The sequence below is a fragment of the Gymnoscopelus braueri genome (assembly GCF_963280865.1).
Source record: "Gymnoscopelus braueri genome assembly, chromosome: 9".
Taxonomy (NCBI): Eukaryota; Metazoa; Chordata; class Actinopteri; order Myctophiformes; family Myctophidae; genus Gymnoscopelus; species Gymnoscopelus braueri.
In genome coordinates, this window is record NC_137610.1 from 10053749 (window position 1) to 10197927 (window position 144179).

General features: G+C 41.6%; 8 protein-coding genes and 1 pseudogene across 15 annotated transcripts in view; 5 read left to right on the forward strand and 4 right to left on the reverse strand.

The window, feature by feature from the left end:
• Positions 1–1131: 1131 nt before the first annotated feature.
• On the reverse strand, positions 1132–16847 carry LOC308092542 (5'-nucleotidase domain-containing protein 3-like). 2 transcript variants are annotated; one of them, XM_080438499.1, is made up of 14 exons: positions 16457–16847; positions 15631–15815; positions 15115–15189; positions 14892–14947; positions 14713–14803; positions 14220–14357; positions 11315–11375; positions 10267–10369; positions 8670–8771; positions 6490–6571; positions 6313–6399; positions 5291–5431; positions 4646–4710; positions 1132–3247 (listed from the first exon to the last, which is right to left on the reverse strand). In XM_080438499.1, the coding sequence occupies exons 1-14, from the start codon at positions 16743–16745 to the stop codon at positions 2980–2982; spliced, it is 1743 nt and encodes a 580-aa protein (XP_080294625.1). In that variant the 5' UTR covers positions 16746–16847; the 3' UTR covers positions 1132–2979. The 2 variants fall into 2 exon arrangements, with proteins under 2 accessions (XP_080294625.1, XP_080294624.1); XM_080438498.1 differs by having other exon boundaries at positions 6313–6571.
• Positions 16848–19818: 2971 nt separating this feature from the next.
• Positions 19819–20797, forward strand: LOC308092168 (ribose-phosphate pyrophosphokinase 2-like; annotated as a pseudogene). The gene has a single exon. The product of its transcript is annotated as a ribose-phosphate pyrophosphokinase 2-like (transcript).
• Positions 20798–22459: 1662 nt separating this feature from the next.
• On the reverse strand, positions 22460–28751 carry lrrc61 (leucine rich repeat containing 61). Its single transcript, XM_080437183.1, has 9 exons — positions 28576–28751; positions 27177–27272; positions 26758–26904; positions 26582–26642; positions 25441–25526; positions 24995–25060; positions 24802–24870; positions 23624–23752; positions 22460–23509 (listed from the first exon to the last, which is right to left on the reverse strand). The coding sequence occupies exons 1-9, from the start codon at positions 28604–28606 to the stop codon at positions 23403–23405; spliced, it is 792 nt and encodes a 263-aa protein (XP_080293309.1). The 5' UTR covers positions 28607–28751; the 3' UTR covers positions 22460–23402.
• A 746-nt stretch (positions 28752–29497) lies between these two features.
• On the forward strand, positions 29498–42700 carry cib2 (calcium and integrin binding family member 2; the record flags this gene model as incomplete). Of its 2 annotated transcripts, XM_080437872.1 has the most annotated exons (6): positions 29498–29610; positions 34124–34158; positions 38421–38532; positions 41194–41341; positions 41461–41656; positions 42626–42700. In XM_080437872.1, 6 exons carry the CDS (start codon positions 29560–29562, stop codon positions 42645–42647), a joined length of 564 nt encoding a protein of 187 aa, XP_080293998.1. In that variant the 3' UTR covers positions 42648–42700. The 2 variants fall into 2 exon arrangements, with proteins under 2 accessions (XP_080293998.1, XP_080293999.1); XM_080437873.1 differs by lacking the exons at positions 34124–34158; positions 38421–38532 and having other exon boundaries at positions 29560–29610.
• A 5077-nt stretch (positions 42701–47777) lies between these two features.
• Positions 47778–52346, reverse strand: LOC308092483 (SH2 domain-containing protein 7-like). Its single transcript, XM_080438403.1, has 7 exons — positions 51785–52346; positions 51523–51665; positions 50806–50966; positions 50514–50603; positions 50234–50399; positions 49919–50077; positions 47778–49621 (listed from the first exon to the last, which is right to left on the reverse strand). The coding sequence occupies exons 1-7, from the start codon at positions 51825–51827 to the stop codon at positions 48959–48961; spliced, it is 1425 nt and encodes a 474-aa protein (XP_080294529.1). The 5' UTR covers positions 51828–52346; the 3' UTR covers positions 47778–48958.
• A 1841-nt stretch (positions 52347–54187) lies between these two features.
• On the forward strand, positions 54188–75104 carry tbc1d2b (TBC1 domain family, member 2B). The gene is made up of 13 exons (XM_080436784.1): positions 54188–54619; positions 55990–56140; positions 58529–58703; positions 60681–60844; positions 61557–61816; positions 64265–64705; positions 64934–65044; positions 65487–65686; positions 68103–68597; positions 68871–68988; positions 70263–70448; positions 71662–71783; positions 72354–75104. Exons 1-13 carry the CDS (start codon positions 54254–54256, stop codon positions 72547–72549), a joined length of 2985 nt encoding a protein of 994 aa, XP_080292910.1. The 5' UTR covers positions 54188–54253; the 3' UTR covers positions 72550–75104.
• A 1336-nt stretch (positions 75105–76440) lies between these two features.
• dapk2b (death-associated protein kinase 2b) lies at positions 76441–101480 on the forward strand. 3 transcript variants are annotated; one of them, XM_080438290.1, is made up of 12 exons: positions 76442–76584; positions 77572–77740; positions 88349–88570; positions 89927–90065; positions 91253–91382; positions 91533–91581; positions 91674–91700; positions 91915–92067; positions 92800–92845; positions 96626–96715; positions 96888–96971; positions 98375–101480. In XM_080438290.1, exons 2-12 carry the CDS (start codon positions 77664–77666, stop codon positions 98453–98455), a joined length of 1098 nt encoding a protein of 365 aa, XP_080294416.1. In that variant the 5' UTR covers positions 76442–76584; positions 77572–77663; the 3' UTR covers positions 98456–101480. The 3 variants fall into 3 exon arrangements, with proteins under 3 accessions (XP_080294415.1, XP_080294416.1, XP_080294417.1); XM_080438291.1 differs by lacking the exons at positions 96626–96715; positions 96888–96971; positions 98375–101480 and adding exons at positions 93087–93199; positions 94219–94443; XM_080438289.1 differs by lacking the exons at positions 96626–96715; positions 96888–96971; positions 98375–101480 and adding an exon at positions 94219–96606 and having other exon boundaries at positions 76441–76584.
• A 17768-nt stretch (positions 101481–119248) lies between these two features.
• ciartb (circadian associated repressor of transcription b) lies at positions 119249–128611 on the reverse strand. 3 transcript variants are annotated; one of them, XR_013933762.1, is made up of 7 exons: positions 128442–128611; positions 125566–126031; positions 124720–124795; positions 123732–123810; positions 121750–121882; positions 120574–121297; positions 119249–120514 (listed from the first exon to the last, which is right to left on the reverse strand). XR_013933762.1 is itself a non-coding variant. In XM_080437804.1 (6 exons), the coding sequence occupies exons 2-6, from the start codon at positions 125989–125991 to the stop codon at positions 120890–120892; spliced, it is 1122 nt and encodes a 373-aa protein (XP_080293930.1). In that variant the 5' UTR covers positions 125992–126031; positions 128442–128611; the 3' UTR covers positions 119249–120889. The 3 variants fall into 3 exon arrangements, 1 of the variants encoding a protein (XP_080293930.1); XR_013933763.1 differs by having other exon boundaries at positions 120570–121297; XM_080437804.1 differs by having other exon boundaries at positions 119249–121297.
• A 1737-nt stretch (positions 128612–130348) lies between these two features.
• Positions 130349–144179, forward strand: part of LOC308092169 (beta-1,3-galactosyltransferase 5-like) — a gene marked incomplete at its 5' end in the record, with an annotated part of 23863 nt that continues 10032 nt past the window's right edge. The window contains 2 exons of the mRNA XM_080438020.1: positions 130349–130441; positions 131638–131714. Of these exons, the coding sequence (XP_080294146.1) occupies positions 130349–130441; positions 131638–131714 (170 nt within the window). The remainder of the gene's footprint in view (positions 130442–131637; positions 131715–144179) is intronic.

The following is a 144179-nucleotide window of genomic DNA, read 5'->3' on the forward strand; positions in this document are numbered from 1 at the left end:
ATTCTGAGAGAGAAACAAGCAGGGCCACTGTTTCCCAAACAGTGGGTCGAGACTCATGTTTGGGTCGCGGACCAATTTTCATGGGTCGTGAGTGAATATCCCTTTTTTTATTCCTACATGATATCAAAAGATTTTTAAAAATCAAAACTTTACATCAATTAAAGACAATTCAAACATTTCTTTTTTTAAATATTTCATAAATAAAATTCAAATAATCTAATAATTTCCTATAAATGAAAAAAGTTTAAGAAGTAGGCTGGCTAGTGATCTTCGGGCTTGCAGATCTGCTATTTTCACTAGTTTGGGACCCTGGCAAAGGTCTAATTTTTCTTTTGGGTCTTGAGCTAAAAAGTTTGGGAACCACTGGACTATAAGGCCACATAAACACTGTAACTGCTGGCATGAAGTCATTTGTTTTATTTTTGTGTATTTGTCATTTAGTGACTGACTTATGTCTCTTGGGGGCGCTCTAAGTGTGTTCTATGTGTTGGAGGTTTCAATTAGGTGTCACTTGTTACAGCTGTGTTTTTGTAATCAAGTTTTTGTTTGTGACACCTGTTGCGCTGGAGAAAAGAGACCAGCAGTCTCATCCCACTGTGGGAGAGCAGGAAGAGAGAAGGAGAGTTTAACAGAGAGAAAGAAAGAAATTAAAGTAAAATAGAAGAAAGTAAAGTGAAATAAAAGAATGTAAAGAAGAGAAAAGCAAAGGTTTTGCAGAAAGACTGAAGTATCCAAGTCGACCCCCCCCCATTCGTGTGCAAGTAGGCAATGGAAAGAAACGGTTCATGTTACATGTGGATTGTGAATGTTCAGGGTTGTTAACAGACTTTTTGGTGAATTGAAAAGCTAAGGATCTTTTCAAGTTGGGGGATGTGGTGTAATGTTATTACCTGGCTTTGAACAGGTAATAATTATAGGTCTGATCCCAGATGGTGCATCTGTCCATTTGAAAACCAATATGGAAAATTGCTATCCAACATGATTTGGCGGTTTAATCCCAACCAATCCACTGACATAATCATAGAAAAGTGAATTTCAAAGAAATACATTCTCTACCACTTATATTACATGAAATGACCTCCACAATTAAATAACAAGAGCAAATTAGAACATCACACAAGACACAAGTGCTATGTTGGACCACTACCATTTTAATAAATAGCAAAAAATAACAATTCACTTCAGCAGAAGTAAAAACTCAACTGGAAAAATCCAGAAACACAAGAGCCACATGCTTATGATAAAGGTGGCCAAAGGTATTCAAGCATTTCCCTTTTTCAAAAAGTATACAATCCATATCAGCTTACAGTATCAAAATTACTCATTTGTGTGCCATCCAGCATATCACACATTAGTGAAAAATAATCAAACCCTCAAACACGTCAACCAATGCTGAATTTACTGGTAAATAGTAATACTCTGTCACCAATGCCATCATAGAAAATACTAATAGTAATACTCTGTCACCATCATAGACTTTTGTTTACAAATGTATGGGTGGCAATTGGCTCAGGAAGTAGAGCGGCCATTTGTAACCAGAAGGTCCCCGGCTCCTCCTGGCTTTGTGTCGAAGTGTCCTTGAGCAAGACACTGAACACTTAAAGTAACTGCTTCCCAAGCACCCATACTGTAGGTGGCAGCCACTGCTTCTAATAGGAGGGGTCAAATGCATAGAAAAAAAAATCCCCTTGGGGAACAATACAAGTAACAAACAATAGTGCAGTTTATTCCCAGCGGTCATCAGTAACTAAAGAAAAAAAAAAGGTTAAAGCTCAATAAGGAATATCTCTAAATAGTCTGTATGGTGTATGTTTATAGTATGGTTCCCCAAACAAAAGAAATCGGTTCACAATCTTTTCACAACAATCAACACACATTTTTTGCAATCAAAATCCAGTCAATCTGAACACAACACTCACATTCAGCAATTGATTGTTAACCAAACATATTAGGTCTAATAAGAGTTAAAACAAAACAAGTTTGCGCCGTTGTGCATCTCCAAAGAAAGACGAGCGTGAGGAGAAAATGAGAGAAAAAGAAATGCATTAATTTCCGTAAGTAGCATTTCTAATTTAGTCTTGATAGCATTTCTATTTTATTCTTGATAATATCAAGTCACACATATTATGCGTGACTGTGTTCACATACCACTGGTCATAAGAATGTCGTTGATCCATAGCCGCCCTCCTGCATTCATCAGTCTCTGTAACTGCAGTAAACATGGACACGCCCTCTTTTTGTGCCCATTGCTCGTCGCCCCTTTTCTCAACGAATATCTGTGATTCATATTTTCCTGTAAATTGTGACCGTTAATTCCCTGTGTCAATTGTGTTTGCATCACCAGTTAATCAATTTTGCTGCTAAACATGCCACACCGTTCAGTCTCATGAATCCATCTATACCGCACCCAATTCAGAACCAATTACTATAATTAAAAGTTCTCTGTAATCAGCAAAGTGTGGTGTTAATTCGATGTATTAAATGTGAGTTTATTACCAGTCAATCAAATGCAAATCACACTGGCAGGTGAGCCAGTAGGATACAACAGCAGTGACAACAACACACAGAAATGTGGGGGAGAATCAATGGGGGTAAAAAGCCAGAAATCTTTCTGGATAAAAACCTCCCACGCACGCCTTAATTATATTTTGCAAGAAAGGATTCAAGATGGTTGGCTTACTAGTGCTATATTGCTTCTCAAACACATTAATGCTTATGTTATTAACATGACTAAAACCTAATTTACAGGTTCAACAGTGAGATGCATGTGCATTTCCTGTATTCAGAGCTTTACATGAATGCTATAGTGTAGAGAGTATAAGCCAAGAAAGCTGAAAAGCCATTCCCCACCAGGGAACTGTATTACAATGTTGTTTAGCACTGAATGAATGTCAAGTACAAATTTAGCAGTCACATTTAAGAACGTCTATGTCCAGTAAATAGTCAGGGAACGCCTCTCAGCTCATTGCCTCTAAACCTCTACTTAGAGTCTGCCGTGGTCCTGTGGGGCTGGGGGCTGTCACCGGTGGCTACGTCAGGCCTCTGCTCAGGCCAGAAGGGCGACTCGTGCTGCAGGGGCGTGCGGCGGGGGAAGAAGGTGTGCTGGAAGTCATAGTTGAGCAGGCAGCTGATGGAGGGCATGTAGATGTCGGCGAAGCGTGACAGCCGGCGGGAGAAGTAGGTGGGGTTGTGGTACGTCCGGAAGAGGCTTCCAAATTGTGCATTGAAGATGTCTTTGGTCTGGGTCCTGTCAATAAAACATGGTGCATAATGTAAAGTCTACCTATCCTCCATCTATACCCATATGGCATGCAATATGCTGTAAATTATGTCAATTTAAGCACAATATTAGGTATACTGTAACAGTTTGGTTGGCTACTTGAAATACACTTGTGTACTACAATAGGCTACTCTGCTCATACTTTTAATTGTGTAAAGATTGTCTGCGTACCAAGGAGCTTATACTCAACAAGTTTTGATACATGTAGAAGTCGCACGAAAAATGCCGGAAGACCCTGCTGCATTTATGCTGAGACTAAGAGTTAAGACATCTGCAAAGTGCTGTCAGGTAACCAGCTGAATGCCTCCAGCAGGTCTGTTCAGGTAAAGCAAAAGATGCACACTTTATTTGATATGTCAAGGCAATGACGCGTCTGTAACCTTTTTTTTTGGTGGGGGCTGACACTGTTGACAGACACTAGTCTTATACTGTAAGTATTAAAGAGCCTTTAGACTGACTGTTTTGCAGCCAGTTAGCCAACATAATTATTTGGTTAATTAAAGTAAAATATTAATAAAAAGATAACCACATATCCAACCCGAAATGAAAAATTATGCACGATATGAAAGAAATGTGTTTGTCCGAATGTGAAAAGTTCAAATCGGACTCACTTTCAATTTCACTTTCACACTCTCTCTAAACTAATAGACCTCTAGGTGTGGCGTGCATATAATTATGTAACGTAACCAATAAGCCGATACGTATATTACTTAACACATTGTGTGCAGAGGTTTATTAAAATAGGGTACATCTAGTGCCAGCATATCATCCATCCACTTACGCTGATATGTTTCGTGCTGTAAAAGCCCCGATGCGGACGTGCATGTAAACAAAGCCTGCGTGCGAGACGGCGGAGGGTCCTGACTAACGCCTGGAACAATAATATTTCTAACACGATTCTCCATTGCAGAGTGATCGCCGATCGAAAACGGCTCATTTCCACCACATTAAAAAGAAATGGAGATTTTAGTCAAGGAGTTAACATTGGAGCGGCTGACCGGAAGCATTTTTGACATGGATCCACATCCGTCCTCTCCTTCTTAGAGACTCCTTGGATGATCCCAAAGTTTCGTTAGAGTGCCCCACGTGGGAAAAATATATATAAAACAAAATGGGCCAAAAACGGTCCGGACCGTTTTTGGCACTCAATGTGTTAATACAGGGCTAACTGTCTAAATTCTTACTTTTCAATGATTTTTCTGTTTTAGATGAGTAACTCTCTTCCTTGTTTCTACTTTGACAGCAGCCTACCAAGTCTAATTCCTTGTATGTGGCCAATGTACTAACTCTACTTCTGTGCAGCAGCAAATGTTTATGAGAGCTCAAAAAGTGCTATGTTGTGGTGAACAAACAAATCTTCTTTACCTCATGCTCTCTCTCTCTTTGCTCCACTCCTGGACAACAGCTTGGGAAGATGGATCCCTGTGGACCTGTTTGACAACAGAAGTTGAACAGAGAAGATAAGCGGATCTAAGCACACACTTGGGCAATTTTACTTCAGGCCCACACACATCTATTTTCACAACCCGACCCAACCTGCTGTCATTAAAGACCGCTAAAGTGTTTTCAATGGGGCCGCTGGAAGAAATAAATACAGTACACAGAGGAGAGTGTGAGAGAGAACCAGAATGGAAGAGAGTGAATGAGAGAGTGAATAGACCAACGTAGGTGCAATATAGTACTGTAACACACACCAATAATACCTACAATTAAATTGACAACACAAAGAGCTCTTAAATACATACTGAGTGTTGTCAACATTCATTCATGTCCATGTTGTTTCAGCCGTTGGGCACCTAGCTAAATTCATATATATTATAAATTAACCATCCGGACCCTAGCGTCCCTATTCTGGGGCGAATATTTGGTGAAAACAGCAGATCGGCTATTTGCGACAAAGAGATTTGGTGTAGAAAAAAAGACTGGTGTACACCGGTCAACCTACTATATAGGGTTTAAGTGGTTAAGCATGATCTGCTTAATGTACGTCCTTGCTGATTGTTATCTGACCTGCATGTGTTCGATGAGTCCGGTCAGTGCCTGCAGCCAGGTCATCATGTGGACATATTGCTGCGTGTTCATGATCTTTATCTCCTTCCTCAGCTCGGGTATGATGGCACCCGTCCTCCAGCCGTGCTTCAGAGTAAGATCCTGCAGAGGACACAGAAGCAGAGAGGACACCTATCAGACCCATGCCCATCCTGCAGGAATATCACTGTTTTCAAAAAAGACTTTTCAAGGACAGAACAGGGAAGCGATTGAGATGATTGCCTCTGGGGTTGCATGTAATGCTGTGGTTCATGGGCTCAAATCAGCTTCCCTCTGTGCCCCCATAACACTCTCTAGTCTCTACCGCTCCATTTACCTGAGTAAATGGACAGCCCACTCTAATTTTAGACAAAAAGAATATGCCAAAGAAAACCTATGAGTAATGAGTTAACTTGTCATATAAATGTGAGACAGACACCGAACGATAGTTCTCGTACACGCTCACAACATTAGGTATCTCGGAAATTTCGTCAACACATCTTTTAGCTTCTTGGATTTGTATTCCGGTGTGCTACTTCTGTCACACAAGCAATTTGCTCCTCGTTGTGTTGGCAAAGCCTGGCATTATTCAGTGCTATTACTCCCCCCTGCTGCATACAAACATTAGATCTATTAAGCTAACCATTGTATATCTATTAATGTCACACATTTGTAGGATCCTGCCAAAAATAAGATGATGTATCATGGTGTGTCATACCTATGCAAGAGCTAATTTGAATGTGTCCTATAGTTGACCATTAACCAGTAGCTTATCAAGTGGAGACACACCCCAGTTTGTGTCTATATGTACTGAAGACCGTTAATGGATTTTATATTACAGTATGAGTCAAACGTCAAGCATGTATTCTAAACATCACTCACCCTTATCATTACCAATAGATGCATGCATGTCTTTCTATCATGTCAAATTGTTACAGTAAAAAATTAAACAAGTGTTTTTTATGGAAACAGTGTTTTTATGAAAATGTGCGTTTGCTGCTTACAGCCAGGTCACTGTAGATGTGATCTCCAAAATAGAGCACCTTGGAACCTCTCCACCCCGTCAGCCTCAGGAACTCGTACAGGTTTCCCTGAATCAGAGATACAAACAAACATATAAAGAGGGTGATCAACCAACAGCAATGCCTCTGGAATGTGTGGAGTGGCCTTGAACACAACACCTGCTTATAGATCTGTCCTTTCTCCAAGCGGTGAATCCTGTCCCAAAGCAGCACCCCTTCGGGTGTCACTCGTCTGAAAGGTCTACAATGGGGGGGAAGGGGGGGGGGGGGGGATTAAACAAACTTACAAAGTGCTTTTGCTTTCCTTATCCCGAAAGTACCCACAAGGCAGTGGGTTAACAATGAAAATTAATTAAAAATGTTCTAACAAGCGTATAGAAAGTTCAGAAAAATAAACTGTGTGTGCACGCTCGCACATGCACAGAAACAGACACACACACAAATGGATAAATAAACACATGTGCTACAGTGCTACAGGACTGCTACAGTGCTATATCGTGTGTATCTCCTTGCCATGTCTTCCCATTCTTTGCACAGTTGCATACCTGCCAACCTTGGGAAACTATTTTGAGTACCAAAATATTTAGAGAGGAGAGGCGAACATAGCCGGCCCGTTGTACAAGGGCTTGTAGATTCGACGATGCTCGACGGGCTTCATATACCACAACAGCAGTCGCAGAGACACGTTACTCCCGTTTCCTTCTCACTATGGTTGCTGCTATGACATCCGAATTCACCTCAGAGGAAGGTTTTAAAGGTTTATATTATATATTACCTGGTGGCTGATGTCAACATTATAATTGCACAACGTGCAAAACGCATGGTTCTGTAATACTGAGGGGTGAAGACACAGCCATTCTTTTTGGTATTTGGGGAGGAATTTCTGGGGAGCATGGAATCTCTTCTTTTTAGTAACAGGAGTACTGTCATCCCTCTCCGTGCCGTCTTCGTCTGACATTATTGTCTTTTGGACCAGTGCTACGGTAACGTGAAATTGTTTCAACAGGGCTTTTCACGGCCTGTGTTTTTAGACTGACACTGTTTCAGTTGACGCAGCTGAGTTCAATTAGAGGAGATTTGGGGTAAGTGAAGGGTAGGCACTCTTCCACTAGGACTCAGCTGAACTCCTGCAAGTTGGGTTTACTTACACTGAAGAGGGGTAAATACTGAATGTAGCATCTTTTTGGTTTAATTGTTATAAGGCGCCCATAGCCCCAATTGCGTAGTTTTTAGCAGGCATTTTGTAACTGAGACCGAGACCAATAATGTTTTAGTTTGTACGCAAAATGCGTGCAGGTTGGCAGGTATGCAGTTGTGACGGAGGCTGGGATCAATTAAACTGTCATAATACACAATAATTACAAGACCACAGAGGAGAGCCCAGGGCATGGACACACATGATACATACATAGGCCTACATGATAACAGACACGCAACGAACGTGACGCATCATATTTCATTCATTATTTTGAGCAAATATGTATATCTCATATGCCTGTTCTAATGGTGCCCACTCAGGAATGTTGTGCCCTACATGGTGCATTTCTGCACCATGGTACTGACAATGATGATGAGTGTTCTCAAGCGCCTATGAATATAATGTACATATAGAATTTTACTCTCACTCTAGTCTCTCTTTCTTGATACTCAGGTGAGTTGTGTTGAGAAAGGACACAGTGGCAGCTGAGACAATTGCTCACTGCTGCCACCTACTGTCCACCTAGTGTATTATTGAAGATTCTGACTTTCAAATGTACATATTTTTTGTTTTGATTGTATTGCTGTATTGTTGTATTGTGCTTTCTGCTTTGGCAATGTAAACGTATGTTTTCTCATGCCAATAAAGCCCTTTGAATTGAATTGAATTGTATTAAATAGTACTTTTACAATCACCAGAACGGTACCTACCTATGACACATCATTACCAGATGTGTCATCATTACAGATCATTATCAGATTCAGCAGGAGCCCACTACATACATATACCAGTTAACCAATTAAATCCTGGTATCCCAATTTTAGGCATTTCATAGGTTACATTTTTTAAAACAGTGCTATGCATTGTGAGCTTGTAAATTGGCTATTTTCTAAATAATATATTATATATACAATTATTTGGTGGATAAATAGTTAAAGCATCTATGAAATAGTTCAGCCCAAGCTATAACCAAGACAAAGTAAAACGCAATGATAAATGACAATGATAAACCTACTGCTAGTGGGTAAGTATCAACCATGCAGCTTATATTTAAATAGTACACACACACACACACACAAAATATGCACCTAAGATGAATGATTGTATGTACACGCACACGCACAGGAGGTTCTGTACTTACCTTCTCCTGTCATTGAAGAAACCAGGTTTGTCAGCCTGCACGATAACCACATCAAACAGGTCCCTCCAGTCTTTCCCTACAATGAAGGTCATTCCCCGATCCCTGGGAAAAACAACAGCTCAGCATCAGGAATATCTGCAGAATTATCATGAGGGTTCTGTCACATGTGCTCAAGTATTGCGTCAGCTCAATGGATAGCGTAGTAGTGGTCAGTGATATCAATATCAAACTATTGTAATTAAATACAATAAGATTAATATCAAGCTATGAAACTGCTCGACTGGCAACAATGTGTAAATTTCGTTTTTTTGCAGTTTGTTCCCATGATGTGGGAAGCAAAAAGCTTTTCCAGCAAACTTGATACACCCACTGATTCAATATACCAAGTAGTTTCGCTGCTATACACAAAGTGGTCTGGTACGATTAGCCTTTACAGTTAAGGGTCTTTCTTCCACTTAATGTAGTCTCCCTGGCAGCATTTAATCCAGGCGGTGTACCAACCCTGACAAGCTGCACCTATCAAATGGTTAGGTTTAGGGTTAGGGCCATGATTGGGATTAGGGATTGCCAATTCCACCGAAGGAGTCAGGATTTACCAGCCTCAGAGGAAGTGCTGCCTGAGTTAATTAAGGGCAGAAAGTCCCACTTCAAGTCTTCTCGCCATTTCAAAAGGATAGCATTGTTTTAAAGTGTGATGTCGAGATGTGTCGATTTTGATTTCTCATGCTACGGAGACAGAGGAAGACGATTCAAAGGAATTGGACTTAGAGCCAAGTAAAAGCACCAAGGAATTACTGCTCATGGCCACAAGAGCCAGTACTACTGTACCGTATATCAAACTTGTAAACTCACAAATGGCCATAACTCACTTTAACTCAGTGACCATTGCTTTGATCAGTGCATTATAGGACATCATGGTAAGTTCTTTGAGATTTCTAGATATATCTGAATAATTATGTGCCGACACTGTGTAGAGTTGACTGGAGTAGAAAATATATGCAGACACTTTTTTCCGTTGAAAAAAACATTACATTTGTCAAGTGACACATCACGCCACACTTTGTCGCTGAGGAATAAATCACACTTATAGTAAATTGAATTCACCCAGTATCATCACTTCAGGTTCAACAAAGGGAGCGTGCAATGATATATTGGTGCGACCCCACACTATGGTGCTCATGTTTCCTTGGTTTTGAATAAACACAACAACTACAAAATGCTTTTAACTTTTCAGAAAGTGTATTGCTATGAAGACAGAATGCAACCAAGGACAGAAGTTGGATGTCTTTTGATTTGATACTGGGAAACACTCTCGCAGGGGTTCCACTAAAAAAGGGACTTTTTGTGCTGTCAACATAGTGTCAAAAGAGCCCCAATGTGAGTGATAGTCATGGCAACAGTATGACTAGTCTTAGTATTTGAAATATTAAGACTACTGACAGCCCTCAACATCTATCTACTCACGTACAGTATGAACATACAAGAACAGGAGAAAGAAGACCAGTAACACCCACACCCAAATTAAAATTTTTAAATGAAAAGCTCTGAATCCGCAAATGTAAATGTTTGCTCTTTTTCAGATGTGGAATGAACTTACACAAAGTCAAATGGGCTGTTTGTAATGAGAAACATATTTTTTCCATGTGCAGCCAGCTTCTTCAACACCGCCTGACTGTGTTCACCATAGCAAATGTATTTATCTGGAGAAAGACGGAGAGAAAGCGTAATAGGGAGAGCCATGACCTTGTGCAGACAACATGAATTATAAAAACGATAACACCAGCCTTGTTATAGCCTGGTAAACCCTCCCTCCGGAAATCTCATTTCCATTTGATTGGAGTGAGTCTGGCCTGATCGCCCATTCTGCAATATTGGCTGTGCCTGGAGTTGGGCGGGAGTAATACCGTTGACTAACAACCCCTTCAGCCAATGATCGTTGTTCCCCTTCAGCCAATTGCAGTGCATTTTTACCACCTCCACAAATAATGTGACGCGACAGGACTTTTGAGATGGCCATGCCCAAAATAGGGTTGCCTTATTCGGATACATGCGTGTCACTGCCCGCCCCTGCCGGTTCTCTGAATTTTTATTTTTAAATAGGCTCTGTCATGATTAATTGACCACATATATGAAGTTAAACAATTAAATTCTATCCAAACGATATCTTATAAGTAAATTCTGTGCCTCAAAAAAGAAGTTTGAGAGCGTTATAAAACTGAAAGTAAGAAGTGAAGGCACTCGCACAAACAACAATGGCTGCCGTTCGTCTTTTGTCGGCTGCACTCAGGCTGCACTCTGCTTCATTCGGGCTCACTCGAACTCGCCACCTGATTGGCCAACTGTCGTTGTCAATCACAGAACGATGAGCGACGACGCTGATAGGCTCGTCCATTTGGTGTACGGGCTAGAAACGCCCAGACAAGCCTTCAGGCCAGACTCACTCCTGGCTGAAATCAAATGGAAATGAGATTTCCGGAGGGAGGGTTTACCAGGCTAGCCTTGTTATACCTTAGACAACTTATTGGCAGAAACATAAGATCATTTTTGTCAAATTCTGCAGATTTGATTTCCATCCTCTTTTTATAACCAGCTCAAACAAAGTAATGACATTCAGGGAATGTTTTGTACTACATTGCAATCATTACCCATATCCGCCGCCACGGCTCTGTACATGATGCCCTTTACGTGAACGTCTCCGATGGCCTCCTGTGAGAGAGAGTGAAAAATAGACGCAGTCGTCAGCCAGGGAATGAGGACTTCATAGACACAATGTTAGCATTCAGCAGGGGGAATACCAGCACTTTGTTCTGTAGGAAAACGCCTGAGTTTGCAAACACAAAGAAGTGCAAATTGTTTGTGTGACAGGAGTAGCATCTCTGAATACAAATGCGAGTAGCAGACAGAGAGACAGCCTCCATTGTCTGGTCACTTTGTAGAGACGGGAGACAAAGTCTCTGATGGCTTGTCGGTAGTCCATTGTTCTGCCGGTGTGGTAGAAATGAACTGGCCTCCTCTGACACACTCTCACGTTTTTACATGTCAGGTAACTGAGGTTAATGGGAAACTTGTCAACGTTGAGAGGCTCCTCGGCGCGTGACAACTTGGAAAGCCAAGAACAACAGAGTTTGTCGTTTAGCTGTAAACTGGGACGGACAGAAGAGGTAGAGTTTGGGTGGTTTGGAGGGGGCACAACAGGTGAGGACCAGTGGTGAAAGTGGGCCGGCACGGTCCGGAACGACTGTTAATGCTCTCTCGTCTGTGTTGTTAACTGAGCTGGGCAGGGTGTATACTGCATATGTCTGTGTTCTGTGACTATGTGTCTGACAAAAGGGAGAGTGACTGTGAGCAGTGGTAACCGCGTTGCTCGTGAAAATGCCATGGATTCATATGCGCAAAATGGGTGGGGGGGGGGGGTTGGCATGACTCTAATCACCTAATCATTTACAAAACAAGCACTGGAACCACTGCATTAGAAAATATTACAAAGGCCACACTGAGCGGAAAGGGCCTGTCAGAGAGCTGCCCTCAGAGTGAGAAGAGAGTGCTGATTTACCCCCCTCCCCCCCCCCTCTCTGAAAAAAACAGAGCCAGCCACCAGAGTACAGACACAGATGGTGGGACGCTCTAAAGCAGGCCAGCCAGACCTCTAAAATTAGACACCAGTCTTTCACAACTAAAATATCATTGACTACATACAAGTAGGCTCTGAGTCACGACAAGTCCCCAACATGCAGACTGCAGACACACGTTACCACACACATGCTCTTTAGCAAAAACCTGTTTTGACATTCACAGTTAGTTGACTTTTAGTTGACAGTTAGTTGACTCTTCCAATCTGCCCAGGGCCATAATCATCAATTTTTTTGGACCACTGAGCTGCTTTAGTTGGAGCTGCTTTGGGGATGTTAGTGCCTTGCTTGTGAGTAACAAGTAGCACTTGTTGTTAACCACAGAAGCACTAAGTCATACGACTATGTATTACACCATATTGCTTTGAGCACCCATGCCGTTTCCAGCATTAAATCACAGTCCGTCACATCTAGCCGTCACATCTAGTAGCCTAGAATATAGGCTATATACTATTATTCCTCAAATACAAACTCCTCAGGTACAAGGTGGCTTTCTCTGTGTTGGCCTGGTTGGGCATCAGTGGGTTTCTACTATGCTAGTGGGTTATAATAAGATATGGTATAATTTGGGTAAATCCCTATTTTGCATGTTAGTGATGATGTTGTGCAGCCTCGCTGTTCTCAGGGTTCTGAAACAGCCCATGCCAGGGGAGATGAGGAGGGAGAGGGACAACAGCATGAACAGGAGAGCGTTCATTCTCATCTGTATGATCATGGTGTCATTTGTGGGAACTGTCTTTATTTGGTGCTTTATGGAAATATTAGTTGCTCAAGGCCAGTTAGATGACATGGATTTAGTTGGAGCTACAGTATATGTATACACTCACACAGCTACACACAAAGATCAAGATGTGCATAGGAGGTTTCACACCGTCACACACACACACACACACACACGTGAATATTTTGTTCTGCGTTGAGACGTGCGATGAAGTAACCCACCAGCATGCACGCTATCACACACACACAACCACCCCGTGCGGGCTGTTCAGTTAGCAGCTGTTAGCAGGCACGGGGTCCAGTGGCCGGGGATGTGCATGGGAGGTTTCACACCGTCTCTCACACACACTGCCTGACTGGGCACGCACGTGAATATTTTGTTCCGCGGTGAGACGTGCGATGAAGTAACCCACCAGCACGCACGCTATCACACACAGGTCCGGTGCGCGCTGATCCGTTGCTGTGAGCAGTCCTAGCCAATCAACGACGATAGGCCCCACACACACACACACACGACGTGAGCAGTCCAAGCCAATCAACGACGATAACAAACAAACATCGCAACATTGGGGGCGTGGCATAAAGCCAATTGTAATAATAGATGTTTGGTGGAGTCCACTTCCATTCAGCAAAGTTAACTATTTCCCCGTTTGGATTTCACGTGAGAAAGATTTTGATTTATTTTGGGCTTTTTATGCCTTTATTGTTTTAGAGAGGGATAGGGAAAGTAGGCTGACAGGAAATGGGGAGAGAGATGGGGGGTGACACGCAACAAAGGTCGTCGGGAACGGGAGTCGAACCCGCGACACGACACGCTGTCAGGCTGGTATTGCAGCCTAGGGTGCCTGCACCGTCACGCTACGGCCCAGGCCAAAGATGTTGATTTTTGATCTATTCATTATTTTTTCCAATTTTCTAATTGTTGTCGGAATGAACACACTTTACTTGAACAACTGATTTTGATTTGTACGGGTGGTTCATGCTTAGTTTTGCACTTGTTTATACAATAATTTTTGACAAGTCATTTAGTCGGTTATAAAATCATTATTTAACGTCAGTGAAATAGTGGCTGCGCACATCCCTACTTTGCAGGGCTGAATCCCTTGATACTACCGTAACCAAACACCTGACAAAATCAAGGTCCGACTCCAAACAGAAATTGTTAAACAGAGTGGGACAATATTTGCAATCAATAATGTACCTTCACGTCTTTGTAGAGATGGACGGGCTCATAGTCAATGTTGTGTTTCATGAAGAAGTCATTGACACAGGACAGGAGGGTCATCTCGGGCAGAGAGAAGATGTCCATGAACTGCTTCATGGTGTGGCCATGGGAACTCTGCAGGAGAAGTGAAACAACATCATTCAAATGACAACATAATAGACAATATATTACATACTGGAGTTTTGTTTGCCAATGTGTATTTGTGACTGATACATCCGTTGGCCAAGATTTATTGGTACACTTTAAAGTTACAATCTGTAAGTTTTATGTGGTTCTGAGCACTGTCCACACAGTGATTTTGCCTGGTTTAAATTTTTTAATGTGACATGAATTGGTACGATCCATGCAGGGAAAAAATCCATGCACTAGTAATAATAATAATAATAATAAAAGAACAGTAGATAATATGTTAGTAATCTCAGTCACACTGTAGTAGGAGTATGTAATGTATTGTGTATTGCTGTTTTACCTTGCCATAGAAATCACTCATATTCTCTAGAGGGACATGGCAGCCCTCATACATGGCAATGACTTCCTCGTCGGGAACAGGATAGAGACCCCTGCAGAATAAGTGATTATATTGTTTACCATGTCAGGAAAAAAGCATGCTCAATCTGTTGTATGCAGTACAATGCATAAATAGATTACCTGTACACTGTTCCCAATTGGATGTAGTGAAAAGCATCAATCTTCATCAGAAGAGCCTAGAGCAAGTCATTGAATGGATTAATGGCTCAATTTTGTGATTTTGTGCAAGACTGTCATCTGACAGAGCTACGCTCTTACCAAGAAGCTGCTGGAACCATTTAAATGTCAATGTTTTACTTTAGGAGTGGATCAAAAACAGAAAATGGTGTAGATTTACTCTCACCTTCTGAACGTCATAGTGCAGGCCCCTGACAGCAAAATTAGGAATGTACTCGTACTCCCGAAGGCCCTCTGGGTACTAGATTAAAAATAAAATCACGTTAGTATGAGCATCAACAAAAAATAAACAAGAGATTCAATCCAGTGGGGAACCAGTGGAGAAACACAGCAAACATAATTATCAAAATATATAATTATATCAGTTTGAGGTTATAATGCAATTGCAGTTAGACTAAACTCATTATATGTTACACATAAAAGATGCTGTCAAACCAGGTGTGGGGGGTTAGATTGTGTTCTGTGCTTTGATCATTTACAGTACATCACTTGTCACATTACTTGATGTCACAGTTACTGAAACACAGTTTCCGTAACAGGACTGATTCTGTCAGGAACCTGGAGCTGAGACGTGTGTGTTGTGTTAGAGTAGAAATAGAAGAACAAGAACACACAGTCCCACGGTACATACCCACCCATAATGAATACACACACACACACACACACACACACACACACACACCCTGTGTTCTGTGATGAGGATGTCACGGGCAATGTTGAAGATCAGTGTGTGGAGTTGACTGGAGTAGAATGCCAGGGTGTAGTCATAGTCAAAGCCATAAATCTCAATGTCGTCCAGGTTCATCTCGTTGTTGGCAAAGATGGTGTCGGGGTTCACCGAATTCTTCGTTATCACTGGAATCAAATCTACAAGGGAGGACCGAGGAGGGAGCGATAGTTATGGTTACTTGCTTTGCTATTGCAGCTGCTGGTAACTTGGTGTTCAGCACTTTGCCACCTGCCTGGCTCCATTCACCATGTCATGTCACATGACCACAGGAGTTAAACTCACACCATCTTGTCACTCTTGTGTCTAGTCCAACACCTGAAAGGAGCGTGTGTGTGTGTATATGTATGAGAGAGAGATAGAGAGAGATAGAGATATATGTGTGTGTGTGTGTGTGTGTGTGTGTGTGTGTGTGTGTGTGTGTGTGTGTTTGCCTCTTGAATAGGAATCAAAGTGTTAAAGGAGTGAGCTCTAGCCACTGTACCAAATCAACATTCCACAAGGTCAAAATGATGATGACGATGATAATTATTGTTATTACTACTACTACATTTCTATGAATTCACAGGACCTCAATGGAAATAATTCATAGGCTTTTGGGGGTTTATCCTTTTGTATAAATCTGTACCACTCTGCCTTTTTTGCAAACTGTTAATAAAGTATTCAATCAATCAAACAATCAATACTAGAAGTTATTTACTGCTGTCAGTTTGAGGCAGAGATGACCCCCCTATAGTCTACTCTAGTCTAGTCTAATGTATTGACGTTCTTTCTTTCTTACCTTCAGTCTCTCTTTTGGTCTGGTGGTAGACAGACCACAGCCAGTCGCTCATGCTCTGGCCACCTGAAGAAGAAGAGCTGGTACATGATGGCACTGCCCTGTTGGCACCGTCGGGTCGCGCCAACACAGTTCCCACTCCAAAGTCCCGTTTCCACAGTCTGGTACCGGACGAGGGGTGGCTGAAGAGCCGCTGGTGTGGGAGGACATTATTACAGACGACAGACAGCTTTTGCAGACACTCCTTGTTCTTTAGGAGAGTGGAAAGGGACAGCGACATGAAGGGCGTCATGGCTCTCCTGTTTTTGGGGTCGTATTAAACCCGTGTGTAGGTCGTGGTGGTGGGCTGCGTGATGCATGCGGTTTACTGGCTGTAAATACACACACACACGGCCACCCTGTCTCGTCGCTATTAGCTAAGGACGTCACTTCCCTGTTTTGGCATCTGTCTCCAGTGTTGCCAGATTTTGTGAGACAAATAAGCAACCAGGTCTAGGAAAACAAAACCAAAGCAAGCAACTAGAGCACTTGGGCCATTGAAACAACACAAATCTGGTATGCATGGCTCCCAATTGGCGCAACATTTTTTCAGACAAATAGGCTTACATATTAATTTGGAGGTCCATGACATGGAAATATTTGAGATCCACTGGTTAAAATAATTAAAACATTGTGAAGCAAGCCCAAATAAGCAACTGCACTTTAGTCACAAGCCCCAAAAAAACACAATTTCGATGAATTGAATACAGGACCCCAAAGGAAACAAGCCATAGTGCTTTTTGGGTTTAAAATCCTCTTAACAGACCTTGCATTGAACTGTACTTCCCTGTGCTTGTCTTTGCAAACTGTTAATAAAGTATTTGATCAGAAATTCAGAATCAATCAATCAATGAAACAAACCCGCAACTACTAGCCTGGCTCCACCCCCTGAATCATTTGCCTCGCATTCAGGAAACCATGAATAATGGAGTGAAACGAAATGAAAATTCAGGCTGAGTGTCAGGCTACGCAACTACCATATTTACAAGAAACTTAACAGAAAAATAAGCCCAAAGTCGCTTATAGTAAGCGGACATGGCAACGCTGTCTGTCTCACAGCACGGATCCCACAGTCTAAAATCCCACCCATTGCCCGAAGAGACAGCGCACTGTGAATGGCTAGTTGGTTGTCAGGCGACCGCAAATGTGGACAGCGAGATGAGATCACACTTATCTCGCTGTCTACATAATATACTATCTATATTATGCAGATACACTAGGAATTTAAAATGCAACTAAAGTACTAAACTGTAAAGTTAAAGGAGGGTAAGTGATATTTTTTGGTTAAAACAAAACGTTTTTTCTTAAAGCACTATATTTTCATAGAAATCATTGCTACAGACAGAGTGTTTGTTCAGTAACAATCTCCGTGTCTCTCCAGCTCTTTAATAAAAATAAAATACATTTTCAGGTAGGTGACAAAATGTCAGCCAAGCAGGTGAGAGAACCCATATCAGCTTAATTGGTTATAGTGTTCCATTTCCAATTTGTTCAGCTCATTTTTTTGTGTCATCACTTCCAATTTCACTTGTTTAATCTGTATCCTGACTGACTGAGTTCCCTATCCTAATTGGATAAAATTGGCATCCCGACCTGAAAATGCATTTTCTGTTTAATAAAGAGCTGGAGAGACATGGAGACTCTTGTTACTGAACAAACACTCTAGCAATAAGTACTATCACAATAGAGCTAATTAATACTTATTTTAACCAAAGAAAATCACTTACCCTGCCTTTAACACTCTTTTGTCAGTTCAACCTATATGAAATTAATTCGTTGATGTTGTTTATTCAAGTTTTAAGTTACTTCATTTAATTTAATTTGTATGTAGCTACTCACAAAACAACCACCACAGGTCCTCTTGGAGTATTGAAATATATGGACCCGGATGCACTGCTGAGTTGATGTACTCCAGGACCCACTCACTCTCATATGTATTGCTCATAATTACAGTCTAACTAAGTGTCATGACTAACTAGCCTATATTACCCATGTGCTTTGACTAATCATTTTAAGGGACAGGAGGACAGCACACAGCATCGGTTGGGTGGAAAGACTGAAGGTGGAATGTGTTACCACCTGTGAGAGTAGACATAGGCCAGATAGAAGAGGAAGACACAAACACACACACACACACACACACACACACACACACACACACACACACACACACACACACCACAATATAACCATTTGAATAATTATAGTATAGGTTTAAATTAGTAATAACTTAGATTATCATTCTTTAATCTGTAATCTGTTTTGACTTCACATTTAATCACTTTGAAAGAAACACCTGGATTTATGCCTTAGATTATATATAAGCTGTAGCCTGATAATAAACACTTGAAATAATTTACTGTTCAGTTATAATGGGGTAAGAGTGAACTTACAACTTGCTCTGTACATCTTATGTAGGTCAAGTAGAAACATAATCATCATAAAAATCAAGGGGGTTTTGAAGCATATAATGGGCCTGCATTAGCTCTGGTCCATAGCGTTAGAGAACTCCTAACTCTATCGACCAGAGCTAGGCCCGCATGAGTAGTATCAAGACGCTATCAAATCTCTAGGGCGTCAAAGGTGGCAGTCCCATTTTAGCAAAAAAGGTCATGGAATTATAGAGGCCTTCAAATGTGCAAATGTTATGTGATGTCCCATATGACCTGTGTACCTACTACCTACTGTACCAATCAAGCATGAACTGCTAAAATAAGAGTATGAAAGCACCTTTTTTCCTTTCCAGTGTAATATAGTCCAGTGGATTGAGACGAAAATTGTTAACTTTTTCATAAAAGCGTGAAACTTGGTAGACTTGTACATAGTCTTGGTATAATGTATGTTTGTTAACATACATTATCTGGATGAATAGGATAGGATAGGATAGGATAGGATGATATATAGGAATCCCTGATGTCATCAGTGTATGCCCATATATGGGCATGCCCCCTTTTGTGCTCATATATGGAGCTGACGGATTTGTTAACGCCTGTTGCCATGACGACACATTTAGGTTAGACAACACACTCCACATTTGGGCGTATAGCTGCATTGGGAACTCCTTACATGGTTATGGTTATGGCTGACTCATGGTGACATGAGCGTGACATCAGAGGTGTTGAGAGAGAGTTTGACATTTTTGATTGAATCAATCCCAATCAAACGATTGAGAAATTCAGAGTCCAGATAGAGAGAAGACCAGGCAGAAGAGAAGAGAGGGAGAGAGAGAAAAGAGAAAGAGACGGAAGATTCTGACTTTTTGACTGATGTTACCAGGGAGCAGAGGCTATATGGACATGGATAATGTAATTTCCATGTGCAGGAACATGGGTATTACATCAAACGAAAACATCAAAGTGTTCAGCGGCAGCTCCAACCTCGCCCTCTCACAGAGGATTGCTGGTCATTTGAATGTTGAGCTGGGGAAGGTGAAGTGCACCACCTTCAGCAATAAGGAGATACGTGTGGACATTGAGGAGGATGCCAGGGGAAAGGATGTCTTCGTTGTCCAAAGTGGTTGTGGAGAGATCAACAACATCTTGATGGAGCTTGTGATGATGATCAATGCCTGCAAGATGGCTTCGGCAGCACGAGTGACCGCGGTCCTCCCTTTGTTCCCGTATGCGAGACAGGAAAAGCAGGAAGGTCGCACCTGCATCTCAGCAAAGGTTGTAGCCAACATGGTTTCTGAGGCACACCGATCACGCCATCACGGTGGATCTCCATTCGGCCCAGATACAAGGGTTCTTTAAGATTCCTGTGGAAAACGTCTCCGCCGAGACAGCCGCGCTGGAATGGATTGAGGAGAACTTCAGCGACATGACAAACTGCATCATAGTTTCTCCGGATGCCGGGGGTGTCAAGCGGGCCAAAGCCATCGCTAACAGGCTAGACATGGACGTCGCTCTCATGCAGAAAGAGAGGAAGAGGCACAACGAGGTGGACCGCATGGATCTATTCGGAAATGTGAAAGGCCGGGTTGCCATCCTGGTCGATGACATGGCCGGTACCTGTAGCACACTCTACCACGCAGCAGAAAAGCTAAAGACAGCCGGTGCCACCAAGGTGTATGCCGTCCTTACCCACGGGATTCTCAGTGGTGACGCCATTGCTCGCATCAACGGTGGCCGCTTTGAAGCTGTGGTCGTCACCAACACCATCCCTCAGCAGGAGAACGTGGAAAAGTGTCCAAAGCTCCAGGTTCTCGACATCTCAGGCACCCTAGCAGAAGCCATTCGCCGAACACACAGCGGAGAAGCTTTGTCCTCTCTCAACCAGGTCCAAGTGACATCTTCAAACTGCTGATTACCACCATATCAACCTATTAAACCTGTACACTTTTGTTGACCGGGGTCTCTCAACTCACTTCCCTGTTTTTGTTCCCCTGTTGCAACGCGTGAGCTTGTAGAATGGACAACTCTTCAAGGTTTCCATGTCCTTTTCCATTGACCAGCTATTTTTGTCCACTTCCAAGTCAGACTGGTTGATTTTCACTTGCCTCCTCCTCTCACAAAGAGACAAGAGCCAGGTCTTAAACCTAAGGATCCAAGCTACAGACTTTCTCGGACGGGTCCAAGAGTCCAAGGAATGGATCATGTGAGTCACTGCAGCAACCTCCTCTCCGGCCTGTACAGCATTGACTGCAACGGCTTTCTTGACCTCAGGGTCATCTGATGGTAGTTGATGAGCATCATCAGGATTGACAAGACACTCACTATCAGCCGATTGTACGACCAATTCCATGAATGTATGGTCTTCTCTTGACATGCCAGTTTGTTCATCATTGCATTGCATTCAGGGAGATCTGTCTTAAACTGCTGTTCATCCAAGTTCACGAAAGACACCCTATTCAGCATTAACTCTGGCTGCTGACAATCGATTGCATCGTCACTGCCTCCTTTCAGCGGTCCGTTCACAGTCCAGCCCAGCATAGTCCTGATGGCATAGGGACCATTATTTAGACTGCGAATGACTTGCAATGGTTCTAAAGCCTCACATTTGTCCCTATCAACAGCTCGATGTCAGCATCAATCTCAGGCAGATGAATACGGTTTAAATGAGGGCATCTCTGAAGATCCTTCTGTCTCGGAATGCTCCTTTTATGGACAGGCATGCACACCTGTGTGTAAGCCTTGGGCAGTTCACAGAAGTGCTTCTCATTCAAGCCAGCGACTTCCAGTCCTGGTACAATGTGACTAGAAACTACTTTCTCTTGCCCCATTGTCCTCGAATATGTGCCTTCCTACCTGTAAGGTCAAGTTTGTGCATTAGAGCTTCAGTACAGAATACTGCAGAGCTTCCTGGGTCCAGGAAAGCATACGTGGAAACAATCTTGCTCCCCTTCTTGGACTTAACCTGTACTGGAACAATAGGAAGTTTACAGTCATTGTCACCAGCCCCAGTAAGACCACTCGATACTACTGTGCCGCGTTTTGCGATGGCTCCATATCTGAAAAGGTTCAGGGACCCAAACTGTACAAGTGTACCAAGTTTCACGCTTTTATGAAAAAGTGAACAATCCACCGGACTATAATAGGTTATCAATTATCATTAACATTTTTATTAACATGGATGGTAGACAGGAAACATGTCGGTGTTAAAAGGTGAAGATTCATTCAAAACCTGATCACGTGTTGTTGAATAACTTGGGTGTGTGGGGGGGGTGAGGCAAGATGAGACCATGTTCTCTATAAATTATGATTGGTTAGAGAGGTAGGCCTATTACAATGTTGCGTAATCCGATGCTCATCTGAACAAATGAACCTAAAAAAAAATCAGATTGGTTTGGCTCATCCTGAATTTAAATAAAATAAAAAATCCACATCTGAGATCTGACTACTATGTGAGAATGACAGGTTTATTGTTAAGACAAATAAAAAAAAGTCACACCATCAAATTAACGTGGAAATTATATTTTTATTAATTAATTTAAAAACTAAAACTTAACAAAGCAGCTTATTTGTCAGTTTCTGTTATGAGACAGAAATGGCACTCCAGGCAAGGAAATAAGGTCCTTAGCAACTCTGACTGCAACAAGGTCTGTTGTCTGCCACCACACTTCCAGCAGGGGGAGCCATAGCATTGCGTCAGACACAGTGGCATACTATACAGTACATGAGTTAGTACATTCCTTTAATTTGGGTTCACAAAGCATCACTTGCCACCTGTAGCAAACAGATTGTAAGATGAATAACAGATCTAGCTTCATAGAAACAATATGTATGAGTTGAAACAGATAGTTTTGATGCATGGCTATAGGCAACATTTTAATTATGTCATTGTTTGCCAATTGTAGTTAAGAGTTAATCGATGGACATTATGCAGAATCTAGCTACACCATATTCATGGTAGATGAATGAAAATACACTATAAAGAGGTATGAAATACATTCAGTCTTTGTAAGCGCTTACAGTACTGTCCACTATTTGGTTAAGCTAATACTAATATGTATGGTATAAAAGTAACTAATTACGAAAAACTAAGCTTCCAGTGCCAGCTTAGAATAATTATGGAACAATTCAGTTCCCCAAAATGACCAAGCAATGCAAAAGCCAAAGTATTCTTAATAAGAGAAAAACCTATACAAATGCTAAAGCACAGCTCTCAGCATAGCCTAAATGCTACAGCAGATTGCAGAATGCACCGTGTGAGTAAACACATTTTATAAGCAGCCCTAGGGATGTCAGCATGGATCAAGGTTTAAAAACACTCAGGGTTGTAGCTTTCCTCAAACCTAATGCATAGGACACAGGGATAGTTTCCGTCTCACATTGCAGGAAACATCAAGCATGTGAGTGGTCAAAGCATTTGGATATAGCATAGTAATAAAGGAAAAAACTAAGAAAATAAAAGTACAGTACACTGAGACATGAGCATTTTTCAGAACGCAAAAACATCAAAATATACCATTTCAAACCGCATACTGCTTTGGATGCTTCTTGAGGCTAAGGGATCGTTCCGTTTGTGAAATCATGTGTGTTGCTCTGTTGTTAAGGAGTCTGCATTCATGAAGGACATCTGAAAAGAATGGGAAATTTGACACTGGAGTACAACTGTAAGATTTGGTAACCAGTTTTGCGCCTTGATGCTGCTCTGATGAAAATGGTTCTGGGCAAAAACAAGAACTCTTACCACTGAACTGTTTGTAGGCTTCTTCAATAATGGCATTGTTGTTTGACCTCTTTATCTCCCAAAAATTATCTTCCACCCATGGTTTGCAATCAGGGAGATCAGGGAGCTGTCCATTCTTGTATAAACCAGCTAAAGAGGAAAAAAAAAAAAAAGAAGAAGTAATATGTCAAATATAATGCAACATTTCTTGAATAATACATCTATCTATACATTCCAGAATCTCTGTGTGCCTGTGTCTGACAACCAAACTTTTGTTTTCTTCGGAACGGGAGGTGATTGTCATTTTAACGTCATTGAGAACTTCTTATAGACTTTTTTTTCGGACACTACTGCACCCCCAGATGTTGAGACAGCATCAGGACAGGACGGTTTTTTTTCCGACGTTGGAAGGAACATTTAATTGACCTTTAGGGATATCTGGCCAGTTGAAAATCTCCCAATGCAATTCAGTAATATTTATTTTAACAAAAGGAGCTTTACAGAAATTAAACAGGGAAAGGCATAACTGCAACATGGTAATGGAGGTAAAAGCTGTATGCAGCATCAACAGGCTACTGTACTTTTTTTTAACTGAGTGTCATATCTAGGTCTGTCATAATTATTACAAACAGTAATCTCCTGATTGCAATAATTTTTTGCCTAATCGTTAGTTGTTTACATTCACTGAATTTTTTAACAGCTGGATGAAACTAACATAAATGTCATATTTCCATCATTATTTCAACGTTGTTGTCCAGGCTCTTTTAATGGCATCATTTTGTTGCATCCAGATAAGGTCAGCATGTTGTTAGCGTTCCTTGCCTGCATCTACTCAGTGAGTTCTACAGTATACTTGCTGTGGTGTGGATGACAATGATATGGCCTCTTTTGGCCATTGCACATTGTTTACTTTCATTAATGGTACCCGTCAGTCAGTTATTCATTTGTATATTTCAATAATAGGTGTGTATATTTAAGTCATGTTAAATCTGCCTGGTGCAATATTTGTTCACAAAGCTTAACAGGTCAGAAATGTTGTTTTTATTTAACTGTTCCAATGCCAAAAAGACAATTAAACCATTAATCGTAATTATTTTTATGAAAATTAACTGTCAACCAAAGTTTCATGATCGTCACAGCCCTAGTCATTTCCTATCATGTCAATCACAAGAAACGGGTGCAACAGAAGGTGAAGGTACCTTTGATGGTTTCATCTATATCTTTGCATAACTGATATAAATCACTCCCACGGCCAACCACTCTTTCACCTACAGTTGAAACAGGAAATAAAATAAAAAATTATAATAATACAGAGAGCTTTTTTCTTTTATTGTTTCCTGGAGGGACCGATGTTACCGATCAACAATAATATTCATGCAAAAGCTATCTTACCATCCAGTACTTTGATGTTAGGGAACATTTCTAGGAGGAAATTTCTATATGGTGTGTTCCTGCAAACTAAAACAAAACAAAAACAAAAAATAGTGATTTTAGTTTTATTTTACTGACAGGAATGTTTTCACAGTAATGTGTCTCTGTGAGTTTGGTTCTTTACACTGAATAAGGACAATATTAAGAAATATCAACTTGGTAAGTTTACGAAAATATGAAAATAGATAAAGACAGAAACTATATACAATACATAGGCTAATATGGGAAATATATGGGCCAATTGTGTTAGTATAGAAATAGATGCTCAACAAAGCCGGGTGCACGGATTCGAACCCCTTGCCCGTATCATGCCCACATAAGTCAATATATAATTATGCATTGCACTTGTATGTTATTATGTACACTACTCTTGTATTCAAATAACTGAAATGGTCATATAACTTTACCTGGATTGGTATAATTATACGTGTTGTCTTTTAGTCGTATGTTCTCGAGCTTTCTCAACGACTGAAGGCAGTGGAGGTTCTCAATGCTGTTGAAAAAGAAAACCAAAATAGTGATGAACAAAACAGTTTTGAATACTTCTCTGTAAACTACCATCACATTAAAAAATTGTGTTTGTTGTTCTGGATTAAAGCTGCATTATGTAACTTTCCTCTTCTACCCCAGATTTGAACCCGGCGGTTTCCTGTGCAAGTGCTGAAGTTTTTACCATTGAGCTACTAGCTTGCTCAGGGGATACATTTAATCTTGACCATCAGGTCAAAATTCGTGTCATATCCTGCATCTAGGTGAGACAGGACCTTTGACACGATCTAAATGTCTCAATAGAAGAGCAGGGAGACCAAATATAACCACCCCAATTGTATAAGTTAAATTGTATTAACATACTCTACCATACAGATTGGACAACATTACATTTTATTCATTAAAAAAAAGGTTATAGTGCCGCTTTAACTTTGATTGATTGATTGATTGATTGAATACTTTATTTAGAAAGACATGGTAAAAGTACATGGAAGTACAATTCACAATACAAGGTCCTCTAAACTGGATCGCTCATAAAAGCACTTGGCTTTTTTTAAATGAGATCCCTGTGCACTCAAATCATGATGACATTTAAGAAGACATACAAAGACATACAAAGACATACAAAATATACACTATATACACTACTATGCAGAACGTCATACAATCCTTAATCCTTAATCCAGCACTAAATTATTAAATAGGTGTAGCACACATAATTAATAATTAATTTGAAGAAATAACTTGCAATGGTGATGGATTCACATTCCTTCATATCACTCCAAACTGAGTCAGAGTCATGTCAAATTATATAATGTTATCTGGGTATGGCACTGAGTCAGTCATGTCAGATTATAGAATGATACTTGGATATGGCATTGAGTCAGGGTCACATTATATAATGATACCTGTATATGGCACTAAGCAGGAATCATGTCAGATTGTTGCCATATTATAATAATACCTGAATATGGCATTGAGTCAGTCATGCCATATCATACTGTATAATGATACGTGGTGATGGCATTGAGTCAGTCATGACATGTTACATAATGATACCTGCATATGGCATTGCCAGCCACATTTAGGCTCTGTAAACTGTCACAGCTGCCAAGGGGTTCTGAAATTAGCAGAGCAATACAAGCATGTTAATTTCTATCAAACAGCAAAGACTACTTTAAGAAGCAGTTATTAAATTCAAGAAAACTGAAATTCTACTGGATCAGAATTCTTACCTAAATTGGAAATCCTGTTTGCAGACACATTGAGTACGACAAGAAGCCGAAGAGATGAGAGAGGAGCCAAGTGTGTGATGTTATTTCCAGAAAGGTCCAGTCTCTCCAAATTTAAGCATTCCCCAATACACCCGAGGTCATGGATTCCTACAGTATAACACAGCATACATTCGGACATGTTAAACACTCCTCGCCTCGCTATTTTGGGCATGTCATTGTCAATGTTTTGAAAATAACATATCTACAAGCTCACATCATGTCACAATGCTTCATGCTGTGAGCTTGTAGATCAGCTATTCTGAAACAGCCCAAGTATAAAATAAGGCTTAAGCGGTTAAAGAAACCATCCATTTAAGAAAAAGAAAAATCCTCATCCATAAAAATAAAAAAAAATAACAATAATAATCAGTACACCTTACCAAGTCCTCTGAATTTGAGGAACAAAATAGATTCCAAATCAAATTCCCCTGTATGTGACTTGAGCTGTACAGCAGTTATCTTCTCAAAGTCTGCGCCTGAAAGAGGAAGAACAATGAAAATGCAGTGCACACACACACACACTATGGTTGTGAGTGAGCCATTATTTCAGCAAGGTCTCGGATTGTCTCTTCTGTTTACATAGGCACAAGGAGACAAGCCCTGCAGCCATCTATAAATAGTAACGATGTGCCCATCTAAGTAGCCCACTGCCCACTTATGTTCTATGTGGCAACGCAAGACATGGCATTTGGCAGCTCCCGATGAGAGGAGTCACAACGAGACACACTCTCTTGTCGTTTGTCAGTTACAATGTGGATAACGGTGGGAAATTAAGTTTAATTTCCTTAGCTTATGTACTGTAAGTCCAAATCTATAAATTAGACACAATTATTTCATTGAATTGCATAACAGTAAAGCTGACTGGCAGAATCCATGAATACAATCATAGGTAGAGAGACTTTTAATAATGGGTGTACCAGGACTGGAAATAGCATATTTAGAGTGTAACTCTAGAAACACAGTAGCTACAGTATGGTGGATGGGGTGGTGATGTTTCTCCATTGAGCAATATGTAAATAAACTTGTAAAGCCCTTGTGAAAATGTTTTGTGCCAGGGACCCCCAGAAGAGAAGATTTGTGTTTAAAAAAAGGATTATTCAAAATGTTTCACTTTCAACATTTTTCTAAATAGTTAAAAAATAGCAGATGAACAAGCTCGCTGTGATCTTGTACATCCGCTATTTTTGAATAGCCAATATATAAATGGATAAAGTGGTTAAGAAGAAGATTGTGACGCTGTATTAACTCATTTTGCTGGGGACCCCCCTGGTACCCCCCCCCCCCCCCCCCCCCACCACCACCACCACCACACACACACACACACACACACACACACACAAACACACAAACACACTTTGAGTCTCAAAGTTTGAGAACCAATGGGACACGTCAAGTAACTCCCCGTGACTTATTGTTATTATTATTATTATTTAGACTACACAATAGACGCCCTGCATCATCTGTCCAGCAGGATTATCATGAGGATTACATTGGTGGTCACAGGTGGTGATGATGATGTTAGCTAACGTTATGCTAACGCTGTATGAACCATGATGTGATGATAATGTTGCAGTGAAATGACTGTGAATGGTGGGTTGCTGAGCGATGATTGTTTGGTCTTGTTCTTTAGACGTTTACAGAAGCGCGCGCGCGCGCGCACGCGCACACACACACACACACACACACACACACACACACACACTTGCTATAGCACCACAGTGAATGGAACGCTATAGCTTGCTAAATGGCTAACATAACAACACCATAGCAACAACTTACCTCCATGGTCTCTGTCTCGCTTAGAGTCCATCCTAAACTAATAGGTAGCAGCAGGATGCTGGACCAATATACTGATATGACCAGTGATCACACACACACATCTGGCATCTGTTCTGTCCCACCCCCGGGTTACAGGCATTGAGGCATAGAGTTAAGAATAGCCAGGTTACAGGACCCGTCGCTCTGACAACTATACTGCTGCTTTCTGCAGAGAGGGAGGTGCGTGTGTGTGTGTGCGCGTGCGTGTTTGTGTGTGCCTGCCTGTGTGCGCGTGCGTATAGCCCCCCCTAACCCTACCCCCCCCCCCACACACACACACACACACACACACACACACACACACACACACACGCACACACCAGCTGTTTACTGTACATATTCCTGTTTTTGATTACTACACGTTTTTATATGATGTTTTCTTATATTATTGTATATTATTGTTTGTCTTTAAATGTTTCCATGAATTGAATGTACAGGACCCCAATGGAAACAAGCCATAGTGCTTGCTTGGGTTTAATCCTTTTAGCATCCTTTAGTATTTGCAAACGTCAATAAAGTATTCAGTCAATCAATCAATCAATCAATCAATCAAATGGAAATAAGACCACGGTCATAGACGCCCTCTGGTGGTAGAAGATGAGATGAGTGGTAACTCAACCTGCGGACAGCGACCGGTGCTGAAACGGATCAATTCACACGCCTCCTCTTCCACTAGCAGCAGGAAACACACCCTGGCCACCTCTAGATCATTTAGAATTTCTTTGCTGCAAAGACCTTTTCCTTTTCTTTTCTTGTGTTCGTTTTTGAATCCATATGGGGGACATATTTTGGAAAAGCACCGATACTTTGAAGGAATTCAGTGGACAGATGTGTAGGGGGTCTTAATCTTCCTGGACCCCCTATAAATGCATAGATTTGAGAAAACACATCGGACTCTAAATGTAATGATTCTGTACAGGAGAAAAACAACTCGATTAAGAAGAGATGGGTAATAAGCAGACGATATTTACTGATGAGCAACTTGATGCATACCAGGTAAGCATCCTCTGACTTATCTTCAAATGGCAGTGTTATAGCCTATGATGACCATGTCATGGCATAACATATAGCATATTATCAGTGGTGGTAAAAGTACTCCAATGTTTTACTTGAGTAAAAGTATAAATGCTGCTATGTAGAAATACTCTGTTACAAGTAAAAGTCTGGCATTCAAAAGAATAGTTGTGGCGTAAAAGTAAAATATTTGCCTCTGAGATGTAGTGGAGTAAAAGTAAAAGTATAGAAAATTGGAAATACTCCAGTAGTAAAACTACCTACACATTTTACTTAAGTACACTTAGTACAGTACTTGAGTACATATATACTTTCCACCACTGCATATTATGCAATATGACAAGTTTGTTATCCACTTTCACAATTATGCTGCAGCTACACTCTTCAAGATGCACTTAGTCTGGTGTAGCCAATTAAGGTTGTGTGTTGGACTAATCCTTCATCAAGAAAATGTAAAGTAAGCATGCCTCTTTACAATGTAGATTTTTAACAAAATGATATTTTTAAAAGGGGTTATTATGATTGTGTGTGATGGTGGTGGTGGTGGCATACCCAATAAAATCCCCAGTGTTAGGTTATCATTTTTTTTACTCCCAGAGTGTAGATATGTAATTTACCCAAAGTTAAATAGCAGTGCAAAAAAAAAATGTGCATGAGTCAAGGTAGGAGGAGGCTGATGTTAATACAGTTGTGTGATCATATCTAGGTGAGTCAATGGCTCATTTTGAATATGGGTCATAATTGGAAATACAAAGTATCCTACATGGTCTGTCTGCAACAAAAAAGAAGCAATGGCTAAAATGACCCTCACCTGATGGATATCTTCCACTGAAAATATGATTTAGGCAAGCTAATAGCTGTCTAATAGGTAGGCTATATTTGTATATTTTAGTAGACAATGCTGTATACAAGTAAAATCCTCAGTTACAAATGAATAAATTAACATTGAGGATTTTACTGTGTAGAGACAACCCAAGAGATATGCATTTTTAGAGCCTACAGTATATGAAATTAGATTAGTCCATTTGTCAGATCCATGCCTACATCATGTGCCATGATGATGCACAATAATGTATTTAAATTAATAGCAGAAGGCTCTGATTTCATTTCAACTGGAGGATCTTGTGGTCTTCGGGGGAACATCTGAGAAGCCCTAACCTTTAGTACTCTGTAACAATAGATGCCTTGTCCTGTGAAGAAACGCCAGCTATGCCTGCACAGGTTTATCATTACGATTAGGTGTGACTTAATAATTGATGCCAAGCCAGTATGATAGCATGCCTGGAAACACTACCCTTGGGAGATAACTTACTGCTCAAGAGCTTCTCTGGTTACTTCTGTTGCTCTTAACTGCCCTTATTAGAATTAACGATGTTGTCCTGCAATTTAAGAATCGCACAGAGTTGCCATGTATGGTATATGCCTGTATAGGATAATTGCCTCAGCACACTGCTATAGTGACAACTGAAATTATCAGTGTAATATGCAGGAGACTGGAGTAGCCACACGGTGAAATCCTTAGTGTCTGTCTCTGAGAGTTATGGGTCCATTGGGTTAACTTACATTTGAACACTCTCTGAGTTGCGAATGGATAAATGAACTCTGAGGGTTTTACTGCAGCAGCAGACATAAAACACGTCTTCTGCTTTCTCTATTTTAAGTCTCTAAAATGGATCATGAATGTAGATGACATTTCTACAAATGTAGCTCCAGACGACTCAAATGAGACAAGAGAAATGTTATGTTAGAAGGAAGGCTGTCCTGTACTGACTGGAGCGACTGGTTTACATACACTTACCAAAAGGGTTTCTACCATATGGCAGTGCTTCTCAAACATTTTCATGTCAAGGTCCCCCATATCATGCCACAGACCCGATTTGAAAAGATTGTGAGCCAGAGACCACCATAAGAGAAAGTACATTTTTGTCATTCGATTTGATTTAAAATGATACTATCTGTCTGTATGTGGGGGGATAACAGTGGAGAGAATGAAACCTCTCTGAATAGTGAAACATATAGGACATTATCTTCTAGCCGGTGAAATTATAGTGGAAAGTAAATTGTTCCTCATTTTGCTGACCGCCCCCTAAAATGCTCTGGGGGTCCCTGGACCCTACTTTGAGAACCACTGGTATATGGAATTGAAAAAGCTTCTATATAGGCCTACTGTAGAACCATTTTATGTGTTACTTTATAAAGAAAGCATATGTTTTCTTCATCAATAGAGCTTTCGGGGGGTAGAATGGAGATACAGTGTGTTTCAACCTCCATAACTCATTTATCTCAGAACAATGGTCAGTTAAAAAATAAAAATAAAATAAAACACGTCACACTGCAATAAAAAATCTTCTTCTTGTCTGATAGAGCTTGACTGTTTGGCTGGTTCATCCATAGATATATATAAAGGCTAGATGACTCACCCGCGCTGCTGGCCAATGGAGTACAACGTTGCCACATGGCGGCCATCTTGAAACAGTCATTCATAACATTATGTCTATGGTGCATATACTTTAAAATAACCATAGCGTGCTCAATTTTCATCCGATTTTCAAACGGTTTGGTGTGTTGTAAACACCAAAGATGTAGTTATGATACTGCATACTTAAAATTATATACAAAAAAAAACATGATTATAATTATATCTTTGGTGTTTACAACACACCAAACCGCTTGAAAATCGGATGAAAATTGAGCACGCTATGGTTATTTCAAAGTATATGCACCATAGACATAATGTTATGAATGACTGTTTCAAGATGGCCGCGGTTGAGCTACGCTTGCGCCGCCCCCTTGAGCCATCTAGCCTTTATATATATCTATGGGTTCATCAATAGGCTCTATGCACAGCAGCCATATTGTAAAGAAATTGGGCCTCTTCCTTACTTCCTTCACAGGTCTTACCAATTATACTAATGAAGGCTCTGTTCCATTTAGTGTAGCACAGTGGTTCTCAAACCTTTTATTTCAAGGACCCCCATAACTCTGAGAGTGTACAAATGGAACCAACTGGTTCCATTTGTACACTCTCAGAATTACACACCCGTAAGGGTCCCTTTGGAACCCCCTCCATGAGGGTCCCTGGACCACACTTTGAGACCCACTGGTGCAGCAGAGTGTTTCCAGTTAATTAATAGCCAACATACACCCTGGCTCTGTTTGACCAGAACGGAACAGAGCCTTCATTAGTATCATAGGTAACACCTGTGAAGAAGTAAGGAAGAGGCCTAATTTCTTTCCAATATGGCTGCTGTGCATAGTAGAGCCCATTCCAAGCTCTGCATGGTACTGCACAGACAACATACACACTTTCCTTTGCAGTTCTATCACGAAGGCAATATGGTCCAGTGTTGCACTAAATGAATTCAGCTCAGTCTGTCTACAAACAACTAAGATTAGTGGCTTGGTTGGCATTACATCACAGAAATGTCCCGGTATTTCAAATTAATGAGCAATTAACAATGCTCACAACCTAATGTCGATAAATTTTAAGGGGGCTCTATGAGCCCCCTCAAAGTTCCTAGCGTTGGTTTTGGCATACTCTGGCATGCCACGCTAAACAGGGTAAACTGCAGAACTAAATCTTTGGCTTATAAAGCTGTCTCCGGAGGCTAACTGATAATGCTCTGGTTCACACGCAGCTCAGCCCTATACTGATGTAACAGGGAACTTGAAATAAAACGAGATCGACTTGATTAATACCTGAGGGGAGACTGGCTTGTGCAGCGTGGAAATGTATATGAGATAAAGCTGCAAGTAACAGGAAGAAATAGTTGTCCTGCAGAAGTCAGAACTCACACAAGCCTCGACAGAATCTAAAATACAGCAGTCAAAATCTCAGAGTAAATCTGGACAGAAATACAGCAGGTGTGCAATGTGCAGGCTCAGCACCGTGCCATTTTGCAACTGCACTAATATGTGCACATGTGTGCAAAACTCTGGTGGATCCAGTGGGGCTGGTGGATCATATACTGTACATGCCCCTATATACTGTACGATAACTCACAGTGACAGCCACACACAACACCTGATCATGTTCCCTTGCCTCAATGTGTGTATTGCAACTACCAGGTGACAACATGATTCTGACAACAAGTCATACCTTTAGTGATACTTGAGACCTCATTCAGGGCTTAGTGTAATAGGCGTTCTGCTGACTTGCAAGGCCCCATACTGTCATTCTATATGCCACCTGAGCCTGTCATTCATACCAGTGGTCCACATCGACCCCTAACGCTGATGGTTTTCTAGCCAACCGAGTAGTTCATTGCACTCAACCTGGCATCCTTTTCAGTCTTAGAGCAGGGATGCAAGGTAATTAACTACCCGGAATTTGTTTTAGGACAAGGTACTCTACATTGCATAGTAGTGTATAAAATAAAATATATGATTTTCTATTGTGTTACCATTACTTTTTGTCTTTTGTGTTTTTGGCATTTGTTTACTTCTGCTTATTCATACTTATTCTTTTGACACACTGCTTTCTTTCCTGTCACAGGACTGCACTTACTTCACACGCAAAGAAATCCTTCGGTAAGTGGAGCCACCTCATATTCCTGTATCTACCTACCTTCTAGTACTTCTATGTACCCCTTGCTGATCATTTGGTAAAACAGACAGTCACAGTAATGTTAATGTATTATGTAAGCAAGATTTGGTTTAAGCCACCCTCACTGTAGCTCATACAACACCAAACCAACTTGTGACTTATGATGTTATTACGAGCACAAGATATGCGTAAGGATCATCCCAAACTGACTTTGTTCTAACAGACAAGCTAGGCCTCTGGTAACCAGAGAACTGAGCATGTGAGAGGACAGACAGACAGACTAGACAGACCAGATGTCCCGAATCTTTCAGGACATCCGGTCACCCTTAGTCATAGATAATTAAACGTAATGCTTTCAAAGAGAAAGATACAGTACAGATTTGCACAGGGCACACTTCATATAAGTGCCCAATTCTTCAGTTCCCACTTTGTAAAAGTACCCAATTCTTCCCTGAGCCCACTTCACAAAAGTGCCCAGTTCTCCTGTATTCAAAGGTTACAATTGAACTTGTTCTTGTGTAAATATAAGCAATTACTCAACAGCCGTGCATTAATATAAGTTAATATACATTATCATCATATGTTCTCTCTTTTTTCAATTTGTTCTTTCTTCTGAACCAGATGAAAATGAGCTCATATCTCTACAGTACATGCTGATGCATGATGCAACACAGCACTAACCTGCTGACAGGTGGTAATCTAATGTTAAAAAGTGTGTTGCAAACATAGTCTACAATTTAACATCCTCCATCCCAAGCTCCAAAAAAGCATACAAAATGAAACACAGTATTATTTAATTGTTATGGTTGTGTCTACTGTTTATTAGATATTATATGATTGTCAAAAGAGGGAGGGAGCCCTGAAATCAATATTAGGGCCCTAAACAGAGTTTAGAGTTGGGCAAGCCCTGGTCCCAAGGCAGATTGTGGATTAAATTTACCATGCTTTAATGGTGTAATCGGTCATGTCCTAATGACTGCTGCTCAACAATCAGTCCTACAGCGAAATAAATCACGTTAACATGCCATGAAACACCTTCCCTTTCTCTCGGAATATGGCCTTTTTGTTCTTTCCTTATTGTATCTATGCACTGTACTTTTCCAAGTCAGCAGATACTTGAAGCTCTATTCAAGTCTGTCTGTCTGTCTGTCTGTCTGTAGCAAATTTCAAATGGACAGACACTTTTCCGACATCAAACATAATCCCTTAAATATTATCTTGGGTATGATGATAGAACTGTGAATTTAATAAACTTCAGTGGTTACATATTACAACTACATATTACAACATATTACATATTACAAAATTGGGGCGAATTTCATTTGTACGGATTCATGTGTTGATAATATTACAGTATAGGGCATTCTGTAATCTTTTTTCTTGCAGTTCTCATTAGAATGTCATAGGCAGCTTTATTTGAATCCAAAATGTAATTTGATCAAATCTAATGATCCATTACCGAAAACGAACCTAATCTAATGAGATTACACTTGTCATGTTTACTGTAGCTGGGGGACATGGATATTATATTTATAGCTCTATATTATGGCGCTCTCAGGTTGCTTTTTATCTAATCAGTGCATGTAGAATTGACTGTAATGGAATTACAGGTCATGAAATGTGTCAAGGCCATACAGTATGAGCATCATCAGTATTTCAGTAAGTTGACACTTGTTTGTTTGTTTGTCACATTACAAAGGCTCACTCTTGTAAACACAATAACAAAATGGTCACAAATGTGATTAGATATGTACACATTAAACATAGGATACATTTTTATAGGATATTTATCATTTGCATTTGGGTAAATAACATGTTATTGACTCTAGACTCTAGACTTTCCTTTGCAATCATTCCCAACGTTTTCTGTTAATAACAAATTGCCAGACAGTGCATGCCCCCCTGACTTGTGGATGAATGGTGAATTGTTCCTCCACCATGACATTGAAACTGCCTTTGATTACAAGGCCAGCGGTGCGCTGAAAATGAAATTGACCATACCGAAATTGATCTCCATCGAGCGTAATAGCATCACATGTTTTATGACCTTCATAAAACATCCCTAGCTTGTGTTCCCAGCAGCACATACCATGACACAGTTATGTAAGGTGAAATAAAAAAGATCATCACTGATCATTATGAGGTGATCGCTTTGAGTTCCACAACTCTGCCTGAAACACCATGGTTGGTTTTACCCAGGAATACAGCTGTCATTCTTGTCCATTTTTGTCTTTTCAATGTGTATCATGTGTATAACAAAAATCTAAATTCCATAAGACTTGTACTTTCAATGTTGCAGTTGACTTTATTGCATTTTATGAAGGAACAAAATGAACATAATAGTTAATAGGCACAGTTTGTTTGGAAGTAGGCCTTTTTAGATTGGAATGATGTTTGCAGTGATTTTGTCTTTTCAACAATCAAAATTAACCTTGGCTTCTTAGATTCTTAAATTAAAGTGGAAATGTATCTATACCATCGCGTAACTAATTAAACATTTGGGAGATTCCAATGAGTGTTGAACGTATCAGAATGTAAACAAGTAGGACTCGTAGAATGCCTTGAGGTTTGTCCAATCAAATGACCTGACCAGAACAAACTGTTGTATGATTATTGCAGCAGCATCTGCATCATTTTGACAGCTTTATTTGATTTCAGCTTAATGAGTTTGTCCTCTAAGACCAGTGACCCTAGAGATTGATGACACTGCTAGGATGAGGAAACACGTGACAGGGCTGTTCAGGGGTCAGAGTGTAAGAGGGTTGTAGATTACTGCCGACCGCTGATGACGCACTGTGTGTGTGGTAGGCTACATGCAGCCTCTGCAAGCTTACTGGATGCTCACCACAATAATAAGGCTATATTGCTGCTGGAGTAAAGCAAGAAACCCCCCCACCCCCCCTTAACATCAGTTGAGTGTACACAAGAGTGTAGACATAATGGTCTATGATACTGATTATTTCCAAAGAAGTCCAGTCTTTTCGAATGTATACATTCCCTGATGCACCTGAGGTCATGTATTCCGACACAGCGCAGACACGCATGCATGCACGCACGCACGCACGCACACACACGCTCGCACGCCTCTCTCTCTCACACACGACACAACTCTCTCTCTCTCTCTCTCTCTCTCTCTCTCTCTCTCTTTTAAATCTGACAGAATGGATGTGTTCTCTGGTGTTGGCATTGTCATAACTGCAACAACGTGCAGTGTGCACTATTCTGGATTTTACTATAGAAAGGAACAGCATTGAACTTTGAAACGTGTCCAGAGCACCCAGGTGCAAGAACTGAAATTCATAAACAATACAAACAAATATACCGTAGATTAATTTAGTTTGAGCTGCTTCCTAATATGTTGAGTGTGCAACATTCCTAAATCTATTAGCCTTTATTATGACCAACTACTGTGGTTGCATGCTGTATGGAGTTTACAACCAGGAACATCATTAAGTGGTGAAAAGTGATCAGGATTAATGGGGCCTGAAGCTACATGGGGCCCCACAGTATTAATGTCATGATCCATATACAGTATGCTTTTAGGGGCCTGGTATCATATCTTTTCATGGGACACAGCACTGTATTCCTGTGCCACAGCCCTTGTTACAGCGCCCTGCGTGGAGTGATAAGCGGTGATCACCGCACTAGTATGACATGTCTAATGTCTCTCCACTGACTCTTATCAAGCAGCAGATAGTAGTAGTAGCAGTGGTGTAAAGTAACTATACTACTGTACTTAAGTACAATTTTGAGTTGTTGTTTTTCTTTTAAAGGTATTTTTACTTCTTCAATATTTTCAATTTCAATACTTTTACTTCTACTCCACCACATCTCAGAGGAAAATATTGTACTTTTACTAGTCACTAGTTACTTCGAAGATTTTGATTATCATTACAAAACACACAAACTCCAACCACTTCAGCCCTATATATATTTTGGCCATTTGAAAATAGTAGATCTACATGAGCTTGTAGATCGTCTTTTTTCAAAACAAAATGTATACATTTTGAACTTGTGAAATGGGACATTCTGCACAATGAGTACTTTTACTTTTGGTACTTTAAGTATATTTTGACTCAGAGCGGACCCTTTAACCTCAATGCCACTGAGCTGAGCAGCAGATAGTGTTGTTTTCATGCTGTGATCAGTATCTGGCACATTACAGTATGTCTTGTATGACAGGCTGTGATTCAGAATAAATGTGATGATACAAGCAGTACTGCTGTCTTTTATTTGTGTGTTCTAGGTTGCACGGCAGATATCATGAGCTGGCCCCACATCTTGTACCGATGGACTACACTAACGACCCAGAATGTCAAGTGCCGTTATCCTTAATAGTCAACATGCCAGAGCTAAAGGTAATTTAAAATCTTACTAAAACCGGATAAAGTATAGGCAGGCTTTAGGTTCTAGAACCTATGGGATTGACATGATATGAGCCCGATTGGTTGAACTTGTTCTGGACCTGCCAATGTAGTCAGACATCATAGTTTTACGGACTTGTTCTTTATTTTATTTTATTTTTTGCATCTATGATGGTATGTCTCCATTATTACCATGGATACACTCTAAAAGTATAACCATATTTTTCATTTCAGCTGGACTTTAGTTGTAAATGATGATGCATACCCATACTTTACGGGGGAGTTTCTTTGTTCTGTCAGCATGATACTCTGAAAACCCAGCAGGTGATGTCTGAGGTCCCCTCAGACATCCATCATTGGTTTCTCTGTGGAATTGCATGTGTGCCCCCATGCCCATACATTACATAACTTGTTGTCTAAGGACTCTATGTTTGCCAATAAAATGGCAAAGGAGGCTTATTTCCCCTGAGTATTGAGTAAGTGATTTTTTTAAAACTCTGGATACAGTGAATGATTGCCGATCTAATGTCCAATAGTGTTTGCCTATGTGAGTAGCTATCTATATGTGCCCCACTACTGTTTTTCGAAGTGCCAAGCATGTTCAGTGAATGAAGATGACCACGGTTGTGTCAAAAGTCAATGAAAGTGACATGTTTCTGGTGCGAGGTGAACTACAGTACGAAGTAATAAGCAGGTCAGCTAAATAGCTAATATGTTTTATTACTGCCATTTGAGTCATTAATTGGAAAGAACCAATAATCACACAGGAGAGTCCATAGACGATAAAACGATAGATGGCCTCGTGCATCGACCAAGTTGGCAAGCATTGGTGGATGGAATAGGTTAACCTCCCCCATCTCAGCCAATCACAGGCCATCTGAGCTCACGTTTTCCCCTGCAATCCTAGGAAAAGAATAACCTGACTACAGTTACAGTATACACAGGGCATATTGTCCTTTCTACTCTAAGCTGACAGCAGACAAACACTGGCAGCATCAGACCAGTGCTAATGTGGTATGACACATAATCTAATGTGCCCTTCCTGTGGGCTTGTGAAAGTTAACATCATGTGAAAAGGTTTGTGAAGGACTTTGCAATGCTATGCAACAAGTATCTCAACATTTCTCCGACATATTAGGCAAAAGTACAAACTAGTTTATATGGAGTCCACCTCCACAGGGGAGTACAGTTTTTAGCACAGTCTCATAATGTGTCCTTCCATTGGACATAATTGGCCTGTGCCTGTAAAGCTGTCACAGGCCAGCTGCAGGAAGACAGACCACTCAAGCAAGGATTGATGAAGGCATGGGAATTTACACGCTTGTCTCCAAAGTCCTGTAACTGTAATGCATCATAACTGTAAATCTAATCCTCGCTTGCCTCAGCATTTGTGTTAATTAGCTTCGTTGAGGAGACTGGCGTATCAATGGCCATTTTCGAGGATCCATTCAGGAATTACAGAGTTCCTGGTGCCAAAAGCCATTTTGATGTTACATTTGGAGCTGGAACATGTGGGCATAAGAAGAGCTCTCAAAGCAATTAATTACACACACATCATAGAGAAAACTCAGATGTCCTTTAATGACCTCCTCTCTGCTCTATGATCGTACTGTGTTGAGTCAGCTGATTGCGAGAGATTATAAAATCTTCAGCTATGGACAAGAACCAGAGGAGAAAATAAAGACACCGTCATACCAGCAATGAGATGGAGTCAGCCTTTCACTGTGAAACACTGTGCTCAGCAGAACACACCCAACCTACGTTTTGCAGCATATAAACAACAGCCTATAAACACAGATTGGCCATGAACCTGTCATGGTCATGAAACGTGCAACACACAGTGGTGAAATATTTTTGTTATTTTTTGATTGTTAAGTTTCAATGTTTCAACTCAACTCAACTTTTATTTTTCAAATATATTTATTGAGTTTAAAAAAAAATTACACAGACACAAACAGCTCAGCAGCAAACACAACAAATAGTCTTCACAATTGACACAAATAAAAATTAAAATAAAGATAGACAGAAAAATACTGTATGCGTATCTGTACACATACTGTACATAACAAAGATAAATGATGAAGAAAAGACATGCATATTATAATTACAGCTCGTGACAGAAAAAATAGAAATAAATGTTAGTGTGGTATAATTACAACATTACCATAAACAAGGTACAGAAGTTGAGATACTTTAGTCAAGGAAATTTGTCAAGAAAAACACTTGAAAGTGTTGAAGCCACTGTGTTATTAAAAAACCAAAGGTATGGAGCCCATATCTTCATGAACTTTCCATTTGAAGAGGGAAGCATAGAGTAAAACACTCCATAACCATCCCATGGCAACTAGTTTTAGTAAGAGGTTTGCCGTTTATCCTAAAGATATTCTTTCTAGCTGCAAACTTTATTTACAGAAAAAAACACAAAGACAAGAAAAGTGTGAATACTTATACTCTTTTGTTTTCTTGTTTATATGATATACAGTATACTGTATGGTGCAAGATTAATTTCCTTATTGACCAAGTTAAAGTAACAGACAATCAATCAATGTTCCTTGCCATGTTTTTTTTTTAAATACTTTTTTGTTATCTGTATATTACTGTATGCTATTCACGGTTTTGTAAGAAAAATTAAAGTTTAACCCCCTTTATGTGCAGGAAAACCCGTTCCGAAACCGGATAGTGGAATGTTTCTCAGAGGATGGACAGGGGAACCTCAGCTTCAATGACTTTGTGGACATGTTCTCCGTCCTCAGTGAAACGGCCCCCAGAGAGCTGAAGGCCATATTTGCCTTCAAGATATATGGTAAAGGTGGACTTCTCTAACAAAACCTTCACCTTGGGTTCCTCCTATTTCCCTGGACTGTGTTTAAAATGAATCTTAAGCTATTCTAATGCATTTCCTGTTCCTTGTGGTGTCCACAGATTACAATGTGGATAATTTTCTGTGCAAAGAGGACTTGGAGAAGACTCTAAACAAGCTGACGAAGGAGGAGCTGACTGCCGAGGAGGTGGACCTGGTGTGTGAGAAGACCATTGAGGAGTCCGATCTGGACGGGGACAACAAACTCTCCTTCGCTGACTTTGAAAACATGATATCTAGGGCTCCAGACTTTTTAAGGTACTGTATATGCACTACAGAAAAGTTCTCTCTGATTATACTATAGTATTCTATTTGGCGCGAATGTCTATATATGACAAGCTCAGAATAGGGGCGCTATAGGGCTCATGTGGTTAATTCCCAGATGCAAAGTCAGTACTTCCACTAAAATGTTGAAAGTTATATTTAATTTGTAACTACAATTACTTTTAAGCAGTGATTATAGGGTATCTGATGGCCAATAAGAATAAATTATTCTCCATGGTACAGTATAAAACATGAGTTGCATCCCCTTATTACAACGCAATGTGCTACATATTCCAAAATGTACAAAAGAATGGAGATCATATTTTCTAGTCAAATTTTTTTTTTTTAAACAGAAATGTGAAATATGGACAGAATTTGAATATGATACGCCCCTTAAAAGATAATCAACACATGCATGCCATGTAGTATTAGTCATGGGCTGTGTCTCCTTAGCTCAGCCCCCAGTTGGCTGTTTGTCATTTTAGTGGCTCTCTGCTCTCATTATTGTCACCCTGAGCTTCCAGTATGTGCCTTCATTTAAATGCAAACGGCCCATGTCTGATTTCATTGCCAGCCAGAAGCATGCTGAAACACTAATCACTTATGATGGGTGACTCATATTAACACTACTGGTGTGTCTGCAGATAGAAAGAGGTCATTCTATTGATCTTGAAAAGCAGATAACAGTTTCAGTGCTCTGTCAGTGATCTGGCACATGTCTGTTAGGTGTGCGTAAGGAGAGCAGGATCTAAATGCGCTCCGAGGAGCACAGATCTCTGCCAGGCTGGGTGGCCTACCCAGAGCTGTGTCAGTCCTGGGGTGTGGCAGTAGATGAGAGGCCGCGGGGGAAATAGAGTTGCAACTTTAAAGTGCTTTTTGAGGTGTGCTCTGTAGGGGCCCCTCAACATGCTATTCCAATTTGATTGTGAAAGTTTTAGTTTTTTGTCTTATTTGTGCCTGCAGTACCTTCCACATTCGAATCTAAGAGGGTTCCTTGGAAAGCTTCCCACGTTGGTCACATGGTGAAGATGTTGGACACATCTGGACAGACCCTCCCTGACTCTACCCAGACCGTGCTACATTATACAACAGCACAGTGCCTATATCTCCTATTTCCTCTCAACCTTCACTCCTCCTTTGCCTGCTATCTGTGAAGTCTGTTTAGTGGGGAACTGTATGACTAAATAAGACTGGTTCTCAGGATGTCTCAGCTCTTTATATGAATTTATTGAATTGATTTACTTTCTTCTTTGATGAAACGCAGGTTGTTTCATGTTTTAAATAAATAATAGGGCTTGACCAAAATGTGTCACATGTGGGGAGAAAAGGCTACTTTTTACATTTTCTAGAAAGAAAAACAAGGTATTAATATGAACCCTTTTTACTGTATCTACTTCTGCCAGACACTGGCATATATTAATGTTGGATATATTAAGGTTACGCAAAAAACTTATATCGATGTATGAATGAGATTACTGTGTGTCCAATATGTCTTCCTCCAACAACACAGCAGATATTGTTTGAAACATGCCTGGAGTGTGATCATTTAGCTATGCAATAATTGTATCTGCAACATGCATGAACAGAACTGTGCTCTCTATCTTGTTTACATTGCATTGCTTTTGTCATGTTAGTTTGTGTCCTTTCTTGTTAGAACTGGAGCACAATGACAATCACATCTTACTATTTTCCAATTAAATGAAGGGCTCATGTCATCTGAATGTGAATACGTTAGCCTCTAGCATCTCTACATTTTATCTCCCTGTTGTCTCAGCTGATTCTTTAATAAACATTTCCCAGTGTGAATAATGGGAATTACTGGGCTTAACTTTTAATAAAGTATCTGTTTGTTCTGTTCTGTTTGTTTTGTGTGAATCAGATTTGTTGAAAGCATTTGTCTCTGCTTTGCTTTCACTGGACATGGGCACAACTGGGCGCGTGCGCGCACACACACACACACACACACACACACACACACACACACACACACACACACACACACACACACACACACACACACACACACACACACACACACACACACACACACACACACACACACACACGCACGCACACACACACACTTCTATATTTGTTTCTATATAACATGCAGTCAAATTAAAAATAATTATGGAAGAATGGAGACATCAGCTTTTTTTTACATTGAATTTACATGGAGGCACAATGAAATAGGTGGGAAGTACGGCCTTCACATTTAAAGTAAATCTTAAAGATTACCCTACATCATGAATCCTTTCCAGTGACTGAACTGACCTGACACTTGCGTGAGTTATAAGATTCTACCCACGTACACTGTGGGCTACTCGGCTCATCTCATCCCACTCAGGAATGGTTGAAGAACAATAAAGATCACATCATTATGTCTATGCGTATCCCATTGTATAACCTCATGACATCTTAAGCAGAATGAGCTCATTATGAGTGTGAGCTGCCTCAGCATTTACCATCGCCATTTACCAGCACATTTCACAAAGCAGTTAGAAGCTGTCCTTAGTCATGTTTGTTGGTGATTCACTATAGTTATCCTACTTTGTGCACAAGGGGGCTGATTTGTAGAAACTGGGTTATTCGATTGACATCTCCCTTATAGGCTGGACTAGTGAAAAAATAACTGGCAGTGGTAAGCTATTAATTTTGTCAATGACAAGTGATGTTCTAATGGTGCATAATTAGCATTACCACATATACTGACACAGGTAACAGGACTTGACCATGAATATGCTATTTGCATGCTATTTGCATAATCAGTTAGTTGGGCTTGGGCGAATGGGAAAGAAGTTGAGGAATTGTGGTGGCAAGCCGTGTGCAGTCATCAGAGAAGGCAGTGCCACACTAATATGCAGTTAATTCCTCATGCTGTTACCTCCAGCTTGCTTTATGGGGGCAGTATTAAATATTCGGGGCAATATATTGCTGATGGTGCGGCTTCATTAATTACTGCCCTCACAGAGAACATCTGCTGATTTAGATTCTGACAGGGCGGCTTCTGGTGGACTGTGATACGGGGGCTCAGTGTGGCTATAAAGCAGCCATTGGAGTGTCATCTCAGCTGGGCCCCTGCTGGAATGGACAGTTACAGTATGCAGCCTTGTTTGGCTGTATTTACAGTCAATGGCTGTGCCTGACTCCATTCTTCACTCCATTCTCTAATCCAGGGGTCTTGAACGTCTTTCAGGCCAAGGATCCCCTAGCTGAGAGAGAGATGAAGCAGGGACCCCCTCTATATTGTATAATATTGTGCTGCAAATTAAACAATATATTTTTTAACTCGGTCTGCTCTTTTTTTTCCCTCTACACCTATACCTCTTTGCCAAAAATAGACAGCGCCTCGCAGAGCTTGTAGATCTGCTATTTTTGGCTAAAGTTCTCCTCAGAAATGGGACGCTAGTGGTTAATGTAAAAGATATCATATCACACAAAGATTTGGCGGCCCCCCTGTAGTAACTCTGAGGACCCCCTAGGGGTCCCGGACCCCCTGTTGAAGACCCCTGCTCTAATCTAATCAGTTAGGAACTAGAAAAAGTGCTCCTCGGAGCACAGGTCTCCTCCAGGTCAGGTAGGTTATTGTGGCCTCCTGGTGGCGCTATAATAGGCCAATGTGAAAAGGTAGCCGTTTCTTCTTAGGCCTTGCACGGCAATCGGACACTGCATTCATGATTTGAGGCATTTTGTTCAAAACAATTGTTTTGCTAAATTAGACCTGCTGGTGGCGCTATAACAGGCCAATGTTAAAAGGGTTTTTTGCTCCTCAACATAGTGTGAATGTGTGTGCAAAGTTTGACCGCAATCGGATGCTGCGTTCATGATTTGCGGCATTTTGTTCAAAACAAGCCACTACTGCAAACTTTAGATGTAAATCTTAGCCAATCAGGATGGAATATGAAAAATCAAACACATCCGTCTTGATCACATGACTATAGAGATCATGTGTACCGATTTGCGTGAAATGTGGATAAAATCGGAAGGAGTAATATAAAAAAAAATGTTTTACATAAGTCGGCCTCCTGGTGGCGCTATAAAAGGCAGATGTGAAAAATGCAGGGCAAGGGTTTTTCCTTGACCTCTGGGGAGTGTGCTTACAAAGTTTTACACAGATCGGTGCAGTTATAGGTAAAAACACGAATCGACCTGTTATAGCGCCACCATGAGGCTGATTTGAAAATTCAATTTGGCACTTATTCCTCGGCATAGTGGAAATGTACGTGCAAGATTTCAAGGAAATTGCATGCTGTGTTCATGATTTGAGGCATTTTGTTCAAAACAGAGCACTCCTGCAAACTTTGGAATCCATTGTTAGCCAATCAGGATGGAATATGAAAAATCTGAAAGATTTATTTCGTTTAATGACTATAGAGATACTGTGTACCGATTTGCGGGATTTTTGGACAAAATCTGTAGGAGTACTGTCAAAATTTTTTTTTTGCACAAATCGGCCTCCTGGTGGCGCTATAAAAGACCCATGTGAAAAAAATTGGGCAGAGGTTCTTCTGTGGCATCCAGGGAGTGTGTGTGCACAGTTTCACTGCGAGCAAGCCAACGGTGCCGGAGATTAGCTGTACACAGACAGAATGACACACGGACGGAGGACACACGGACGGACGGACGGACGGACGGACGGACAGACAGGGGGCAAAACATACTCTCTCGCCATGCCTTTCGGCCTGGCGGAGACAATTAAACTGGTGCCATTAGGGTTACATTACATAACATGAGCACTTTAAAAATCTTGTTTTTACAGTGGACAGTCTGCCCTCTGTGAATATGATCTCCAGATTTAGCCCCCTTAAAACAGATTCAGCCAATTCATGCACTCAATTTAAATTCAATTTGTACTTTGTGATCCATTCCACTTTAAAAAGGAATGCTGCTGTTATGACTCCTATGAAATCTGTGAGTGTTTTTTATGGGCTCACCGATTCAGAAATGTGATATTAATCAGCTGTGACAGGTTAACGTTTTCCAATTCATGTGAGGGAATTATTTGACAGATTTCTAATGTTGTTTCCAAGCATAAACCATTTGCTGACTGATGAGTGAAGGGACAATGTACATTTCCACTGATAAATGAATTGTGCACCTGAATGTTTCTCAAAGGCACCTCCTCTGTATATGGAAATACAATTATAATGTGGGTCTTGATAGTAAAATATATAACAAATTACGGTTGTATCATTATTTGAAATAGAAGTTTTATGACTTACTGTTACATAGATTCCATTACAGGGCCCAACAGAGCAAGCCTATGTTCAAATATCAAATATTCAAATGCAAAAATATAGCTAATGTTATCAGAATGGAAGAGAGCAACCGACAACAAAAGATAAGATCAACAACCTTTAAACATCCATGACCACAACTTCCCCTACGTGCATGCTGCACACATGCTGCTGAGGCCTTTATGCAAACGATTTTACTGGAAATGGAGCACACTGCTGACGGAAGCAGGCTTTAATCAAAATATTTTCATGCTCTGAACACATTATGCACATTGATTTAGCTGAATTCCCCTGGCTGTTCAGTTTGGCATTGTCATAACTGTGAGGTTGCTCTTATTTACATCACCAGTATTAAATATTGTAAATTGTGTATTCTGCTTAACTTTCATATAATACCCTGTCATTATATTTAAATACTATGATATTCACCTCTGACAGTGTGTCACTACTGTGATGGAATGAGTATTTACTGATAGAGAACATGTCAAGCCCTCATGAATCACCACCTTCATGGAAATGGTTCCCAATAGATTGATTGGGAAGAAAGACCAGCCCACAGATCTAGTATACCAAACGCCTGGGAGGGAAGTCTGCAGGGGTAAACTGACAGGATACATGCAATTCGCTTTATGTCCTTGATGAACGATATTCATACAGCGCATAGCCATGCAATAATAAGACTCTCTGATGTGAAATGCTACTGTACACATGCCTTTTATTCAAGAGACCTTAGTTTTGAGACTCTTTTGCAGTGTAAATACTACATTTGACAGGCTACTTGATTTTTTTTAGATCATTTACAGGAATACACTGCAAAAAAATATAATGTATGCCCTTTCAAAACGTTAAGTTGGTATTTCTGCATAATTATGGTCAAGTGAATTCAGAATTTAGTGTAAGCATAAATTGCTTCCATCTTTCATTATTATTATCAGATTACTGATGCAGGTTTTACAAGACGGTCACAGTGAAAATGTAGCATGCACCGTATTTATTAGACTGAAGAAAACAAAAAGGCTTGTTGTGTGAGAATTCTTCTAACATGAAGGATCAACTGCAGAATGCATGTATTTCTCCTCTTCATCTGTTCAATTTAGCGGTGGTATACCCGGACATTCCCTGTGCTTCAGGGGTTTCTATGTCATTGGGGGATGCTGACTGATAGCATTATCTCCCGCAGGATTTACTGCCCAGCCTGGCAGTTACAGCTGGTGAAAACTAGAGCCAGTGAGGGAGCTCTCTGCCTGAACTCTCCTGACCTGCGTGTATCTGACTGTCTGCCTCTTTGTCTAACATTTGGGTTTCCATTCAAACGTTAAAACGTCGGCCTATATGGTTTATTTTATTATCCAATTAAGGTATTCAATGTATTGTGTTTAATAGATTTATGATATTGGCACAGTCAGTGTCCAGCACAAATAAGAAGGAATCTCAGTTGTATTTTCATTTTCAGGAGTTAAAATACAAAAATAAAATAAATACAGATATAGATAAATACAGTGAGCATATTCTTAGTTTAAATGGATAAAAAGCACAATTTAAGCTTAGATGCAAAATATACAAATCATTTTAGTATATTATAGCTATGTGTATATATAGCCAATTGTTTCTATCACTTTTTTCTCCCAATTTAGTATGTTATGCCAATTAATTCCTCCCACTGCTTGCCCCCGCTGCCATACCCTACTGGCTCACCCGGGAGGACATAGCGCCTCCGTCCTACTCCTCCAGTTCCAACATACCCCGCTGACAGGCACTGCCCCAGCCCGTAGGAGTACGTGCGTTGACAAAGATCACCCTCCCCACGCCTGAACTGTTGTACGCTTGGCAAGCCGGATGCACCGCAGTGGTTTGAACCCTAGACTCTGCAGTAGTGGGCAGGTACTTGACCCCTGCGCGACCCGAGCACCCAAAACATACAATTTAACAGATTAGACTATATGATAGTGTCATCTAAATTGTTTACTACAGTGAATAGACAAATAGCCACTTCGTCTGGTCGTCCAGCGAAGAACAATCTCCGTGAAATGATAAAAGAATTGTCCATTTACATAAAATGTTAATGACGGTTGTTGGGTTTAAACTGGGCCGTTGCCCCTCTGAACCCATGCTCTGGAATCTGCTCATATGTGTTGTCAAGGAAGAGGCGGTTGAGAGTCACTTCACTGGGGACCTCAGCATACATGGGCTCACTGTCCTGCTGGAATATGAATGATCCACTGCCATTGGCTTTGAGTTGGTGGCCAGGTGTGCCAGCCAGGCAGTAGACAGGGGATTCATCACGCAGGTACTCCAGGCTGTGGCTGCCTGTGGGCCTTTGTTCCTGTAGCTGGGGACGGCGAGCGTTATGTCTCGGAGGGTCGGGAGAGAGTCTTGGTGGGGTAGGTGAGGCTGCACTCGGCCTGTAGCGTTTATTTGTGTTATTGTCCAGATGCGGCATAGAACTTCCCCTGATGTCCAGCAGTGTGAGTTCGGAATACACAGTGTCTGAACCTACGGCGGGTCTGACCCTGCTCTGGTTCTCCCTTTGACATGTCTGGGTTGTTGTTCTCCCTGGTGAACCCCCGTGTGAGCTCCCCAGACAGAGGGGTTGGGCTACGGGCTTTCCCCTGGGTTTGTGCTTCTTCAGATGGGCGTACAAAACATTGCCCTGGGCAGAGCTCTCGTCATCCAGGGTGCTGTTCTTGAAGGGCCCGCTACACCTAGGCAAAGGTCGTACCACCTGTTGACACAAGTTGGATTGTAAAACTGAGCTTTGGAGAATAGGATTATAACACACATTTTAATTTGAGAATATCACTGATACTGAAGATATATGTAAGAGTCTTAGTTCACCTTCATCAGAGTGCGATGAATCACTCTAATGAAGGCAAACATGCTGTTGACACACATGTGTATCAGGCAGAATTAATCCTTTTTTAGAATATCCTCATAGGAATGCTATTGTATACGAAAAAGAGTGCCTTTGTATGTTTTTTCAAACTCCAGAGTCACAGTTGATTGGTTCTAGGTTACTCACCCCTGGTGTTCTGTTGCTCTTTGGTGGCACTGTGGTGGGCTGCTGTGTGGTTCTGTTGCTGTTGTTGCCGTTCCAAATGTTCTTCACAGCCCTGACACTGACTACAGGCTTCTCTTTAGGCCTGACTTGGATTATGTCATACAGGTCTCCATTGATTGCCTAGATATAAACAAAAAAAATACACCGGTAAGAGGTGCAACCTTAAACACCACATTCATCCCCAGACAGCAAAGAATTGTGTTTTAAAATATAGAAAATTTAAATTTAGATTTTGCTGTATGCGTCACAACATAATGTGAGTGATCTAGTCCTTACCTCAAAACATGAAGATGTCAAATACTCTCCAAACGGCTGGATGGGGCTCATCTTGTAGTGTTCTATCAAGTCGGAAAGATTGTTGTGCCCTTCTGTGTCCCCAGAGACTATGAACCGTCCCTCTTTGCTTTGGTTTATCACAAAGTGTCGACACCGGTCCCTGCCTCTGAAAGAGACGAGAGGTTTTTACATTACAGTATTTGAAGCCCATGACTACATCAGGCGTTCTTAAATGCCCCATGTCATAACAGGCTGTTCTACAGGTAAATCAGGTACTCACTTGTAGGAGAGTATGTAGCCAATAGCCCTGTCACTGAGACGGATCAGGAAACAGCCCAGCTGTTTGTCTTGTAGGGCTTCCTCAGCATCCCTGCAAGATGGACAGCCATAAGCTTTGACACATTGAACCCCACACTTCTAATGCTACTATTATCTCCCAAAACATTAATTTCCTCTTTTAAGGATTGGATTAAAGCAAATTCATTTCAGAAGATGCATTTTACACAAATAGCCTATTATGTTCTATTGTTTATAGTTTTATTGTTTCCAGATAGATATTCATATGATCTTACTTTCTGGCGATGAAGCCTTGGAACCAAGCGGGGAACAAGCCGTTGAGAAGAATGAGTGGGGCTTGGGTCTCTGTGAACCACTTCAGTGCTAGTTCCCTGAGCGTCCCCTCTATCCCCTCTGACAGAGGCTCCACAGGCGCCTTCTTCTGCTCCAACCGGTCCTGAACAAACACAACAGGACAGAGGTCGGTACAGCTGATCGAGACATCTATACTGACTGGGTATCGTTCCACAGCTATTTTATTAATACATGCATTTACTTTTGGGAAATATAGAATTTTTGACAATATCACAATTTAGCAATTTAATTTAAAAAAAAGATATGTTAACCACATCAGCCCTGGTATCCCTATTTTGGGCAAAATTCTGGTCTTTTCAGTTGTCAAGTTGAAAGTTCTTAAAATTACATTAAAAAACTGCATAATATCAGATCTACAAGCTTGCATCGTGATGCGTTGGGAGCTTGTAGATCACTTATTTTCGCTTGTGGTGAAACAAAATGTTTTTACAAATCTATAACCCTGGGAAAATGTCATATGTTTTCACCAGTAGCCTACTAAATTCAAAACCCATGAAAATGAATGGATTTTGTGGCTCCACAAACTGTTGACAATACTGCTGTTATAGTCATGCTTGTTTTCTTGGCATTCTCCTTGCCTGGTACTGTGATGATGAGTGAAGGATTTTGTAAAGTTGGTGTTGAAGAGTATCCTTTACCTTAAGTCGAAACATGAGACAAGTCCTGAAGCGGTGAGCCTTAGGGTGTTTCTTCTCCATTGGCCTTTTCACTAAAATGTTGCAGCTCTGATCGGATCTAGGCTTCAGTTGTCTGAACAGTACACCCCACGTTCTTCTGTTCTCTACCAAATCAACAAGGAAAAAAAACCTTTTAAAAACCTTTAGGATAGACTGTATTGGCAAATAATACAATGTATAATATATAATTTATAGATACAGTCCGCTAAGATTAGGCACATACCTGTTGATGAGGTTAACAATGTGTGACTTGAGCCTAGTGTCATTTCAACAACCGTTATAATGATTCTCTTATCTTGTGACCTCTGTCTATGGTGAAAACTGAAGAAGAGCACTCTGAGGGAGTGAAATTTATAGAACTGCACCCTTATTTCCACGAACCTGGAAAGTGGTGGCTCACTGTAACAGTAAAGTTCACACAATTCATACAGTTCATTTGCATATGAGAAAGGGCTTTCACCATGCAAGTTTCCTGAAGAGAAATGGAAAGTACAGAAACATGCGGTTTCCGTTAATGTTTAGATCACTGCCTGGCAACAGGGGTAGGTTTGCGCACAGACTGAATACCTAATGGGAAATACAATGCTTGTTGGCAACTGTTTTGTTTTTCTCTTTGACTTTGGGGTAACGAATGTGTACAATCCGGAAATATTTGGGAATATCCTTTCTATTGAGATAGATGGTAAATATGACCTGGTTTTGCTGTGAAACAACAACAACATTTGTTTAAATAATTATTTCCACATACAGTAAAGCCATGTTTTTAAGCCTGTGATGTGCAATGATTAACTCATACTGTATCCATCATGGTAGAGTCAGTTTCCCTCACTGTGATGAGTAGGCTTAGTTTCTGCTGTGGACCCTCCTGTGGGGGAGACAGACTATGAAGCCTACATCAGAGTATATGTGTCATTGGTGTACAGTAAGGTTGATTTTAGTTTCACTAATCCGCTACGGTATGGGCTACCAATATACCCATTACTATTCTGTCACCTAAAATGACAACATTATTTTAACATCATCTTTGCCTCTGTGTAAAGCTTTGTTTATGACTCAAGTGTGCTTCTAGAAATGTTTCAATATTTTCACAAATGTAATGAGTGAAAAAAATAAATACATTAAAAAAACTAAATATACTGTGTGTACATACATACATACATACAAACATACATACTGTACATACATACATACATACATACATACATACATACATACATACATACATACATACATACATACATACATACATACATACATACATACATACATACATACATACATACATAATTCCTGAGACTGTAGCTGCTGTGTTGGTTTTTAGCGCACAATGAATTTCACATGCCTTTTACTTGTAATTGGTATTGTTGACAATAAAGTTGAACCTTGAACCTTAACATAGGATTAACATAGGAATGAACCTAGATGCATATCAATTGTCCATTGTGTGACCTGTAGTGTAGGTGTTAAGCGACGTGCGTGTGACGTCATTAAAACAGAGTGCAACCACATTCCAATTCACCAATGCAACACAGAACACTGCAATACTGTAGCAGGGTGTCATCCACACAAACACAGACACGCATGCACACACACAAACAAAAACAACAAAGAGCCTGACTACAATATCAGAAAGGTTACGCGTCGGTTGACATTGGAAAAATGTCAACTGTTGGTGTTGCAACATGATAAGAAGGAAAGGAGAACCAGTCATTTCCACCTTCCTATAGGTAGTCTATACTGCCTTAGTGCCTTCAAAGCCTACGAACAGTAACTGAATTTTTGGTCAACATATTCATAAATAATTGTATTTGTCTCAGAGTCAAATCAACCATCATGAAAGTGTAATATCAATATACCTATAATAACCCATTTTGCTGGACAGGTGCACTTAGGCTTAGGGCTTTGCATGGCAGCTAGTATAGAACAGCATTCTCAGTTACATTTAGGCATTATTGTCAAATTGAGAATTTTATAATTTTTTTATACCAATGTGGAAAACCAGGGTAGCACATTATGGCAATAAATTATGCAGACCTAAAGATACTGGTGTAAAAAAAAGAATAAGTAGTATGTATACTGTAGCCTACATAGATTAACCTTTCCTTGGTGCGTCATCTGAATACCATGACCTTAGCCTACATGTCTGGTGTGAGTGTGTCAGTAGGTAGGTAGCTACAGCAAACTAGAAGAATGTTCTTCTTTAATATGACAATATTTCTATATTTCTATTTTATTTTAATCATTGAGAAATTCCAACAGAATATTTTTTTCTATGGCATAAAACAGTAGACTAGTAAAAACAAAACTAATATTTAAAAAATAATTATGGTCTCAAAAACTTTGAGCCTCAAAACAGCACTCAGCCTACTGTAGTTCGATCTAGACTGAGAGCTAAATGTTTCCTTTAAAAAAATACAACAACAACAACCACCACCACCATAGATATATATCTATGACCACCACCACCACAACAAACCTGACAAAGAGCTGTGACTGCATCTGAATGGCTTTTGTCACTATACCGCCATCTGGCTGCAGACACTGTACCTGCGGTAATTGTAGTTCTCTTATCTGTAGTAGAACTACTAATACCACAATCCCCTGTGTCCAAGAAACAACCCGGTCATGCGGATGGAAACAGAAGTAGTCATCCGCCGTGCTGCTGCAAGAAGAAGAAAGTTCGAGGAGAAAGATGCATGGAGACGAGGAGGATGGCTGCGACCAAGCGAATTCCCCCTCAGCCTCGCGGATCGAGGCCTCCGACAACAAGTCCGTGGTGGATGTGGCCGAAGCGGAGGGACCAGCCAGGGACCAGCAGCAGCCCCCGAAACTATGCGGCTTCTTGAACAAACTTGCGAGCAAGGGGCCTCTGAGGGGCTACAAACCCAGATGGTTCGTGTACGATCCGAGGAAATGTTACTTGTATTACTTCAAGACCCCTCAGGACGCCCTGCCACTGGGACACATCGAGATAGGAGATGCATGCTTCAGCTACGACGTGGAGGGAGAGGAGGGACAGTTCGAGATCCGCACCTCGGGGAAGGAATTTATTCTTAAGGTTAGTATAAAAATCAAAACACCCTTTCAGTACAGGATTCATTGGCTGATCACTGCTCTGCAAATACGGCCCTTGCCTTATTTGGTTGGATGTCACTTGTCACTTTTTTGCCTCATTGTTAGAGTTGGCAGACAGTCACACCCATTTCTTAAAGTCCCTGCTTTGTCACGAGGTTGTTTTGTTGATAAAAACTGCGTTCTGACTTTTAATAACGGGCAGATATATATACCATGTTACAATGTATCAGTTAATGTTAATGTTCACATGAAGTTCATGAACTGATACACATTTTCTCTGTGTTGTCATACAGTATGTCAACAGAGACATTATATTGCAGATCATTCTTATTATACTACAGAGGGACAACTGTCTGTTTTAAGCATTCCCAGTCCACAATGAATGAAAGTTTAGGTCTGAGATCATTCAGTTCGGTTCAGTGAGTTTCCCTGGATGTCATGAGTTACAGTTATGTCCTCAGTGCCTTAACTGCTATGGCTAAGACTGTCAGGTGAGGACAGGTGCAGGACTGGTTTCTACACCCCCACCTCTAGTTTCGCTTATTAACCCAGACTTGTTTCTAAAGTAGACTATTGTTTCGAAACTGTCCGTCAAGTGAACAGAATAACAGATGGTATGAAGGAAGGGTTCATATTTTGACAGCCTATTTGGCCCAGGGCTGGAACCGAGAATGAAAGTAGCATCTGTTTTGATTCACATGACAGATCTGTGAACTGAAGGACCTGACCCACCAGGAAGCCAGAGTGGCACTTTTGAAACACTATCTCAAGTCCTTGTGACATGTTGCCAGTTATGTCATGGCTCGTCATCATACAAGGCCTGATGTTACTGCAGTAATGGCAATCTAATAGGTGTCTCTGATGATAACCAAAATATCTCTGTCATTGGTATGTTGGATGATTAGCCTTTATACCAGTGTTTCTCAAACCTTTTCACCCCAAATTGACACTTATTAGCCTGCGGACCCCCATTTGAAAAGATATGCCAGGGACCCCATAAGATTTTTACGGCTCTAGCAGTGATTCTCAACCATTTGAATTTGAAGGACCCCCAGTTTGACATGCATTATTAGGCTACGGACCCCTTTTAAGTGGCATTTCTATCTCTGGGACCCCAATTTCTATTGTAAAATCAATGTTATTTTAACTCTGAGAGTGTACAAAAATTAATTTGTACACTCTCAGAGTTACAGACCCATAAGGGTCCATTTGGTTCCTAACTATCCATCATTTAGCTGGGGACCCCCTGGAACTCCCTCAAGGACCCCTGGGGGTCCCCGGACCCCACTTTGAGAACTGCTGCTTTACACAATCTGTGTGTGTGTGTGTGTGTGTACATGTATGTGTTTGAAGGCTGCCAACAGACGGGAGATGCATTATTGGCTCCAGCAGCTGCAGCAGAGACGTTGGGACTACAGCAACACACGGGGTGCTGGACAGAGGGACAGTTGGAGCTCTCCTACCCTGTTATACTCCCCCACTGGCCTGGTGGCCAAAGACAACGGTAGAGCAAAGGACACACGCACGCACGCACGCACGCACGCACGCACGCACGCACGCACGCACGCACGCACGCACGCGCGCGCACGCACGCACGCACGCACGCACGCACACGCACTCACACGCACTCACATGCACTCACATGCACTCACATACACTCACATACACTCCCATACACACATTTGTATTAATACCTGTGAGCACCATCCATAGATTCCCAATGCATAATCCTCCAACCCCTAAGCTTAATTTCACTCTTACCACTGACCATCACTAACTCTGCACAAACTGTATCCGCCTCCATAAATATTTGACTGCTTGTATTAACTGGTAAAAATATAGAAAATTGAGAGGCATCATAGAATCGAATTGTAAGGCCAATGAAGATTCACACCTCTAATAATATACATGTGAGAATCTCACAACACTTTCTGATGCATGTGCACTGATAGGTTGTGCTGGAACATGGCCCGCAGTCACTTCAAGTAGGCTGGCGGAGAGTTTACACTACAGCACAGAGAGAGAGAGAGCTCTCGACACACAGAACACACTGGGGAGTGTTTGTGTCCAATTTTCACACGTCCTCCCTGCAATAGAACAATAGGATTTACGTAAATACTGCAAAGATCCCTTTAACCCTTGGCTTGAACTTAACCAACCCCCTTTGCACAAAGCTTGTACCATAAAATAGGATTTTGAAAAGGATGACCGATGAAATGCCTCTACTTTGTAGGATTTTCCTCATGTTTCTACAAGTACAAGCACATGCATGGCATGCTGCTCATGTGTACACCGCAGCTGGACCCATTCACACCACTGCTGTAGGTAAACAAACCCATGTTTGACCAAGGATCTGTATTTACACAAAATACACAGCAAAGTACATTGCAGATAAAGGGACTATTTTGATGCCGCAATATTGAGTTTAAACATTAGAGCTATTAGTCATTATGCATAGCAATATTCCATCTTAATTAGGTTTGGGCAAATATGGGACCAAAATCCAATCAAAAGTAAAGGATTACACTGGCAATTGCTCTCAATATGATGATGTGTTTTGCCTTCTTTTTAGTTTTCCTTACGGAATTGTATTTAATGAATGTATTATCAAAGATAGGCCCATTGCCAAAGACTTGCGTCTTACTCAGCTACTTGTTTTCTTTCTTTGTTTTTGTCAGATACTCTTGCAGATTTGACAGCCCTTTGACCCTTCCCAGAAAGCTCTGATGAAATGCATGGGAGGAGAGAGAAGGGCTGGACATTTTGTGTCAGCCTTTTTGAAGTGGAGTCAACAGCTCCTTAATTGGAGTTTTCACTGTGTGAATCTTTCAGTATTCATTAGCAGGTCATCCAAGGGTGGTAGAAAATCCGGTGTGGTCAGTGACAGTGTGGTTCATTTCCCATGTGGATAAAGGCTAAATCCTTTCTGGAGAAAATTACCGGCTTTGCCACTCGATGACAAACAATATAATAAACATGTATACATAATGAAAACGGAGGGTTGATAACAAGAAATATATAAAATGAGCTAAAATTATGAAATAATAATATTATAGTAAGAATATAAATAAATGCGCAAGAAACAATCGAAATAAAAGTTGCTAAGATAAAAATAATTATTTGCTGCAAGTCAGGATCACCAATGTTGTCTCCGCCAGGCCGGACCAAAGGCCGGAGACTATATTTTCGCCCCTGTCCGTCCGTCAGTCTGTGTGTATGTTTGTGTGTTTAAGTCAGTCTGTGAACAGCCAATCTGCAGCACCGTTGGACAGATCGGTGTGAAACTTTGCACACACACTCCCAGTAGGTCACGGAAGAACCTCATGGTGGCGCTATAACAGGGCCCTTCACATTTTGGCCTATAAATCTTGAACCGTAGGTCGTACAATCAAAATCAGCTCTGTCTTTGAATTTCGGCGTAAAATGAAAAGTGAGTCAACGGCACATGGCTTCATCTTGTGTGGTGACACCATGCTGGATGCAGTAAAAGCTGCTTGGCACCGACCAACGTGTTTCCCACACATGTTCCCTGACTCACTTTTTACCATTCAGAAGATGTAAAATTAGTCCACTGACCTCAATAATAGCCCAGTGTTGTCTGGAGAGCTGCTCAGGAACCAACAGACAGACACAGCCCAGTAACACATTACCAGTGTGTAATGGGTTGCATACTGATTGACTGATAGACATTAGAACTGATACTCCAGAAATTACACATGGGACAACTGCATTTCTATTTCCTAGTTTTAGACTTCAGTCATGGTTGCGTGCCTCAACGTACTGAACAATGATGTTTCCTCATAATGTAAATTCCAGGCAAGCCTGGTAGAGAGCACTTTCCCCCTTCCCCTGTGTCTTTAACAGTGCCCGTCTCTCCATATTGAATTTTTAGATGCATTTCTCTTTGAGAAGCCATGCGAGAACATGGAGAAGGTCCGCAGTGACTTTGCCATGGAGATGGAATCAGACGGCTGTGGAATGGTGGGCATACAGTCGACCAGAGGGCCCTCTGGCCTGAACAACAACCCTCTCAACTTCTCCCTGAAAAACTGGGGCTCGGAACTCAGGTGAGCCCAAGAGAGTGAATGATATACTAGATGGAGATCTGACGTAGAGAGTAGCGCCACAGTTATTAACCCATTAAAACCGGGAAAGCATCTGTAACCACTTTAAACCATTATTCTATACTTTGGCTATTCAAAAATAGCAGATATACAAGCTTGTAGATCTGCTATTTTTGAAATCTTGAAAATGTGTGCAAATCTTTGAATATATATATTTTTTAAGCAAACATTTGTAACTCAAATCTTTGCTTCTGGGGGGTCCCTGGAACAACATATTTTGAGATGGAGGTCCACGGCCAAATACATATAATTTTGGGGGTCCTTGACATGAAGAGTTTGAGAACCACTGACATAGGCCTAGCAACAGAAGTAAAAAAACAAAAAACTGTTAGGATTTAGAAGACATTTGTAGAATCCCCCAGAAGCAAAGATTTGAGTTAGAAAAAAAAATCACGATTTTTCCAAAATAAATAGCAGATCTACAAGCTCATATGAGCTTGTATATCTGCTATTTTTGAATAGCCCAAATAAATCTAAAATGACACAGATGCGTTCCCGGATTGAATGGGCTAAAGACGGAGATACACTTTCAGGTTGATGTTCAGCGTAAAGTCTCAACAGAACAGAGAATGGAATAAAATCTTCAGAGTAAGTTTAACTACAATCTGTGCTGGTCTGTTGGGTGCTCCCACTCCTGTCTCCCTTTTGTCTTATTGTAGCACAAAGGCACACTTGAACCCAATGACTGTTTTTAGTCCCTCAAGAGATGGACTGCATTAAAGTGAAGATTTTAAATGAGACATACAGTATTTAGCATGTTGCTAAATTATGAAGACTGTTGTGTGTATGTGCTAAACACATCTGCTGTATCTAATAGAAGACAAAATGCAAAAAGTATTGCAGCTATTGTAACCGCTATGCAATGGAAAGAAAGGTTCTCTAAAAGCTTGTCAGATCTCTCCACTTGATTGTACTGCAGTGCAATATGATGAAACCATCTGCGTTGCCAAATAACACAAGGGGATATATCTAAGAATCTATCATCAACCGTTATAGCTGTTAAAGCGCAATGACACTTTGGTAGAGGTTTGGCTTGTGTAGTTACCTCGTTATGATGTAACTATTCTTGCTCCACTGCACTGTTGATTAGAAATGGATAATTCAAAAACCTGCTTTGTGATATTATTCAGTATATTTGCAGAATGCTTCTGAATGGTACAGAAAGCAAGATCTCTCTCCAATTGGATTAGTTACATCACGACAACGTAACTACACAACCCAAACCTCTACCAAAATGTCATTGCGATTTAAATTGACACATTTTAGTTTGTTATGGGTTATGGGTGCACAGCTAGTTTACAATTGTGCTGAGTAGCTATAGCTGCAAGGAAGTGGCAAAATGGCAGAGCAGCCAGCTACACACACACTGGCCTTCTGACTGATGGCTGTTTCTGTAATAAGCTGAGGTTCACAAGATCAGAAATGTATCAGTGTTGCATGGTGGAGCATTCATTTCATCCTCATATTGACTAATAACTATCTGTTCAGTACAGTGATTCAGAACAGTAGCACAATTATATTGTGCTAACATCTCATCTATAGTCTTTTTCATAAGTCACACTCCAACAAACTCTGATCTAGAGTCAGACAAACGCAGATCCCTATTTAGAGTAGCAGACTCTACGGCTTCATAGTTAGCTACTGCATGGCAATGTGACAGGCTTGGTTCATGTGAATTGCTGGTGGAGAACTCGAACAATGGCAGCGTGCATTGCTGCTGATATGATATACTGATATACTGCTGAGTTACAAAGTTAACAGCTTATCAGGGTTTCCTGCCATTTTGACCTCACATTCCTCTGGTGAAGCAGTTTGTGTCTCTTGACAGTACCTGCCGTTACCTTCCACATTCCTGTTTTTCCGTGTTTTCAAGTCCAGCTTTTCAAGTTACTGACTTAATTCCTGTCTTCCCTCTGTCAGGAATTCCATGTCTCATCTGCGGCCCGGCCGCGGAGGCGAGAACAGGCGCAGTGTGTTTTACACCAACAGCGCCTCAGAAGAGTGGGAGCTCGTGGACCCTCCGCCCAAGGACATCCCTGAACCGAAACCTCACCCAGACACCACGCACAGCACCACGCACAGACGTATGTCCACTCCCTTCCACCCCACCCGCACTGGTCAGACATGAACACAACTGACCTTTACCCCACTTAGCATGACTCCCATAGCAAAGATAGAAAATATATTTCAAACAAACAAATCAGGCTTTATTGGCCATATATGCTTTCACACATACGGTATATGAATTCAACTCTGGTGGTCATTGACTCTCAATATGTGTACAATACACAGCAGCAGATACATACAGCAGTAACAAAACAAACAGAATACAAAAGTATATGTACAGTAAACAACAAGAAGTGCAACTTGTATGCAGCATTTCAAAATGAGGTTGTGTATACTGTAAGTGAAAAGGTTGTGATAAATTAAATATTAGTAGTACAGTCTATTGTCAGAGAGTACTACAATGTCAGTAACCACTACTTAAAGTACTTAGTGCGGTACCCGTTATCAGAATACTTTTATTTTTTATGTCATGTATGACTCACCTATTGTATCTCCATATATGGGTAAAGAATCACACACACACACACACACACACACACACACACACACACACACACACACACACACACACACACACACACACACACAGCCTCCTGAAAACATACATATTTCCACACTCATACCATAAAAAAAACGTAGCCATGGCAAAGTGATTGATTCAGGAAGGGTTGGATACAGGAAGCCAAGGAACCGCTTGTGTGGCAAGTTCTATTCTGCTTGTGTTTTCAGACTCGATCGGGTCAGCGTTCACCTTTGACTTCGGACGCAATTCATCACGACACAGGAGGCCCTTGCTGCGAGACATGATGGGCTCTGGGAAGTCGGCCCGTGGAGTGGTGGTGGAGACACGCAGTGCCGAGAGCTCACCGGTGGAGCTCAACGGCAGCAGACCGGTGGAGATGCAGCTCCGGCTTCAGGGTCAACAGGAAGAACTGAACCGCATGCACCAGGAGCAGGCCAAACTTCGAGAGGACCTGCTCAGCCAGAAGGTGCATGTCTCTCTCTCTCTTTCTCTGTGTCCCCTGACTCCCCTCTATACCTGTCTTTATCTCTGTCTTTGTCTGCCTACAATTTAAAGTGTGTTGAGTTTTTCTTTTTAGGGGTTTTCTTTTCAGTTATATTCTGAGGTTTGGTGAAACTTATGTGAAAATGTTTGATATAAACATTTCAACGTTGTACTCTGGAAAGATTTTCCCGCCACAAGTGTGTTTGACTTTTCACAAAATCTTACATCGTAGTGTCGACACATCACTGCGACACGTCTTTTTTAGTCGCCGAAGCGTAAATCAGCTTTGCCGTATGTTTAGCTCTCCATTTAGTCTATACAGACCGGAGATGGAGGTCTTTCGAATCCCGACTGAGCATATTTGCTGTAATTCTGACTCCTCACTAATAACCAGGAAGACGGCAAGTGATTAGTCATGATCGTAGTCATGCTGAAAGGACAGAAATAAGGGAACAGCAGTTCTCTCAACGACAATGGCAGCTGTGTCAATTACAACTTAAAGCTTACTCTCTGTTCTTGTTTTGTGTCTGTTCGGAGATAGAGACAGGAGCACATGCATGCACAGAATCTGTTGTCATAGAAAGCTGGCCCGAAGAAATGTTAGTATACATGCTCCGTTTGAGTAGCTGTGGTTAACAGAAGGTCACATTCAAATGAAGTTTTGTCATGTACTGTAGCTCACTAAGATTGTCAGCTCTGCGTAACACCAGTTTCTTTAAATATCTTCTCTCACTCTGCGATATCCACAAGACAGTATGGACCCTAAACCATAGTAGTCTTTGATAATGTCAGTCAGATAACGTGGACATAAACATAATATGTGATCGTTTATTATCTAGCTGTGATAAGATTATGCAGTGGACACACACAGCACTGAAAATGTCAGTCAGTATGGCTCTCTACAATTAGATAAAAGCTAGAATTTCAGCCGTAACGCCACTGTCAAACAGTAAGCTCTATTCTATACCAAAGAAAAGTATTTGTTAATATGTCAAATGTGTCAATGATTGAAACAGTTCCCTGATTACATTATGATTAGTTTTTCTAATTACTAAAAGTAGCAATGGAATGGAGGGAGCTGATTAAGTGGTGTAAGTGATATTTCTTTGTTAAGTGTTAAATAGCTCTATAGTGTTTGTTCAGTAACAGGATCTCTATTACTGAACAAACCAAATCTCTCCAGCTCTGTAAACAGAAAATACTTTTTACGGTCATGATACCAATTTTATCCAATCAGGAGAGAGAACTCATACAGGATGCAGGATAAACAAGTGAAATTGGAAGTGATGAAATAAAAAAGAGCATACAAAATGAGAACGGGAAAACTATCAAGCCGAAGCTGATTAATTATCTTTGTGGGTTTCTCTCTCCTAATATGGGATCAAATTGGTACCCTGACCTGAAAATATATCTTCTATTTACTAAAGATCTGGAGAGACAGGGACACCCCTGTTACTGTACAAACACTCTATACTAGGTCTATAGCAATGATTACCATCGAAATATAGACGTTTACATTTTTGCTTTTGTTTTATAATAATAAAAATAACTTACACCACCTTTAAATAGTGGGCCGATGCCTGCTCTTCTGATGACTCGATGAATCATAAACTAGAGCTCAGAGAGTGGAAAGATTTGGTATGAGGAGTAAGCCTTGTGGTATATTTTATTTTGGGACTCCTGTCATCTACTTGGTGTATTTAATGGTTACTCACTATGAAGTTAACTAAGGTCTTCCTTCCTTTTATATGCCCTTGTAATGTAAATCGCGTGGATCTCGGGATCGTGAACGGCGTAGCTTCTACTTGGATCTCAGACTTCATTTTGGCCAGCCTGTGATATCGATCATCGATGATGTCAATTGTCTATGACATATCTGAATAAAATTTGGGCAAGGTTTCAGCCCGATCCAAGCCCTATTGTCTTCCATTATGAAAGTGTATTACAAAATTATGGAGGTACTTTGACCTACTGGGAGTGTTCACACATAATTTGGCACTGATCGTTCAGCAGTTTGTGAGATTAGCTATGGACACCCACACGCACATGCACTGTCTTATAGACGGCTAGCCTCCTGCAGAGCTATGGCGTGAAACGTTTATATGGTCTGTTCACTCCAGACAGATTACTTTGTGTTATTGTGACATGAGAAATGTTTGCTTTGTATGTGAACACACCATTAGAGAGATCCATGACATGGAATTCATACATCTAAGAGAAGTGGTTTTGTCTGGGGCAGATTATTACTTTGAAGCTTGTTATGTCAGGGACCTAGTTTTTACTGATGAAATTACTCTGTGAGGATGAAAAACATGACTCCTTTTTTGCAATTCTTCTCCCAACGAATGGCTTAAAAGCGAAGCATGAACCTGTCTGGACCCTGTTGTTATTGTCTTCGTCTTGACGAAAGGTGTTTTCTGTGCTCTACCAGGAGCTGGTCAGACTTCTGCAGCAGACCCTCAGGACTTCCCAGACTGAGAGACAGCCACTGAGTCGGGCAGCCTGGACACCGGCCCAAGACTCGAGCCCGGCTCCGGGCCAGACCTCGGCCCCGGCATCGATCCAGGAGGAAGTCCTCCAGCCGGAGGCCGCGCTCCGGGAACGAGATGGACAGATTCAGGCCCTGTGTGGCCACATGGAGCGCCTCGCCTTGGAGAAGGACAGCCTGCAGCAGGAACTGAAAGGCCTGAAGGTCAAGGTAGGGGAGATGAACGAACAGCTGGGCATGCTGATGGAGACCATCCAAGCCAAGGACGACGCCATCATCAAAATGTCCCAGGAGGCCCAGGAGGGCTTTGAGAACAGCAGCCAGCCCAATGAATGCAACTCGCCAACGTTAGGCAAGGAGCTGCAGGAGCTGAACAACCTCAAGGTATGGTAGACGGAAGTCGATTCGACTGCATTTATACTTGATGAAACTAGCAGTTGGTGCAGTAGATAGTTGAAGACATCTGGAAGTGAGAATGAAGATGGAAGCTGTAGTTGTTGAATTTTAATTAGCCAGCATTAGCCACCATACAACAATCATATATCCTTTTGACGTCTTGTCAATTACAATATTTATAATTTACCACGGTTTTGCTTGTCTCTTCCATTTCAGGACAGCCTTCAGGGCTATAAATCCCAGAACAAGTTTCTGAACAAAGAGATCCTGGAGCTGACAGTGTTACGGAGGAACTCGGAGAGCAGAGAGAAAGCTCTGGAAGCCAAGGTAGTATCTCCGCTCTCCTGCAGTTTGCATTTTTTTGATTGATTGAATGCTTTATTTGACAGAAATGTAAACAGCACAAGGTACAGTCAGACATTTGGACTAAAAGGATAACACACAAAAAGTCCTGGGAACTTGTTTCCATTGTGGTCCTATGTAATGTAATTCAATTCATCAACATAGCATGCAAATAACACCAAAATACATATCATCAACAAATATAGAACACTATATGTACAAAGTAGAAAAGGGGAACTCCATTACAATGGGGTAGTTTAATGAATAGAAACATTGTAGCATTATGGGGAAGTACATTGTTAAACTAAGCTGGTGCCCTCTAAAATCATCTCAGCTGGAACTCAGAAAAAGGAGTAGAAAGCTACATTATTTTGTTTTTGTTTTCGTTAGTTTCACTTTCCTTTCCCCCTTCATGTCTTTTCTCCAGTGCACGGCCCTGGAGGCTAAGATGTGTCAGATCGAAAGCAAGTACCTGGTGCTGCTCCAAGAGGTGAAGACTCCAGTGTGCTCGTCATCGGAGCAGAGTCCCGCCCGGGAGGTCATATCCAGACTGTTGGAGGACGCCCTACAGGTGGACCTTACCGACCAACAAGAGGGCCACCCTATCTTTAAACCTCACACTGTCAGGTATGGACTAGCTGTGCAAAAATGTTTCTATGATAAGAATATACTTGGACAAGTATCAGCCGATACTGATCATTTTAGTTTTAGTTGTACGATAATGCACAATTCCATTTGATGTTTATAACATGTTGTAATCATAGACTGTAAAAACAAATATGGACACAGCGAGCCCCATTGGTTTCTACACACCGTTTTGAAGCCACTTTTTTGGTGAATTGAAATGCAGCATTTTTGAATTTCCGGTACCCGAAATGCTACCGGAAACGACTGCTATTGGCTGCAACCGCAGCGAGGGCGTGTCTTCACTCGGTAGAACCAGTAGAAACATACATCAAAATCATCATGATATGCGTTTAGTAAATGATCCATCCATTGAAGATGGATGGATCATTTACTAAACGCATATCATGATGATTTAAAAAAGACTTTAAACTAGCGATTGAAAACATAGTGTTTGACATTTTTTACTAAGGTAATACAATCAAGTGTAAAGTCCGCCCAAAACCTTGTTCACTACTATTAGAGCAGTGTATATCAACCCTGGCAAACGTCCCAATTTTGGGCCGGGGCTACTGCTGAGGTGTGCCGCGCCGTTTGAAGGAGGTTTGAAAAAAAATCATTTTGAAAAAAAAATATATATATATATATATATATATATTTTTTTTTTAAACAATAATTTCGGGTCAGGTGTCACACTATTGCCCTATTTGGATTCAAAACGGCTAGTGGAAGCTGAAAAGCTACAAGTTTGCATGTCTGAATAATGCAAAAACAGAAATATTTGTTTGCATTTGCTTTTTTTCTCCCCCATATATTTTCATGATAAAAAAGTGCGTATCGTATCGAAATCGTATCGAAGTTGTGTGCCCAATATCGTATCGTTTCGTGAAATGTGAAAATCGGCACACCCCTAGTGTGTGTATATAGATATACCGTATATATATATATAATTATATATACCGTATATCTAGGTGTGCCCTGGGATTTTTTGGCTATGCCAGGTGTGCCTTGGCACAAAAAAGGTTGATAGACACTGTATTAGAGTATATTGTATTGCGACCGGTATAAGGTGAAATGGCGACATCTGCTGGGCCATTAATAGAAACTGCATGCTGTAAGAGAACCCAGAAGAGAGCTTCAATTCCAACGCCGGGGGTTTACCCCTTGGTTGTAACCTAACACTATTTAACGGAAAAAAGTGGAAGAAACGTGTAACAGTATCTAGGTGGGACCGATAAAAACCAAACTGCTCAAATGTTTCAAAGCCTTACATTTTCCACACTGTAACAGAGAGGACCTCTGTTACTATCACTTTAGTATTTGCACGGTGTAATTTGGACATTGTAGTTTGCACAGAAAGGAATGCAGTCATTTTATTGTTGATTACATTTAACTTAACATTTGAGTTGTGTCCTGTCCAGCTGAGCTGGCCACTCAGCTAACTAGTCCACCTATGGAGACAACATGTTTGGTGATATCTGGCAAGTGCAATTGGTGTAATATGAGTGCAATAGAGACTAAGTGGAATGTGTGAGAGGTGCAATATGGGTAATGCTGAGTAATGATTGAAAGCTTAACATGTACCAAAGTGGGCTGTTCTGTTTGCCAGTGTAATTGGGCTGGACCAAGTCAGAATGGTAGAGGGGGTTGTGATGTGTTTTAGAGTTGCTTATGGTTGTAGTAGAGGGGAAAGAGTATTTTGTAGTTCAGTCAGTTTTAATATACTTGTGGGGGGGGTTAAGGGTATTTAAGTATTTATGGTGTGTTTATTTATGTATTGTATGTTTATTTATGTTATGCTCTGAGTTAGAACACCCCTTATAGTGGTAGTCCAAGCTGGCTCATTAGCTCAGTTGAGCATACAATGCTGTCACTTGCACAGTTGAGGAGATGTCTGTTGAGGGTGAAGAGCTACTGTGATGTCCATGTTCATGTATGTATTTTCTGGTGAATAAATACACCGTCTGGTTGCAACCTAGTACCTGGCTCTGTACTGATTTCCAGCCGCTAAATGGCACGTTCTCACACACACAGATTGATTTATCTTTCTGAACAATGCATGTTGATTTTCTAGTATTTCTAAACCACTTCTATACATGCATCAGAACACGTTCTTGTTAAGTTTTCGGTAAGAATTCATAGTTGGGAGTGCAGCTTTGATGCAGTTCTTCAGCATATTTTGTCCACAGAAGAATTAGTAGAATGATAATAATTTGCGGTTGGGTGGTGCAGGCCGGGGTAAAGTACCTGTCTAACCTGGTGCATCCGACTTGGCCGAGTGTCTATAGGAACACAATCGGCCAAGTCGGAATTGATGTATGAATGTATAAGCGCACAGCACGCCATGTAATTTGATGCAGTGCAGTGTCAATATTGTCGGCGATCTCTGACCGTCTCTTTCTCCCCCTCCATGCGTCAGCGAGTATGACATTTGCGGCTTCAAGACGGTCGACGAGGAGGAGGAGGAGGAGGAGAAGCTGGTGTCCAGGGTGAGAGCCTTGGAGCTCAAATCCCTGTCCCTGACGGACCAGGAGGTGTCCGTGGGGGTGAAATGGGAGAACTACCTGGCCAGCACCATGAACAGGGACCTTGTGCGCTCCCCAGAGCTGAAGGCCCTGATGCGCAGCGGCGTGCCGCACGTGCACCGATCCAAGGTGTGGCACTGGTGCGTCAACTTCCACGTCAGGAAGTTCCGCGACCAGAAGCCGGCGGACTACTACGAGACCTTGCTGACCATGGCTCGGGACAAGGCAAACCCGGCCTCCAAGCAGATCGAGCTGGACTTGCTGCGCACGTTGCCCAACAACAAGCATTACGCCTCCCCCAGTGCAGATGGCATCCAGAAGCTCAGGAACGTGCTGATGGCTTTCTCGTGGAAGAATCCCGACATCGGCTACTGCCAAGGACTCAACAGGTACTGTGTGGAGTAGAGTGGATCTGGTTGATGGTGCATTTCGGTGGGTTGTGCTTACATTTTAATGTAAACATGTGTGTCCACTGTCTAGTAAAATTCTTAACCATGTAAGCCCTATATACTTTATTATATGACAACTAGCCAAGCTACAACAAACTGTAACTGCTATTTTCGAAAAAAAAAAGAAATCTTTTGCACATTTTTGTCAATTGTTTTATGTGTACTTACAGTATACAGTGTTGCAGTGAGGTTTATTTCTGTCCGTTCTGTCAGGCTGGCAGCCATTGCTCTGCTATATCTGGACCAAGAGGAGGCTTTCTGGTGCCTCATAGCCATCGTAGAGGTCTTCATGCCAAGGGACTATTATACTAAGACACTGCTGGGCTCCCAGGTAAACCATGTCCAGACTAGAGGTTTTATTCTTGACTGTATGGAGAAATACCGTGGCATGCTGCTGCCCCAGAGTGCATCTGTTAATGAGGTCATATCCCTGTGACAGGACCTGCTGCTGATGACTCACTAGAGAAGGAATGCTTTAGTGTGGTTAAAGGGATAGTTCACCCCCAAATTTACTTTTTTTTTCTATCGATTACTCACCGCATGGAGACTTGAATTCATGGATATTTTAAATTTTTTGTCACATTCATAACCCAATAATTTGATGACCGGCAGCTGTTCCGGTAGGAGACACAAAGGAGACTCTTTGTGTCTCCTACCGGAAACGCTGCTGTCAAATTATTGAAATCAAATTATTGGGTTTAGAAATGCGACAAAAACTAAAAATAAATCCATGAATTCAAGTCTCCATGGGGTGAGTAATCCATAGAAAAAAACGTCATTTTGGGGGTGAACTATCCCTTTAAGCTCAGTAAAATGAAGCCCCCTATGTGTTGTGCTGCGAAAACAAAACAGTTTTTAACTGTGATGTAATGCCCTGGCTGGTTTGCAGTCTGTTCAGGCAATAAACGTACATGTCCTTGGACAGCAGGGAATTGTTAAAATGACAGACTCTCCTAAACTAGCTGTAAATTCTGTTGTGTAAATGTGAAATTAATGAATATACTAGGGCGATGCCCGTTGGGAACGCATGCCCCCCCCCCGCTTATGCAATACCCATCCGTTGTCAGGGTACCCATTGTACCCGTTGTCAGCAGTACCCATTATTATCATAGTCCTTGGAGGGCATATTGGCGACATTAGGGATCTCCATACATGGGTATAATAAAAGGGCCACAGACAGACAGATACAGAGAGAGATATTAGGATTTCTGGTTCTAGTCAACCACTGTTCCGATCAAAATTTTCTCAGCGATACACATGGCAAGTTGTAACTAAATGGGTCAAACAGTGCTAGAATTATGCACAAGACAGAGACACACACACACACACACACACACACACGCAGAGATTCAGTTTATTTATAGACTGATTGATCAGCTGCATGGCCAATTTCTTGCCTAAAATGTTTTTTTTTGTTTTTATAGAGATCACCAAGTGGCTATCGTTGTATTGTAGTAGCTCTCTGCTGCCCTCTAGTGTGTATACTTTGCCTCATGGTATCATGCTGCCGCATCAGCAAGAGAGCCCAGCTCATATGCATGCACCCTTACTCATTTAGAAACATGGCTCTTTTTTAACCCCATTCCCACTCCTGTATCTGTGCAGGTCGACCAGCGTGTGTTCAAAGACCTGATGAGTGAGAAGTTGCCCCGGCTCCATGCCCACTTTGAGCAGTACAAGGTGGACTTCTCACTGATCACCTTCAACTGGTTCCTGGTGGTGTTTGTGGACAGTGTGGTCAGTGACATCCTTTTCAAGATCTGGGACGCCTTCCTGTACGAGGGGCCCAAGGTAAGACTAGGCCAATATAACTAACTACTACTGATCAGGGATGTGTGCATGAACTCAAAGACGCCCCGAGGGGCCTCTTTCAACTACCTTCAAATCATAAGCAGAGCTTCAGTGGGTGCCAGACACACATGACCTAGAACCTAGTTTGTTAATTAAGCAATATTACATGAGAGCGTGTGCTTTACTGTCATTATTGGCACGACAGTGAAGCGGTCAGGAAAAAAGCCCTTGCGCAGAGTTCCGCAGCATCACAGCTATCAACTAAATAAAACATGTAAACAGAATTTATTCATATTAGGATGCAATTCACTCTCAAAGTGACAACCTTTTTGTGAGCGTTAACTGTTTCCGTGGAAATGCATGGGGTCTGAATGAAACAATAACTGTTTACTCAGCCAGTCCAGGCATGGCTCTGTGTTTGTTAGCCCACTTGAGCTAATGAACTAATAGACATTGTGACTTCCCACACACATTCCACACATAGAGTATTAAAACAAATAGGCAGATTACAGTATGAATCAGTGCAAATTTCCTATTGCATAATAGTCCAGATTGTTATATATCACTATGGTTATATTCACAATTGTAGGCTAAATGATTTCAGTACTTTTAAAGCAAGAATGCTGTGTACTAAGGCCTAATAGTCACAAAGGGGCATTAAAGACTATGTTTGGCTATGTTATACCATCTGACAGTAAATGTCATTATGCTGCTCAGTGCTCACAGTGATGCATGCATGGTGGCAGGGTGTTGTGAGCGCTGCCGTCTGTGTGTCTGCCTGTGAGCAAAATAACTAGAGAATGGACAGGCTGGTGTTCGTGAAACATGTTGCCAATAATCTGTAGACTGCCCTGAAGAGATGAGAAACTTTTTGGGATGCAAAGGTCAAGATCAAAATTACATAATCAGTCATATTTCAGGGATGGAAAGCTATAGAACAAGAGATACTGATGCAGGCAGGGTTCACTAGCCTGGCCAAGCCAGTGCCCAAATTTCGCTTCCCTCATTAATATCTCGTGACGAAAAAACTAAGCTCGCTAGATTTAGGCTAGCATTGGGAGGGTAAGGGTTTGCATTCCCAGGTGCATTTCATTGCTACGGTAATGGTTCTATAGAGTAGGTATCAGTCCTCTGAAATAGTGTTACGTTTCAGTGGGATTCGATTTCACACATTGCTTTCTCGTGACATGCTGTGACACCGCTTTCTTCGCAGATCATATTCCGCTTCGCCCTCGCTCTGTTCAAGTACAAAGAGGAGGAGTTTTTGAAGTTAGAAGATTCCACCTCCATTTTCAAGTACCTTCGATACTTCACACGCACAATCCTGGACTCAAGGTAAACCACTGCAGCCAACCCGGAACTTTGGTGTAACATAACCTTTTATAAGTGTTCCCTATGGATTGAGGTCGTATTTCCAGTATAAGGACAGCATGCCTTTTTGTTATGTCGCTGTAATTTTTATCCTGTTTCTATAAAGCAATTTGTAACCTTGTTTTGAAAAGCCTTGAAGAAATAAAGTTTATTTATTATTATTAACCGCTTTCAACCTAGCGTCCCTATTTTGGATATGTAATGTGAATACTTTCCACAATTTTCCAAGATTTTCGTACAATGTCGTATGATTAAGTATGAAATAGGTTGGTGGTTATATCTTGGGAGAGTGGGCTGGGGTGGTGTGGGAGCTTACGATGGGGGGGGGGGGCTTTCAGGAGGGAACTGCCTGAAAAATAGGGGTGTGTGGGCAGTATGTCGGGGCTTTCAGGTAGGAAGGGGCCATGGGGTTTAGTTTATATATTATTTGTCTAAACCTCAGTTTCTAAACCTTTAGGTTTCCCCCCCCGACAATGCTTAGCCTTGTCAGCAGCTATAAGCTAACGGGGCTGGATCTCTACCTCCCCTTTACAGGAAGCTGATGAGCATCGCCTTTGGGGATATGAATCCATTTCCCATGAGGCAGATCCAGAACCGACGGGCTTTCCACCTGGAGAAGGTCCGCCTGGAGCTGACCGAGCTGGAGGCCATCCGGCAGACCTTCATCAGGGAGAGAGAGACCTCTCAGGAGGGTAGGATCTTTGTCAGCGATGATGAGGAGGATAACTAAACCCTGGTGGGTCTCCAGCATGAGGGTCAAACATCCCTAGACCAGTGATTGGCTCCGGTTGCTGCAGTTTTCATGCAGTGCTGGATTTGGGGGGCAATTACGTCCGCGCTGCGCTGGAACAATCACCCATATGTACAGTATGGCTTCTAAGTACCAAAACCTTACAAGCTAAATTCCTTCCTATCAGTATTCCTGCCATCGTTTTAAAGATGTCTTAAGTGCTGCATGCTAGCGTGCTTGTCTTTCATCGAGCGACATTGTGTTCGCTTGTTGATGTGACAGCCATACAGTAAGTGTCCCATGCCACATTCTGAATCAGTGTTTTATATTTTTACAACTCTATACTGGACATGATGGTACATGTTCATAATTATTCACTCTTTCATATTCTTTATGATTGTTTTTCTTTCTTTTTTTGCTGTGTAGCTTTTAGTTGTAAGGCCTTACATTGTGTTCTTTTATCAAAATTGTTTACCTGTAATACTGTGCATATTTCTCCTCTGCATTCCTACTCTGTGCACAATGCTGTGCAGTGTCTATTGATGCACTTGAATCACTCTTGCTGAAATGTAGGTATTTTTGAAGGTTTCCAATTGAAACAATTAGGCCTACTATGGCCACTAAATACCCCTGGATGGTGGCTGAGAACACCAAACACAAAAACGTATTATATGGAGTAAGGCAGGTTTGAGAGCAAAATCTTACCACATCATAATCACTTATATAATACATAAGTACATAATCTCTCTATATTCTGTGTGTATCGGTACCTGACTTTACTGTTCTAATTATTCTGGCATATGTGTTATGGTGGATGTTCTGCCATGTGCTCTCAAATATTCCCACTGTCTCAGATTACAGCTTTTGTCTGTAACGTGATTCTCTTTTCTATGGTTATGAAGGCACTCATTGCTTTTGTTAGGGTTTTTGATGTTCAGTGTTTTAAAAATACCACACACACACACACACACACACACACACACACACACACACACACACACACACACACACACACACCCATTTCAGCTGTATACTCTCACTGCCATTTTATGCACCCAATCTACACTATTGCTTGAACCTTCCTTTTTTGTTGTCTTATTTCACATTTTATACTGTATGTAGATGCGGTTGTTCGCCTCAGAGTGGCAGTATAACATTTTTTTCAGCCAGTCGTGATGTTTACAGTAGTACACAGGGACCTTTCCACACAATGTACGGTTTTTAATGTTGATCTTACTGTAACTGAGTTTCAGATCAAACGGCAAATAATCTAAACTTAAAAACTTGACTTGCCGGCATGGTTGCTGTCTGAAAACAGAAATGTGATTTGGAATAGATGAGGGAAGTACATGAGGGAATTTCATAAGCATGTGTAGCAGTGTTCATTCTCTGTTCTGCAACCCTTGTCATTGCTGAATCCCCAGTACTCTAGGCTTTCTATCATATACTGGGAGTTGACTTGTATCCACGTGGCACCCAGGGTCCCTGATTATAGATGGCTAGAATGCAATTAACTTACTGGTAGGATAGAAGACCAGCATCACTTAGGGTCCCAGTTTCAGAGTGGAAGAACGCTGCCCTACACAGGAGTCATCCAGATACTTGTGGAATACAGCTAACTACTGTAGCTACAGTAGTTAGCTGTTAGCTATCTAATTATATACTGTAGGTTCGACATTACCTGTTTACAGTGACATTTGTGAAGTTAATCATACTGTAGATATCTAATAAACTGGTGGACAACTGTACCACCCCCCCCCCCCCCCCCCGGCCACATCTGCCTGAAGTCAACATTTGTGCCATTCTATAATTTAAAGCACTATTACGTAACTCCCATTGAAAATGGATTTTTATTCCCCATGCTATTCTTTGCTGTAGGATTTTCCTTTCCTTTTTTAATTGCTGGACAACTAGCTGTCATGTTTCTATCTAATCAGACATAATGTCATGGTTACTATACAATGATGTAGTGATTTAATGAAGAAAAAAGTGTCTTCTACAAATTGGGTTTTAATTGCGTTATTTTGAGAGCAGGTCTCTTATTAAAGAACAACCTTTATGCTTGGCATGCTGTAAGTTACTGTTACTTTGCAAACAGGTTTCTGCATTACTCCTTTGGTCAAAGAGAAAACTGTTGTGCTGTACATCTTCATACTTTACTCCTGCTTCATTATGTAACTTTCATTGTAAGCTTGTTATTTTGCATGCTGACAGTTATTTCATGTGATGCATTGATCATATGTTTATCATAGCATCGTTTATTTTATTTCTTTGTATCAAATAAGCTAGCTTGAAACCCCCATCTTTTATTCTTCGCACCAACATGTTGCACAAGTGTAGTGGCACAAAGACCTTATAAAATATACCAGGGCACTTTCATTTTGTTCTCTTAAATCTATTGAATATCACTGTTGATGTTAATCGGTATCGTTGATTGTTTAAAAATACCACATGGTGTTGAATTCAATGTTTTTCTCAGAATTTTTTTTCAGCCTTCCTTTATTTTCTGTCTTTTTTTTTTATAAAACGGATCCAATAAATAATGTTTTGGATGACAGAGTTCATTGTGAAATTCAGTAGCAGAATAAAGACACAGAATGACCACAGAAAAGGAGCACCACCACAACAGTAAACAATACTCGTATTGATTTTATCATTGCATCAGTCATGCCGAAGGGGTTGGAGGGCTCACTTACTACTGAGGTTTTTCCCCCATCATCTGTTTTTACGTCTGGAGACTCCTGTCCAGGACAGGCTTCAGACACGCCGCCTCAGGAGACTTGGCTCAGATCTGAACTCATTTGATTTGGCTTTAGGAACCCATTAGGAACCCGATGCGACTACATGCCTTTGCTGACGTCGAGGCAGGGTTCGAACCCACAACCTTCCGCTGCACTAGAGCGGCCCTTAAGCACTTTTCCCCCATAATGCCCAGAAAGAAATGCCTCTTGCTGACAAAACATATGAATTGTTCCAATTTGAGGGCCTCTGAGGCTAAATGTAACCGTCCTTACATAGACTTTTAGTAAGTCTAATTAAGGAGTAATTCACCCAAAAAATGTTTTATTTTCTATCAATTACACACACCATGAAGCCTTGAATTCATTAACTTGATGACCGGGTCATCGGTCAGTAGGAGACTCTTTGTCTGCCGGTCATCAAATTATTGTCTTAGGAATGTGACAAAAACAATAAAATCAATTACATATCATGGGATGTGTAATTGATTGAAAATGTTTTAGGGGGTGAACTACTCCTTTAATCATTATGGTTTTAATTATAAGCATGAATTTAATAACCTTTATTAGTTTAATGCCTTAAATGTCTAAAAGAATGTAATCTGAAAGACCACCTTTTTCTCGAGAAAACTGTTCAAGTACTTGCAATGCGATAATGCTGGCATAATAGTGAAGTTGATCCCCCCCCCCATTCAATACTTCCCCTTCTTTACACATAAGAATTCCAATCTGAGTGGAGCTCAGAGGGTCATCATGCTGCAAGCAATTAGGGAACCCATCTGCAAACAATGAGCTCTCCCCTCCCTCTCATGTTGGGCCCCCCAACAAAACAAACAAACAAACAAACACACACACACACACACACACACACACACTTTCTCTCGCACTCTCTCTCTCTCGACATGGCTAGACATGTCTACACTATGTTCACGTGGTATAACTGATTGAAAGGTACAGTAGCCAGACAAGTGGTAATTTACCAATGACCAATGTTCCTCCAGCACTTTTAGGCACATCTCTATAAAAACTTCCATAAAAGTCTAAGTGATTTTCACCAATGTTTTTGTCATGGCTCTGTCACACAGTGCAGTTTCCTAATGGAGCCATCAGGGGGTGTGACATTCAAAGACCTTTTGAAGGAACAAAAGCGTGCTGGTGCTGCTGCGTGACAGACAAACAGAAGTGGAGTCTGACAGGGCAGCAGCAGGACTACAGACATACCGTGAGCGCAGCAGGACTAGTTGTAGAAGTAGGGAGAGTATGCAAGTTCATCATCAAACCTGCCACCTGACACAAGGTAAGAAATGACTTCATGTTCTTTCTAGTTTAAACCTTGTAAAGTATGAATTCAACATGGTAAAACTAGACTTGTGTACCTCAAGTTTTACAAAGTCAAGTTATTTGAGTATATAGGCTAATATAGCATGAACTATATGGTATACTATTCATCAAATAATTGGTCATTTCTTAGTTTAAAGGTAGGGTAAGTGATTTACTTTGGTTCAAATAAGTGTTAAATAGCTCTATTTTCTGATAGTACTCATTGCTAGAGTGTTTGTTCAGTAAAAGGAGTCTCCCATGTCTCTCCAGCTCTTTAATAAACAGAAAATGCATTTTCAGTGCTCTCTCCTGATTGGCTTAAATGTTGTCTCCTACCTGAAAATGTACTATATTCTGTTTACTCTAGAGCTGGAGAGACCGCTGTGACCGAACAAACGCTCTGTAGCAATGATTACTTATCAGAATATAGTACTTTAACCTTTTTTTAACAAAAAAATCAAAAATAAAAAATAATTCAACATTAATGATTATGCCATATAAGCATTTATAAAGCTTATGCTATTGTCAGCATCTACCTGTGTCATCAGACAAAACTGTTCAGTCATAATCTCTCAAAACAGATGTCCTGCCCCAAATAACCAAATGTCCTCTCTGGTTTGTTATTAACAGCTAAGTACAGTATACTACACCTGAGTTGTACTCTTACAGTAGGTTGTACTAAATGAATAGGCCCAATTAAGCCCTCTGTAATAACAACGTCATCGGCACTTTTGCTCAGTGCCAACTAGTAGGTATTTAGACCTGTGAAAGATAGAACAACTGCCTTCTTTATCCTCCCTTCATGAGCAAAAGGGTATCTGTTTGTGCTCGTCGGGCTAACGTAGAACATGAATTTAGGTACAGTACTGAGATGGAATGCTATTGACGGCGTGCTGGGACATGTGAGAGTACTCTCTGCTCTGCTGTCAAACTGCAACAAGAACATCTCCTGTGTTCCTCACAGGGCTGGACTTGTGAAGTGAAGTTAAAAGGAGTTGGACTGACGAGAGGAGCGACTGACTTAAGAGTTCCATGTTCAGGAGATAGCCTATATCAATGAGGACACTGGGCATGGCGGTATTCAAGCAACAGAAAGTGGAGGACTTCTATGACATTGGAGAAGAACTAGGAAGGTAAGTGTTGTTACTTGAACCCTACAGTGGCATGCCTATTCTGGGACTGACATTTCTGAAAATAGCAGATCTACAAGCTCAGTACGTGTCAGAACGATTGGCTATTTAAGATATTTGGTGTAGAGGAAAGAAATTAGGGGTCCTGGTATAGAGCCCTTGGGAGTCCGGTTTAAGTGGTTAGGTTTGGGCTATTAGTTGTAATTTAATCATAAATACAGGGGATGATTATAAACTCCTACATGCCTCTTAGGATAGTGGTCTAGGTAAGTATACTTAGGGATTGCTGATATTGTGTGCAAACAGCGGGTCTGTTAACGTTTAAGCTGCTTGGGTGTCACCATGATAAGTGGGTTGAAGTTTACAGCAAATGATAAAGTTCAAAGGATAAATGTGTGCCAACACACATATACGAGTAGGCTACTGTTTCTTTGGAATATAACAAAAAAACACAGTGGTGGAAAAAGTACTCTACAAATGTTTTGCTTAAGTAAAAGTATCAATACTGCAATGTAGAAGTACTCTGTTACAAGCAAGAGTCCAGAATTAAAAATGTACTCGAGTAAAAGTACAAAAGTATTGGAATCAAAATGTACTTAAAGTACGAAAAGTAAAAGTACTAAGATGTTTGAAAATAACAGATCTACAAGCTCACAACGCGTCGCAATGCGACACGTTGTGAGCTTGTAGATCGGCTATTTTCAAATAGCCTAAGGTATGAAATAGGGCTTATGTGGTTAATGTATGTTTTATAATAGAATGTATATCTGCAAAGTAACTAGTAAAAAGTTTTCAAATAATTGTAGTGGAGTAAAAGTACAATATTTGCCTCTCAGATCTAGTGGAGTAGAAGTAAAAGTATAGACAATTGGAAATACTCCAGTAAAGTAAAAACACCTCAAAATTGTAGTAAAAGTAGAGTACTTGAGTAAATGTACTTAGTTACTTAGTCACCACTGGTAATACATTGAGTTTAAATGACATTTTATTCAATAGCTTAAAATGATTATGGAAATACAGGAACAAATAATTTAGAGACGAAATTATGCAGCTGAAGGCAAGCCACCTACATGGAGGAAATGATGTCACAAAGGGAAATTGATAAAAAGGGAAGTTGGCAGTGCAGTGTTGAAAGGGGAAGCTGCAAATCATTGTTTTGGAGCGAAGGCCAGCGTGACATGTGCAACTCCTGTTAACAGATGTGGAGGGTATGCGGGGAAAAAGGTGTGACAAGGTTCTGACATCTCGTGACCTATGAAAACAGACTAGTATGTCCCCGTGTTGCTGTCCAAAATATACAGTTACTTGCTGGACACACCCTTACAGAGGACAAGCTGAGGGCATGCTTGTACAGGCTACAGCAGGGGTCTTCAACATTTTCAGGCCAAGGACCCCCTAGCTGAGAAAGAGATGAAGCAGGGACCCCCTACTCTATATTGTATAAAATTGTGTTTCATATTATTATCATTTTTTTTAACTTAGTCTGCTCTTTTTTCCCTCTACACTTATAGCCTCTTTGCCAAAAATAGCCGATCTACAAGCTCTCAACGCCTCGCGCTGCGAGGCGTTGAGAGCTTGTAGATCTGCTATTTTTGGCTAATGTTCCCCTCAGAAAAGGAATTCTAGGGTTCAAGTGGTTAATGTAAAAAAAACTAAATCCTATCACAGAAAGATTTGGCGGACCCCTATAGTAGCTCTGAGGACCCCCTAGGGGTCCCGGACCCCCTGTTGAAGACCCCTGGGCTACAGTATCGCCTGATGTTCAACTGGACGACCCCAGCTGTGTTTACATGCTTTATTATTAGTAACATTAGGGGAACGATTTTGTGTCTTCTTCTGCCATAGAATGACACGAACGATATAGCATTATAAACATTTCCAATGTGTACTATTTGCAATTTCACCCAAATGGGAATACTCCATATTATAACATTAATTATATTATTATTGACTGCTGGTTAAACATATTAAGACATTTTAAGATAAGCCATTTTAAGCGTCTGTTTGTTTTCTGTGATACCTTTTTTTACTCTCATTTATGGGCTAAATTAATTGTAGCATAAAATTATGGAAAATATAATGAAGAGATTACTATGAAAACAATAGGTGCAGCCTTATCCTTTTGAAATGCTCCTTGTCAATGGTTGAATGGAGAGATGAAATGTAATTAAGACAGATGAACAGAGGCTACATAACAAGCTCAAGTCTAAATGAAGACCCTCAAAGACTTCACAAGGTTCACAATATCACAGTGTTTGTGCTACTGAAAGCTTTTTGCTTGCCAACATGCCTGAGCTCAGAAAAGGGTTCTATCTATTCTGCACATGTTCGATCCCACCGTCATGAGCGTGCGTGTGCGTGAGAGAGAGAGGTTCAAAGAGCCAGTGTGGTTGAAAGTAAGAAGCAGAAGGACTCTTTCTGTGGCGTCACGGAAGTGTCTGAATTTCATCAACACTTCGGCACCTCAGCCTCACTTGTGTTACCGGAGATTATGCTTGTTCCACGGTCTTGTTTTGGGTGACTGTACGTACAAGTCCCCCGGTGGGTTGCAGAGGCTGCCAAACTATCACACCCTCACTTTCCCTGCCCTGTGTGGATCTCTAGATTCACCTGTCACGGAAACGCTATGCAATCATGGTCTCTTGGGGGGTGGAGGAAACCTGACAGGGGGGAGGTGTCATAAACTGCCCCGCGTAACATACTCAAGATGTTCTGTACCCTATGGAACCCTTTTGCCTCATGTCACTGTAAGGTGATTCATCATGTAAAGGTCACACCATCGGCCATATTGATATCATGTACGTACCCCCACTCCACGCGCACACAGTTCTTATTGGTGTTGTGTAGCAACCCCCGTCATCTACCAATGGCATATGCGTGTTTTTCTGCGAAGCCACTCTCTACTGACGTCCACAGCATTTGCAGACAGCTACCTGTCAAGCAGATTACATCTATGGTATTTGGAGCTTCAGGCTGGCGGCCTCCAGCTGTCATTGGTCATCTCAGGGACCGGTGGGGGGTGGGGGGGCTGTGGTGAGTTGTTATGTACTGTAAGCACCCATCCAGTCCTTAAGGACCATGTGAACCCTGCCTTTCAGCAAATATTGGGATGCATCGCTGATGCTTCGTGCTCATCCATATTTGGCAGCAACAGTTAGTATACCAGACCCGTATCCCATTCAAACAGTGAACGCATCTGTGTAACCACTTAAACCATCGTTTTATACTTTGACTATTCAAAAATAGCAGATAAACAAGCTCATAGCGTGGCTGCAGTATGAGATTGTAGATCTGCTAATTTTTTCTTTATCTTGAAAATGTGTTCAAATCTTTGAATATATACGGTACATATTTTTAAAGCTAACATTTTTTTACTCAAATCTTTGCTTCTGGAGGTCCCTAGAACAAAATATTTTAGATGGGGGGTCTGCGGCCAAATACATTTAATTTTGGGGGTCCTTGACATGAAAAGGTTTGAGCACCGAAAACTGTTAGGATTTAGAAGACATTTGTAGATGCGTTCCCGGATTGAATGGATTAAAAAGAACAAGTACAGTGGTTACAGCAGCCATCCCATGATGCAAGACCTCCTGTAGCTGTAGATTTTGTCACAAAACCAGACCCGTCGTAAGCTATAGTCTTGGGTGAGCTAAATGTCTAAAATGTACAAATGAGGATATTCCTGTGAGATGTCTATGACTACGGTGGTAGTCATTGGACTGAACTGAAGCACCAATGTACCCTATATCACTCATATCACTATCAAATAGAAGCGTTGTTGCTCACGGGACTCGATCACTGCTTGTTAGGAAGTGCCATTGTACATAACTAGAGGAGAATACTTTTGTCAAAAACATCCTATACATTAGTAACGTCACTGTGAATACTACTACACTGCGTGTGTGTAGGAGGAAAGTGTGGAAATACTATGGGTTTTGCATTTCAAGTTTGAGCAACGCTAGAGGAAGTCTTGAAGTTGTGTGGTTTTGCAGTGTTGTATTCATGTTTGGAAAAGGAGATGAATACAGTATCCCCTATATGCCTGGTAGCAATGGATGTAATGAATGAGACAGTATTGAAAAGCCTCATATGACACTGAAACTCAAAGCGCATGTGTTAGCCACCGAAAGAATCACAGTGAACGTAACATTTTAGAGATACTATGCAAAATACACGAAAAAGGGAAATGAAGTTTTCTGTTTGCAGAAGTTTGGGGGTAATACTTTCTCATGTGTGGGAATGCATGTCACTCTACTGAGTTCACGTTAGAAATGTGTCGAAAATGTGAGAGGAAATACCGGTCGCAGGGCAAACAGGTGGCACAGGTCCTTGCGTTAAAGTGCGAGAATGTCTCCAAGGCCCTTAAATGTATCTATAATGTGCCCTGTGCCGGCCTGGAAACGGTATAGCATGTATGCAGTCGTCCCCGTGGAGACGTGGACAGCTGTGGAGGGGGGCGAGAAATGTGTTTATTCAGGGCAGATTGGTGGAGGGAACTCCACAAGGACTCCCTGGCATTCCAGGCGTTCCTCCAATGACAGGCATCGCCCTATCACTGCGGAGCAGAGCACCCTGACACCCACCAAACCATTAGGGTTTTGTTTGACAAGGGTTAGGGGTGAAACAAAACCAGTATGCAATGCCTTTCATGACTCATGACTCTGAGGAAGGTCGAAAGACCGAAACGTCAGTCTATCTGTTTTACTTGCACCGAAATAAATAAAAGGCCTAAACTGTCCGTGTTGCTCCAGCGTTTTCTCTTCTGCATCTATTGTCCCTACCCTTGTGACGCAACGGACTGGCCGTTTAAGGCTGAGGCGCAACGGTAGAATCCCTTTGTTCCCAGTATGCAATGCATCCCGTCTGGATGAGAGTTTTTTTGTAGGATATCCATGGTAGAAGACGAATGGTGCATTCAGTGTTTTGAACCATTTGTACCATTAGATCAGGATTTCCAAAACGTTTGCATGCCAAAGACCCCCAAATAGCCATAGCCTCTGGCTATGACAAAAAAAATTACAATTATTATTATATTATGTATTTATCTATTTATCTATCTATCTAATTTTTAAAAAGGAAAGAAAATGCCTCTCATTTCCTTCCTGGCGGTCCCCACCTTGAAAACCTGTGACTTTAGATAACATGGTTGTAAAACCACTGACTTCTGTTGTAAAAAAAATATTCTGCAATGAGTCAGTCACGCGTTACAAGTCTGTGAGTAACCGCATATAAGCAAGTGTTGCATCACCAGCCTCGCTACAAATTAGGTTATAGAATTTGCAGATCTGTATTACAAATGAGAGAGGTGTTCAGGGACAGGGTTTGGTCGCGTTATGAAACCGTCACGGTGTGCCCCAGGGGTTTGTCAGGGTTGAGAAATGACTTTTAATACTGGACGCCGCTGCTCCGAGCATTCCTCCGATCTGGGCTGTGGATAATAACCTTCAGCTGTTCAGAAAGTGGAAACTCCACAGAGAGACGGTGCTTTACAGCTAAGACAGCCGGCACGCCTGGCCCTTTGTGGAATATCACTGCCAACATCCCCACTGTCCTCTGCCTTGCTCACAACACAACGCAACGCAACACAACACAGCATGACACATGTATACATGCTGAGTTCAGTCTTGACTGTACTGTATGTATATTTATCCTTTTGTGTATCTATTTTATCCTACTACTTGTATTTCTTTTGTGTGTATTACCCACACTGTTTAATGCTTACAGTATGTATCTATCACTGTTATAAAAAGTGATGAAAAAGGAATGTGATGCAAAGGAATGTATTATTATTATGATTTATCTAGGGCACTGCTGCCCCCATCACATAATCACGACACCCTTTTTAGGCAACTTGACGCCAACTGAAAGTTGACTCACCCCCTCCTCAATTATACTCACACATTACCATAGGCATCTTAAAGAGGGTCAGCCTATTCAAGCATGTCTCTAGGGGACACGTCCTGTCAATAGAGAGGATAGGCGGAGCATTTATGATGCCACAATACTCTGTCTCAGCTCCCCCAGTGTAGTCTTTTGTATGCGTGGGTACGTGCGTGTGTGCGTGCGTGTGTGCGTGTGTGTATACACCAGAGAGCCCACATTCCTTCATGTTATGTCGGTGTGTGTACGTATGCTCAGCACCATTTGTTCCCTTTCTCTTTCACTCTCTCTTTGTCTCTCTTTCTCCACCTCTAGCTCTATCTCCTGTTCTTTCTGTTGTTGGGACCGGCCCACCCAGAGTTTTCACATGGGAGAGTACGCTACGTTATTGGCATGCTTGTTGTCTTAACATTAAGTAGGCGTTTGTGATTGGCTGGGTTGAGTGGTTTTATTAGGTGGCAGGTTGTCATTGCTGCTTTTGGACAGTGGTTCCCAAAGTGGGGCCTGGGGACCCCTTGGAACCCCCTCAAGGACCACTGGGGGTCCCCAGACCCCACTTTGAGAACCACCAGATACATTCTTAATCATTTTAACGACTTTAACCCTATGTACATCGGCTATTTGAAAATAGCCGGTGTATATAGAAGCTTGTATATCTGCTATTTAAAAGATTATAGTTAAAAATTTTACCAACACAAATCTTGTCCCTATACAAGATTTGTCCCTCCGTGAAAATGTTTGAGAACCACTGCTATAGAAAATACATTTGAAAGTCTAAGATTCAATCAGCCCAGCCTGTCCATCTTGTCCTCAAACAAGACATGTATTACACCCCTACCTTCTCCAGTAGTTCTCCAAGTAATTCTTGATAAGGTTACTAAATGATTGAATTACAGTATAAATCTAGTAGCCTATAGATGGCGTTGTGTGGTGTAGTGTGTATCTGGGAGAAATGTGCCTGTTTTCTGAAATTAATAGAGATTTGTTATTATCATTCAAGATTTGTATTGAAATTCATTATCATTCATCAATACACAGTTGTGCCCAAAGGTTGGATACCGAGGGCAACGACAAAAGCAGTTAAATAATTTGTAGACAATCAGAGTTGGCTGAAAACCTGTCTGACCTTGCCGTTGCATAGCCACTCTGTGAACCATTGATGGTTGCTTCAGCTCTTACTTTGTGCCCAGATAAACTCCAGTGTATCTTCGGCTATGGAACTTATCAAACCATCCACACTCCACAGCAACCGTGTTCAGACCTTGGTCAGCTGCTGTATTATCCCTATAGGGAAGATAAGGCTTTAGCTTGCACTGATTGGTCAGCTGACGTAGCATCCCTAGGGAAGATACGGCAGCTGACCAGTCAGTGCAAGTTTATCACCCTCTCTGTCCTTTAATCACCCTCTCTGTCCTTTTATCACCCTCTCTGTCCTTTTATCACCCCTTCAGCCAGGGCAAATATAGGCGGTGTATATCATAAAGAATCAGAATCATCTTTATTGTCACGTCACAGGTTTACAGGTGTGTAAAGAGTGCGCTACATCATTTGTAGTAGAGAAGATAGGATAGAGGTCGGGTAGAGCAGGAGAAGAAGAAAATAAAAGAACACAGAAGGTCAAATAATCAAATATCAAGTATACAAGTAGCGTGTGTAGTAGCAGGTATGAGTAGAATGTAGACATGATATTTAAAACAGCAGCATCGTATGTAGGTGTGTGCATGTCCTTTTAGGAAAATTAGCATCATATGCAGGTAAATAAACATACAATCAGCACGTAAAACTAAAACCTGGTAATATTTATGTGTGATTACCTTGACAACCATAGTGGAGCTGTCCTTGACGAAGGCACTTTGTATTTCTCCACCTACACTGCTGGGCACGGGCCAATAGAAGTACATTGTAGTTGTGTAAGTAGCTCTCATTGTATAGTTTTGTGAGTATGAAGTTGGGCGTTTCTGAAAAAGAGTATACGTGCTTAAGTCAGCTTACACTGAATAAATACAGTGACCCACCTCTCATTGCAAATATCAGCAGGCTGAAACCACAGGTAGCAATTTGTTACAGTACATTGATATGTATTTTATTTTCTTATTTATTTTGCTAGTGTATCGTTGCTTTTGAGCAGATTTTGGCATGTTCTTTTCATACATTTTATGACAGTGTCATGCAAAAGTAGAGTAAATCTACAAGCTCATAGCATGTCACAATGCAACGCGTTGTGAGCTCATAGAGTTGCTATTTTTGAAAGGTTTTGAAACTTTACTCAAATAATAACATACCCAATAATAGGGACTCCAGGTAGAAAGTCTTTCTGTGGGTTTGTATAGGTATTTAACCAATTGAAATATTAACAAGAGCTTGTGTCTAATAACTTCACTTGAAAAGTAGCTGTTTTGGACATGCAATGCATCAGCAGTCAATACATGTGACTGTAAAAACAAGTCCTTAGAAAGTCACCTAGCCTGGTGACACCCTAGACCTGTCCCAACATAAATGTACTCTGCAAATACAGTTCAGGGTGATTTACGCTCTGCTCCTGCCGGTGTCGTGCACCAAAAATAAAGTACAACACGCAACCAAGTGAAAACAAGTCTCAAGTCTACACTGCATGCGTGTATCTATACAGAACAGTTTACGAACACGAGTCCTGAGTCTGTAGGGACACGCAGCGGGTTGCATTGCACTTCTGGAATCTGCATGTGAGCGCTATACAGCCATCAGGGGAACCTCTCCTAACCACACTGTCTCCCCTGCTCCCTTCACCAGCCCAGCAGGCCCCCATTCCTTCCACCTCGGGCAGTGGAGAGATGGCAGGTGTAGAGGATGAGCCCCCCAAGCAAGGCTATTCTTAGCACTGATAGTGCCAGGCCCAGCCTGGACGGCCTATCACAGCCACCCTGGAACAACCTCTCTGTGGGGACGAGTGTCCAAAACACAGGAAATAGCTGGCCCTAGTTATCTCTCCCCAATGTCCATCCATTCTTCCAAACAACTTGATAACACATAGTTGTCTATGCCACTCTGGCAACAGAATTCACAGACGTGTACCAGAGAAGTTTTGTCCTCCAGCAGCCTAATTCCAGGGCAGGCTGGTTCTCAAAGTGGGGTCCATGAGTGGGTTCCCAACAAAATGAGTTAGTAATATAGCATTAAAATAAGTTCAGCCACTTATAATCCACTATATTATACTACTACAGCTATTTTTGAAAAACTCTTATGGGGGTTCCTTGGATCAAATCTTTTCAAATGGGGGTCTGCGGCCAAATACACATGAATTTGGGGGACCTTGACCTGAAGATGTTTGAGAACTAGTATAGTAGCAGCTTGCAGGAGTGGTGTTTAAGCAGGCAGGAGTGGCAGGCTTAGTCATCTATGAGGTCACAACAGTGTTCGTGTGATAACACAGCTCTCGCTCCGACCCACCACATACTGTAATTAAATGCATAACAAAATGTTTCTCATCCTTCCTGTTTCGCCCCTTGGACTATTTCAGTGACTTGATCACTACTTTCTACAGTAGTTAAGTGAGAGTGGAATCAAATCAAGCGTTTATTGTTTATGTTTAATAATAATCAGGTGTACAATGGAAACAAAGTGTAGGTTCCCCTAGAATAGATTACAGTGTTAAATACCCTCCTGTTTTCGCTCTACACTAAACATCTTTGCTGAAAATACCTACTCATTTAGAGCTTGTAGATCTGCTATTTTCGGTGAATGTTTGCCCCCAGAATAGGGACGCGAGGGTTCAAGGGGCTAAGTTGGCGAGATGCCAGTACAAGGGCAGCAGTCAACGTGGTGACAAGTACAATACACACAGGCAAGACGATGATATATGAACAGCTCACAATCATCAGCGAGAGTGACTGCTAAGTTGGAATGTTCATCTCCACTCCTACTCCTAGAGGTTTTTTACTCACTGCAGTATAACCGCGGGTTAGAAGAACTCTTAATGAATGTTTCACAGGTTATGTTGCATGTTATACTGTATACACCCCTACATTCATATGGAACACATTATTGCAATGAAAACAATGACCAACTGAAAGGAACTGTAAGCCACACCTCTGTTGTGAAATATTTGAGAGTTTTGGGATTTTTCGGAGGAGTGACCTCTCGAGGATGTCTCAGACATTTGGCAGGAAATTTGCTGGAGTGGGAGAATGGCAGTTTTATTCACCGCCTCTCTGTGTGATTGTTCTCTGTCTGGCTCGGAGACAGGATATTATGAACCTTCCCATTTCATTTCTCACACACACTGGTCGCTATACGGAGAAGATTTACTCATTGTCTTCTTTCACTCACATTTTACAAATTAATCAATGTATAGTCATAAAGAGCTCTCTCTGGGACGAAGTCAGCTTGTTTCTTTTTCCATGTTATACTCGGACAAAAGAGTTGAGATTGGGGCCAAGTTGTTCAACTGCCAGGTAGTTGTGAAAGACTGCTAAAAAACAGACCTCCCGCGTATTGCTACAGTTAGTCATTTATTAACCACTTAAACCCTAGCATCCCTATTCTGGGGGTGAAGATAGCAGATCTACAAGCTTGTGGTAGCCTAAGTGGCTTCTACTTCTATAAAATATCTAATTTCAAGACATTCTGTTGCTTGTCTCCTCCTGACCCCGAATGTAGACCTTTCCTGACTGTTTTATACTTTGTATAAATGAAGCAACTGAAGCGGTCAAGAGATCTAACGGCAGTGGTGTTGTGTTTGCTTTCCGTCCACAGCGGGCAGTTTGCCATCGTCAAGAGGTGCATGGAGAAGACCACAACTCGGAGGTTTGCAGCAAAGTTCATCAAGAAGCGACTGAGTCGGACCAGCAGACGGGGCGTCCGTCAGGAGGAGATCGAACGAGAGGTGGACATCTTGCAGAAGGTCCAGCACGCCAACATCGTGCGGCTACACGACGTGTACGAGAACCGTACGGATGTGGTGCTCATCCTGGAGCTGTGAGTTATTGCCACACAAGGATTTCCATCACTTTCCACTCACTCACCTATACTCTATTACACACAATGTATTATTATTTAGATTCTTACTGCAGGTTTGCTCTTCCATACAAGAACTTGTATGGAACTTGAAGTTGATCTACCTGCTTATTTCATTTGTCAGATTAGGGTTTCATAGACCCCCACTTTCTTATACATTAGGCCACGGACCCCCATTTGATCAAATGTTTATCTCTGGTAGTGGTACGCCAATCTACACTGTATCCTCAGTATTATTTTAACACTGAGAGTGTGCAAATGGTTTGTACACTCTCTGAGTCCATTTTGTTCCCGTACCCCACGTTGACAACCAGTCGGCTATACCATGTTGGCATAATACCAAAGCCATAAAGCAAGTGTTAACATTAAAGCTGCACTCTGTAACCTTCACGATCTACCCGAGCGATTCGATCCCAGGTCCCCCGTGCAAGTGCTGACATTTTTACCACTGAGCTATAAAAAAGCATGCCTATACTAGCTCAGGGAAGTAGGCATGGATTTTGATCTTCAGGCAATACCACTTGTCAACTAGTAGTGGTCCAACCAGAGTCCAGACCACAGGATCTGAATGTTTCATTAGAAGAACAGGGAGACAGACATTACAACCACAGTTCTCTATGTGTGGCTAAGGCTATATAAGTCATTACTAGTCAGACTTGTGTTTGATGCAAGCCTCTGTCAGTCAGGGTCATGCTGGCGAAACAGAAGTAAAGGTCACTTCACTGAGTCAATAATGGCTGGGTCGAGGAGAGGCCTCCGAGGGTAGCGGCGCGCTTCCATGGGTGATGGGAACACGGAGGGCCCAATTAAGACTAATTGAAAGCTCAATCCAATTAAAGGAGGGGGGAATGGTAGCCCAACAGACTGGGTTCTGTTACATTACGTGGTCGTTGCTCTTGCACTGTGCTACAGATAGACAGCATAAAGCGCACTTTGTTCAAACTGCTGGCTCATCAATGGCTCTGTGTCTTCCTCGGTTGATAGCGAGAGAGCAGGCTTGCGATAATATCTAGGGGAAGAAGTGATGCGCATCAGCTATCTGATTGCCAAAGGATTTCTTGTTCAGCTTTTCACAAATTCTCCTGTTGCTGATGTGTTGTAAGTTGTAACCATAAACAAAGTTACCCAAGGCAGCCACGACCATTGCATCCCTACACCCAGAATATACCACACATTATCATAATGCCTAATTTATGCTATGCAACCTACAAGCTCACAACGCATCGCATCTGCGACAAAGTGGGAATCGGGCGCAATGCTGCACATAATTAGTGAAACATGCTCTGAAAGGCTTGTGTGTGTACATTTATGTTACAGAGTGTCTGGAGGAGAGCTGTTTGACTTCTTGGCTCAGAAGGAGTCTCTGAGTGAAGAGGAAGCCACTCAGTTTATTAAACAGATCCTCGATGGAGTCCTGTACCTCCACACCAGAAAAATTGCACACTTTGATCTCAAGGTAAGATTGAGTGAAACACTCCTGTACATATACAGTACGTCACCTGACCCCCCCCCCCCCAGAAGCAAAGATTTGAGATACAAATGTTCTCTTTAAAAAAAATATATATATATATATTCAAAGATTTGCACACATTTTCAAGATTTTTCATAAATAGCCAAAGAAATCTAAAATGACACAGATGCGTTCCCGGTCTTAACGGTTTAAGCCAGAATTCCTGAGCACCATGTACAATTCTAGTAGTTCTCCAAATGCACATTGCTGTCAACGATAGCAGAGTGTGTCTGGGCTATTGGCCAATCTGATGCACACTTCCTTCCTGTTGTCTGTGGCTTGGGTCCAGACAGACACCACAAGGTTATCTCTTTGCCATTAGAGCAATGTCACCCACGCTGTTCTGTGATAATCTTCATCCTGTTTTTCTAATGCTGCATTCCCCCTACACTCACTCAGAGTCCTTTTAGCTTGGTAATTGTCGCGGGCCACTCAGGGCAAATCCTTGATTGAGAACTCCCAGAAGTCTAGTCTAACACCGCTCCAATTGGATTGAAAAGTAACAGTAACCCACTCCAAAATCTGTGGAGTGGGTCGTAGGGCTGCCAATTTTACTTGACGATTAATTGTCACACAAATAATTGCGATTAATGATTTAATTGTTTCGGTTTTTTTTTTGCCATGAGCCTATAAATGGGCATGCCCATATACGCCATATACTGATAACATCAGGGTATCTCCATACTGTATATGGGCATAAAGGGGACAAGGACAGACAGATATAGAAATCTCCATATAGGCCTATGGGCATAAAAGGGACAGACAGACAGACAGACAGACGGTTACAACGGGTATTCTGACAATTGGTATAACGGGTATTGCATAAGGGGGTGAGGCATGCATTCCCTGCATCGTTCCCACCTTGCATCGTTTCCGAGTAGCCCTGGCACCTGTCTAGACTCAAATTATCGATTATGCAATAATTGTGACAGGCCTAGTGGGTTGAGGTCATTCAGGGAAAACACTGGAGGTTGTTGTTTCCATCTCACTCTGCATCAAATCCACTCACAATGTTTTCCTTCAATGCCTACGCTAAAAGATGAACAGGTAACCTTAATCTATGTTGCCTATTATCCAATCTTATCGTTGGCCAAGTGACTAATGTGGTTTTGTCATTTGTTTTGTGGTTTCAGCCTGAAAATATTATGCTGCTGGATAAGGATGCCGAAGTACCACGCATCAAAATCATAGACTTTGGCTTGGCACGTATAATGGAAGACGGGACAGAATTCAGAGACGTTTTTGGAACACCGGAATTTGTTGGCAAGTGTTTTCAAGCAGAGACCTTTCGATCTTCCATTCAAGCTGCTGTAGTTCTGTGTAGGGGCATGGTTCCGTGTGGACTTTTTGTATGGTTATTACCTTGGTCTGGTGTTGTTTGTGATGTGGGAATGTGTGCCTGTCTATTTTCAGCCCCAGAGATAGTCAACTATGACATACTAGGATTGGAGGCAGACATGTGGTAAGAGCCCATAATTCTCTCACACCATTCTGCCTGGAATACAACAGGCTGCGATGCATTTCTATGGATTAACCTTGTGTTAAACTTTGCAGGAGCATTGGAGTCATCACATATATACTGTAAGTTGAGATTTATTGCCAGCTATGCACATGAGAAATACACATAATATGTATTGTATGTCTGCATGTAATGTACACTGTAATAATACACATACTATGTATGTATGTCTGCATGTAACACAAGAGGAGCTGTCATATTCATGATTTAACAGGAGGAACGTATAAACAGAAGCCATAATGTCTGGTGCATGTTTCTTTTCTTATGTCCTCACAGTTTGAGTGGTGTTTCACCTTTTCTCGGAGACACGAAACAGGAGACCATGGGAAATATCTCGGGGATGCTCTATGACTTTGACGAAGACTATTTCAGCACTACAAGCGAGCTGGCCAAAAGTTTCATTACACAGCTTCTGGAGAAAGACACAAGGTGAGGTTAGGGCCACTCTTCCGGCTGTAATACACACTGAGGTATAAATAAGGCTGTGTCTGAGCGCTGCAATGAGAAGGCCCAGCCCAGTACACAGTAAAATCCAGAGTGTTCATTTGTGTACAAGTGTACACGTCCATTCTTTTCCTTTCAGAGTTAAATGAACACTCTGGATTTTGTGGACAATGTGACATGCTGTGACGTGTTGTGATCTTGTAGATCAGCTTATAAATCAGCTTGTAGATCAGCAAGTTGCGCGACACCGGTGCGCAACTAAGTATAAATCTGTCTTAACCCTCAATAGAGAGGGATTTAAAGGTCCAGTCCTTTTCCAAATGTGAATGAAAGGCCAGCATGCCCACAGAAATCTGAAGTACAGTGTACAGTTAGGTAGGCAATTTTTTCTGGCCACTTTATTTACAAAGGTCTTCACAGAGGGGAATTTAGGACTTTAATTGAATCTGCTTGGCACGTAGCTTTTCTATAACATGTAATTTGAACTTATCCTGCGTCCTGTATTGTATCACTTAGCTTGTTGGTTTCACTGAAATATAACACATGGGAAACATAATATTCCTGTGAAAGTTATGTTTTTCTGTACATATTCCCAATAGAGTAATATTCCCAAGAGCATCAGAATGGTAGAGTCTGTCTGTCTGTCTGTCTGTCTGTCTGTCTGTCTGTCTGTCTGTCTATATTGATTCATATTTTATATTTAATATGTTTTTTTAGAAAGAGGATGACCATACATGATGCCATGAATCACCCTTGGATAAAGGTATGCACCTGTTGTTTTGCTGTATAATGGCATGTCTCTGTGTCATCCACTACTGAGATCATTTTAACAGTGGTGTCATGGGGGCCACACGGAGTAGAACGGCGTGTGGCCGGTAAATTTTTCAAGGTACGGCACGAACCTTGAAAAATGTTCAATGCACGCTAGATGTGATGTGATGTGACTTGCAAACGACAAAGAAGCGATAGAATACCGATCGCGCAAGTGTCATCATTCATTTCAGAATACTTCACAAGGTTCACACAAGGTTTACATGGCACGCCCCGCCCTCTCAGGCGGCACAGTAAAGGGCCGCGGACCTTGCGGACTGTGGGTCGGGAAACGCTGGGCTGCACGGTAAGCAACACAGCATCTTGGCTTCAGTAGCCGCTGTTGCCAGTATCCTATCTGCACGCAACAATCGTCGCCACCGTCGAAGAAGAGAAAGATACTCGTTCAAAGCAAACTTTTAGTTTCAGCTCTATAATTCATGGCATTCCTTGAATTTGTATTGTTTAAAAAGACTAAAACTAGCTAAAAAACTTTTCCTATATGTGTTTCCTACTTTAAGGTAAAATAAAATGTGCGCGGTGTGCGCATGCGCGCGTGTGACGTCCTTAAAATACCATCCTGCCGGGGAAAATGTTTTGATATTAACATTAAACATCACTTACAACAGGCTAACAACTGGCAGCTACAACTAGGATATGTTTTAAAGTACCAAAATTGTGACCATTAAAAATAACGTGGTCATGCTCTGTCATAAAGTCAAAAGTGATATAACAGTACAGCAGGTTTGTTGGAAAGGGGAGTCGCAAATCTGTCTGTAAATCCTAAAAGAAATTTGAATAGAGTATTTACAGAGCTGCAGGCTCCAAATGCCATAGTTCAAACCCCGGCTACACGGCGTTTGGTCTGTTGGAAAAAGTTACCACAGTCCCATAGCAGCCGCCCCCACACGAGCCCCTCCTCTGAGAGCATTCTCTCATCTTTCACCTGTCTAAACAAACAGCACTTGGTCTGTCTCTCTCGGGCTGGCGTGCTCTGAAACTGTCATTGTGGTTGAGGTTAACTTGAATAGATCAAAGACAAAGGGCACTGAAGCTCCAACTCACTAACACTTGTGAATTGCATGGTTTTAACCTGTAACATCCTGCAACGTCGGGGGGAAAGTGCGTTCCACGACCGACCTCTGACGTGCATGCGAGTGCTGTTTGTTTTTTTGCTGTGGAATTCCCCATCCCGCTTGGATAAATAGGAGCATGGCAACAAGGAATGCAACACACTCAGCCTCCATGTGAGATGTGTGAGTTTGCCGTGTTTCAAAGATGCATCAATGAGACAGATTCTCACTCAGTGTCCCTCCACCCCTGAAGCCCCCGGTCGTGGAGGAAACCCCTGTTCCCGATTCCAGCAACATCGCCGAACCTCAGCAGCTCAAGACAACAACTCGCCTGAAGGAGTACACCATCCAGTCCCACTCCAGCATGCCGCCCAACAACACGTACACCAACTTCGAGCGCTTTGCTCGCGTGGTGGAGGCGATCGGCCTGACGGAGACGGGGCTGACCGATGTGGCCGGCGACAACTGCACCCTTCAGGGCGACATCGAGGCGCTGCTCTCCATATACGACGAGAAGGAGACCTGGTACAAGGAGGAGAGCGAGGGCGCGAGGAAGCAGTTGTCTCAGGCGCACTACGAGTTTCGCAAGGTGGAGACCACGCGGCGGGTGCTGCAGGAAGACCTGAGGGCCGTGGACACCGGTCTGGATAGCATCAGCAAGAAGTACCAGCAGAGACAGCGGCAGATTGTTGTCCTCAGGCAGGAGATGGAAACCGAGCTGCAGTGGATGAAGGGGGTGATACGCTCAGGGAGCTCTCAGGGACCAACGACTACACCCACAGTCTCAACAAGGGAGTGAACCAGGCCCTGGAAGAATGCACAGGGTCCTGTGTTTGGGAACTGTGTCCCGAAACAGCCAAACAGCCTATTACAGAGTCTGGCTAAAGTGAAAGTTGAATGGGAGACAAATGTAATATGAAACTGAACGGTCTTTACTTAATCTCAACTCTGTGTTCCTCTGAAAAATAGATGCTCTGAAGATAATGGATCTATTCGACTTAAAGTCAAATTGAACATTTTCTTTACACTTTATGCCTGTTTCTTTTTTCTATGGGAGTTTCATATCCATGAGTTTATAGATTGCCTATTTTTGGTTGTGAGACACCGTTTTGATTGATTGATTGATTGATTGATTGATTGATTGATTGATTTGTTTGGAATAGAGCAGATGGTCACTCTTTAAAACCATTTTTAATCCATTTTCTTTTTGCGTTCTGTGCACAGTATGTACAGTATGGTACGTTCAATATGGTAAGTTCAATAAAGGAACCAAGGTTATTAGAGTTTACTAAAAGTAAAATAAAACCTAAAACATTTAATTAACTGAAATTAAAAAATGATTATTTTTTTTTGAAGAAGCTAAAATTAACTTAAACGATATTGTGTACTTTTAAATAACAAAAAAAATTATAATAATAATGTACAGAAAATTTCTTTTGTTTTAGTCTTTGTCAATTTGGTCAAATGTGTCAAACACCAAGCATGAGGAGGCATTGGTGAATATGCTTATTGAGACTGGTATGTCTACTTGATTGTGAGTCAGTTGCCTTCACAAAGTCTTGTGTTTGTATTGTAATACCGATTCTGAAGTCTTGCCCTGACTAATACCCCCATATTATTATAAAACAACTTAAACAGTCAAGTTGTTTTATTATAATATATTTAACAAAAAGATTCACTTTCGTTTTTTTATTAGTTTCAGTATTAGTTCAAGTTAAACTAATACTGAAACTAATAAAAAACATTGGGGAATGTGAACTGAACTGAAAACAAAAAATAAAAACAAAATTAAAAACATGGAAAAATACAAAACTATAATAACCTTGTAAGGAACCGTTTTGATGTATAATTGAATCATATGGGTTCTTTATAGATTTATGTAAAATGATTTGATATGGAACTTTTCTGGAGTGTTTATGTTGTTCACAAGACTCAGTCATTTGTGTAGTTGCACGATTACTCACAGGTTAATCTTTTTTTCACTTTAGTCTTCTTAAGCATTCGGTTATAAACCGAATGCTGAAAAAACGCTTTTACTTGAGAATTCTTTAGAATTTATTTGTTGAAGACTTAAGGCAAAACATATTGTGATGCACTCTGACTGTGTTTTGAGTGTAATTGTCCCATTATTTTGGTTTGGTTGATGGGATTGGTATTTCCCATACAGCAAATATATATAGGTCTGTATTTCACATACTGTATATGTGTCAAAGTATACACATTGATCAAAAACGGTATGGAAAATATATTTTGGACACTTGAACTTGTTTATTTTTGTATAGGTGTGTCCAAAATATACATGCAATATTTTTTCTTTCTTTTTTTTGTATATTGTGAAGTAACTTCTTTCCTGTAGAGTTGATATAATCAATCAATGTATCCTATGTATATAATATTTTGTGTGTTTTAGCACTTAGATTTCTTGTCCCCACAGACATTTTTACTGCTGTGTTTATTTATTTTCTAAGCACTACAATAAATGTTTCTTGTTCATCTATGTATTCCAGTCCCAAAGCCTTCTAATTTGTAATTTGTTCAGTTGTATTACTTTAGAGTTTCCAGTAACCATATAAAAACCCATCTGCACCTAACATATATAATAGCTTGATGACACTGATATAAGATGTGGTTTTGTTTTACCGCTCATTCTGTCTCTTCAGCCCTCGAATTCTAGACAGGCCATGGTGAAGAGGCTGTCAGTGGTCAACCTTGACAACTTCCGAAGACAGTACGCACGACGCAGATGGAAGGTAAAACGCTCGGAAATGCTGGGGATGCTATTAATATTCTCGAAAGTGAAGTGCTTTTCAAAACCACTGTTACAAAGTGTTTTACCAAACAAATACAAAATGTCTCCGCACAGAGAGAGGATGAGAGTGGGTGCTGTTCAGAAAGTAAATTCTCTCCCTCATCCTTCAACAGCTGTCCTTCAGAATTGTCTCCCTTTGCAACCATTTAACACGGCTGATGAAGAAAAGCCATCCCAAACTACCTGGCCAGGAGGAGGTAAGGCCAGGGACGCAGTGAACAGGGCTGACTATACAGACCCACAAACCTTTAGAAAAACGGGGGGAAAAAAGATTGATGAGTCAGACTCGTAACGTGGGAATTTGCGTAAATGCTGATAAGTACAAAATATGGACGTAAACGAGCTTAGTGAATGAGGCCCTGTGTGTGTGTGTGTGTGTGTGTGTGTGTGTGTGTGTGTGTGTGTGTGTGTGTGTGTGTGTGTGTGTGTGTGTGTGTGTGTGTGTGTGTGTGTGTGTGTGTGTGTGTGTGTGTGTGTGTGTGTGTGTGTGTGTGTGTGTGTGTGTGTGCGCGCGTGCGTGTGTGTGTGTGTGTGTGTTACATTAAATAATAGGTGAAAATTGGGAAACAGATTTAGGCTATTTTCCTTGGTGACATTCGAATGCATCAATATTTAATATGCCTTTTTATGTCTATTTGTCAACCAGTGGTTGGAGCTGATGAACAGCAACAAAAACTGATGTCCTCTCAGTGACAACCGTGGTTGTTGGAATGTCTTTAGATAGATCATTGATTATTGTGGTTTATACTTGTTTTTGGGCGGTGAAACCGCCCCTATAAGTGAGGTTTGGAAATTTGTACAATTATCGTACAAGTACATTTTATTTATAAAGCACCTTTCGAAACAGTGTTACAAAATGCTGTACAATGGAACACAATATACCCAAAATTAACAAGTTACAAACAGGGTATTATAGTACAAAATAGCGAAAAATACAATACAACAAGGATAAAAACAAAGCATTGACCTATGTGAGTCAGGTGAAACTTCATGGGACAAAATGCTTACGAAACAAATGTGTTTTAAGCATGCTCTTAAAACCTTCGACAGACTCAGTCCACTGCAAAGGCCCGGTCACCCTTTGTTTTGAGATTGGAAGCGGGTATCTTCAGAAGGCCTTTGTCAGAGGACCTGAGGGCTCTCACAAGGCCCTCATTGCAAACAAGTCCGCAAGGACTTTTATGAACGGACCTGTTAGACAAAGTATTTTAAATGTAACTGTGCTGTTTTACATTTTTTGCCTAATAAAATATTTTTAAAAAAAACATTGCCCTTAGGGGGCAGTACAGTAGGTCAGTAATATAAAGTGGGGCCAGCCCATGTAGTGCTTTATAAGTGGTTAACAGAATTTTACAAATCTATTCTGGACTTGATTGGTAGCCAGTGAAGTGCGGCTAACACCAGAGTTATGTGTGCTCTGCGGTTGGTGTTTGTGAGAATTCTGGCCGCCGTGTTCTGTACTAGTTGAAGTCGGGATAGTGACGCACGGCTCAGAGTGGTGTAGAGTCCGTTGCAGTAATCAAGACGGGAAGAGACAAACGCATGCAAGATTTTTTCCAGATTGTTTACAGTTTGTTAAACATGTGTTCCACTCCTTCAGGAGGCCTGTGCAAGTGACCAAGAGGAAGAAGAAATCTTGAAGAAAAGACCCAAGTGCAGAAAAAGAAGCAGCACCTCCTGAAAGCAGTCCCAAACACACCCACACACACACCCACACATCATTTTCTCAGTTCTCACCATAGGGTTCTCACCAGCATAATGTCTGTTGCTACAAGTTATGGCTATTCTGGGAACAGTGGCAAACAGCACAGATCAACACATTATTAATAGCAGCTTTTACATGAATATAAATAAATAGTTGCCTACTCATTTGGTAGGTTTATGCTGTTGAAGCAGCAGTGTACAGTATGTGTACACCAGGCAACTTTGGTTTTGCCTTGAGCAGGAGCAGACAATTTGCTGTATATTGCATAGCATTGTGGAAAGGTAACATACAAGTATGTCCCTGCATCACTTCCATTATGTACAACGTGTACAAGAACTGTTGATGGGGGGTGAGGGGGTGGGTGGAGAGGAAGTAAATACACAGTCGAATCCTTAGTGTTAATCTGACTCCGAAGAGTGTACAAATGGAACCAAAATGCAGGTTAGATTTAAATTAACACTGAAGATTTTACTGTATATTAATGCTTCAGGAGAGATGAATGTAGCTTTTACTTAAAACTGCGGTCTTAGAGTGCCTCAACTACAACTTGACAGCTGATTGTTGACAACTAGTTAGGTTGTCCTATGGCAGCTAATTTACACATCATCGTTCATTTGTGTTGCTCGCCGAAAATAACAGATTTTCAACAAAAGAATCCTACTTTTTTGGTGTATATCAGTTATTTTTGGCGAGTGTGACATGGTCGAACGGCAAAGTGTAATTTAGGCTTAGTTAGATGCACCTCTGACATGTACGTATGTGGTTTACATTGCCGTGTCACCTTGAGTCTTGTCAAAAAGTGATTGTTGCAATTGAAGATAATTGCTGTTTATCACGTTGATAGCAGATCTTCATAGGCTAATGTTTACATGGTCTTCTGCTGATTTCAGCACCATCTGTGTAAATGTTGTTTACTGTTAATTCCCACATTTGCCACATCGACAGAATCTGAGGACTGTACTCCACTCAGCGCTGTCTGTTCTTTATACTGGAAGACACTTTTTTTTTATCTCCGCCAGGCGGAAATATTGCATTCAACCCTGTCTGTGAGTCTCTCTCTGTGCCTGTCCACAGCTAATCTCACAACAAACTGCGAGACTGATCAGCGTCATATTTCTTGTGCACACTGCCAGCAGGCGAATGACCTGAATTCCTGAATATTTTGTAAATCCGTCAACAACAATGTAACTTTTTGTGTTTAATTAATAATTACAGAGCAATCATCCCTCGGGGCTACGACCGGAACTAACCAATTCAGCATTTGTAATATGGTCAATGAAGTCAAATTATTTATAAAGCACATTTAAAAACAACTCTCATTGATCAAAGTGCTGTACAGACCGGGAGGTAGCTACATCATTGACATAAACAATGAGACTCAAATGCCCAAATAAACAATCAGCAACAAAAACTGTAAAAACATAAATAAACAGTGAAAGCAATAAAACGACTAAATGATAAATATCAGCCACATCAGAGGGATCCAACAGCTAGTGAATAAAAGAGAGTCTAAAAGCATTATTTTATACTTTGGCTATTCAAAAATAGTAGATACAAGCTCGTAGCGTGGCAGGAAGTGAGCTTGTAGATCTGCTATTTTAGAACATTTTAAACTCACATCTTTGCTTCTGGGGGTCCCTGGAACAAAAAAATATTTTGAGACGGGGGTCGGCGGCCAAATACATATCATTTTGGGGGTCCTTGACATGAAAAGGTTTGAGCACCACTGATATAGCAACATGAGTTCTTTCAGAAAACTGTTAAGATTTAGAAGACATTTATAGAATCGGCCTCAGGTGTTAATGAGTTAAATGGGTTAACAGAGGGGGCAGATCTGATAGGATGGTGAATGCTGTTCCACAGCCTATAGGGGCTGCAGCAGCAAAGGCATGGTAATGTCATGTCTGTCCTAGTGTTGGGAAAGTTACTCAGGAAGAGTAATAAGTTACTTGTTACTTATTTATTACTCCTTTAAAAAGTAATATTACTTAATTATTACATGGCATCAAGAGTAATTAGTTAAATTACTAGTACTACTACTACTTTTTAGTTTTTATGCAGGCAATTTGGTGTAGACCAAAACACATCAATACATAGGCTACCAGGTATCCCATGTGGTTTCTATAGATTTTGTTTGGTTTTAAGCTCATTATTGACCCCTTTTTTGTTTTAATCTTCTGTTGCTGTTGTGATGATGAATATAATTAATGTGACTAGTTTTGTTTTGATAATTGTACTGACTGCTTTAAAAACAAATATTGCAGCATTCGATCTGTTCCCTCTTTTTCATAATGTAGTTTCAACAAATGTGCCCAAATAAAGTTACAACGTTTCGGAATATAGGCTTACCATCAGAATGACACCTGGAAGGCCAGCTGTCATCCATGAGAGGGTGTCTTTCAAGACAAGAACAATTATCCCCTTGTAAGATAGTCAATGCTGCTGTAAGTGCCTTCATAATGGTGCAGTACTCCTGCAGGAATTAGTAAACCACTCCTTCTCATTGAAACACTTGATAATTCTCAGTTTTATCTTGTTTGGTTCTTTCCTACCACCTACCCACAGCCCTGCGCTGATCTGCCATATCATTTTGCACTAGGGTGCATAAAAAGAACAGATCTATAAGCTAACAACGCATCGTGTTGTTTGCTTGGTAGATATTTTTTTTAGAAAGGAACACACCTTTCAAGTTTTTATAACATTGCTCACGTCCATTGGACCAACCATATGGTTGGTCCTGTCCATTAGGAGAAAAAACCTGTTCAAGTGGAGCCTATTATGTTTAAGAAAATGTATCTTGAATATTTTGTTTGCAGGTTTGGAGATACTTTTGATATAGTACTATTTATAGTGTAAATGTGCCAGGTCATGATGTCAATGTCACTAGTTTAGCTTATTGTGTGTTCAATGTCTTGTTTAAGAATCCTATGACTCTGTTCCTTTGTATTGTAAATAAAATGTCTTGTTTAATAAAGAAATTGATAAACATCTTATAACATAAGACTCTTGGTCTTCCTCTCTTGTAATGTTATGGCAGCATGTACACAAAGATGAACTGTAGAATTTCAAACATCCCTGATTAATGATCAAGACTTTGCCTCCACCTGCATATTGAACTATACTATAGTTAGCTTAGGCTTGTACCGTACAAAAAGATGTTTGTTTAGCGTTTTGTTCAAAGCCACTTTGAAAACACAATTATTTTCCTTCATGTGTAGGCAAGGAAGTAGAACCACTTTTGTATGACTGTATTATAGTAGGACCTGCATGAGCTATTGATTAAGTCCAGATAGTCACTTGGCTAGGATTTCCTAACCTCAGAAGGTGGACACTTATTTCTAAGTTAGCTGAATAATAACCATTTATAGGAGGATCTCCAGTGTGTCTAATGCTCTGTTCAAAGCAAATTGATCCCAGTCTATATGTTCAACATTTCCGACATTAGTTCTTTAATTTCCAGGTTTTATTTCCTCATCAGATGGTGATAAAACTGGGAAGGACTATGGATGGTAACTTAACTTATATTAAATTCAGTAGGGGAGTCCAGTGATGTGAAGGATCCTAATTAGTGGAAAGCTTCACCCTTCACCGATTTCTTCCCTGGCTGCTACTGTCAAAGGTCCTGTAGAACAGGGGTTTTCAACTGATTATGAGCCAGGGACCACCACCCTGACTGAGAATCAACCATGGGGACCACTAGCTGTTGTGTTGGGAGGGGGATATGGGCGTGGTGTGGGGGGAAAAGCTTGAAATTAAATAATGACTGTTAAGGGCTTAAATTAATTTGTTAATTCGAGGTGAATTAAATCAAGCCCTTAACAATCATTATTTAATTGAGATATGCTAGTGGTCCAGAGCTATACAAAAAGATTGAGAACTACTGATCTATTCCTTTCCCATGGTTGCCCTTATTCTGTTTTCCTTCCATATTAAACTCATGTTAACTGATTCATTGCAACTTATCTATGAGCGAGCAGCTGGGATTATGGGCACATTTTCTAATAATGGTGACTCAACCAGGCAATCCGGTACAGTTTCCCTTGAGATTCTGTCACTGCCATTTCTGTGGAAGTACTTGACATCCGACTTCCCAGTAATTGACAACATTTACGCGTCATTTACTGCACTATAGCTAGTGGTCGATAAAATAAAATAAAATTCAAATCTTCACTTTCCTACATTGCTAAATGCATGGTCAGGGACCACATGCAATACCTTCACAGACCACCAGTGGTCCACGGACCACCAGTTGAAAACCCATGCTGTAGAAGGTTCTTTAATGCCTTCCAGCTCACTCACAATAGGCTACTGTAAGTTGCACTGGGTAAGAGCATAAGCTAAAATGTCTACAATGTAAACCAAGTGTCTATCTTAGCTATGATGAGTGCTTTTGAAATGGAATACTTAGTGGAGTAAAAAGTACCGTCTTATTTCTCTCTGAGAGTAGAAGCATTCAGCCTACATTCACTACCAAAACACCCCACACTTACCCTTAACATCCTTATTAGTAGCCTACACATATAACTCTCCACTTTCAAAATTGGTACTATGACAGCAGCTTACAGAGGCGCCGCCTATCTACAGAAGTGCTTCCAATTACAGTCCATTATGTTATTTTATCATTTACCGGCAGATTATGAGATAAGAGAACACATGTACAGTACAGTATGCCCGGCTCACCAATTTGTACCCACTACTCTAGCCAGAATGAGTCTCTCTCTGGCCCCTGGGGGCCGTAAATATCTCAGCTATGTCTCACTGATACATGATCTTTACCCGTCATTGCAGCTTTGTGTGGAGTATGAGGTGGGCACGACTTCCAGTCACCCGTAAAAGTCAGAACTTAGGACGCTTCTCACGTAACTGATGTCATGTCGGTCCAGGGCTCAGGTCTGTGGTCTACCAGCGATGAGGGGACTGGGGCTTGTGAGATTCCAGAGGATTTAGGATGGATGTTCAGACGATGGGACGATGACGGACCAGGCGGTCGCGCAGACAAATAAGGCCTGCCGTCAGTGTTTGTGTGCTGATGCATGTAACCCAAGAGTATGCCCTTCATCTAAAAACATGCGACTTCTCTCCTGTGGCTGTGGTCACTTGACCCATGTGATGTGTCATAACAGGAGATAGAGAGTATGGGACTTCAATGTGAAATATTGGGATTTGGTATTTTGGCAATCAGATAAAAATAAAACGACCTCTGCGAGACTATAGCAGTTACCTGCAGGTAAATCAGGACAGGAGCCAAAACAGTGATTGTGTGTCTGACTTTGACAGTAAAACTTGGCCATGGTTTGTGTCATATGATATTAGAGACACTTGCCACTGACAAGCATCCAACATTTCAGAAATTGTAGTATTATAAAGGCCTAGAAAGATATTGTTTCTATCATGGTCAGTATCCAGATCAGTATCATGTCAGTATCATGGTCAGTATCACGGTCAGTATCATGTCAGTATCATGGTCCATGTGGTTTCAGAGAGTTACAAGGTTCTATAAATTCATTGTGAAAACATTACAGTAATGCATTGATATTAAAACATAACTTTTACTTGTACTTTTTGCTTTAAAGTACTTTTTTAAAAGCATATACTTTTGAATACTTGGGTCTATTTAAAAGCAATTACTTATGTACTTAAACGTGGGTACATTTTTGATTGAGCTACTTTGACTTGTAGTGGAGTAATATTTGACCAGGAGTATACTGTACTTTGACTCTGGGGTTGAGTACTTCATCCACCACTGTCTACCTTTAGCTGTGCAACAGTTGTCACTGGTGGCATGAGACTGTTAGAGGTCAGATGAGTCGGAATTCAATGTAAAGCTTCCCTGTACAGATAGTGTATAGACATGATGTGTAGATGTGTGTAGACACAAAGACACATCAGCAGGGGTCAGCAGGGGTCATCAACATGTCCATACACAGACAAACGTGTCCGTGGCAAGACATGTCTACTGTATATGTCCGTAGCCCTTTTGTTTTTGTTGAAAAAAAAATCTAATTATAGCCAATATATTTTCTTTATTATAATGTATATAATGTACATATAAAAAATGTGTTCGAATAACTTTGGTGACTCATAAAGTAACATGCTCATTAATATGTTGCAGGATATTTGTAGTATTGCACGACCTGTACACACAATTGCATCAGATGAAGACAACAAGACAGCTAGAAGAAATGATTGCTAATAGCTGCCTCAATTCTGCGAAAATAGTCCACCAAATAACAATCATAATCCATGGTAACCCTCCATCCACAGCCTGGGACCTTCTCCAACCTAAAAGTTAGCCCAACTCTGATCAAAGTTAGGTGCTTTCGCATTAAAGGGATTGTTCACCCTAATCTATCGATTAGTCACCCCATGGAGACTTGAATTCATGGATATTGACGTTTCTGTGAGAAGCATTTAAAATGTAATTATTACGTCTAATAAATCAAATCAAATCAAGTGAGTGTCTTTTTTTCATTGTTACATTTGCATGCCTTGGACTCTCTCTCATCAACAGAGAATGATCACCTTAATGGAAACCACAGCTAGCTACCATACCTTGTCAAACCAAACCGGTTTAGCTGGTAGAACTTGATCTCCTTCTGTCCTCAATTGTTACATTTGCATGCCTTTGACTTTCTCATCAACAGAAAATACCTGATCACTTTAATGGAAACCACAACTAGCTACTGTACCTTGCCAAACCAAACCAATGGTTTAGCAGTAGAACTTGGTCTCCTTCTGTCCTCAAGTAACACTGTCCTTTGAAAAGTAATTAGGATTTTTGGTGGTTAAGTAGCTTAGTAGTTAATGCAGACATACTATTGTTTTAAAATGTGAAGCACATTGGAATAGACCCTATGACACATTAGGAGTCCATTAGTATACATTTAGGGCTAGGCCAATGTGTTTTTGGTAAAAGAAATATTATTTTGCATGTCTGTGCGAGCTGCCATGGTGATGACCCCTGCACATCAGGCATCACATGCAGATGCTCTCCTCTCCTGGTCCCTCTGCTTCCCTGGTAGTCTGGTACTGTACCTGCCAGATTAGGCTCAAGGGAGGAGATATAGGTATATGGTTTATTTTCTATGAGAGCTCCTCTTCTGGCGGTATATATATAGTTTGGTTGCTCTCCCCTTCAATGTATGCTTTCACTGCCGGGAGCGAAATTAAGACTTGTTGCATTTAGTTAGATGAAGATTGTTGTCTGTCATTGTATCCAGGCATATTTTGAAGAGATTCTTCCATTAATATGGTTTAATAAAATGCAAGTGTATGATTTTAATCCCATTATGTCACATTACACATATAGACACGTACATAGACACTAATTCATTACAATTATTTCAATGAATTGAAAACTGTAGAAAATGTATACTTAGAACAAAGTAATTTAACACTCCTAAAATAATCTCCATCCTCCTAGTAGTCTTGCGTGACCAGACTGTTGCCTCCCACACTTTTCAGATGTTTCCGGTCATATTCAGAGATTGTGTAATAGTTATCTGGCTACGCGAGACTATCCTCCTCCTAGTGGAGATAACAATCCTGCTGATATTGCCAGTATGCTCTCCTCAGAGGCTTTTTTCCCCTTTCACCATAGTGCCATCTAGTGGACAAATATACTCGAGCTTCATTGACTATTGATTCAATCTACTACTGTGAATGCAGGGGGTTTGCAGCAAGTTCTTTTAAATTATTATTTTATGTTCAGTTGAAATTTCTGTAACCATGATCAGCCATTGATGAATGATCCCACCCCAATTAAAGAATCAGCAAACACCCAAAATTGCAACCAACTTTTCTCCTTCCAAGTATCAGAATGTCTGACACAGTTATACATATTGCTCTCCAAGTAATGTCTGGGCACAGTTATCCCTTTCATGTAGCCCTCCATGTAATGTCATACACAGTTTATATGCCATACCACCATCTATGTATGACACAGTTGCCCCAGGAATGTGTCAAAAACAAAACAAATCTCCATGAATTCAAGGCTTCATGGAGTGTGTAATTGATAGAAAGTAAGTATTTTTGGGTGAACTATTCTTTTAAGTGTCTTGTTCAGGGACACTTTGACACATTGCTGAGGCCTGGGATCGAACCTGGGATTTATGGCTTGCCAGGCAGGCTGTCTAACCATTCAGCTATGGCCACATCATCAATAGAGATTCTAAAGCAGTTCTACTCTGTAACAGTAAAGGGGTTTCAGGGGAAACCATCAAAATGAGGAATCATATAATAAAAGACTGTCTTGCTAATAAAGCGTCATGTCTCTCATTTTTGGGCGGTGAAACCGCCCCTATAAGTGAGGTTTGGATATTTGTACAACAAATCCTGCGCTGTGATTGGCCAAAAATGTACCCCGCCTAACCCTGCACCGTGATTGGCCAATCACAGTCTATTCAGGACTGTGATTGGCCAGTGTCACATGACACATGTGCATAGCCCTATATAAGAAACCATAACTTAAAAAAAACAATACATTTGTTTTTTTAAAGTTATGGTTTCTTCCATCATAAAGAGTGTTTCAATAAATGTATTTATTTTTTGTACATGATTGGTTGACTCCATTCAGTATTGTGATTAGCTAGCAAGACACCGCCCACTTCACACAGGGTGTGATTTTTTACAATGTTTTGATATTTGATATTACCTTTATATTATTTAATTCATTATGCATTTCATCCTCTATATATTGTCCAGCAACCTTTATGATAAAGGCGAAAAAAGAGAGTAGACCCGTAGGAGCCAGATTGCTCAGATGCCAGGATTCCTGTGCTGAGATTCGATTCCATGATCTTGTGGTCTGAAGTCAAGAGCTCTTCCCACTGAGCTATGGATAGATAGAGCAACTACAATTTAACCAGAACTCACAGTTTCAACTCCCACCCTCGCCAGGGTCAAAAAATATATATTTGAAATCCGAACGTTTATGTAGATGAATGAACGGGTCAAAAATGGAGAAAGTGCAAACATGACAGTCATGATAGATCCAGACTGCACTAGCGATTTGTTTACATTCGACCGCATGGCTCATTTGCATAAGACGTTACCATATAGATTTTTATCCCACTGTTGAGGGTTAGGGTTATGTTTTATATATTTTGTTTAGACTTACAGTAGGCTGCCTTGCCCCACTGGAATACAGTGACTGATATGAATTAATAATACGTAAAATGAAGAATACCTTGTGATGTCATTTTTATTACAAATAAAAATAAAAGTAAGAAACAGTGCAATACGTTTTCGTATAGCAACAATTTTGAATGTACAATATAAATATTAATATATTGTCTGTCGGGCGGAAACCTCATTATGGCCAAAACTGTTACTTTTCTTCTAAAATAGCAAAAACAGCAGATCGACAAAAAAAATAAAGACTCATGCAACATAATTTGGCAAGACACACCATCTCCGGTTTATTTCCCGTATCTGCATAGTCTCGCGTAGCTATCTGCGTGAAGTGGGCGGACGCCAACCTGCTTCTGGTCTCCTAAAAAGGCGTCCGCCCACTTCACGCAGATAGCTATGCGAGACACGAGACTATGCAGATACGGGAAGTAAACCGGAGATGGTGTGTCTTGCCGATTTTTGTTGCGCGAGTCTTGTTTTTTTTTTCAGGACTTTCAAAAAGCGTTAAGTGGGTCATTCCAGAATTGGAGGACATTTGGGCTTTCAAATTTTTGAAAAATTAACCTTCTATTTGACACATTTCTGTTATATATTCATCAATAATAGGTACTAAACTATCAAAAGCTTGATTGGCTCAGCTCAGGCATCAAAGATATTTTTTTTATTACATGTTTTATTTATTCTTTGCTATACCTGGCGCAACCCTGTTACCAACACTCAGGAACCTGCAAAAAGTGCATTCATGTATTTTTTTAATATAATTCCTTTACCATTAGGTTAAAGAAGTAACATTCTCTCCGAATAAACATTTGATTTCAGATATGAATTTATTTCAATTAGTTTAAGCAACTTTTGAAATCTGTCTTGCACAACTTTTCAATTGTGGCATGTTTCACTTTACTAATTTAAGTATTAATTTTCAAATATTTGCTCTAACCCATTATGCATATAATTACTTAAACTCTTTAAAGGACAATAGGTCAAACCCTTATGCGTTGAGAAAAACATTTATGTTAATATTTGATTAAAATGATAATGGTAACAGGGTTGAAATGGCAGTAACAGGGTTGAATAGCTACATTAATTCTGATTATAGATTATTTTCAACGTGACAAATAAATGCTCAAGACCACATAATTAGTCTTTTAATAGCTTTTAATAACATAAAATGAAATATTATTTGAATAACTTTTAATATTTTTCACATGAGGATGGTTGGTAGGTAGTGTGGAAATGGAAAATGGACCAGGATGCAGCAGAGCTGTTCCAGAAAATCAGGGTTTTATTTTGCAAACAGGAGCTCACACAAGACACGTCTCACCAACATCAACCCCATCTGATTTCTAGTTTTCAAACACCTTTTATACCTGATCACCAGCTAACTTGAGGGAAGACTCTAACTAAGTAGTTCCACTTAGACACAGGTGGCATTGATCACACCTCAATTAGACCTAACCTGTCAAGCCTATTAAGTTAGAGGACATAACCATGTGTACAATGCAGACAATAACACATACTGTGTTAATGTTAATAAATTAACAAAGTATTACCTTCTGTGAAATTAATAATACAACCAGAAAATCAATATAACCAGGAATCACATGACAACTTAAGGGGGATGAACACTCCTTCTTAAATGGTTATGTCCAGGAATTTAAGTCTGTAGACAAAGAATAGTGAAAGTGAATAGTGAAAACATGAGCAAGAGGAATCCGAACCTTCCCCTTGCAAACATTACACAATTAATGACCTCATACCTGAATATGAATGTGATTACATGTTTGGAATTTTGGGACTGGAGAAATGAGCCTCCATGATATTATTCACCCCTTCTCCCTTTGGCTCACACATAACCTTGAAAAATAATAAGGTTTTTCCTACCACAAAAATGCTTAATAGTGAACTGGTATGGTTGGAGGGCTATAGACTATGCCTGGAGGATGCAGGCATTCTGATGTTGCATCAAGCTAGTGCATCCACCTTAGGGCTCAGTGGTCAGTCAGCAGCTTGAACTCCCTCCCCAGCAAGTAGTAGCGTAGTAGTAGTAGAATGATGACCTCTCCAATCTCGTCCTTGGTACGACTGCCTGGACGCATCCATCACTTGTACAGCCCCTTCAGTCAGATCTCTCTGACAGTCTCCTCTGCTGGAACAATGGTGCTGCAGAACCTCTGTCGATAAGTCTCTTCAGTAGCCTTGTATTTGTTTGGTACTGCTGTTTTGATAGCTTCATATGACTCTGACTGTTGTTGTTCATCCATGCCAGCATATGCTTCAAGGGCCCGTCTGGTCCATAAAGTGACAACCGGGGCAACCCATTTTCCCTGCCTCCACCCCCATGCACTCAAACCGCACAGAGAAGCTCTCAGCATCCTCACCTTCTCTGATGTCTGGGATTCTCAGTTCTGAAACATCAGAGGCTGGAGTTCGGTTAGGTGGATTATCAGGTCTCTGATCCAGTGGCATGGGCTGTCGTGATGTCTCTGTGTCCATTGCACCAGAAGCTGTTTGGACTTGGTTACGGCCAGAACAAGATTTATTCAGTCCGTTTAGAACGACACATAAAGTTCCTCATCTCTTCCATGAAGCTAGTATCAACAGGTGGTGCCATTGGAGTACTCACTGTAGCCTCTTTTGGTCGCACCACTGGTCCTTAATCACTTGGTTTAGCGGCTACCAGAGAACAGTCAGATGGATCGGGAACAGAGATGACAACCCCTTTAACTGGAGGCCCCAACTCCATGCTCCCCTCACGCCAAACACTTTCTTGACTCCCCAGTTCAACTGGGTTCAGCCTGGTAGCTCGGCCTCTTCCACGACCACCTGGCATCATGGTCTACTTCACAGTTGTCAAATTCATAAAGGCATACCATCCCACCACTGCCACCAAACAACTATAACTCATTTTGACTACATGGTTAAAATAAAATGAAGCAATATAGTCTGTAAAATGCAATAATGTTTAAAATACGTAGATTAACCTAAATTATAGTTTAGATTATGTAATGTTTTTAATTTAACCATAAATAATAGTGTTTTAATTATATGAATGCAACCCTGTTAATGCTGTACAACCCTGTTACTCTAATCACAGTAACAGGGCTGCAAGTAACAGGATTGCAAATCTATGCTAATGTCAGCTTTTTCTCAGGAATAGAAGCTAGCTGTTTAGATAGCTGTTAGGATTTACCAAGAGGACAAACTCACATAAGTAAATAAGTACAGATTTTTTTGTCAAGTATTTATCTTATTCTGGAAATATGCATAACAGGGTTGCGTGAGGTAGGTTGAGACATTCAAGCAAGGCTGACAATGTTATAAAAATATGAATAATAGAAGAGAGGAGATACCTTTGCTCTACCCATGCTGTTAGGAAAGTGTTTGATGATGTCACTTCTAGTGTGTCATGTGACTCACACTTTTCTTCTTCTTTTACCATGCTAAAAAGGTTAAGGTAACAGGGTTGCATGCAAGTTGTGGGACACAGGTTCCTTGCATAATAATACTTATTTAAAATATTATGTTAATTAAAAAATATGTTTGCACATCTACAAGAGACATCTATGAACAAAATAATGCAAAAGAAAGTAGATTTAGATGTCATTTTAACAGTTTTATCTGAGATTCAATTTTGTCACCAAGGGGGTGGGACAAGAGAAAAGTAGCATTTTAGGGGTACTACAGACTTATTTGGTATTTCTTTTAAATATGTTCGAACATTTTTTTCTCCATGTTGATTTAGATTTGGTCTCAGGACAAGTCAAAGTTACACGACAACTGCATTATTTAGTATTTTGTAAATGGATTATTTGAATTTTTTTGGGTGGGACGTAAAATGTCCTCCAATTCTGGAATGACCCAAGTATTGGTTATCAAAGTGGGGTCCGGGGACCCCCAGGGGTCCTTGGGGGGGTTCCAGGGGGTCCCCAGCAAAATGTTATTATTAAATATGGCTCTTTTATTGCTACTTTTAACTTTTTAATGGATCCTATGCAAGTAAAGCCTGATAAAAGTGTCAAACTCCCAAAATCCACCAGAATATTGGAAATTACATCTACTCTGTTAAAATCGCTGGGCTCTTGACCCCAGCGTGGTCAAGAGCCGGGGGGCGGTCTAAGGTTGGCAGGTATGGTTATACATGCCACATCAACTGTCAATTCATGTCTAGACAGTTATCCATGCCATATCACCCTAGTAATGACTCTAGACACAGTTATTTATTATGCCATATCACCCTCCAAGTTAATTCTAGACACCGTTATACATGTCATATTGCCCTCCAAGTAATGACTCTAGACACAGTTATACACCATATCACCCTCCAAGCAATGTAAGAGACACAGTTACTGTATATATACATGTCATAGCCCTCCAAGTAATGTCTCTATACACATGTAACACCCACCAAGTGATGTGAGTGATAGTTATGTGTATATTGGCCTCCAAGTAATGTCTAGGCACAGTTAAACACGCCATCGCCCTCCAAGTAATGTCTAGACATAGTTATACATGCCATATCACCCTTCAATTAATGTCTAGACGCAGTTACACAAGCCATATCAACCTCCAATAATGACTAGTTACATGCCATAACTCTATACGAAAGTAATGTCTGCGATAGACCTATACGTACAGTATATGTTCTCTACACAGGAAAATCCACAGTGTTCATTTATCCATTTGTAACTCTGACAGGATTTTACATAACAATATGCCTCCGACCGAGTAGCAGAGCTTTATAGCCTATTCTAGATGTTCCCAGTGAGCAGAGGACCTGATGACAATGGGCGGTATTGTAGCTCAGGAGACAGACCTGGGTGCCATTAATCATGCATGCCAGCCTCCCACTTTATCTGTGTGATCATTAGGGCATGCTTTAGCATGATGATCACTCTCTGGAAATGAGCTCCTGGAGGCTGCGTCCATTATTCATACCTACAGGAGCACAATCCGCACCTATTCTTAGAAGAGAGACTTTAATGAAGGGTGGCCGTATTTAGGCCGCTGTGTTCTTGATCTGTCACAGCGTGGCGGTGCCTCTACTACAAAAGCCCCCCCCCCCCCTGGACCCCTCGCTCTCCATCCCTGGTCCCTCTGCTTCCCTGGTACGCCTGTACGTGCTGTACCTGCCAGATTAGGCTCAAGGGAGGAGACTGGGTATGGTTTATTTTCTAAACGAGCTCCTCTTCCAACGGTGTCTATAATTTGAGGGGTTGCTCTACCCCTTCAAAGTAAGCTTTCATTGCCCGGAGCTATAACTGCTGATCAGACAAGACTTTTATCATCCATCTGCCGTCTATGCTGCCTTTTAGATGGTTGTTGCCTGTAATTGCGTCCAGGCATATGTTTTGAAGGGATTTTATTGTATTATGCCTTACTAAAGTGCAGGTGTAGCCTGCTTTACTTATTTATTTATTTATTTATTTATTTATTTATTCATTCATTCATTCATTCATTCATTCATTCATTCATTCATTCATTCATTCATTCATTCATTCATTCATTCATTTATAAAATTCAGAGGTGTGTCACCAAGTTGAGCGAAGCATCCACTATATCTAGATGTCCTCCTGCAGCACAATGTTGTTTGTTCATTTCCTTCAATGCCACAGAGGATCTATAGTTTGGAACCATTTGGATGTACACAATATACATGCACACCAGAGGATTTGGGAAATTCCCAAATGGTATGAACCAAATGGCTGCTTGTTTGTCCTTTAGAGCTGAATAGTGTGTCTGTTGCATGGGAGACGTGCCCCTGTGTGCATCACTACTGTTCTTCTGCTCCGGCAATCAGCACTACAGGTAATTAGCTGGCTACATGTGGTATGGTGAGCATTTGCTGATGCCTTTCTCACATAATTGGTCTCTGAGGCACCCAACAAATTGACTGCTCAAAATGGTTTAGAGATCAATCGATGGGAAAAAAAAGTGCTTGTTCAGCATATTCTATAGTACTATAGGATTATACAACCAGCTCTATCTTGGGGCCACTCTGTGAGAATATAGGCTAATGTGTTCTGTATTTCAGAATGTAAGTATCAGTAGACAATCCTTACACTGTACACAAAGAATTGATTTCAAAATACTACTATCTATAAATCTTTAGGGCCAAAATACATTTCTGATCTTGTGCGATATCATGAACCATCCAGACCTCTCAGGTCATCTGGAAAGGTCTGATTTCTGTCCCTAAAACCAAAAATAAACGTAAACAGCAGAGGAAGCAGGCAGCATCAGCTGTAGAAGCTCAATCAGCATCAGCTCCCATGTAATTCCTGCTCTGTACTTTCATACTATCAGGCAGACATAGTGAAATCTATTCTTATCACAAGGTGTTTCAATATTAGTATTCCGCATCGATCATCAAAATTCATACAGTCCTAATATGTCCAGTCTGTCCTCTCATCTCTATTTGAATTACAGACATTTAGACACAATTATTTTCTGCGAGTTCAAATGTTTTTCCGTTTTGTGACTTCAAATTCAGATTACGTGTGTGTGGATGACAAATTACACATTGCAAATTCCAACCCAGAACTGTGGATGACAGATTACACATAGCAAATTCCAACCTACAACTGTTTAGATCGCATATTACGAGTGTTCAAATGTATTTGCTCGCGAATTTTGCAACATATCTATCTCCATACCCTTAGAGCCCGAGTTATTAACCCGACAACTGGAATGGAGGCACCTGATAAAGAAGATAGAGAGTGAGCTTGTGATAGCCAGATTCACCACTTCTTACATTAAAGAGGGCATGGAGGGCCCATCATCTACATCAGATGACGGTAGAGCAGAGCCCATTCCTGCAGATGCCCTGCTACCACCTTCAGCTCCTCCAGCAGATGCCCTGCCACCGCCCTCAGGCGCCACCAGTGGCTCCACCAGTGGCCCTGCCACCACTTCCTGTGCCATCAGTGGCTTCTCGCGAAATTAAAACAGTGAAATTAAATAATGAACATAATGAATACATTTCTATCACCACAGGCAGGTTGTGGTAGGCAGCACAGCCTGCTGCTCTCACATTTACAAATGGTAGATGCATATTTTAACTTGGTTTGTGGGACCCAGAGGATCATCAAGGATCCCTGTCATCCCAGTCATGGAGTGTTCAGTCTGTTAGCCTGGCATAAGGTACCGGAGCATCATGGGCCTGTAGCCGGCTCAGGAATAGCTTCTATCTCACAGGTCAAGACTCTTGAACTCTAAACAGTGACATGGACAATGCACCATACTCACTGGCACACCACTGTGCTGCCTCAGTATGCACTAGTATACTGCACTGTTCACCACCATCACTGCAGCCAGCCAGTCAGTCACTTATGTGACTGAGCTACAGTATTTATTACATACATACCATAATTGTACAGGTTTACAGCCTCGTTAATCTACATTTTATTTAATGTAGATTATTTAATTAATCAATATATACGATTAGCATTTCTTTGTTATTTTGATCTTTATTTTTGTCCACACGGTTGAGTATTGTCAACGCTTATTTCAGAATTTCAGTGCCTGCAATTTTGTCACAGCTGTATTTTAATCCAAGTGACAAATAAAAACCTTGAAACCTTGAGCTGCCTGCAGAGCAGAATGAATGACTGTGATTTTCAATAATTCTCGCTGTGAATCAAGTAGGCCTCATCTGTTGTCTGATACCCAGGAGGCTGGACACTTAATCACTGCACTGCTCGTTCATTGTATAGGGCAGGCCAATGGAGCAGAACACCCCCCCCCCCCCTCAAGAAACTGCTATATCAAATACGTACTATAGATACCTATCAAAATCAATCTTTGGACATTGTATATGGTTTGAAATATCTACTTTTGACAGTTTGTTTTTGTGGCGAAGGGGGGGTCGCTGTGATAGCATGGGTGGTTGTGATTAGACACTAATCCAACCTACGTGCTTTCTTTTGAAGATATGTGCAAGAAGACAATACAACCCCTTTCACATTAAGGATGTCAGAAGAAACAGGAGATAATGGGGGAGGTTTGAGTGCAAGTTCATTTTAATAGTTCCTTTTAAGCTGAGTCATGCAGCACAAAGCAGAGCCAGCAGAGGGGTTGTTCAATTACCTGTTCCTTATTCACTGATGGCGGCCTGGCTTGTAACCACAACTCATTTTACTTTTCTGCACTGCTTGCCCTGTTGAACTCAACATCTTTACCTCTCTTTTAAATAAACCCTTAATTGTGGTGCTGATGAATGAGGAGAGAGAGAGAGAGAGAGAGAGAGAGAGAGAGAGAGAGAGAGAGAGAGAAAGAGAGAAAGAGAGAGAGAGAGAGAGAGAGAGAGAGAGAGAGAGAGAGAGAGAGAGAGAGAGAGACAGAGACAGAGACAGAGACAGAGAGACACTGACAGAGAGAGAGACTAGAGAAATGCATTACATACAGTACATACAGTACAGTACACGAATAACTATAGCAGAGCAAACCACCAGCCTGCATGGCTTCCATTCAGCAGCACCATGTCATTTCAGACTCAGCTGGAGCTCCAATTAAGGCCAATTTACAATGAAAGGCTAGTTGGAGGGAATATTATTATTTCAGCGCTTTGCAACTTGAACTATGGACTTGTTCTCTCTCCCCGGCCTCTTTGTGAATGCATTCGACAAAGGCTCCCATCTCTACTCCTTCAGTAATGATTAGCCTTTGTAGTTCTGCCTACACGTGGCCTGAACAAAGAGTGCTGCGATCAGTCACTTGGACCAAACATTGCCTCCAGCGAACAAAGCTAGGCATTTAAAATGAGACCAACATGACTTTTTTCTCAAGTGCTGCATTTTCAGAGCTATAGCAGGTGCCTGCGAATTCATACACCACACTTCAGATGTTCAGCAGCGTGTGTTGTAGTACCCAATCACATGCTTCTTCACATTTTGAATCGAAAAACATGCTTTGTGAGCCATCCATCGGGCCCTTACTAATGATTTAGTTCCTTCCATAGTTCCTTGTAGCAGTTTCTAAGCTGGTCACTTTCATTTACTGTTCCACTATCCATCCATTTACATTCACATGGTGGACATTATTGTGTGTGTTCATGCCACGTCTAAAGTTGGAGGTACACTGTCTGTGTCCTTGACGTAGCTTGATCCATCACATGACCATATAGCCTTACTCACATGTTATCGAATCAAACGTGATTTTAGACAAAGCTTGGAACACCATCGCTGCAACCCTGTTCAGATTTGCTTGACAATCCTAGGCCTTTTTTGACTCACAGTTATACTTCATTTAGAGGCACTTCCCTCTTGAGGGCAAGTGCAAGACATATGCTGTGCCAAGTGCCTTTGGGCACGGATAGTGGTAGCAGTGACTCCAGCCCATTAGCCTCGCCCAGGGAGAGGGAATCTGGGGCGGCAACACTGAAACAATGCAGTCTGGGTAATTGACCCTTCTGTCTCCCACCAATCACTTCCTCCAATCTAGGACAGGAACGCATGACCACCTTGTGATTCTAAAGGAAAAAATGCAAACGCCTCTACAATATTTTGATCCTATTTAATTGCCTTGGTAGCTCGCCTGTCAGATAGTTTTCCAGGTACTGGACCTACATGTCCCTTTTTCCACTTTTTGAAAGCAACATTTACAGAAGCAAGCAACATAAAATAATCTAGGCAGAATATATAACCTAACCTCAAAGCCACACGGATTCCTTAAGAATTTCACTTGTATGACGTTCAAACTCCATCTGCCAACTAACTCTCCTCACTGCAAAATGATTTGCCAACCTTGGATTTTTCCAAACTATTTACTAACCCTGGAGGGTTGAGACAAGCAAAGGCCCCTTATTTTCTTGCAACATTGTGCACACTTGCGTCATTTACAAACTACTGTAGGCATGGTGCATATTAAGAATATAGTCACTGTTGCTCTCATTGTTTGTCAATGAGAAAAAGACCATGAGACGGATGATGTGACTTAACTAATGACTTAATTAACTTTGCCAACCTATAGATGGCAGCATACATTTTTTTATTTGGCTTTACCAGCCTCCTCTTCCAAATTCCAGCTGGCAGGCCTCCTTCCAGTGTGACTAAAATAAAAATAAAGAATTACATTCTTTCTTAAGGCTCTGGTCATAAAAATTATATTAAGAGTCGTAAATTACATATAGCATTATAAATGTCATATTGTATCTGTTCTGCATAAGTTACAGTAGATAGGCAGAAATTTCATTTTGTTTCCCTTCATGAACGCTGTAAGGACTCTTTAATCTTTACTCTGAATGTAGCGCGGCACCCTTTATAGTGCCATTCACAGATCCCCTACTGATCACTGTTTAAAATCTCCCCAATTTGTTTCACCTCTACTTACTGTTATCTTATTTACTGTGAAAATGATGCTCGTATCGTTTGATGGGATTGGTTTCATGTGTGGTCCTTACACAGTAAAAGTGTTTATTTATCAATTTGTAGCTCTCAGAGTAAAATTAACACTGAGGATGATTTCACTGTTTACCAAACATAGAGACAGGTTGAACCCACTTGCGCGTCGTGAAGTGAAATTCTTGAGAATGTCTACCCTCCCACGACCAGGAAACTTTCCTTTTCTGAGAAATGAGAAGTGAGGCTGACACATTTTGCACATTGTGTGCTCATAATGTGGAAATTGTCGATACCCAGAAAGAATGACATCCTGTTAGTGGTGATGATACATCTATTTTATTCTCCCACAGGAAGTGGGTTTCATCAGTGTGTTCTACTCCTCTCGCCCTGTAATCGATCAGTGTTGCCATGTCCGCTTATATTATAGGCAACTTTGGGCATGTTTTTTTTCTGTAAAGTCGCTTGTAAATATTGGTAGTTGTGGGTTGCGTTTTAGTTTTTAGCTTGTTTCTATAGTTGCTTATTTGGGCTTGTTGTCTAAAATGTTCATGTCCGCGGACCCCCATTACTTCTGAAAATATGTTGTGCCAAGACCCCCCATACAAGATGTGTGTATTTAAAATGTTTCAGATTTTTTTTTAAATAGCAGATCTAGAAGCTCACAACGTGTCACGATGCGATGCGTTGTGAGCTTGTAGATCGGCTATTTTGTGTACTCATCTGGCCAAGTCGCTTCTTTTGGGCTTGTTTTCGTAAACCTGGCCGCTTGTTTTGCTTGCAAACTCTGGCAACACTGTAATTGATCCATTTCTCCAGCGTTAATAATTTGAGACCCTCTTCTTTTATGGTTTATTTTAAGTTAGATCTTAGTGGTGATTTAAGCCTAATTAATTTATACAATGTAGTACGACGGTATGGCTTGTCGACAAGAATTGTTCTTTTCGGCAAGCGATGGAGTATAAACTTTACAGTGAGCTGTTTCCCCACTGCTGTCAGTAATGTAGAAAACGTTTTTATTATATTTTTTTACAGTTATCCTATCATTCACGCCTGTACTCCTATTTCTGTCACAAACAATACAAGTTTGAAAGTAAATTTGATGAAAATACTAAATAGAAATGACATGTATGAGTCATCACTCCACCGTTGAATTGAATTCAGTGTTACCAGGCAAGTGCAAAATGTATGACACAAGAAACAATCTGCTCATTTCAGCACAGATCAAAGTGTGCTCAAATGAGTAGATGCCTACCGTATATTGAGCAAATGTGGAGGCACAGAATAGAAATCAGGAGTCAGCTTGCATCAAACAAATATAACCACATTTATTTTCAAAGTATAAAATATCACACTATAAAGGCCACTTTTCAGGGTAAATCGACAACCTATTTTTTCCTTTTTGTTTTTGAAACATTTACACAGAGAAATACCAAGCCCCTCTCTGGTGGTCTCGCGTACTGTCCAGCTCTGTGGCGAAAACAAACACTTGTTCTACTTTGACCACAGAAAAAAAGTAGTTGGCAAGATTTTGAATAATTTACTTGATAACAGGAAATGGCAGGGGCACGAGAATTCCTGACTTTTACATCCTTTATAGAGGATCCAGGTGTTCTGAGAGGTTCTCTCACGTTAGTAATAACCAGCATACACACAGTGAAATCCGGAGCGTTCATTTAACTCTGAAAGTGTCACAGCTAACCACATTAACCCTGGTGCCCTTATATTGGGCAAATGTTTAAAACAAATCCAATAACGTTAAAATGTTTCAATACATTTTTTGTATTCTTCAAAAAATTGCAAAAAAATACCAGATCTAAAAGCTCACGACGCGTAGCTATTTTCACTATTCATCGTATGGCAAAGTATATAGGGCTTAAGTGGTTAAATAAACACCCCGGATTTGACTGTGCAGGCACAGCTTGACTTTACAGGCACTGTTTGCCTTCTACTGGTAGACTCCAAAGATATGTGCAGTTCACATTCTTGACAATGGCACCAGTCAGGCTATGGGAGCGCCCCCCCGTGGAGCGAGCATCCCCCCCCGTGGAGCGAGCGTCCTCTTTGTTTGTACAAGTGGAACAACTCGTAGCCTAGACCTCGCCATCACAGGCCGTTTGGCTCACTGCACTTCTTGTGAGGAGTCCTTGGAATTTTGTGTGTTATCATTCAAGATCCCTGCCCTCTAAGCTTGACATGGTGCCCACCTGAGGTAGAACAGTTGTACCAAAGAAGGAAAAAAAACGTATTTATAGAAGTATACAAATGAGTAACAGTCACATCAATAAACTTAAAGAGTGGAGTCATGTGGAGGGGAAAAAAGGATATCACACTCCACCCAGATATTCACCGCAACTAAATGGAGATCACTGACATGTCTGAATATCTGAAATGTTCCCTCCCAACACATGCAATCCTTTTTCCCTTTCAGGCAAAATGGCTGTTGCACAGATACTTCAATTTATGTCAATGCATCTACCAGCCAGAGGGAAAACTCTATTCACTTGTGGAGTCGCCAACAAAGCTGTGGCCCTGAGGATCTCAACACGTGACTTTTTTGCCCCTCCATCTCACACACGCACACACACTCGCACACACACTCGCACACACACACACACACACACACACCACACACACACACACACACACACACACACACACACACACACACACACACACACACACACACTAATCAAGAGTGCAAAAACAATTTAAAGAAAAAAAAGGATAAGTCAATAAAAGGGTACTTTGTCAGAGAGGGCACTTTCTCACACAAAGAGTTCATGTTCACTGACACCTCCTTCCATGTTCAAACTGAATCCATTTTGTCCCTTATGAAAGCGCCTGTCTCTCTCGAAGGCTGGAATGGACTAAGTGAGCTGACTGGCACCCGGCAGACTGGGCAAGGCTGGGCTGGGATGGGGCACCGAGCCCTCCATAAGCATTACGACCAACTATTGTCCACGATGTCCCCTGTCCCCTTGCGGGTGATGATGCTCTCTGTGGACTTCAGCAGTCTCTCCAGACAGGGCGCGTTGATTTTGCCCAGTGGCGGGGGGCCCCTGGGTATGGAGGAGTCTGTCTTAGCGCGGCTGTCCGTGGTGGAGGACACGGCGCTGTCCTGCGTTAGCTCTCTGTCTCTGGGGGGCAGCAGATGCCTGGGGCCAGCCTGGGCCTGCTCTGCGGCGGGGGAGCAGATGGGTGATGTGTGGAGCCACTTCAGGTTACTGGCGGAGCAGGCTCCGGGGGGAGTGAGGTCAGTGACTCTCAGGGCCTTGGCGGTCACTGGAAGGACACTAACCTGGACAGGGCTCACTGCTCCACTGGACAGAGCTGTGGTCACCGGAGACAGCTGCGGAGAGAACATGAACTACAAGTTAGTCTGTGTCCATACCACATTTATGGGCATATACTTCTATTTTGGTGTTTAAGGGGGGGGGGGGGAGAAAGGTTCATGAAATTGTTGTCTTTAGAAAGGCAAGCCAAAATTAGCCACAGGATTAAATCCCCACAAGCTAGATAAAGAGGAATGTTCCTCGATTCTCCCAAGATCCTCCTGACTTTTCTTACCACCCTGTGACGTTATTCACCGTCATTGTTCTTGGTGAACTTGAGACTAATGGCATTCGTACAACTGTAAAAATATACCTTTAATCCTCTCCTCCCTGCCCTGCATCTCTGTGGCCATGTGATCAAAGAATAAACAATACTTCAGTTCTTCCTTAATTGTCCACTGGTTGACACCTTATACCTGTTCTTGACAACTTGGCTTGCCCACCTTTCTCAAGAACTCTTGGTCTTTACCTTCAGTTTCTTGGAGGGAGTAGAGTCCTCTGTCTGGGTTGGTGTGTTGGCGTGTTGGTCTCTGGGTTTGACATTGGGGAACCAGCTCTTCAACATTTCTTCCATTTTAAGAATGATGTTGACATATTTCTCCCTGGAAGGACATTAAAGTAGCAATTTAGAACAGCATTTACCACTTCCTCTATACCAGTGGTTTTAAAAAACGCTCACTCAGACTGACAGAATCACCCAAATGCAGGGAATATATATCTCATGCAGGCGTAGTCATAATCCACATGATCACATCATTTTTTTTTTTTTTTTTGCAGGTGCTGGAGTTGCAGCTAAACAGTATCAAGAAGAACAAAACACCACACACTGCTTCTAATGCTCCCAAATTTTATTCACACAATATTTCAGACAGCAAGTCTTCAATTCATCATGTAAAATCTTTTCGTTCTTTTCAAAAGATTGTACCTGATGAAGACTTAAGTGTTGAAACGTCGCATGTATACATTTTTGGGGGCATCAGAAGCAGCTGGTTAAGTATATTTCACACATGTTTCGCAACCCACACGTGGCAAGGTGTGCTAACGGTTCTCCTTCGTCTCTAAAAATAAACGCCTAAGCCCACAGCGGTCTCTAACAGCATCATAGCGAAAATAAACTAGCAGCGGTGACGCAGGCTTCATTGGAGGTGGGCAGAGAGTGGTGCCCATTAACCCCCATCCGTCCAAACCAGATGGCTGGTGGGGATTAGCCAATGTCATATGATCAGCAACCTTCCTCCTTCACCCCACTCGGAGCATGTTAAATTCATGTGATAGATTATCCACAACAGTGACTGCTAAAGAAGTCACTTTGATCCCATCCACCACTGTGGCACTGCAGGGGTTGCCAACTGGCAACACGGGCTCCGGCACAGGGGGAGGTAATGGAGGGGAGGGGTTATTCTGCTACGACTGTCTGTCTGTCTGCAGGAGCAGGCTGCTGCCACACCCACTCTTTGTCTTACGGAGGGAACAGCTGGTAGGTAGGACTCTGATTAGCCTGAGCCAAATTCAGCGCCTAATCAGGCATCATTGTGCCTTCATATACTCACAATAACTATCTGCCCTATCAAACACATGGCAGGCCTCGCGGTACACCTCTACCAGTATCAATATCTGACGGTCTTTAATAAACAAAATGAGTGTGTGGCATCTCCCTTGAAGCTCTTGCTCTTGTTCCAGTTCATAGCCAACACCTCACCTACTGTATGGGCGTGCATGTCCACTTTCCTCTATGCTTATTTTTACTTGCCTGTGTTTTACTTGCCTGTGTCTCGCACGTGCGTTTTCGGTGCGAGACTCGATACGCAACCATATCATAAACTCAGATATAAACCAGGCATTATGTTACCTCCCTGCTAGCAGGCACCAAGAGGTGGCTGTGGCTACTGTTGGCAAAGGCCTGCTCCACATTCTCTAAATACAAGAGAGATGATGTGAAATGTGTTAAATCCTGAATAAACCAGCTTGCCTTGTGAAAAGTGGGTTCTATTAGATGAATTAAGTGTGCAAGAAATGTTCAATACACAACGTCATCGTCAATTGGCACAACCCTAGGCTATTGGGGTGGCCCTTCACATGGCCACATGGTGGGGCCATGTGCTCTGGTAAGTGTACCTGCTCCTGACTAAACCTAGCTGGATATTCCTCTGATTCTGACAAACTCACAGATCTTGAATCAACAGATACAATGTATTTGCACAAGAGCAAGATACATGTCAACTTTGCAGCACCAAACATGGAGCAGGCACACACGTGCGTAACTCTCTTCCTCAGCAACAGCATACAGTATATGGCACCAAACACAGACCTCCATCTCACCATAATGTGTACCAAATATCTGCATCAACCAACTGTGGTACATTTGTTACCATAGTTGGTTGTGGTACAACAAATGAAAGTACAGAACATTGAAGCAGGTAAGAGTCTGTGAGTCACAGTAAGGACACTTACCCCATGCAGGGGTTTTGCAGGACACCCATGATCCGCTGAATCCTGTCCATGGCTACACTCTCCTGGAAACTGCTGAGTCCTGTGAAAGAAGGAAGGAGTTCGACCATGAGCCGCTTGCATTATCTTGACAGCAGGGCAGAGTCTGTGCAGCAGATGGGTTCCTGTGTGGCATATGCATATGTATGTGTGTGTGTGTGTGTGTGTGTGTGTGGGGGGGGGGGGGGGGGGGGAGGAGGCAGACGCTCTGTCTCTCTGGCCAGGAAGTGTGGGGTCACACAAGGCCTTGAGCTTGACAGGGATCCCAAAAATAACCACTTTCAGAGCATGTTTGAACATGCTGCTTTAAGCATATATCTTTGCATTGCAACTCCATGTTGAGGGAGCCAGCTAAAACATAGCGGCTTTACAGGCCTTACAGCCTTACACTGCATATATTCAGCTGCGAGGCTCTGGTATGTTCGCACCTCTCTCTGCCAAGACATATCCAGAGTGTCTAATTTATGGGGGAAACTGAAGTGCGACTTCAAAGTGGTTTCTCACCTTTGATATGAAAAAAAGATATAGGTTTTCTGTGAGTTTGAATAAGTGAACCAATCTGAGGCCTGAGGGGGCATGTTGAAACTGTGTGGTTAGCTCTGCACTACGCACACCTTTAAGCCTCTATTCTAAAATATAGACAAGTCGCACACAAAAGGAAATTCTTGTGGTTACATGATACTCGACACCCAACAATAGACGCCTCAGACATCTTTCTCTCAAATCTCAAGGGAGACATTTTCTATCAAAGAGTGGCAGACTGTCTATCATTCTCAGAAGAAAGAAGAGGAGACCAAACACAGAGAGAAAGAGAGCGAGAGAGACAGGCGGACAAGCCGAAAGAATAGGACAGAGACGAAAAGACAGATAACAATCTAGGTGCATGTACAGAAAAGTTGTGTTGTAGAGAATGAAAGAACACAAAAAAAAATGAGATTAATGGTCGACTTACGTTCTCTGTACCTTCCTGAACGAAGCCCATTCAAGATCAATGACAGTGGGTGAATGTAGCATTGCAACTCCATGCACTGAAAAACACAAAAGGCCATTATTGTAGACATGTAGCACTGTCAAAATAAGAAATGAAAATATAAAAAAAGAAAGAAAAGAAAACGTTCAGAAGCTGTTAACTTCTTACAAATAATAACAGGGATATTAACCCGTTAAAACCGGGAAAGCATCTGTCTCATTTTAGATTTTAACCACGTTAACCATTTATTTTTCACCTGCTATTTTTGAAAAATCGTGAAAATGTGTGCAAATCTTTGAATATATATATTTTTGAAAGCGAAACACTTTAACTCAAATATTTGCTTCTGGGAGGTCCCTGGAACAAAATATTTTGAGATGGGGGTCGGCGGCCAAATAAATATAATTTTGGGGGTTTTGGACATGAAAACGTTTGAGAACCACTGATATAGCAACATACGTTTTTCAGAAAAAGGTTAGGATTTAGTAGACATTCTTAGAATTGGCTTCAGGTCTTAATGGGTTAAGTCAGCTTTCACAAACTGTCTATTGCAAGTGTAAATGTTGCTCAACATGAATTAGGTCACCCGTAATGCTCCTTTTATCACGACCATGTACCATGATGCTCTATATAGTCACCAATTCTTTACAATGGTAAGAAAGTGTGACTAATTTTAGAGCATGGATGGGAGGGACTCTTTACTGGAAACGCATGAGCCATTCTCTCAGTCCCGCAGGGAAGCTAATCTGGGTGACAGGGCACGGCTTTTGCTGACATTATATCAACCTCCTGTGGCAGATAAACATGAGTCACAGAAGTCCTCCTCACCTTGTTAGTAAAAACGTGGTCTTTCTCAGACTCAGTGGAAATGAGCGGTCGGTCCTTGCGCTGCCCCGCGGGGCTGTGAGACCTCTTCAGTGCATGCTGGGTGGTTTTCCCATTTGATCTCTCTCCTTGCTGCGTGTTACACAGTCCTCTGGCATCATCGCCCTGTGTGTCAGTGTAGCGGGAAGGCAGAGCCCCCCGGCTAGAGGCCTTGCTCACTTCGCTACAGTCGCGGCCGTCGTCCTCCAGCTGGCGGCGGAGCAGCCAGCCGCCGTTGGGCGGGCCTGGGCATGGGGGAGTGCTGGGGGGCGGAGAGGCCCCCTCGGTCTGCTCGGGTCTTCCAGTGCAGTCGGGCTCCCGCTCGCTCTCGTCATCCTCGTTGTCACTCGCCAGCCAGTCAATGGAGTTGTCCGAATCTGTGGCAGACATCCTCAGCCGCAGGTTTTAACCAACACTGACCATCACTGACCTGTCAAAGGGGAGGTCATTGTTACTTCATGGTTAAAGACGTAAAAAAAAAAGGAATCCCTACCCTTTAACTCTTGAAAAGTTACGTACAATCCAGAGGGAGATGAAGATTAAAGCAGAGTTCTGTATGTTGAGCAGCTGGTGTCAGTGAAACGCAACTGCTGGCATAACCACTGACCTGCGCCTTTTTCCAGCCACAACACCTGAGCAAGTAAACACAGCCTGGCAGCCAGTCATTGAAAGCAAACACTAAACACCATTCACACCCAGAGCAGTCCCGTGTCGTCCCAGGCGACGCACGCACACAGCAACGTTTTCCCTCTACAAGGAATTCAGTGTGAATCCTTGTGGGTGGGAATTAAGTCTTCGCCCACAAATCTCTACACGGGACTTTGCCTGTAAACAGACCCTGCCATGTGTGGAACAAATGCATGCCTTTACGCGTTTTCCGATTTCACTGAGGCTGAAAATCTCATCGCCACGGCCCTCTCAGGTGGCTCACCGGCCACCACCTCTGCACACATTCATTAAACACTGCTAAGCTTGTTTATTCAGACGGACACAGACACAGTCTGCCAAAGATAACCACCTCTGACTGTGAACAGACATTTCATCCATCCACATCCAAAGAATATAGCTCTTCCTATACAGCAGATGCAAAGCATCACACATTCTCCATAAACACCAGAATGCATTACCAAATGACTTGCAGGATCCAAATTGCACACTGTAAGTGTTCATTTAACTCTGACAATGTACACGTGGTTAAATTAACAGGATTTTACTGTGCAGGTGGATCAGATAATTGGAAGAAAAAAAAATTGTGTGTGTACTTTGCCTGTACATAAACTGTATGTATGTTTAGATTGTAAATATGTCATGTCTGTCACCTTGCCAAATGTATCGGCTCAGTTCTCTTTAGTCCTTTGTCTCAGGAGTGCAAGCAGCTGATGTTATTGATGAAGTGGACGGTGCAGAGCAGGGCCTTAAACTCAGATTTGACTCATTTTATTAAATGAAAATGGTTGATGTGCCACACAAAAACCATATCTGAGTGTTTGTTGTTACGGTTTATAACAGCTATCAAAACCACAGCTGCCCAGCAGCTTTACTGGAAACAAAAGGCGAAAGGCAGGTGTAGGCTGCTAAACTGGGAGTCATGAGGGCATTGACTATCAGAGCTCTATATCCTGTGTCTGTTCAAAAATATCCCTTCCATCTTTTGTAAGAAATAACAGGTTTTTAATAATTCATGTGTCCTACACTCATGTCCTACATGCAAAGGTGAGACTGTTCTGCAACCTTCCTCTCACAGACCTACAACAAATATAGAAAACCACATCCTTCCAGCACATAAAAGTACAATATAAAGCCTTTTCAAGGCTATATATATTGTACACTATTCGCCCAGGGGTTTTTAATATAGATTAATGTTCATGTTGAAAGGGAGCCATAATTGGATTTCACCTCGTCTGGGGCCAACACGAAACACATTCAATCCGCCTCAACTACATTCACATTGCTGCTATAGCCCCGTGTTCCATGTAATGAGGTAGGCTAACCATTAAGGACGTTGATACGATAGGTAGGCTACACATTTACATAGTATTTATTCTCTCTAGACCTTTTTATATATATATATAGCTTATTACAAATACAACACACATTCGTGTCTAGATCACCTGTGTGTAGGTGGGGCACGTTTTTCGTTACAGCCGTCGCCCACAACAATTCAGATTCCCCAAACAAAGAAGATGCCATTAAAAGTGAAAGAAGAGTTACACCACAATTATATAACACTGAGGAAGAAAAAAGGAGAACGAAATCACGAATATAAATAAATCCGTCCTTCGTATCCATTTAGAGAGAGAGAGCAGCTGGGGAGAGCACAGCACGAGCAGCACCCAAAAAACCCATCATCCCATTAGACAGAATACATTTAGCAGTGTGGGCTACTGTATAAAGTATGTTAAATACGCCACAAAAAAAGGTCTCTTCCAGGAGATATCTTTACACTCTTGTTTGCGCAACAATATGGCCAAATTCCATAATTATATAATTTCTATAGGGAAAATCATCACTGTAGTAAATATGATACTTTACTTTTACACACACACACACACACACACACACACACACACACACACACACACACACACACACACACACACACACCAGGGGGGGTCCCAAAGCTAAATGACTGATAGTTAGGATTTAGGAACTATAAACTGACCCTTATGGGTCTATAACTCTCCGATCAGTGTACAATTGGAACCAAATTGACCTAATATACTCTCTCAGAATTAAACAGTGTAGATTAGATATTAGGGCTCCCAGAAATAATCAAGTACAATTGAGGCCTGTAAAATGTGTAATTTCAAAGGGTGAGAGAGAGGAGATCAGTGACCTACCTTGCCGGGGATGGAGCTGATGTGTGTGTGGTGCGCAGAGTGTGTCTTTGTTCAGTAGGTATAATATTCCAGACAGCAGTGTGTGTGTGAAGCAGGCTAGGCTGATGTGATGCTGCTACGTGATGAGCGTATGGAAGCGTAGTAGAGAAGTGTGTGTGTATGTGTGTGTATGTATGAAAGAGCGCAGTGGTGGAAGCAGCACAGTGTTGCCAGGTTTTGAGAGAGAAACACGCAACCAGGTCTAGGGAAACAAGCCCAAAAGAAGCGAATAAATAGGCCACATCTTCAAGTAGATCTGCTAGTAGATCTGTTCTATTTTCAAAGATGAATCATTTTTTAATATTGTTCTTGAAACATCTGGTACAGGGGTCACAAAATACTTTTAGATGGTGGGTGGGGGGGGGACAAATAAATACATTTGGGGGTCCTTGACAAGAAAATGTTTGAGAACCACTGTTTCAGGAAGCAAGCCCAAAATAAGCAACAAGCCCAAAATCCCTTAGACAGGTGATCACCTTTCTACTCTGCACATATAGTGTTTTATAATTGTGATGACATAGATTTTTTGTGCTATTTTTATGTTATGTTGATGAATATGGAAACAAGTCCACTAGGACTTTTTTGTGTAAATCCTTTTAGACTAAGTGTGTGACTGTACTCGTGCTGTTTGCATTACTGTCTAATAAAATATTCAATCAATCAATCAATAAAAACCGCAACCCGCAACTACCAATATTTACAAGCAACTTTACAGAAAAACAAGCCCAAAGTCGCTTATAATAAGTGGACATGGCAACGCTGCTGCGATGGAGCGCCTCCTCCTCCGCGGCCCCGTGTTGCTGCTCCCAAGGCAACGTGTCTGGGTGGAGGGGGCGGGCACGACGACCACGGCCGCACCCCATTGGCTCTTGGAGCGGGGCGTCCGGCCAATGGACGTGGCCTCTCCGCGCCGGGCTCTCCCGATAGGGCGACACGTGCTTGCATATTCAAATGATATGGAAATGAGCGCAAACACGTGGAACACGCGGAGTCGGTTTCATTTCAACAGCTGTGCGAAAAGTCATTTTAGGACTGGTTTTTGGTCATAGTGGAGGCATTCATCATCTTCCCATTTGTATCGTCTTTTGGGTGATGTCTCACTTGTGGCATGCAAGCCCAGTAAAGGCACTGTCAGCAATTTAGTTCAATTCAATTCAATTCAATAGAGCTTTATTGGCATGAGAAAACATACGTTTACATTGCCAAAGCAAGTGTCAAAATATAAATAAAACTGTTTCAACAGATTAAACAGTTCCCAAATGTTGTGTTTTTCACATTTTGCCTGTTTCAGATTTATTAGACGCAAAGCCAATATTAGATTTAGGGTTATTTATGTTGTATTTGTATATTAACCACTTAACCTAATATGGGTAACCGGAGTCCCTCAGGGCTGAATACTAGTATATTTTCTGTTTTCTGTTATTGTGAGGAAAGCTTTTGCTGAAAATAGCCGATGGACATGCTCACAATCGGACACGTTCGTTGTGAGCTTGTCGATCTGCTTTTCAGCGAAAGCTTAGTTTGCCCACAATGCCGATGCTGGGGTTTAACCTAGTGTGGTAACTAAGTACAACTAAGTGGTTAAAGGGATTTATTGAGTTAATACAGCTCTGAGCTCTATCTTGTCTGTTAGTCAAAATCTAAGCCAATATAAAGAAACCTAAGGATGTGTTCCCAAGTGGTTAACATTTTCAAATTCATCAAGGCTACTTGTTTGCAGTGAAATATCCTACATAGTAGTACCTAAACAACAACAGAACGTGTCACATGCTTGCAGTGTGTGATGCTTCAGTCTCTTCATTGATCTGTGTATTTTATTCTTTCTTTTTTCAGTGAGTCACTGGTAAACGCGTGAGGAAACGCAATTGATGACTCACAGAGCCTGTGGCTGCCTGGAGGGCGAGGGAGGGGAGAGAGAGTCCTGCAAAGAAAGCCAGACCAGACATTCTTTACCTGAGCCTGTGAGTCACAAACTCCTCCAAATTGGACACTGACACCCACCCCAAACAAACAGCCCCCACCCCATCTAAATTGAAAATCACAATTAGCAAAGTCAAATTGAATTTAAAAAACATAACACATTTCTACTCAACTCTCTAACTCTCTCTCTGTCTCTTGCATGTTGGACCATTCTCCCTCTCCTAATAATAACTATGCTGTGTTCACGCTGGCAGCTACAAAGATAGTAGTTTCAATAGAAGACAGCGACATGAAGATACAAAGCCACATTGGACGTTTGTTGTAGCTGCTACAAAATCTACAACAGCCACAAAGCCACAAAAAAGTTGAGCTGGTTTACATTTCAGATACAAAGCTACAAATGTGCTGTTCAGCTTTGTATCTTTTGTATCTGCTGGTGTGAGCGCAGCAGAGAACTTTGGCCTTCCAGGAGAATCGGGTGCATGTGCACTGTAGCATACATGTGGAGCCAAAACACAGCCCCAGACTGCTTAACAACGGTCTGAAAACCTGTATGCCCTTTTTAAAATCAGTAGGCCCTTCTTGGGGCATCATCCTCTACTGTACACATCCTATAATGAGCAAGTTCCATCCAATTTATGAAGTTCTTGCTTAATTGCAGCCCGGTTACTCTTAAGAGAAAGATTCTATGGCTGCACTGTGGTCAAGTGATCATAAGGAGGCATATGTGGTTGCTTGTGTTTTTATGTTCTGCTGTCAAAGTGACTAACAGGCAGAAGAGAGAGAGGTGGGTGGGGGGGGTTGCAACAGCAGACCAGTGCCCTCAGTTCTGGTCAGTGGAAACGATGGGTGCATTTACTCACATCCTGCTGTGAAGAATCACCGCACCGGTGGAGCCAGGCATAGACATATTGCCAATGCCGGTGACTCTCCTGCTGGGATGGGGTGTCTGTCGTAGAATCAACAATGTGCTATTAACAACCCGCAGTCCTATAACGGAGCCTGAAAGTGGTCTCCTGGTGGGGACCGACTGAGTGTATTTAGTTTTCCAGATCTCTACTCCACACACTGCGCGTGTGTGGAGTAGAGATCTGGAAAACTAAATTCCAGTGCCCCCCATGTCCTCATTGACCCCACGTCCCCACCCCTACACCCCACATACCCCACCCCACCCCCGGCAGTCTTGTGTACTTCCTTCTGCTTCCTGTCAACTGTCATTTCCTCTTTTTGTGTTCAGGGCTTCTCTGTCATTGTGGAGTATGTCACATCAAAGGACAGGAAAGCAGGGAGAAGTGTCCTCATCAAAGAGGTACAGTATGCCAGGAACGTAGGTACTTATTGTACCGGTCAAGCGAGTGCCTTTTCTCCAAAACATTTCCACTAGAGGCATCTGTAGTGTAATTTTATTTTATAATATTTTATTTATTTATTTTTGGGGGTGGGAGGAATTGATCTTAGAACCATGCAGGGCAGCAGTAGCTGTCCATCTTCTATGTTTTAACTTAAATGACAGTTTTTTGTATCAACACCAGTCCTCCGGGAGGACTATTGGTTTGCACTCTGACTGTCCTTCAGGAGTATTATCTCCTATAACACAAAGCTTAGGATGACTAAGCTTGGTATATGGTTACACCTAGAGAAGGTGGTGTGTCATATGCACCAAAAGTTGGTCGATGTCACCCTAAAAACCCCAGTCACAATAACTTCTATGTTCAGTGGCGGGACTATGGATTGCCCTGCACTTTGCCTTGTTTTGTTGTTCTTTTCTGTCTTTATTTTTGTGAAATCACACATACAGATCTTGTCAATACATCTGTGTTAAACCTTTGATTGTCATCCAAGCACTGAGAGGAAACTACACTTTAAAATCCAAGTTACTCTTAAAGGAGTAGTTCACCCCAAAAAATACTTATTTTCTATTAATTACACACCCCATGAAGCCTTGAATTCATCGAGATTTTGTAGTTTTTGTAGCATTCCTAAGCCAATAATTTGATGATCGGCGGAGTCTCCAGAGTGTCCTACCTGGTCATCAAATTATTGGCTTGATTTCCATGAATTCAAGGCTTCATGGAGTGTGTAATTGATAGAAAATAAGTAATTTTTGGGGTGAACTACTCCTTTAAGTGTGTACAAATGAGGGCACGGTGGCGCAGTCGGTAGCGCTGTCGCCTCACAGCAAGAAGATCCTGGGTTCGATTCATGAGCTCGGCCCTGGCCTCCCCAGGGTGTGGGCGACTGGTGTAGGGCTGGTGTAGCGCCCAGGATCACTTAGGAAATTGGCACCGGGTGAAAAAAATGGGTTACAAAAATCGTGGGATAAAAATTTAGAAAAGATTTAGAAAAAAAAAGAGTGTACAAATGTAACTAAATGGACTCGTAAGGTTCCATTTGTACAGCCTCAGAATTGCAAAGCAAAAGTTTTCTCGTAAATTTGTATGATCTCTGTGTTACAAAGCAAAAGTATTTATTTATTTCTTAAATAGTTTGAATTTAAATTGAAAAGGTTTCAAATATTTCAATTAATTGATGGTTTTGCACAGGAGCTGTGAGTGTGCAGCTACTCTTATCTATGCTTCCTTTGGGACTGTGTTTGCAGGCCAGCACCTCTCCGCTTCAGCCGTTCCATTCACACATCACAGACAAAAAAATAGGCAATTTTCTGTCTTTTCACACCCACGCATACAGGTACTTGTGCACAAAGACACATCTTTTATGCTCACATTCCTCTTATCGAGGGGCTGACTCACACAACAAAATTGCCCATGTGATTTACAAGCTTTTGTCAGAGGCTCGCAGATTCAATGCCCTGGCGAGGATGAAAATGTCACCCACTTTCATTCATAAAAATTACAGCTGTGTTAAGAGGCACGTAACCCACTCATATTCCATCATAGGAGTGTAGTATAAACATCGGTCCCCAACCCTGTCCACCGAAAAACAGCGAGGCACGTGTACGTGGCGGAAGACTGGAAAGATTGTTACCACACCTTCCCCTAGGCATGGAGGAGGCGTGGACCCATTTTGATGTTGCATGTGTGCATAATTCATGAGTCATTGTCCAACGTGCGTCTTGAGTCTGTTAGCATTTTGTGTTTACGCATCTCATGCACAATTCTTTTATTTTTTGCTATCGTGAATAGTTGTAAGCATCCACATCCACGTAAGCATGTCTCACCACTGGGCCGGCGCTAACTTGTGGTTTGGTGCTCTCTCTCGCATGCATGAGAGGAGGGTAGGAAAGGGGAAGGGAGGGGGGGGGACCTTAAATGACCTTTGGTTTCTCTATGCATGCTGTATATACGTATTCAGGGTTGTGTGAGGATATGTGAGCGATTGTGGGTTAAGTACTGTATATGCGTTGGCAGGCGAGTCTGTTTTCATGCACGCCTTTTCTGCTGCTGCTGTTGTCCCCATATGAACTCGTGACTCAACTCTATCAAACCTGGCTGCAGTCCATGCAGAGTCCACACGAGTTTAGGGCAGGAGTGAAGTACAGCTGTTTGTCCTGAGCCGAGTGCGTGCATGCGCTGTACCGTGACCGAGTGACTCTAAATCGGGACACCAACGAGGAACCTGTACAGATTGCTGTCACTCAACAGTCATGACTTCACACATTAAAGTGTTTATTTACCCACATTTGTAACTCAGAGAGTGGACAAAATGTAACCAAATAGGTTGTATTTGTACAATCTCAGAGTTAAGTCAACCCTGAGGATTTGACAGTGCAGCACTGCTCAGCCACCGGTTGGGGTGGAGGGCTGTTCATATCCATGTTAACAACAATCAAGACAAGGCAACATAAACACAGACATGTAACCGTGACAAAATGCCCATCAGACCTGTAAATGCAAGCTGTAACTCTAACCGGTTGGAGCCAGCTTCATATCCTTGAATAACCTCAGGTGTTGGTGACTGCAGTATTTTCTTCAGTGAAACTAAGTGTCATGATTTGAGTCCATGGAATTTGCATTTGCTACTTTTATGGCACGAAACACCTCTGATCATCACATAAAGATCAAAAAGCATCAGTAAAAGAAAAAAACAACAACTTGCAACTTCACCGCTTTAAAGAGACTCATTCAAATACATAATTAGACGTCTCTTCACTCCTAGTTTTTGGTTAATCCCCAATCTCTTCCCACAAAGAAGTACAGATTTATTCATTATAACTATGGATACTGAAATGCTCTTTTAACAGTTTTTACATGGCAAGAAGATGAAATCCACTTCTCACCAGTGCACCCACATCTCCTGATATGGCCTCATCCTGTTACTGTAAATGCTAGTCCCTCTGTGAGTTAACCCCACCCACACACAGCAATGTGACTGCTAGTGTGGGCACGCTACAGAGAGAGAGAGAGAGAGAGAGAGAGAGAGAGAGAGAGAGAGAGAGAGAGAGAGAGAGAGAGAGAAGAGGAGCAAAGTGCCTGGCATGTGAGTGACAAGCTTCAACCAATAGTATACTGGGCTGCCGTTGTGTATGCAGCCAGGAGTAGGAGAGGCGATGGGCTAGTCTTCACTGAGGATCGCACTGTGTCTTTAAAGGGCTGGACCCTCCCTTTCCTTCTGTGGCTTCTGGCCCATCCTGCTTCAGTCAGTCACATGCGTCTCTCTCAGAGGGAAAACTCCCTGACCATTTTCCACAGACAGTTCACATGGAGGCAGCTTAGAATGTCTGGCAGCGAATCACGATCAAATCTAATCTGTGTGTGCGTGTGTGTGTGTGTGTGTGTGTGTGTGTGTGTGTGTGTGTGTGTGTGTGTGTGTGTGTGTGTGTGTGTGTGTGTGTGTGTGTGTGTGTGTGTGTGTGTGTGTGTGTGTGTGTGTGTGTGTGTGTGTGTGTGTGTGTGTGTGTGTGTGTGTGTGTGTGTGTGTGTGTTTACACTCTCACTAAAGTCTGAACGGCTGCCAGCTCAAGTGACAGTGGGATATCTATCTGCTGGGTGGAGCACTACATGTGACTGGGGGTATATTTTAACTGGGTTATGTAAGTGCTCCAGCCTGCGGTCCGTGCACAGACGAGGAGGCCTATACCCATGATGCTCACCACAAGCATTACCTTCACCGCACATTGAATCAATTCTTCAGTACGCTGTAACTTTACAATGGCCAATACACACAACAAGACTGGCTTTGCAATGTCTGTTAGATTCCACTTTAACCACTTGAACCCCAGCATCCCTATTCTGGGGGGACCATTCGCTGCAAATAATCTACAAGGTCACAGCTCGTCTCAGTGCAACGCGTTGTGAGCTTGTAGATCGTCTATTTTGGGCGTTTGGGTTTAAGTGGTTAATGCAGACCCCCTTTTCAGCAGGAAAACACGAAAAGCCACTGGGTATGCATCAAGGTTAAGCGCTGTTGATTTGGTTAATTGTAGGCATGGGCTTTGTGTGGTTTAATTCATTTTAGTCAAGGTTAGGCATGGTTGGTAATTTTAGACATGTGTTTGGGGCGGTTACATTTAGGATCTGGGGAGGGCCTTCATACTGTAGCACATGCCCAGCCGGTGCATTTAGTATCGACAGTGTCATCTGCTTACAGCGTAATGTAATCTTCACGTCAATGCTGATAAGCAGTGGAAGAGGCAAGAGCACGTGAAAACAACTGGCTACTGCAGAAAGTATCTAGCCTATATATTCTGTACATACATACACACACACACAGTTTTTTCTTTTCATAATATTTTATGGTATGATAAGCAAAGGCCATTAGTAGTGGTTGGCTATGGGGTCCATTTTGTGTGGAACAACAAGTATATCATTCCACACATTTCTTGATAGGAGAACAGACTCCTTCCTGACTTCACTCTCTTGCAGTAGGAGACATGATGATGATTTGGGTGTCAACAGGCCAGCCGCCAAGTCAGCACTGGGTGCAGTAGCTGCCCACGCTCCCTCTGCTAGCTTCTTTATGTAATCACAAGGAAAATGTCTAAGCATGATCTGCTGGCTGTCTTCATGTGAAGTGATACAGATTTTTTACAATAAGCAACAAACCAAACTCAACAACATACATCATAGATTTGCATCTACAGTGCTTGCCGTTGTCCCATCCAGTGGGCCATCACCCCATGAAAAAGTGGCAGACCTGTGTTGCTGCCCATATCATTTTATCCACATAGGTCTCGTCATACGGATGAATAGTGGAAATAGATGATCTAAAAGCTTGCAATGTGTCGCATGGTGATGCGTTGGTAGTTGTTGTAGATCTGTTATTTTTGCTATTTTTTAAAAACTTTGTAAAGATTTTGAAAATTTGTCTTCTTTTTTTTTGAGACACCAGGGTTAACTCATTCACTGCCTGAATTATTTCTGGCCGCGTTTGCCCACTGCCAGAGATTTTTCATTGAAAAAAAAAAAGTACTCAGGAGCCGAGATACAGAATTTTTAAGTTTTAAGTTAACAAGGAAGTGGATGGGAGTCTAGATCTTTGAAAAATCATATCTCCTTGGTCTTTGGGTCAAATAAAAAAATACAAAAGTCGTTTTAGTCGTTCTAGGCAGACAGGGCTTATGGGACAGAAGTCGTTTTAGTCGTTCTAGGCAGTGACAGTGGCTAAAATGACTGCCTTCAGTCACACAAATATTTTATTTTTTGTTCATGTTGAACGTGTTATTAGTTAAGAAACTAGTTAATACACTAATGATTGCCGGGGAATTATTTACATTGGTGTTTGAATTATTTGTTTCAAAATATACATAAATTAGCAAACAAAAGATTATTTGAAACATGTGAAATGTATTGCTTTATGTACAAGCAGAAACCGGACTTATAAACTTTAATTAACGTATACAATTGGGAATGCCCACGTTATAGGGAAATAATAATTTTGTTTAGATCACGGCGAAGGCTCTCGATTTCTCTCACTTCGCCTCCTGTCAAATAGAAACGCTAAGATGCCACTTTAAGTGATGACTAACTTAAGCGCACCGTGTACTTAGCCAAAGGACACATGCCGGAGCTGCTCTTTTACATGTGCTCAAATGAGGCAGTACATGTGTAATGTCAACACACATCCAGCGCAAACCCTCCAACGAGCACGCTATGCAAATATTATGTACATAAGTGACGTGACATCATTCAGATTCCTCGTCGATTACGGAACAGTGCCTGGTGGTGCAGAGGAAATGGGACTAAAACGTTCACAACAACATTGTTCTGATCTGTAAAAATGCTGTCACATGAGTTGAGGGATGCTCCAGAGAGAGAGAGAGAGAGAGGTGAAGAAAGAGAGAGGGGGAGAACAGAGAAACTGAGAGAGAAATCTGTTATCTTTGGTGAGCGACACAGTTGTGCGAAAATGTATAACTTCAATCTGAGAACGCATCTGTGTCATTATAGCCATAGCCATTATGTTATACTTTGGGCTATTCAAAAATAGCAGATCTACAAGCTCATAGCACGGCACCGAGTGCCGCGCTATGAGCTTGTAGATCTGCAATTCTGGTATGATTTAGATTTTTTTTGCAAATCTTTGAATTTATAATTTTTTTAAGCAAACACTTTTAACTCAAATCTTTGCTTCTGGGGGGGGGAGGGTCCCTGGAACAACATATTTTGAGACCGGGGTCCACGGCCCAAATACATATAATTTTGGAGGTCCTTGACATGAAAAAGTTTGAGAACCACTGATATACAGTAACAACATACGTTTTTTTCCCAGAAAACTGTTATAGGATCTAGAAGACATTTGTAGAATCGGAACCTCAGGTCTTTAATGGGTTAAGAGGCGAGGGGTAGCTGGACAGGTGTCAGAGCAGTGTGTGACATGCTGGAGGAGGACATGTGGAAGGAACATGAGGGACCTGGGGAACACCAGGGTCTGTGCTGCTGCTGCTGCTGCTGCTGTGTCCACAGATTGCCCTAGTGGAGCTATGTGCTTATTCTAGATACACGTGACTCTCTCACTACCCGTCCCCCCTGCTCTCTCTCTCTCTCTCTCTCTCTCTCTCTCTCTCTCTCTCTCTCTCTCCCTGTTCCTGTCTCCCTGTCTGTCCTATTCTAGTTCCTGTTCCCTCACTCTGCCCCCTCTGTCTCCTACATTCTCTCTCGCACAGCCCCCCTCCGTTATCCATCTTCTCGTCAGTCCCTCCCTCCCACTCTCCCCCTCCTCTCTCTCTCTCTCTCTCTCTCTCCCTATCTCTCTCTCTCACTCTCCCTCCTAGCCCCCGTCTCCCTTGCACATCACCCACATGCCCACAACGTACACACGTGCAAACACCAGCATCCTTCCCCCCTACATTATCTTGAGCATGTCTGAGTTCTTAGAAACAAAGCATGTGCTCATTTTATAACACTAAAGGCAATGTGAAACCCATGTATACAGGCTTGGCATACGTGATTCACAACATTTTGTAATTCATATCGGCAGTTTGCTTGATGTGGCGTGAGATCATAGCAGACAAATTGTATGTCCGTGTACAGTACAGTACTTCTGGAAAAGACTTGTTATGTAATTAAATTTGAATGTTCTGTAACGATTCTGTCACCGTTGTGAAGCCAGGGACTTTCCCCTGCATCACATGCCAAAAAAACAAAACTCCTCCCATTAACCTTTGTGTGGACATTAGACTTGCCTGTGAGCAAAGTGTGGAAAATTCCAGTTTTTCGGGTGAGCAGCACTCGCCTAGTGTTTACTACCCCATCTCACCAGAAACACTAACTAGGTCAAGCACAAAATGGATTTGCCAACAGTCTGAAGGGGGAGGGTCATGTGGACTTTGGGTGCAAATCCCATACTCAGGAGAGGATGAAGCTCTTTTGCCTAATTTTAGCTCAACCCCGACCCCCAAATGCCCCATTAACTTCCCCAAATTCCAGCAGCATCAAGTGGAGTCCAGCCCAGTGTGGGATCCTGCTTAAAACTGTTTAATGGCCACACAGTTGCCACAGACCGCGCCAGCGAAGGACACTCAACATTGCAGCCTTTCATTCAGCACTAAATCTCGCTTTTTCTGTCAGTTGACCTTGCTTTTTAATTATATGCTTTTTCTGTACCCGCAAAGGTCTGCATTTGTAATTTTCCTCGCATTGAAGCACATGGACTGCCGTTCTGACTTCTTCCCCTGTGTGATATCACAACGTTTGATGGGATTTGTGCTGGTTATAAGCCCCTCCCTACATTGCCATTTTTAAAAACGTGACCATAGTCATTCTAGTGACATAAATGTGTTATTTGTCCTTTGACCAAATGAATGGTTGTATAGGCAATGATATTTCCTTCTTATCAACTATTGAAATATATATACTAAACCTATTTTGTAACAACATATTTCATTAACAACACAGTAACATAGTCATCATTCTAGTCATTCATAGTCAGGCAGTAAATTACATGCTTGTAAAAGCGTCCACATTATTATGTAAGGTGGATGCATAAGCCAATGGAATCTTGAACATGTTTCACTCCCGAGCGACAGCATGACCTTCTCAAGCAACACGTGTGTAAGCCAGCCAGGTACAATATATTGGTATGAAGAAACGCTCCAAACGCAAGTCCTGTGGCTCGCTGACACCTGATCCTCTGGAGGGCAGGTTTCTCCCAAAATGCTTCAGCCTAATTGAAGGGGTCTGCTTCTAGACAGGGTCAATACGTTCAGGGTGTCACAGATGGCTGAGCCCAGGAGCTGAATAGACTCCTGAAACGGAGGGAGGGGAGGGGGGAAGGGTTTTTAGGAGGTCAGTGAGTCTGTGTACCTTTTGTCCTTTTACATGATGTGTATACTATGTGTGTCTTTGCATGTGAACATGCGGTACATGCAGAACCACTTGTATTTATGCGTGTTTGTGTTCTATAAGAGTAACCACTCTACTTATGTGACTAGAGTTCCTGTTTACTCTGCTCACGCCTCCTGACTCCCAATTCTTTTCGGATAAGAGCGGCTGCTAAATTCCTAAATTGAGAATTGAGCGATGCATCCATTGATTTTTTCATTAAGTACAGTGGTGAAAGATATTTTTTGGGCTACAGTGGTGAAATCTTTTCACCAATTTGGTTTCAGCTTGGTCTCTATTTTACTAAAATTGGGATGACCTAAATATCAGTTTAAAGTTATTCCCAATCAACAATTTATGACAAAGGATTTAGAGCATTTATAGCAAGTCCAGTAGTGCACATCCTCATCATATGAGTAGTGGGTGGACTCTAGCTCCAACACCTCAAAGAAGAATGTAGGGCATACTGACATCCTATACTCAAACACGGACACAAGCTCTGTCCCAAAAAAGGCTTGAATTCTGCTGTTTTTTGTTCACCATGGGCCTTGTGGAAGTGTCCTGGGTCTGATTCAATGAAGCATCAGTGATAGGAGATCCCCAACTGATCCGCCCCCACCATCAGCCTGACATCTAACATTAAAACTTGTAGTTTCTCACCCTAAATAGCACAAAGGATGGTTACATAACATCACACCCTTTGTGTTTTCCAATGCCTTGCTGTTGCCAGTGAAACATTTTGGTAGTGCTTTAATTTATGAAGTGGCCTCGCATCATCTTTGGCCTTGGCCAAGCTTCTCCGGAGTTCCCTCAGAAAAAAATATATGAGCTCTAGCCGTCTTACAAAACGCTAAGAAAAGATTTAGTATCCCCCTGTCTACTGTGAACATATCGTCACTCCTTGTACCTAGCCACCATTGAGCATGTGGCCTTGTTCTTCAGCTCTCTGATTGGTGAATCTCGTTAGACAATAGGATGCTGTAGAAATGGGATGGAAGTAGGTTAATTCCCTCCATATCTATAGGAAGGTAATGAGAAGATGACCTCATAGGTATTCTTACAGCGCATGACCTGACCTTTGAATTGGGCTTTTAGGCAGAATGTAACGAGACACAGTATGAAATGTGAGGTCTGGCTGACCTGCATGTCTGTCAGCTATAATGTCACCACCAAATGTGAACCAAATACACCCAAAACCCATCTGAACAAGGTCTGCAGTCAGAGGGACAGAGCCAATATGTCACATTGTGCTGTCATACGGTGAAGTTTGGTGATGGCTGTTACTGAAATGACAGTGGACTGCAGACCTAAATTTGGCAGACCTGGAAAGTGGAAATAGGAAACAGCTCGATCAGTTATCAACTATTGCACATTGCCAGAGTCAGGTCACAAAATGCTGGCCATTTATCATGGTTAAGCACACAGATCACCATACTGGGACTCAGATTTATAAGTGCACGCTCCCTAGCCATTTCTTGGGCTAGACTAGTTGTCTTAAATACTTATATAGTAGGTCTGAGTATAAATCTGCATGGATTAAGCTTACATTTTTACTTCATCGACGCTTGTCAAAAACAAGAGATTGACAATCTAACATTGTTAGCTCGAAAATCTGTTATTTTACAACATATAACGCCATCCTGCAATGGAGTATAAATTAGGATTCAGAGGTTCTTGTCTTTCTTCCCCCACACCCAGTGGTCTGTCTGGTGCTAAAACAAATGGGTCAATTGACTGACCACACTTAACATGAAGCGCACATGTTGAAACACAGACTCTCCCTGAAGACGTGAGAGATGATGATCTGGCACGTCAGTGTATGTCTGCCCTCGCTTGAAATATTCAGCATTTTTCTTCCCTTTCTCGCCAATCTCAGAAAGTCTAGTCAGCCCCTCCACATTCCTAATCCATTCAAATGCAACAAAAACGCAACAATGAGATGTTGACTTGTTCCGAATGCACATTTTATGACGGCAATTATTCCTTCTCCATGCTAATTCCATACAAGTCGAGTGCCACACAATACAGCGAACACGAGATGAAAGCCTGTCATTATGAGCCGGGCTCCCATGAGGCCGTGCTCTGACAAACTGGCATGCTTCATTCAGCCGCCCACTCCTTTTTGCACATGGCATCTGCTCCTCTGTCCTCTATCTGTAGCTAACGTCAGAGGAGGCTTCTCTCCTCCTCTTTCCCCTGCAGAGTGTGACTGCTTGGATGTGGGGTCGGGTCCAAGCAGCCTATACAGTACCTCAGTAGAAGCTCTGACTGGCAGCACAAGCACGGCACACATACAGATACACAGCAAGGTTATTATATAGTTTTGAATTTTTCATTCATTTTTACGTGAATTTCAGTTTAGTTTTAATTAGTTGTTGAGGCGTTTTTTCTAGTTTAGTTTTTATTTTGTGAAAAGGCTTAGTTTTATTTAGTTTTGATCAGTTGTAGGCTTAGTTTTATTTAGTTTTGATCAGTTTTAGGCTTAGTTTAAGTTTTTTTGGGGATTTTTACAGTGATATGGGATAGTCAGGGCCAGGGCGAGATTCAAAACGTTCTGAAAAATAGCGAAAATAGCAGAAACTATGCTCTAAGAATATTGGATTCTGACAAAGACTAAACTATGGACATTGTCTCTACTAGAGGTTCGGGCCGCTGCGCTGCCCTCACATCTAGAATTTGGGCTGCTACGCAGCCCTCACACCTGCGTTGCACTGCCGATCCCACCAATATGTCTGAGTCATAGTGTCGGGGGCCTTGTCAGAGTACCCGTTGTATCTGTGTCACTTTTGTGCCATATATGGAGATCTCTGTTTCTGTCTTTTCTTTTTTAAAGATAATTTTGGGGTGTTTAAATGCCTTTATTGGACAGGACAGTAGGCTGACAGGAAATGGGAGAGAGATGACACACAGCAAAGGTCGTCGGGATCGGGAGTCGAACCCGCGATGCGTATGTGGTATGCACCTGGACCGCTAGGCCAGCGGGCGCCCTGTATCTGTCTGTCTACCTGTATCTATATGCCCATATATGGAGATCTCTGTATCTGTCTCGTTTCAATCTGGGAACCCAAAGCCAAATGAGAATGAAAAACAGCGCCCTCTGCTGTTTGTACTATCTCATGTTGGCTCTGGGACAATGAAAGCGCAGCACACATGCGCAAAGGAAACCGGGGTTTTAGTCTGCCTTCACGCTGCACTTCCGGGTGGTGCGACTATGTTTTCATTCCCACTAACAATATTTCTACACGGAACTCTAACACCACTTCTCCCAGAGAACATGGATCGTTTTGGTTATAAGCCCACTTGTTTCTATGATGAAAGAGCAAGTTAAAATGTGAATATCTTTCCGTGGTTTTGTCTGCTCCGCGGACGCCATTGTTAAATTAGTTTCGGCTTGTTTCGAGTAGGGAAGGATCAGCGGACACGTAAATCCCGCCCACTACATTTGATTGGGTAAAGCGCAGCCTGCTTCCTGATCTGAAGGCACGCCCACGCCCACACAGTGCGTACACGTTATGACGAACCTTCACGACAGATTCTAACGCAGAGCAGAATCTGTTCTTGAGAGATTAGTCTCGTTTTAACTCAAATGTTTTTTTCTATTCTAGTTACAGTTATTCTATTAGTTTTAGTTAACTATAATAACCCACAGCAAACACTTGAACAGTTTGTCTGACAGCGGGCCACATGGGGGCCACGCCATTAGCATGGTGTAGCCTACCATGTCATCTCTCCCTTCGCCTGCCTTACGTAAAAGCATTGATTTCGTCCTTGGCTGAAGCCAGGCTGAGGACCATTGTCCATTGTGCCTCCTTGCTGTTCTTTCCCCTTCTAGTGCTCCAGTTAAGCCTGAGTCGCGCGCGGGTGTCTCACACCGGAAATAGCAGATATACAAGCTCATAATGTGTCGCCCGGTGACACGTTGTGAGCTTGTATATCTGCTATTTCCGGTGCGTGACACCATCATGCAAACAAGTATAAATCAGGCTTTTACTCCTTCACGTGCACACTGGCCGAACCGCAGCCTTCACGGACACTGTGACAGACAGAAACCGGAATAGCT

Excerpts from the sequence above, each read along its gene's own strand:
- LOC308092542 (XM_080438498.1), bottom strand. The coding sequence starts at position 16,745 with ATGACGCCCTTCATGTCGCTGTCCCTTTCCACTCTCCTAAAGAACAAG. Across the intron at positions 15,816-16,456 it reads GACCAAAAGAGAGACTGAAG|ATTTGATTCCAGTGATAACG; the intron begins GTAAGAAAGAAA and ends CCTCCCTTGTAG. Across the intron at positions 3,248-4,645 it reads AAAGAGAGAGAGAGCATGAG|GACCCAGACCAAAGACATCT; the intron begins GTAAAGAAGATT and ends TTTTATTGACAG.
- lrrc61 (XM_080437183.1), bottom strand. The coding sequence starts at position 28,606 with ATGGACTCTAAGCGAGACAGAGACCATGGAG. Across the intron at positions 26,643-26,757 it reads AAACAGGATTTCCAATTTAG|AACCCCTTGGCAGCTGTGAC; the intron begins GTAAGAATTCTG and ends TGCTAATTTCAG. Across the intron at positions 23,753-24,801 it reads TATAGATGAAACCATCAAAG|CTGGTTTATACAAGAATGGA; the intron begins GTACCTTCACCT and ends TTTCCTCTTTAG.
- LOC308092483 (XM_080438403.1), bottom strand. The coding sequence starts at position 51,827 with ATGACACTAGGCTCAAGTCACACATTGTTAACCTCATCAACAG. Across the intron at positions 50,400-50,513 it reads GGCTACATACTCTCCTACAA|AGGCAGGGACCGGTGTCGAC; the intron begins GTGAGTACCTGA and ends CGTCTCTTTCAG. Across the intron at positions 50,078-50,233 it reads TGACATCTTCATGTTTTGAG|GCAATCAATGGAGACCTGTA; the intron begins GTAAGGACTAGA and ends GTTTATATCTAG.
- tbc1d2b (XM_080436784.1), top strand. The coding sequence starts at position 54,254 with ATGCATGGAGACGAGGAGGATGGCTGCGACCAAGCGAATTCCCCCTCA. Across the intron at positions 54,620-55,989 it reads GGAAGGAATTTATTCTTAAG|GCTGCCAACAGACGGGAGAT; the intron begins GTTAGTATAAAA and ends ATGTGTTTGAAG. Across the intron at positions 61,817-64,264 it reads AGGACCTGCTCAGCCAGAAG|GAGCTGGTCAGACTTCTGCA; the intron begins GTGCATGTCTCT and ends GTGCTCTACCAG.
- dapk2b (XM_080438289.1), top strand. The coding sequence starts at position 77,664 with ATGAGGACACTGGGCATGGCGGTATTCAAGCAACAGAAAGTGGAGGAC. Across the intron at positions 90,066-91,252 it reads TTGCACACTTTGATCTCAAG|CCTGAAAATATTATGCTGCT; the intron begins GTAAGATTGAGT and ends TTGTGGTTTCAG. Across the intron at positions 91,582-91,673 it reads GGATTGGAGGCAGACATGTG|GAGCATTGGAGTCATCACAT; the intron begins GTAAGAGCCCAT and ends TAAACTTTGCAG.
- ciartb (XM_080437804.1), bottom strand. The coding sequence starts at position 125,991 with ATGTCTGCCACAGATTCGGACAACTCCATTGACTGGCTGGCGAGTGAC. Across the intron at positions 124,796-125,565 it reads ACCACGTTTTTACTAACAAG|TGCATGGAGTTGCAATGCTA; the intron begins GTGAGGAGGACT and ends TGTGTTTTTCAG. Across the intron at positions 123,811-124,719 it reads TTCAGGAAGGTACAGAGAAC|GACTCAGCAGTTTCCAGGAG; the intron begins GTAAGTCGACCA and ends CTTCTTTCACAG.